The 140574-nt window shown below is 44.8% G+C and overlaps 9 protein-coding genes and 1 pseudogene across 17 annotated transcripts; 5 read left to right on the top strand and 5 right to left on the bottom strand.

Annotated features, from left to right (window-relative positions):
- Positions 1-2189: 2189 nt before the first annotated feature.
- Positions 2190-3592, top strand: LOC306649473 (heterogeneous nuclear ribonucleoprotein A1-like; annotated as a pseudogene). Its single transcript has one exon. The product of its transcript is annotated as a heterogeneous nuclear ribonucleoprotein A1-like (transcript).
- A 1890-nt stretch (positions 3593-5482) lies between these two features.
- CD2BP2 (CD2 cytoplasmic tail binding protein 2) lies at positions 5483-35396 on the bottom strand. 4 transcript variants are annotated; one of them, XM_079120819.1, is made up of 7 exons: positions 35328-35396; positions 34689-34792; positions 34330-34465; positions 34051-34208; positions 33520-33955; positions 33332-33438; positions 5483-5854 (listed from the first exon to the last, which is right to left on the bottom strand). In XM_079120819.1, exons 2-7 carry the CDS (start codon positions 34764-34766, stop codon positions 5522-5524), a joined length of 1248 nt encoding a protein of 415 aa, XP_078976945.1. In that variant the 5' UTR covers positions 34767-34792; positions 35328-35396; the 3' UTR covers positions 5483-5521. The 4 variants fall into 4 exon arrangements, with proteins under 4 accessions (XP_078976945.1, XP_078976948.1, XP_078976947.1 ...); XM_079120822.1 differs by lacking the exon at positions 5483-5854 and adding an exon at positions 27578-28758; XM_079120821.1 differs by lacking the exon at positions 5483-5854 and adding an exon at positions 30668-33242.
- A 139-nt stretch (positions 35397-35535) lies between these two features.
- LOC306649674 (sesquipedalian-1-like) lies at positions 35536-37523 on the top strand. Of its 3 annotated transcripts, XM_079120826.1 has the most exons (3): positions 35536-35627; positions 36001-36139; positions 36592-37523. In XM_079120826.1, exon 3 carries the CDS (start codon positions 36615-36617, stop codon positions 37218-37220), a length of 606 nt encoding a protein of 201 aa, XP_078976952.1. In that variant the 5' UTR covers positions 35536-35627; positions 36001-36139; positions 36592-36614; the 3' UTR covers positions 37221-37523. The 3 variants fall into 3 exon arrangements, with proteins under 3 accessions (XP_078976952.1, XP_078976950.1, XP_078976951.1); XM_079120824.1 differs by lacking the exon at positions 36001-36139 and having other exon boundaries at positions 35540-35627; XM_079120825.1 differs by having other exon boundaries at positions 35562-36139.
- TBC1D10B (TBC1 domain family member 10B) lies at positions 37341-48056 on the bottom strand (the record flags this gene model as incomplete). The annotated part of the gene is made up of 9 exons (XM_079120814.1): positions 37341-38848; positions 38937-39091; positions 39424-39613; positions 39818-39883; positions 40004-40118; positions 43533-43639; positions 43732-43839; positions 44146-44245; positions 47143-48056. 9 exons carry the CDS (start codon positions 48054-48056, stop codon positions 38159-38161), a joined length of 2445 nt encoding a protein of 814 aa, XP_078976940.1. The 3' UTR covers positions 37341-38158.
- Positions 48057-48072: 16 nt separating this feature from the next.
- SEPTIN1 (septin 1) lies at positions 48073-58433 on the bottom strand (the record flags this gene model as incomplete). Of its 3 annotated transcripts, none has more annotated exons than XM_079120817.1 (11): positions 57658-58433; positions 57400-57490; positions 57218-57304; positions 56888-57011; positions 56470-56604; positions 56259-56376; positions 55500-55601; positions 55295-55394; positions 54910-55075; positions 54544-54634; positions 48073-48531 (listed from the first exon to the last, which is right to left on the bottom strand). In XM_079120817.1, exons 1-11 carry the CDS (start codon positions 57658-57660, stop codon positions 48073-48075), a joined length of 1476 nt encoding a protein of 491 aa, XP_078976943.1. In that variant the 5' UTR covers positions 57661-58433. The 3 variants fall into 3 exon arrangements, with proteins under 3 accessions (XP_078976943.1, XP_078976942.1, XP_078976944.1); XM_079120816.1 differs by having other exon boundaries at positions 57400-57493; XM_079120818.1 differs by lacking the exon at positions 48073-48531 and adding an exon at positions 53735-54439 and having other exon boundaries at positions 57400-57493; positions 57658-58407.
- MYL11 (myosin light chain 11) lies at positions 51712-53912 on the top strand. The gene is made up of 7 exons (XM_079120827.1): positions 51712-51831; positions 52485-52580; positions 52815-52890; positions 53096-53200; positions 53276-53354; positions 53580-53628; positions 53716-53912. Exons 1-7 carry the CDS (start codon positions 51829-51831, stop codon positions 53818-53820), a joined length of 513 nt encoding a protein of 170 aa, XP_078976953.1. The 5' UTR covers positions 51712-51828; the 3' UTR covers positions 53821-53912.
- A 7145-nt stretch (positions 58434-65578) lies between the features above and the next one.
- On the top strand, positions 65579-71248 carry ZNF48 (zinc finger protein 48). The gene is made up of 3 exons (XM_079120815.1): positions 65579-67117; positions 67322-67415; positions 68643-71248. The coding sequence occupies exons 2-3, from the start codon at positions 67337-67339 to the stop codon at positions 70427-70429; spliced, it is 1866 nt and encodes a 621-aa protein (XP_078976941.1). The 5' UTR covers positions 65579-67117; positions 67322-67336; the 3' UTR covers positions 70430-71248.
- Positions 71249-76261: 5013 nt separating this feature from the next.
- Positions 76262-86121, top strand: ZNF771 (zinc finger protein 771). The gene is made up of 3 exons (XM_079120823.1): positions 76262-76346; positions 76707-76856; positions 85061-86121. The coding sequence occupies exons 2-3, from the start codon at positions 76716-76718 to the stop codon at positions 85877-85879; spliced, it is 960 nt and encodes a 319-aa protein (XP_078976949.1). The 5' UTR covers positions 76262-76346; positions 76707-76715; the 3' UTR covers positions 85880-86121.
- A 2837-nt stretch (positions 86122-88958) lies between these two features.
- DCTPP1 (dCTP pyrophosphatase 1) lies at positions 88959-92387 on the bottom strand. Its single transcript, XM_079120828.1, has 3 exons — positions 92210-92387; positions 91448-91558; positions 88959-89500 (listed from the first exon to the last, which is right to left on the bottom strand). Exons 1-3 carry the CDS (start codon positions 92308-92310, stop codon positions 89200-89202), a joined length of 513 nt encoding a protein of 170 aa, XP_078976954.1. The 5' UTR covers positions 92311-92387; the 3' UTR covers positions 88959-89199.
- An 11014-nt stretch (positions 92388-103401) lies between these two features.
- Positions 103402-105678, bottom strand: LOC306649258 (selenide, water dikinase 2-like). Its single transcript, XM_079120060.1, is given in 2 exon segments — positions 103402-104767; positions 104769-105678. Coding segments are annotated over 2 exon segments (1353 nt in total). The 5' UTR covers positions 105507-105678; the 3' UTR covers positions 103402-104152.
- Positions 105679-140574: the final 34896 nt, after the last annotated feature.

Raw genomic sequence — 140574 nt, forward strand, 5'->3', positions numbered from 1 at the left:
AGGGGAAATTTCTGAGTTCTCATAGTTAAAAAGAAGAAGAAACAGTAGTTCCTCAGAGGAGGCAAATGTGTTTCTGGCACTTCATTTACATGTGAGGACATACCTCATGCCCGCTGATGTCATGGTTATGATGGCTGAGGCGCCTCTGTCGTGAGTAAGGGCGTGCGCAGTGCGGTCGCTGGACAGACTCGCTGGGAGGCCGCCCTCACCCATTAACTGTGTGCCCTCCCGTGCTTTCCTGGGTTTCGGTTTTCCTAGTTTTTAAAGACGGAATAGGGCATCTACCTCATAACATTAATGAGTTCATTTAGGTCACAAATATTTACTGAATGCCAACCATGTGTCAGTCATAGGAATATGATAATGCATCAAAAAAAGACCTGTCACTTGTCCTCCTGAAGATGACCTTCTCCTGAGTGAGACAGACTCTGAACAAAATAAGTATTACAGAGGAACAGAAAACAGGGAAGGGAGATAAGAAACGCTTTTTTGGGTGGGAGGGGTGAGGGGGAAGGGAAAAAATTACAGAATGAATCAAACAAGATTGCCCTATGTAAATTTATGATTTTTAATTAAAATTTTAAAAAATAATTAGAAAAAAAAAAACACTTTTTTCTGCAAGACAGGCTTTTCTAAGGAGGTAACCTTAGGAAAGGGACAGAGTCAACCATGAGATACCAGGAAAAAGAGGATTCCAGAGGAGACAAAACCAATTCAAAGCTCCTAAAACTGGGCGGCACTTGACATGTTTGGGGAAACCCCAAGGGGGCCAGTATGGCTGGAGCAAAGTGCAGGAAAGGGAGAAAGCAGGAGGGAGTCAGAGAGGAAACAGGGCCAGATCCCGAGTGGTTTCAGGTCATCATAAGGACTTTTACTCTGAGTTAATGGATAGCAAAGAACTTCTTCTTCTTCTTCTTCTTCTTCTTTTTTTTTTTTGGTATAAGGGATTGAACCCAGGGGCTTTTAACCACTGAGCCCCCCTTTTTAAAAATTTATTATTTTGAAACGAGTTCTCACTAAGTTGCTTAGGATCTGGCCAAGTTGCTGAGGCTGGCTTTGAACTTTCAATCCTCCTGCCTCAGCCTCCCGAGTTGCTGGGATTACATGCATGCACCATCACACCCAGAGACAATTTGACTTTGTAAAGGATCCTTCTCATGAAGACAGAATATGGGGTCAAGGGCAAAAGTAGGAAGATCAGGAAGGAGGCTACTGCCACCATCCAGGTGAATGGTGATCGGGTCTGGACCAGGCTGATGGTGAAAGAATGGACATTTTTTTAAGCTGTCTGTTTTATCTCAACTCCCTAAGGTTTCCCTCTCAGTAATGGGAACAAAGCCCTTAAAGCTGTTCCAGGAAACAGCCCCAAACAGAGAATAAAAGAGTAAATTGAGCCAGATAGCTAGATAGTGCTCAAACAGTAGGATTACCAGAAACTATTGACCAGAATCTACACCTGTTGTAAAACATTGTGAAACATGTTGTATGTTATCAGCAAACCCAGACCCCCTTTGAAATTTCCCGGCAGCTTTGTTCCTCATTTTTCCTTCCCCGCCCCCCCTTTTTCCCCCTTTCATGTGCGACCCCTCCCGATGTGTGGTTTCTGCCTTTATAAACCTACAAGATTTTCTGCTAGGGACTCGACTCCTGGAGTTGGGTCCCAGCGCGCTGGAATAAACACCTCTTGCGGTTTGCATCAAGTGACGCCTCCTGCGGTTGATTGGGGTTGCCGTCCATCCATGGGACAGAGTTGGGGTTTCCTTTTTGGGGGCCTTACAATGGGAGATGTGGACAGAAAATGTCGGATGATGAATATCTTTTGAAAGTAGAACACACAGCGTGTCTTAACAGGTTAGATGTGGGGGTGCAAAAGGGAGGACAGAGAATACCACCAACCAAGGTTTTTGGCCAGACCAACAACTGTAGGAACAGAATTGCTCTTTTCTGATGAGAAATCTTCCTGAAGAGAGGTTTGCAGGAGAAGATAAAGAGTTCATCTGGAGACACATTAAGTTTGATAAGCCTGTTAGACACCCAAGGGGAGGTTCCCAGTAATTTAGAATAATTTGATAAAAGAAGTCTACAGTGAAGATCAAAATTTGGGAGACATAAACATTTGGGAGGTATTTATAAAGTCATGATTCTGGGACTGGGTGAGCTCACTTTGAAAATGAATGAGTCGCCTTTCTGCCCGTGGACGCCGCCGAGAAAGCATCGTTGAAGTCTCTGTTCCTGCTGCCGTCATGTCTAAATCAGAGTCCCCTAAAGAGCCCGAACAGCTGTGGAAGCTATTCATCGGAGGGCTGAGCTTTGAAACAACTGATGAGAGTCTGAGAAGCCATTTTGAGCAATAGGGAACACTCACGGACTGTGTGGTAATGAGAGACCCAAACACCAAGCGCTCCAGGGGCTTTGGGTTTGTCACTTATGCCACTGTGGAGGAAGTGGATGCAGCCATGAATGCAAGACCTCACAAGGTGGATGGAAGAGTTGTGGAACCAAAGAGAGCTGTCTCAAGAGGAGATTCTCAGAGACCAGGGGCCCACTTAACTGTGAAAAAGATCTTTGTTGGTGGCATTAAAGAAGACACTGAAGAACATCATCTACGAGATTATTTTGAACAGTATGGGAAAATTGAAGTTATTGAAATCATGACTGACAGAGGCAGCGGAAAGAAGAGGGGCTTTGCTTTCGTAACTTTTGACGACCATGACTCTGTGGATAAGATTGTCATTCAGAAATACCATACTGTGAATGGCCACAGCTGTGAAGTGAGGAAAGCCCTGTCAAAGCAAGAGATGGCTAGTGCTTCATCTAGTCAAAGAGGTCGAAGTGGTTCTGGAAACTTTGGTGGTGGTCGTGGTGGCTTTGGTGGCAGCCATGGTGGTGGTGGATATGGTGGCAGCGGGGATAGCTACAATGGATTTGGTAATGATGGTGGTTATGGAGGAGGCGGCCCTGGTTACTCTGGAGGAAGCAGAGGCTATGGAAGTGGTGGACAGGGTTATGGAAACCAGGGCAGTGGCTATGGTGGGAGTGGCAGCTATAACAGCCATAACAACGGAGGAGGCGGAGGCGGCTTTGGCGGTGGTAGTGGAAGCAAATTTGGAGGTGGTGGAAGCTACAATGATTTTGGCAATTACAACAATCAGTCATCAAATTTTGGACCCATGAAGGGTGGAAACTTTGGAGGCAGAAGCTCTGGACCTTACGGTGGTGGAGGCCAATACTTTGCCAAACCACGAAACCAAGGTGGCTATGGTGGTTCCAGCAGCAGTAGTAGCTATGGCAGTGGCAGAAGGTTTTAATATTGCCAGGAAACAAAGCTTAGCAGGAGAGGAGAGCCAGAGAAGTGACAGGGAAGCTACAGGTTACAACAGATTTGTGAACTGAGCCAAGCACAGTGGTGGCAGGGCCTAGCTGCTACAAAGAAGACATGGTTTAGACAATACTCATGTGTATGGGCAAAAAAAACTCGAGGACTGTATTTGTGACTAGTTGTATAACAGGTTATTTTAGTTTCTGTTCTGTGGAAAGTGTAAAGCATTCCAACAAAGGGTTTTAATGTAGACTTTTTTTTTTTTTTTCTTTTTTCTTTTTTTTTTTTTTGCACCCATGCTGTTGATTGCTAAATAGTCTGATCATGACGCTGAATAAATGTGTCTTTTAAAAAAAAAAAAAATGAATGAGTCAAGAGAAGAGGATCAATGTGAGTAAAGGGTACTCTTCTGTTTATAGAGAGGGCAATGGCAGCTCAGAGAAATTGTCTTTCCCAAGGCCGCAAGTCTGGTAAGGAGTAGAATCAGGATTCAAAACCAAGTCCTAGTTCAGATCTTTTTTGTATTCCATTTAAGTAATCTCCATAGGCTTCTTTGGTTTAATGTGACCCATAGGCTATAATTCAGAATATCTGGAAGACTTAATAGTGTTCATGCAGTCCAGAAACTCAAGTTGGTTTCTTGGCTGGGTTTTTTTTTATTTATTTATTTTTATTGTAAACAAATGGGATACATGTTGTTTCAGTTTGTACATGGAGTAACAGCATACCATTTGCATAGTCATATATTTACATAGAGTAATGATGTTTGATTCATTCCGTTATTTTTTCCTTCCCCCGCACCCCTCCCACCTCTCTTTTCCCTCTATACAGTCCCTCCTTCCTTCATTCTTGTCCCCCTGCCACCCCCCATTATGTGTCATCATCTGCTTATCAGTGAGATCATTCCTCTTTTGGATTTTTGAGATTGGCTTATCTCACTTAGCATGATATTCTCCAATTTCATCCATTTGCCTACAAATGCCATAATTTTATTATTCTTTATAGCTGAGTAATATTCCATTGTATATATATACCACAGTTTCTTTATACATTCATCAATTGAAGGGCATGTAGGTTGGTTCCATAGTCTGGCTATTGTGAATTGAGCCGCTATGAACATTGATGTGGCTGTATCTCTGTAGTGTGCTGATTTTAAGTCCTTTGGGTATAGGACGAGGAGTGGGATAGCTGGGTCAAATGGTAGGTCCATTCCAAGTTTTCTTTTTTTTTTTTTTCTTTTTTTTTTTTGGGGGTGCTGGGGGTTGAACCCAAGGCCTTGTGCTTACAAGACAAGCACTCTACCAACTGAGCTATCTCCCCAGCCCCCATTCCACTTTTTCTAAGGAATCTCCACACTGCTTTCCAGAGTGGCTGCACTAATTTGCAGTCCCACCAGCAACATATGAGTGTACCCTTTTCCCCACATTCTCTCCAAAACCTATTGTTGCTTGTATTCTTGATAATCTCCATTCTAATTGGGGTGAGATGGAATCTTAGTGTAGTCTTGATTTGCATTTCTCTTATTACTAAAGATGTTGAACATTTTTTCATATATCTGTTGATTGCTTGTACATCTTCTTCTGTGAAGTGTCTGTTCATTTCCTTAGCCCATTTGTTGATTGGGTTATTTGTATTCTTGGTGTAGAGTTTTTTGAGTTCCTTATATATTCTGGAAATTAGTGCTCTATCTGAAGTATGAGAGGCAAAGATATTCTCCCACTCTGTAGGCTCTCTCTTCGCATTGCTGATAGTTTCCTTTGCTGAGAGAAAGCTATTTAGTTTGAATCTATCCCAGTTATTGATTCTTGCTTTTATTTCTTGTGCTATGGGAGTCCTGTTGAGGAAGTCTGATCCTAAGCCAACAAGGTGAAGATTTGGACCTACTTTTTCTTCTATAAGATGCAGGGTCTCTGGTCTGATTTCAAGGTCCTTGATCCATTGTGAGTTGAGTTTTGTGCAGGGTGAGAGATATGGGTTTAGTTTCATTCTGTTGCATATGGATTTCCAGTTTTCCCAGCATCATTTGTTGAAGAGGCTATCTTTTCTCCACTGCATATTTTTGGCACCTTTGTCTAGTATGAGAAAATTGTATTTATTTGGGTTTGTGTCCCTGTCCTCTATTCTGTATCATTGATCTACCTGTCTATTTTGGTAACTTGGCTGGGTTTTTAAGAAGAGCTGGAGAATAAGTAGCCCAAGATTCTATTTATTTATTATTTTTGTAGTGCTGGGGATGGAACCCAGGGCCTCACACATGCTAGGCAAGTGCTCTATCACCGAGTTGCACACCCAGACCAAGATTCTCCATGCAGGAGAAGTACTAGTCATTGTCACCGCATATCCATGAAAGTGGGAGGTTGATCTCAGGCAATAGAGACATGATTTTGGACCTGCCACAGCTCCTGTGCAGTTGATGGCGTGTGTGGCATTACACCTTGCAGACCTTCCTCCAGTCTGGAAAAATGTCAAGATCGGTATCACTGCTTTCCTTGTCCCAGCTCTAAGTTGAAGGTAATGGTGCTGCCCTCTCCGGAACTATTATAAAGTTAAACAGAAAATGTCAGTGAAATTATCCTGCTCCTGACAAGGCCTGGCACAAAGTTTAATTTTTCTCTTTTCCTATTTCAGCCTTTTTTTGTTTGTTTTTTTTTTTTTTTTTGGAAACCGGGGATTGAACCCAGGAGCACTTAACCCCTAAGCCACATCCCCAGCCTTTTTAATTTTTTATTTAGAGACAGGGTCTCACTGAGTTGCTAAGCGCCTTGCTAAGTTGCTGAGTCTGGTTTTGAACTCACGATCCTCCTGTCTCAGCCTCCAGAGCTGCTGGGGTTACAGACATGCACCACCGCACCCAGCAAGACCCTGGATTTGATCCCTAGTACCACACACACAAGAAGACATCATGTCCAAAACTGATGAATTTTTTAAAAAGGTATATTATTAGAAACATGGAATCAAAAATCAAATGCCAGTTAAAACAGCTAAAAAAAAGTTTAGAGAAGTTGTCTACAGAAGTGAGATATGGAGGGCTAAGGGTGTGACTTGGTGGCCTAGCACTTGTCTAGCAAATGTGAGGCCCTGGGTTCAATTCCCAGCACTACATAACAAAACAAAAACAAAAACAAACAAACAAAAAAAACACAGAAGTGAACCTCGGGGAGGGAACTGGAAATGTTCCTTTTTAAATATTACACCATGTTATTTGAATAAAAATATTAAAAATAAAAATGACTTTAAAAAGGTGTTTGCTGCTAAAACCAAGTTCAAAAACAACCGTTCTAGCTGGGTACGATGCCACATGCCTATAATCCCAGCCACTCAAAAGCTGAGGCAGGAGGATCTCAAGTTTAAGGTCAGCCTCAGCAATTTAGCAAGCTCTTGTCTCAAAAGAAAATACAAAGAACTGAGGGTATTGCCCAGTGACATAGCACTGTTCTAGCGTGTATGAAGCTCTGGGTTCTATTCCAGCAGGAAAAGAAAAAGAAAGGAAGGAAGAATGGAAGGAAGAAGAGCCAGTAGTGTTGGGGCTGGAGCCTGGGATAAGGAAGGAAAAACGGAAAACAGGCTGGATTCAGCAGTCATAGTATTTGAATCAGATTGGAACAGGGAAAAGTCTGATGTGATCTCTTACATTTCAGTTCTCAATTTGTCATGGTTCTTTGGGCCGTCATCTATCAGTTGAGACTGCACAGTTCCAAGCAGGCCTGGCCTCTGTTCCAGGGCACCCTCTCAAAGCCATATACCACCCCAGGATCCCTTTCTAAGCCCTTTGTAACAAATACTTGTATCTATTATGTACCGGGCCTGGTACTCAGTGCTGGGGCTGTGTATCCTCCACGGAGCTCCTCGCCCCCATAGAGCTCACTGGGCCACAGAGAAGCATAAGGACCGATGAGGCCAGGTAATGGGAGCCCCTGTGCAAATCTGGGGTCCTGGAGGAAAGATACCTATACCGGCTTTTGAAGGATGAAGAGTTGAGGTTGGCCAGGCAGTAAGAAGAGGGAAGAACTGTAGCAAAGACCTGGAGAAAACAAAGAGCCTGTGAGGAGGAAGTTTCTGGAAGGAATTCAGTGTGACTGGAGCACAGGGTTGCTGGGTCATCGTGAGAGAAGGAAATGCAGGCCTGCGGGCCCTTGTTAGGGAAGGATGGCAAACTGCCAAGTTCTCCACCCTGTCAGACCCATGCTAGAACTCGCAAAGTCCAGTGTCTCGGTGACATCCCCACAGGAGTCGGGTTCACTTGGCGCACACGAGTACAGTGGTTCCAGCCGTTAAAGTGCTGAAATAGTTCTGTACCTCTTAGTAAATAGTTGCTGGCCCAAGCAACACTTCCGGTACCGCCCCCCCACCTTAGTGACTCCTTCAGGAAATCCCCAGAAGGCCCCACATTCCAGCTGGAAGTGGTGGACACTGAATAATAGTACTGTCCCCCTTATCATGAGGACAAAAACATATAAAACTTAGCTTAGTGTCTAAGTGCACATTACTAGTGCTTAATAAACATTATTATAGTCACCAAGACAGTTTCAGGTACAATCAGATCAAAACCCATTCCCCAGAATACTAAGCTCCTGTGGGCTCCAGGTTGATGCCAACTGCCCCTCCTCCATTGGGGATCCCTTATGAATTGGTGGCAGGAGGATCCCAGGTAGAATGCCAGGCTCCCTCTACTTTCTTGGTCCCCCAAACCTGCCTTCAGCCCACGCTGCGCAAGTACTAATGAACACAGAGAATGGCGCCCCCTGCTGACCTCCATGGAGAACTTCAGGGACATCTGTAAAACCAAAAGTCCCTCCAAACCCCATTTAAGTCAGGCTAGGTTGGGGCACAGCATAGTGTAATCAAAAAACCTAACTGAGCATGGTGGCACACACCTTTAATCTTGCAATTCAGCTAGACTGTCTTAAAACAAAAGAAAAAAGTCTGGGGATGTGGCTCAGTGGTAAAGTGCCTCTCGGTTCAATCCTTAGTACCAAACAAACAAACAACCTAACTATAAAATTCCAATACTATGTTCCCATATTAGTTTAATATTAATTCCAATATCATATTATTCCAATATAATATAAGTTATGTTCTTATAACTTCAGAATGTAGATATAGGGGCCAGATATAGCTACTTAGTTAAACAAGAAAAAGCCATACCAAGTCTAGGCCTTTCCGACACTGGACACCCAGCATCTCAGGACAGTGAGTCCTGAGAGAAGAGGGACAAATAGAGTGAGCCTCGACTGCCAGCATAGTGCTGGAGAGCACGCCCAGGCTGTAGCACTGGAAGAGGGACCAAACAGAGTTCATTATTCTCCCTGAATGGAGGAAACAGGAGTCAGAGGCAGGCTGAATTCACAGGGCAGAGTAATAATTATTAGGGAGAAAGAGAGAGAGAAAGAACAGCAGACTCCTTCAAGACATCAGCTAAGCTAAGTACTTATGATTTTATTACCAAACAAAACCTAAATAAACCCTCTAGCTTCACTTGCTCTTAATTGACTTAAAAATCACTAATTTTGGAGGTCACCCAGCTGGGCAATACATTCTTATTCTCCCTCTGAGGTGTAGATCTACACCTCCCTCAGAGGTGTAGGTTACACCTCTGACCTGTGGGTTATGACGATAATGGTTGCCTGGGTTACTCTCCAGGACCCAAGGCCACTTGTGCTGAAAACATTGCCTCTTTGCTCCAGCCTACAGGTGTCCCATGGATGACTTCAAAAGGATGACAACGTTTGGCACCTCTGTCTTCAAGTTGTGTCTGTCCCCTGTCGCCTTAACCTTTGTGTCAGATTTGACTCAGCTGTGCATATACACATGTTGATCATTTGAGAAAGTTCAGTCCAAAGTTATTAATAGAGGGTCAACATGACCTAGACTTGCCCAGTCCCCTTAAGGTTGAAGACACCTGCCTGCCACCATGACCAGAAACACCAAACCATGAGAGGAGTGAAAAGAGGTGGCTCCTGAGTTCCTGGAAGATCTCTGTCTATTCCCAAAAGACATGAATATTCGTCTCCTTTGTTAGCCTGTCCCTCTGTCACCCAGGTAACCTCCTGGAGTTGAGAAGGTGATTTGTGAGCAAAGCTCCCTCTTTTCCATTCTTTGGCCTCTGAGTAAAGCTTTCTTCTCTCAACACTCCTCTTGCTCAGACACTGGTTTTTCCATGGGATGAGCCTCCGAACTTGGGTTCACCTCATTGTGAATCTGGACTGTCCCCAAAGGCTCATGTGTTGGAGTCTTGGTCCCTAAGTGACCAAGGTGAGGCTTTTGGGAAGTGATTGGACCTGGGGGTTCACATCTCATCAGTGGATTAGTTCGTTAATGAATTCATAATTTTTTTGTTGGTGGCGATACTAGGCATTCAACCTAGGGATGCCTTACCACTGAGCTACATCCCCAACACTTTTTATTTTTTTATTTCAAGACAAGTTCTCACTAAGTCGCTGATGCTGACCTGGAACTTGCAATCCTTCTGCCTCAGACTCTCAAATCACTAGAATTATAGATGTGCACTGCCTGGATTCATAATTTGATAGCATCATTGAGAGGTGATGAAAATTTTAGGATGTGGGGCTTAGTTGGGGGAAGTAGGTCACTAGGGGTGTGTCCCTGAAGGATATATCATGTCCCTTGCCCCTTCAACACATGTCCCCCGACCTCTGCTTTCCAGCTGCATTGAGGTGGGCTGCTTTACTCCACCATACTCTTCTACCATGGTAGCTTCACCACAGGCCTAGAAACAATGGAGTTCAGACCATGGACTGAAACTTCTGAAATGGTGAGCCAAAATAAACCTTTCTTCCTTTAAGTTGATTATTTCAGTTATTTCATCCCAGTAACTGAAAGTTGACTAACACCAGGGCCAAATAAACCCTAGACTAAAGGCAAATCGCATCCTGCCCAACAAAGTTTAAAAGCAAGCCCTAGAAGGATCAAACTGATTCCAAGACATTAAGACTCCCCAGACACCTCAGCCAAGTAACCTAACTGCTTCCCAGAACAAAACTCAAAAATATTTAAAAGTGGAAACTTCCACTTATGGTTGAGTGAGGAAATCTGCAAACCCTGTCCGCAAAAGCAACTAGTCATGTGCAGCATAATGATGTTTTTGGACAACAATAAACTGAACATACAAAAGTGGTCTCATAAGAGTATAATGAAGCTGAAAAATTCATATCACCTGCCAGGTATGGTGGCGCACACCTGTAATTCCAGTGACTTAGGAGGTTGAGGCAGGAGGATCACAAGTTCAAGGCCAGCCTCAGCAACTTAATGAGGCCCTAAACAACTGGGTGAGACCCTGTCTTGAAATAAAAAAAATTAAAAGGGCTGGGGATATAATTTAGTAGTAAAATGCTCCTGGGTTCAATCCCTAGTACCAAAAAAATAAAAAACACAAAAATAAAGCTGGACAAAATAGATAAAACCATTTTATTACTCTGAAAATGGACCAAAGGCATAAAACCATCTGAGAAGTGTACATGCTTGATCACCACTCAACTCTAAATAAAAGCAAAGAAAGCCTGGGGTGTCTCCCCTGGGCTCACTCCATCTTTCCCTTTTCCCACCTTACTAGGTGCAGAGCAGACCTGGAGGACCAGCAGCTTCACTGCTGAAGGGGACTCATTTGATCTGGAGAGGTGGGCAACACCCATGCCCAGTGCTATTGTCAGTAGAAATGATGAACTCAGGGACGAGAGTGAGGTGAGCCAGTGGGTTTGCTCAGTCAACTTGATGTATTTGCTGTTGAAGCAAACACCTTCTCCGGCAAGGCTGAGTATATTTGCAACAGAGAGCAGAGAAAGCCCAGCTACCACACACTGCTGAGTGACCCTGAGGCTGTGTACACAGAAGAGACCCCTAAGGGCCCAGTAGAAATTAAGTCATGCAGACATGATAATAGCCTAAACTAACCAGGTGTGTTGTACAAACCTGTAATCCCAGTGACTTGGGAGGTTGAGGCAGGAGGATTACAGGTTCAAGGCCAGCCTCAGCAATTTAACAAGGCCCCAAGTGGAGCTGAAGAAATAGCTCCTTTTGGAAAGCACTCGCCTAGCATGCACAAGGACCGCGGTTCGAATCCCCGGCCTCTCAAATGAGAAGGAAAAAAAAAAAAAAAAAAAAAAAACCACAAGGCCCCAAGGCCCCAAGCATCTTAGAGAGGTCCTGTCTCAAAAAAATAAATAAATAAAAATGACTGGGATATAGCTCAATGGTAAAGTGCCCTTGGGTTCAATCTCCAGTACCAAACAACACACACACACACACACACACACACAGGAAGAAAAAACAAAAAACAAAAAACCCAGCCTGAACTTTTGTGCTCTCCTGCCCACATGCAGCTTTGTTGGCAGAGAACAGAATTCTCACTGGCTCTAGGGTGACAACCTCTGTCAATAACTGGATGACGATAATGCTACACCAACACAGGGGTATTCCTAGGAATGGAAATGTGAAGGAAAACAAAAAGTCCTTTTTTGCATTTTTATTTTGAGACAGTCTCACTAAGCTACTGGGAGTCTCCCTAAGTTGTCGAGGCTGGCCTTGAATTTGTGATCCTCCTACCTCAGCCTCCCATGTCAATGGGATTACTACAGGTAGCACCACCCACAACTGGCTACCCCATCTCAAAATAAATAGGTGATTTAAAAAAATAAGGCCAGGCACAGCGGCAAATGCCTGTAATCCAGTGACCTGGGAAGCTGAGGAAGGAGAATTGCAAGTTTGAGGCCGGCTTTGGCAGTTTAGTGAAATTAAAAACAAACAAAAAAACAGTCTGGGGATGTAGAGCACCCATGAGCTCAATCCCTGGTACTGGAAAAAAAAAAAAAAAAGAGGGGCAGAGACACTAGATGCCACCAATGGGAAAGCAGATTTAATAAGCAAAAAGCAAAACAACAACCACATTTGGGGTCTTCAGACTCCAGTCCAAACTTGGAGGGGCAGGGAGGGGGATAATCAGAAATATCACATTGACCAAAGACTTTCAAGTAGTTATTTAAAACGTGTTTACAGAATTAAAATAAACTGTGTTTAAAGACTCAAAGGAAGGCTGGGAATATAGCTCAGTGGGAGAATACTTGCCTAGCATGAGGGAGATAATGAGTTGGATCCCCAGTATTGGAAGAAAAAGCTCAAAGGAGAGACTGGGAGTATATCTAAGAGGTAGATGAGATATACTTATCATGTGTGAAGTCCTGGGTTCAATCCCTAGACCTCCCTCAAAGAGGAGGAGGAGGAGGAGGAGGAGAAAAAGAAGGAGAAGGAGAAGAGGAAGAAGAAATGAAGAAATGAAATTCAGATTCATGTTATAATGGGTGGACCTTGAAAATATATTATGTTAAGCCAGGCATGGTGGCACACATATGTAATCTCAGGGACTCAGTAGGCGGAGGCAGGAGGATCACAAGACCAGCCTCAACAACAAAGCAAGACCCTGTCTCAAAATTTAAAATGATAAGAACTGGGGATATGGGGATGTGGCTCAGTAGTTAAGCAACCCTGAGTTCAATCTCCAACACCAAAAAAAAAAAAAAAAAGGAAGAAAGAAAATATTATGTTAAGTGAAATAAGCCAGAAACAAAAGGACAATTATTGTCTGAATCCAGTTATATAAGTTACCTAGAATAGGAAAATTCATAGACACAGAAAAAATAGGGATTACCAGGAGCTGAAGGGAGGAAAAATTGGGAGTTTTGTTTAATAGGTAGAGTTTTTGGTTATGATGAAAAAATTCTGAAAATGATAGTGTTGCTGGGTGCACAACATCATGAATGTACTCAATGCCACATAAATGAACAATGAAAGATGGTTTAGATGGTAAACAAAAAGGGGGGGATGGGAAGAGGGTGGGCAGAGAGGGATTCTAAAGCTAAAAAGTACAATAAATAACTGAAGTGAAAAATTCGCTAGAGGGGCTTAACAACAGATTTGAAGTGAAAGAAGATAAAAATCAATGAACTTAAAGATGGATTGGTAGAAAACTATCTAGTCTAAAGAACAAAGAGGGAAAAGGAAAAGAAAAATGAAGAGTTGCCAGGCATGGTGATGCCTGGCTGTAATCCCAGTGACTCAGGAGGCTGAGGCAAGAGGATTGCGAGGTTGCAAACTTGAGACTTGACAATTTACCAAGTATGAAAGTAGGAAGAGGAGGAGGAGGAGGAGGAGGAGAAATAATTAGTGGGATACAAGCATAATAGGAGTCCCAATAGGGAAGGAAAGACAGAAAAGACAAAAAAAAAAAAAAAAAAAAATATTTGACAATATAATAACAAAAAACTTCCCAAATTTGTTCACATAAAGCCACTTTCTTTGGCTTTGGAATATTTGGAAGTAGAAAGAAAGGATTCATTCTCAGGGTTTCTCATCTTTATTTTGCTAAGGACCTTGATAAAGTCAATTGAATTTCTTTCAGTTCTACTAAACTTGGACAAAATAAATGGAAATAGGGTGAAGAATTCGTATGAAGTTGGGCACAGATTCACATGCCTGTAATCCCAGCAACTCAGGAGGCTGAGACAGGAGGATCACAAGTTCAAGGCCAGCCTCAGCAACTTAGTAAGACCCTTTCTCAAAATAAAAAATAAAAAGGGCTTGGGATACAGCTCAGTTGTAGTGTGCCTCTGTGTTCAATCCCTGATACAGGGAGGAAAAAAAAAAAAAAAAACAGATCAAGAACAAAAAAGCATTTATATTTAAAAAACTCCATGTACAAATATCTCTACTGGTATATTCTACCAAACATTTAGGAAGGAGATATTATCATTTTTACTTAAATTTAACATTATCCAATCAAATCTCAATAGAGATTTTTAAGATATTGACAAGCTGATTCTAAAAACATGAAAATGCCAAGATCATACAATAACCAAAACAAATTTTTTTCAATGCTGTAGATTGAACCAAGAGCTTTGCATATGCTAGGGAAGTGCTCTATCACTAAGTTACAACTCCAGCCCAAGACAATTTTTTTTTTTTTGTTCCAGGGATTGAATCCAGGGGTGTGTAACCACTGAGCCATGTCACTAGCCCTTTTTATTTTTATTTTTTTTTATTTTGAGACAGGGTCTTGCTAAATTGCTTTGGCCTCACTGAGTTGCTGAGGCTGTTCTTGAACCTGTGATCCTCCCGCCTCAGCCTCCTGAGTCACTGGGATTACAAGAGTGTACCACCACATCCTGCCCAAGACAACTTTTAAAATGAAGAAAAAAGTTGGAGAATGCCCATTACCTGATGTCAAGATTCATTATAAAACCATAGTTACCATGATTGTATGGTATTAGTGAAAGATATAAATGTACAAATCATTGGAACAGAATAATTAATAACTCAGAAATAATTGAGGACATACACAATTTATGTTCAACAATTCAATTGGGAAAAATAATCTTAACAAATGGTGCTGGAACAATTGAATAGCCATATAAAAAAGTAATTCATATATAAAAGTTCACTGGAATGTATTGCTACAGACCAAGGGCCCACAGTGGGGCCGTGGCAGCCATGGTGGTTCTCTCTTACTGATTCTTGCTATCACACCAGAAAGATTTCAGACATGACACTCAAAAGTCACAGGCGTGAGTTTATTAGAAGGAATAGGAAAAGTGAATAAGGCAACAGTCTCAAGGGTGGAGCATGCGGGTCCTCTCAGAGAGAAGAGGTACTGGGTGCTCCTCATGCCTTCCAGTTTTATTGGGGGTTCCTTGGAAATTTCCAAAGAATCATCCCCAGCTCTGCCTCTTGAATTTTGACTGACAGCAGAATTGCATCAGACTTCCAAGTTCCCATTGGGCATAATAAAAATCCAAGGCAACTCTGGGGACTTTGGCCCATGCTGGCTTGTTCTAGTTGAAACTTGTTCTTACAGATTTCACAGTTAGGGGGATTTGCTACTAATTACCATATCTTCCTAAATTTTGGAATGTGGTCTGAGTAAAGATCACAAAAGCACCCTCCCACCCCACTTCAGGGCAATTTTCGTTCTTATCAGCAGGAAAGGGCCATTGGGGCCTGCATTTCTCCTGGAGATAATAGACTGTTTGCTGAGGAATGTAAAGTATCCTATTTATTAAGCCATGCAGGGTTGTAAGCTTAATCAACAAAAGCACGTGGGGGTCGGCACAGTGGGCCATTTTATAGAATCATTCCCTTAACCTCATGTTCCCACTGCTCATGTCTGTTTCTTACATATTCCCCACTCAAGAACTTGGGTACCTAAATTGTTTTAAGGTATTGGACATCAGTTCAGTCTGGCTGCTTCCTGCTGAGAGAGGGTGAAGTTAGGGGGAGTGAACTGAAGTTCTTGTTTTCTGTCAGGTGGAACGTGAAAAGTTAAGGGGATTTAGCATTGGGTGATCCAGAGATTTCATAGTGACAGTTGGTGGGCACTAGACGAGGTGTACATAGGGCAGAAAACATGCTAAGACAACAATAAACAAGATAGCAAAACATTATTTTGCAAGCTATTAGCACAAAAGCCTTCAATAATTCTTCCTGTTAGCCAGTCCCTGAAAATGATGAAGATAGTAATTAATTAATTTGTTGCTTATTTATTCAAACTGGGACTGAACCCAGGAGTGCTTTACACTGAGACACTGAGATACATTCCAGTTTTTGTTGTCGTTGTTGTTGTTTTAAGTTAGGGTCTTGCTAAGTTGCTCAGCATCTCTCAAATTACTGAGGCTGGACATGAACTTGAGAGACTCCTTCCTCAGGCTCTTGAGTCACTGGGATTACAGGCATGTGCCACCATGCCTAGCAAAGACGCTAACTTAATAAAGCTTAAGTTGGGGTTCAACCTGGAATTGATTTGTGAGTGATCACTTAAGGCTTTAGAAACATTAATACAGTTGTCAGAAATGAATTTATTATTTTTGAGAAAAAGGAGAAAGAAAGTTTATTGTTTTGCTAGCAAAGGAGAAACACAGGGGATTTCTATCCCTAAGGCTGTAATTCTTTCCCTCAGCAAGAACAGGGGCTTTTAAAGAGGTGATCCAAAAGCTACATTCTTCATGTTCTATGTTAGAGTTGTAATTCTCTTGGTAATTTGGGAGATAGTCATTTCTGAAATCCTCTGGTACCATTCCCAAAGTCTGGATTACTTTGTTCCTATGGTGGGTGTGTACTCAAGGAGAGAGAAATCTGCCTAGGATTGGGAAGAAACGTAATACTGTTTCCCCTGAGTTTAGTGAGGGGGAGAGGTTAGAGAGGAACAGGGAAGGAGGCAGAGAAAGAAACACGTCCATTTTTTAGAATAAGTGACAGTGGCAGAGCAGCAAGGGCTACATTCAAAGCATAAAGTGGACCACTGTTACATTTCCCCACTGTCAATTTCTACATTCCATTTCTATGGAAAACTGGGCAATGACATCTCCAAACACCCTCCTGCTGAAAGGGGACAAAGTTGGGGGAAGTAACCCAAAGTCCTTGTTCTCTATCAGCTGGGGCATGAACAGTTAAGGGCATTCAACATTAGAGCAGTCCAGAGGTCCACAGTGGCAGATGGTAGGTGACTGGACAAGGCATACATGCATAGGACAGGGATCAAGCAAATGGCCAAGGTGTTGAGAACTTTCAGTTTCCTTTTTATGAACAAAGGAAAAATGGAGAAGAAATGGAGATGGAGATGGAGAAGATGGAGAAATACATATAGTTCAGGGAAGGAAGGCGAGAGTTCCCCAAAGCAAAAGGGGCTTCAGCAGCTGCTAGGACAGTCCCTCAGTCCCTCAGTCCCTCCCTTTACTCACAGGAATAACTCCTTTGGTTTGACCTGAGGCCACACTTCAGCTGTAATTAAGATATCTAGTACTATCTGGTTTTTGTAAAATAACTTTCATTAGCATTACCTCTGTGTTTAGTAGAGGGATCCCTTTATTTGTGACATTTAGGGCTCTCTTGGTATTTAATTGGGTCTTCTGAATGCACAAAACAAGAACAAAAAATTATTTCTATTAAAAAAAAAAAAACACCAGGTACAAATATCTCCACTGGTAAATTCTACCAAAAATTTAACATTATCCAATCAAATTTCAATAGAGATTTTTAAGATATTGACAAGCTGATTCTAAAATTTACATGAAAATGCCAAGATCATACAATAACCCAAAACAAAAAAAAAATTTTTTCAGTGCTGTAGATTGACAGGAGAGCTTTGCATATGATGGGCAAGTTCTGTACCACTAAGTTACAACCTTAGCCAAAGACAATTTTTTTGGTACCAGAAATTGAACCCAGGGCACTTAACCACTGAGCCACATCCCCAGCCCTTTTTAATATTGTATTTAGAGAAAGGGTCTTTCCGAGTTGCTTAAGTCCTAAGTGGCTGAGGCAGGCATTCAAAGCCAGCCTCCCAAGCCACTGGGATTACAGGCATGCACTACCACACACCACACCTGGCTTGCCCACTATGTCTTTTAGACCAATATAAATGTTGGGGTTAGATAATCATAACAGGAAAAAATTACAGATCAAGTCCACCTATGTAAGAGGTTAAGAAGATTTGTAGGTCTGTGAGATCAGGCTCAAACTGACTTGGTAGAGCTGAGACAATTGTACATCTCCAGTTACATTAAAAGGAACATTGTAGCCAGGCATGGTGGCCCACGCCTGTAATCCCAGCAGCTTGGGAGGCTGAGGCAGAAGGATTGAGAGTTCAAAGCCAGTCTCAGCAACAGCAAGGTGCTAAGCAACTCAGTGAGACTCTGCCTCTAAATAAAATACAAAATAGGATTGGGGTGTGTGACTCAGTGGTTGAGTGCCCCTGAGTTCAATCCCTGGTACCAAAAAGTGTTCACGTGTGACTATGCTTTGGTTATACTTTCCTGCTAGGCGTTCAAGATCAAGTGGGTGACTCCAAGGTTGGTCAAAAGTCAACCTTTTTCCTTTCTACTGTTAAAGTCAGTTGGGACTTCTCAGGGATTACTTTTGTGATTTTGCATGAAGTCTCTTGGCTCCTTTAACTTTTCCTCTACCAGTTATGCCATCTACTAGGACAGGACAGGTTCTTGCTGACCACACATGGATTCCTTTGGAAGCATCGGGGTCACTTCCCTCTCCAATGATCCTCCTCTGCAGAATGTACACTGGTTGGCTTCCTGTTCTTTAGGGTCCTCATGCTTCCCCCAATTAGGAGGTTAGGTGATTCACTAAAGTTGTAGGCCCCCAGAGGGATTCCATCATTCCCTGAGTCCTGGCTGACCTTAGAGGGCAAGATATTGACTGCTTTGCTTTAGCCCTTTTACTATCATGGCTTTGATCACCACAGCTTGGTTTTAAACATCCACCTGGCCCATTTCACCAGTCTTGAAGTGGGAGTAATGGGTTTTAATTTTAATGTCTATAATTTCACAGTTATCCCTTCCATTTAACTGAGAGTCAGAAATAATATTGGGAGTCAGCATCATCACCTATTTGTCCTGCAGGCGATGACTTATCGTAAATTAAAGCTGATCATTCTGTTAGAAGTAGTATTTCTGCAAAACACTTAACAGGTAAGAGTTATAAAATTTTGTAAGGAAAATACAAAATGAAATTAACAAGGGCAAAAATACATTCAGTTTGTGTAATAGCTTTGAACCAAGAAACACAGTATTTATAACAACATTAATGTATCTTCGATACCCATTTACTCTCTACAAAAAAAACATAAATTTGTCAACTCAATCACATAAAATCTACAAGTGTTTGTTGTTTTAAAAAATTTTTACAACCTCTAAATACCTTTTAAAATTTACTCAAGCTTTTATTTAGTTTTGTATTATATTTCTTTCTATTGTGAGATCACAGTAATCTTCACAACAAAAAATTGTCTTTTGAACATAATCTTAAATAAGCTTAATTCTAGTCTAGTTGGGAGCCATTCTAACAAGCAGTAGGGTGAGAGACAGAGCCTTATCTCAGATAAGGCTGGCTGGCCTTTTGCCAAAGCTTAGTTAAGTGTTTTATTTTTGAAGCTGACCTTTGCCCTTTTTAAGCTATAATGCTAATTAGGAGCATAAGAAAACCAAATTTTTATATATTGTTTTGTGAATCTATTTGAATATCAGCTAACACAATATCTCATTACATTTGAAACATGAATCAAACAGAAAAGCTAAGAGAGCTCCTAACTCTTTTTTGTGGAAAATGCAGTAAAATGTTTCTATATTTCACATTGTCAATCTTTAAACAAATCAGGCTCTTTATTATCTTTCCAAAAATATATTTAAATTCCCATCCCAGTATAAAGAGTAACAAAAAATTTTATTTGTAATTATTGACAACAGTTAACCTTTATTTAATTACAAAACATTAAAATTACATAGATTCCTAACGAAATTTGTTATTTTTATATAAATCTGAAAGAGGCTATTACTGTAAACAATTTTAGTTTGGAGAACACCTGCTTGGTAAAGTGTTCTCCTAAGCTTTATATTTTAAAAGGCTTGTTGTATACTTGCAGAACATGAATACATCTAATATACGAAGAAGCCAGTAATGCCAGGTGTGGTGGTGCACATCTATAATTCCAGGGACTCTGGAGACTGAGGCCAGAGGATTACACATTTGAGGCCAATCTCAGCAATTTAGCAAGGTCCTAAGCAACTTACAGAGACCCTGACTCAAAATAAAAAACGAAAAGGGCTGGGCGCTGTGGCACATGCCTATAATCTCAATGGCTTAGGAGGTTGAGGCAGGAGGATAGTGAGTTTAAAGCCAGCCTCAGTAACTTAGCAAGGCACAGTCTCTAAATAAAATATAAAAAAAGGGCTGGGAATGTGGCTCAGTAGTTAAGCACCCTTGTGTTCAATCCCCATTACCTGAAACACACACACACACACACACACACACACAGAGTAATAATTAGCATTAAAATAAGATATCCTTATAATAATTCAGTTTTAACTTTTAAAGTACATTTCAGAATCCATGGTGTAAGATAACTATAACCATAACCATAGGTCTATGTAGATAAACAGCACTGACAAAAATCAAAGGGTAGCTTTAAATCTCTTATAAATTTTAGGCAACAATGTTAATGATCAGAAATAGATTTATTATCTGATATACAAGTATATGTCATGTACATAGGAATAAATAATTTATTTAGTCAAAGCAAACAGATGTAAGCCAGGTTTTAAATGATAATGTAGCCATTTTATGTGTTTCAAGTCCAGATACAATGAATATTGTACAGATGAGAACACACATTGATTACCTTGCCTGTATTAAACCTACATAGCTTCAATTTTACAAACTTTTTTTTTTTTTTTTTTTTTTTGCGGTGCTGGGGATTGAACCCAGGGCTTCATGCTTGCAAGGCAAGCACTCTACAGACTGAGCTATCTCCCCAGCCCTAATTTTATAAACTTTTACAAACTTAGATAAAGCTCTGAAAAATTTAGCCTTTAGATGTATATGTACCTTTAGTCATATATATTTAGGGTGTCAAATATAGTATAATAGCCTAAATTTTTCTTTTTATTTAACCATTTATGAAGCAATCATTTAAAAGACTTAAACAGGTACTTAACTTTTTAAGATATAGTTTGCTGGGCTGGGGTTATGGCTCAGTGGTAAAGCACTCACCTGGCATGCGTGGGGGGGGGGGGTTCAATCCTTAGCACCACATAAAAACAAAATAAAGGTATTGTGTCCACCTACAACTAAAAAAATCCTAAATATTTTTTAAAAAAGATTTAGTTTCCCTAAGTAATAAAAACCTAATAGACACAAGGAATTATCTTAATAAATAAGAGAAGATCAATGTTTTAAGAAACCCTGTTGTTTTAAACAAAGAGAATTACATTCTGGCCTCATACATTAAATTTTACCCTCAGAAAAACTCTTCAGTAACTTCAACTGATTATGTTAATTGTTTCCAATTTACTCACACATAAAAACTTTCTAAAATTTATCTTTCACAAACCTTTTGTAACTTATTTAGATATTCTACAACTTGTTTTTATCCTTAGTTTGGTCTTATCTCTCTTTTTTCATCTTGGACTTTAGGACAAAAATCTTTTTTCCCCTCAAAAACATTTCCTTTTCTTTTTAATTTTCCTTACCAAAATGTACTTCCATGCCTATAAATTTTTATATCTCTTTTTTCTTAGTTATTGACTTTCTTTTATTGTATCACCTTTTTCTTATTGACTTTCTTTAATTTATAATTTGAAATAATCTTTAAGAAAAAATTTTTTGGGGGTGCTGGGGATTGAATCCAGGGCCTTGTGCATGTGAGGCAAGTACTCTGCCAACTGAACTATATCCCTGACCCTGAAATTTTTAATTTAGACAACTCACTTCTTTTCCAATAAGATGAAATACTTCACTTTTTTTTAACAGAGTTTTCCTAATCCAAGCACAGATTAAATACTGTTTTGTTTGTTTGGGCATATAAAATTACCTGTTAGTTAGAATTTTAACTTTTAGTAACCTTGCTTTTAGTTTAGGACCAGAAGCAAAGCAGTCTTTGTCTTTCCACTTACCAATAATTTGTAAAAAACACATTCATTAATAGATCCCAATATAAATATAAATATATTATCTTACAGAACTCAAGAAGTCAAGAGTATTTGAATTTATATTTAGCAGTTGATGTTTTAATATTTTAACTTTAATCAGATGTCTCCTCTAATACAAACACTAATAATGTATCCCATTTATATTAAACCTAACTTACCCATGAAAACCAAGGTATCAGGCAAGGATAGTTAACATTTTAGGTCATTTTCTGTCAAAGAAAAACCCTAAAGGCAATGGGCATTATACTTTTGACATTTATAGAAATTAACACTCTTGACTTACTGGCCACCTGAAAACATGGGCTAGTAATTTTAAAGAAATCTTTATTTTTATCTTTTTAACCAATTTAACTTGACCTTTTTGTTAAAGATTCATTTAAGTCATGTGAGCTAAAAGGCATTGGATCCTTTTTTTTTAAAATTTATGAGCACTCATTTATCCTTAAGGCAATTTTTGTACCATGCAAGCAATATATAAACACAAGCACATATGTAGATACAACATACAATACATAAGTGTGCACAAATATAAACAGGAAACACTAATTTTATAGCTTTTTACAGGTATTAGGTCCCCAAAGGTAGGAGACAAATGAGCTACAGCTGTTTATTAGACAGAATGTCTGTCAGATTTAACCCTTTGGGTTAAATCCCCAAAACTCGCCAGGCACAGTGGCCCATGCCTGTAATCTCAGCAACTTGAAAGACAGGAGGATCACAAGTTCAAGACCAACCTCACAAATTCAGCAAGGCCCTAAGCAACTTAGGAAGACCCTGTCTCAAAATAAAAAATTTAAATGGCTAGGGATGTGGCTTGGTGGTTAAGCACCCAATCCCTGGGCATCAAAAAAAAAAAAAAAAAAAAAAAAAACCACAAAAGTGCAAGAAGAAAAAGAAAGAAATCAAAACAGAACCTGTTACAGATTTTGTAGTATGACTTGAACATGAAGAGGGCCCATACAGTTGGGGAGATTAGAAATAGAGTCTGTTGGTCATAGTGAACACTAAAATCAAAGGTTCAGGTAGCCACTTGTCCTCCATGGAGACAGATTTATGCCAACCATCACTACTGTTCATCTCCCTCCTTAGGACTTTCCAAAGGAGATTCCTTTATTTTAGATTCCAGTAAATTTTGAGAATTAAATCTTGAAAAACTGGTCCCTAAATAAAGTGGCCAGAAAAAATAAATAAATAAATAAAATAAAGGGCTTAAAAAAGACAAAACAAAATAATCATAACAAAAACATATTAATTTATTTATGCAGGACCAAATGTAAATTCACAAGAAAAACCATGAGTTTAAAAAAAAAGAGACAGGGGCACACTTCTGTAATCCCACCAACTCAGAAGGCTGAGGAGGGAGGAGCTCAAGTTTGAGGTCAGCCCCTGTCTCAAAATAAAACAATAAAAAGAACTGGGGTATACTTCACCCCTGGGTTCAATCTCCCCCCTCCCCCCCCCCAAAAAAAAAAAAAAAAAAACTGAGAGCCCATGAAGTTGAGGAAGGGGTGGATCTCAGGAAAAGGCTCTCAACAAAAGGAAGCTTGTACGTTTGGGATTTTTTTCATTCTTCCCTTTTGTCACTGTCATGTCTGAGGAAGAGAGAATCTCAGTAGGAGTTGGGTGTCCCCTAACATTCCCAGACTTCTTACATCAGTTCCTTTCTTATGAAGTTGAGTTCCTATAGTGTAGGTTAATGTCTGTGTTGTCCTCAAAAGAGAAGATCTCTTGGAGCATCCTCAAAGAGGTCTGAGATCTGGCCTGTCCAGATCAACCTTTTCCTTTCTCCCCCTTTCTCTGTCTGGTATTTAGGGAAGAATACCAGTGTACAAAAAAAGAAAACAACCATTTATGTCCCACAGCAGCTTGGACTCAAAAGTGACATTTTTTTCTCTTCTAGTCTCAAAACAGGTTTGGGTGGTTGCTCATGCAGCTTATCTTCCAGATGCTAGGGAGCAAGGAAACCTGCTATTTTGAGTATGCAATGCAAAGCTTAAGGCAGGCATACTGATCCAAAGAGATGGAAGGCATCTCCAAATCTCAGACATGAGTTAGAGTTCTCACTCATTTGAGCCTTGAGTGAGGTCCCATGGTGTTCTGTTGGTTCAGAGATAAAAATGAGAGAGTAAGAGATCCATTTACATAAATAGGAATCCGTGTTCAGGAACTTGTCATTTGCTACCCTTCAGGCTATGCTAGGAAGTATCTTGGCTAGACTTCTCAAATGTTAGCAAATCCTACTCTTGGAAAAGATAAAAAATGGGCATCTGCCATTTTTGGTAGGGATGCCCAGAAGGAGATACCAGATTGGTTTCCTCACAATACCAGGTACCCAGGTTCCTTCCTCTGGAAGGTGTGCAGCTGTGTCATGGCTTTCAAAAGGTTGTGCTCTTACATATAAAAAGAAACAAATTGGGTTGGGCACGGTGACCCACACCTGTAATCCCAGTGACTTGAGAGGTGGAGGCAGAAGGCCAGCCTCAGCAATTTACAACTTAGTGAGGCCCTAAGCAACTTTGTGAAACCCTGCCTCAAAACAAAAAATAAAAAGGCAGGGGAAGTGGCTCAGTGATAAAGCACCTCTGGGTTCAATCCCCAGTACAAAAAAACAAACAAAAACAAAAGACCAAAAATGGGAGCCCCAGTTCCTCACCCCAAAGGGCCCAGGGTAACTGGATTCCAACTGAGAATACTTTTCAGTTCCACCAAGATGTGCCCTGGTCAGAAACTGTCTGTCGTACCCACTGTGTCCTCCAATCACCCAGAAACTAAGGCATGAATTAAAAGTCGTTCAGAACAAGAAAATAAATCAGGCTGTGAACATCAAATGTCACAAAGCGATGGCCTGCTGTGGAACAAAGGGAGCAGCAGTGGTCCTTGGTCACCAGTTCTTCCCATCACACTAGAAATATATCAGACATGTCACTCAGAGTAGCAGGTATGAGTTTATTGGAAAAGTCAGGAAAAGGGAAAAGGGATGTGGGTCCACTCAGAAAGGAAAGGGATGGTCAACTTCTCCTGACCTCCAGTTATATTGGGGGTCCTTCTCCTGACCTCCAGTTATATTGGGGGTCCTAGGAAGTCCTACCCAGGTCCACCTTTTTTTTTTTTTTTTTTTTTTCCTTATACCAGGAATTGAACCCAGAGGCACTTACCCACTGAGCCACATCCCCAGCCCCTTTTAATATTTTAGTTAGAGACAGGGTCTTGGTGAGTTGCTTAGGGCCTTGATAAATTGCTACGGCTGTCCTTGAACTCAGGATCCTCCTGCCTTAGCCTCCCAAACTGCTGGGATTACAGGAGTGGGCCACCATGCCCTGGTCACCTCCTGAATTTTGACTGACAGCAGGGTTGCATCAGACTTCCAAGTCCCCACTGTGCAAAATAAAGATTCAAGGCAACTCTGGGGACTTTGGCCCATGTTGGCTTTTTTTAATTGGAACTTGTTCTTACAGATTTTATGGTTAGGGGGCTTTGCTCCTAATTATCATACCTCCCTGAATTCTGGAATCTGGTCTGTATAAAGGTCACAAAAGTCCCCTCCTTCAGGGTAATTTTTGTTTTTATCAGCAGGGAAGAGCTGTTCAGGCCTGCATTTCTCTTGCAGATAACAGACTGTTTGCAGAGGAACTTAATGTATCCTATTGACTTAAGGCATGCAGGATTGCAGGTAAATTGCTTTTTAAAAGAAAGCATGTTAGGGTAAGCACCATGGGTATAGTTTACAGAATTATTCCCTAAGCCTGTATCCCCACCACTAACAATTATTACCTATCGGTATTACACACCTAATGTTAGAGCTAAATAGAAGACTTACAGAAGAAAATGTAGAAAATGTAGAAAATGTTAGTGACCCTGGGTTTAAGAAAGACTCCTTGAATAAAATTTAAAAAGCACAAACTGTAAAAGAAAAAAAAGCAAATTTAACTTTATCAAAAAATAAAACATGGGACTGGGTTGTGGTTCAGTAGTAGAGCATTGCCTAGCATGTGTGAGGCACTGGGTTTGATTCTCATCACCACATATAAATAAATGAATAAAATAAAGACCTATCAACATCTAAAAAAATATTTTTTAAAAACATTTGCTTTTCAAGACATTAGTTTATTATCTTTTGAGTTACCATTATTATTATTCATGGTACTGGGAACTGGACTCAGGAGTATTCTCCCACTGAGCTACATTACCAGTCCTTTTTATTTTTATTCTGAAGCAGGATCTCACTAAGTTGCTGAGGTTGGCCTCAAACTTAGCACATGCCTTTAATCACAGTGACCAAATAGGCTGAGGCAAGAGAATCAGGAATTCAAAGCCAGCCTCAGCAACTTAGCAAGGCACTTAGTAACTCAGGGAGACCCTGTCTCTAAATAAAATATAAAAAAAGGGCTAAGGATGTGGCTCAGTAGTTAAGGGCCCCTGTGTTCAATCCCTGGTACTAAAAAACAAACAAATTTGTGATCTTCCTGCCTCAGTCATCATAGTTGCTGCGATTACTGGGATTACAAGTGTGCACTCTGCCCCAGGCTTGAAAGACTGATTTTAAAATAAATGGGAAGTTATGACTGAGATAAAATATTTGCAAAACAAATAGCTCTAGCTGTGAGTATTTAGTTCAGTGGCAGAGTGCTTGCCCAAGGCTCCTCTGCCCTGGGGGGTGCGGGGGGGGGGGAACACATACATGGAATAAATATAGTGTCTCTCACAATTCAGTAAGAAGATAAACACCCCCTCTTCTTTTTTCCATTGCTGGGGATCAAACCCAGGTCTTCACATACGCTAGACAAGCACTCTACCACTGAGTTACATCCCAACCCTAAAGCAACTGGCACTCCACTGGGAAGGGGAGGTGGATGTGTTGAAGGCATTAAGATGCTGGCAACAAAACAAATAGTCTAGTCCCAGAGACCTCCTCTTTGGTCTGGCTCAAGAGGGAATGCCCCAACAGACTGGAACAGGGGAGAATTGGCTCATTTCCTCATTTTGGTCATCAGCACTAAATTCATCTCAGGCTACTGATGGAGACAGCCTGGGAGAAGATACTTTAGGTGTTGAGTCATACATCTGTACTACAGGGATGGTGGAAGATGCATGAACAAGCTGGGAAGTGGGGAGTGGGAATCCAGGAAGCCTTGAGGAAAAGGGGACCTAGAACTAATCACAGCACGTAGTTAATTGGTCTTTCCGTAATAATAGGAAAAGACAAAAAGGGATTCCTGACCAGACATGGAGAAGGAAAATCTTCCAACCTGTTCAGGAGTAAGATGGAGCTGGCACGTGATGGAAGAGGGAGAAGGAAAATAATGGCAGATGGGCCTGGAGGTGGGCTTGGGCCAGGTCCTGGAAGACCTTCCCAGTGAGTTTCCAGCGTTGTTTTTCTTTTTTCCTTTTCAGTACTGGAAATTGAACCCAGGGTTTCACATATGCCAGGCAAGAGCTCTATCAGCTCAGCTTGAGAGCAGCAGGGAGTCACTAAAAGTTTTAAGTGAAAAGGGAAACCACCTGTGACCTTCTTCCCCCAAACCCAGATTAATCAAGATAAAAATATGACAAGCCCAACTTATAGCAATGTTCTACAAAACTGCCCTCCTCAAAACTGCCAAGGTCAGCAAAAACAAATCGGGCTGGGGAAGATAGCTCAGCTGGTAGAGTGCTTGCCTCGGAAACACAAGGCCCTGAGTTCGATCCCCAGTACCGCTTTAAAACAAAACAAAACAAAACAAAAAAAACCATAAAGCAAAAACAAATCAAGTCTGAGAAAATGTTTTTAGAGGAGACTGAGCAAATATGAAAATTAAATGTAATGTGGTAATCTAGAAGGAATCCTGTAACAGAAAACATTGGGGAATGAAAGCAAAAATAACCAAAATGGTTTCAGCACCATAAGGAAAATACAAATAATTGGGACGAGAGCAGACTTCATGGATCAGCTATGCCTTTTATTCAGCAGCAGAGTTAGGCATTGGAGGGCTCACTTTCTGGGTAGAAAATGGCACTGATTACGGGAGAGGTCTGGGTTTATATAGGTTGCACACTGGGAGATGACTTAACCACTGAAGACTTTAACAGAACACAACCAGTTTCAGAAACAGGTTGTGAGAGTTTGAAATTTGTTTTTACTGGGTAAGGATGTTAGCATTCTGTGCTTATCTCTTTCCCTCCAGGGTCTATTGTACTGCTACTGGGAAAGGATTTATTTGGGCAAGGATCAATGTTTTGGCTTCTTCCTAGGGATGGTCATTTTAGGTTTGAGGGATATCTCCTTCCCAGGGATTGTCTTATAACTGGGAAAGGATATGTTGGGAAAGGATCAATGTTATCAAAGTTTTGCCTCCCTCTTCCCAGGTCAGTTTTGGGAGTTGTCATTTCCATATTCTTCAGAGAAAATCTAGTACAACTGAAATAAAGTGTGTGGTTAACAGTAATTTGCCATATAATGGGCAATTATTTAACAATAAAAAATGATGGAGTACTGTTACATGCAACACCATAGATAAGCCTTTAAAACACTGCTAACTGGACACAAAAGACTACACACTGTAGAGTCCCTTTATCTGAAATGCCCAGAATAAGCCAATCTACAAACAGGAAGTAGATAGTGGTTGCCAGTGCTGGAGGGTAAAGAGAGGAATAATGGAGAGGGACTACTGATGGGGCAGGTTTCTTTTATGGTACAAAATAAAGTTCTAAATTTAGATTGTGGTGATGGTTGCAAAACTCTGTGAATATACAAAAAGCCACCGAAATGTGCACTTTAAATGGGTAGACTAAGCCTGGTGTGACAGCACATCTATAATTCTGTCTACTAGGGAGGCCAAGGCAGAAGGATTGCAAGTTCCAGGGCACTTAGTGAGACCCTGTCTCAAAATAAAGAGGGCTGTGGATGTAGGTCAGTGGCAGAGTACTTGCCTAACAAGCACAAAGTCCTGGATTCAGTTCCCAGCACTGGAGGGGGGGGGGGGGGGAAAAGTGGATTACATCTGAAAAAAATTATTTAAAAACAGTAACATTGGGCTGGGGATACAGCCTTTGCCTAGCACGTGGGAGGCCCTGAGCTGGAGCTCCAGTAATAATGTTGGGTTTGTTAGTTGTGGCAAATTAAGACAGGCACTTGCTAAGTTGCTTAGGGCCTCGCTAAATTGCTGAAGCTGCCTTTGAACTTGAAATCCTCGTGCCTCAGCCTCTCTACTACTAGGATTACAGGTATGTGTCAATGCACCCAGCTCACAATAAGATGTCAATAAGGAAAACTGAGTGAACTCTGGACTACTGTTGTAAATTTTCTGTAAATCAAGGTAACTATTCTAGAATATAAATAGCTTACTCAATAAATAGGAGGGCATCAAATTAAAAAGATGCACAGCAAAGAAAACAGGAATGTGAAGAGAGAACCCACGGAATGAGAGATAATCTTTGCTAACTACTCTGCTGACAGAGAATTAACATCCAGAACATATAAAGAACTCAAAAAACTTTACACAAAAAAATCAAATAATCCAATTAATCAATGGGCAAATGAATTAAACATTTTCCCTACTCTTGTTTTCTGTCCCAGGATTCCTTCTAGATTACCATATTACATTTCTTATGAAAAGAAAAAATACAAATGGCTAACAAATATATGAAAAAATGTTCAACATCATGAGCAATTACAGAAATGCAAATCAAAACTACACTGAGATTTCATCTCACACCAGTCAGAATGGCAGACATCAAGAACACAAATAGTAAATGCTGGAGAGGATGTGGTGGGTTGTAAATTAGTACAACCACTATGGAAAACAGTATGGAGGTTCCTCAAAAGAGTAGGCATGGAACCATCATATGACCTGGCTATACCATACCCTGGTATTTATTCTGAAGAATTAAAGTTGTCATATTACAGTAGTACATGCATACCCATGTTTATAGCAGCACTTACAATAGCCAAACGATGGAACCCGCCTAGGTGACCATCAACATATGAATGGATAAAGAAAATGTGGCATATATACACAATGGGGTTTTTTTCAGCCATAAAGAAAAATGAAATTATGGCATTTGCAGAAAAATGGATGGAACTATATACCATTATATTGAACAAAATGTCAAAATCAGGCCAAGAGTCATATGTCTCCCCTCATATGCATCAGCTAGAGAGGAAAAAGGAAAGGTGGAGGCACACCTTATGAAAATCAAAGGGAGATCAGTAGAAGAAAGGAAACCAAGAGGTGAGAGGGAGTGGGTAATTGATACTGATCAAATTATACAGTTTGGGGGCTAGAACTGTAGCTCAGTGGTAGAGTGCTTGCCTACCACATGTGAGGCACTGGGTTCAATCCTTGGCACCACATAAAAATAAATAAATAAAGGTATTGTATCCACCTACAACTAAAAAAATTTTTAATTATATAGTGTGCATGTACGAATTGTAACAACAAATCCCATCATTATGTACAACTAAATGTACCAATTTTAAAAATGGGGGGGAGGGAAAAAAAAAAGCTTACTCAAGCTAGGCATGATGGCACGTGCATATTGTCCCAGTTACTCAGGAGGCTGAGGCAGGAAGATACCTTGAGACAGAGTTCAAGATTAGCCTGGGCAACACAGGCCCCATCTCAAAATATGTGTGTATGTGTATATATATATATACTTTTTTTTTTTTTTAAACAAAAGGGCACTCAATGTGCAGATGGGTTACAAGGCCCACATGGCAAGCAGCTATCCTAATCCTAAGGGCTAACAGAGTTGAATGGGGCCACAGGGAAAACTCAGGGACTATTAGGTGGTTCCCCAGGACAGGAATGCAGCTGGGTAGGTGCACACTCATTTCCTACTGGGGCTGTATTGACTGACTATGAACTCAAGAGGCTTAAAACGACACCAATTTATTCTTACAGTTCTAGAGGTCAGAAGTCCAGAGTGGTTTTCATTGGCCTAATGTCATGTGAGGGGGCTGCATTTCTTTGTGGAATTCCTAGGGAAGAATGTTTCCTGCCTTTCCAGCTTTTCCATGCCACCTGCATCCCTTGGCAAATGGCCCTTTCTTCCATCTTCACAGCCAGCAGCATGAAGTCCTCTCCTCTCTCTTGCTGACCCTCATGACTTCCTTCCCTCTTTTACTCATAAATTCCACTGTGACTAGACTGGGCTCACCTCAATAATTCAGGGTAATCTCTTCTTGAAATTAACTTTATCACTTCTCCAAGTCCCTTTGCCATGTAAGGTAACATTCACAGGTTCTGGAATTCAGGACATAGTTATCCTGGCCATTATTCTGTCCAACTCGCATCAATGAGATGCACTCAGGAGGCTATGAGGGGAAGATGAAGTCAAATTTGGATAGGTGGAGTGTGAGGTGCCTATAGGACATCCAGAACTGTCCTTGGCTTCCACACATTCATCAAATACTGACTAGGCACCTTTTAAGAGTCACGGCCTAGAAAGGCAAACACTATTTCACTAGTTTAAGAGACCTGCTTTTCACTTCTGAAAAATTTTGAAATCAAGTATCTTTTAATCAATGGCATTTCCAACTGTAACTGGCAGGAAATAGGTATCTTTTCTTTCTTTCTTTCTTTCTTTTTTTTTTTTTTTTTTTGGTGGTACTGGGGATTTGAACCCAGGGCCTTGTGCTTGTGAGGCAAGCACTCAACCAACTGAGCTATATCCCTAGCCCTCTTTTCTTTCTTATTGACACTCAAAGTATCCTACCACCAATAGTTTCTTGGAGTTAAGGAAATTCTGACCTGGGCTGATACTAGAGTGGGCCTTACAAGTTGGTTGGCTTGAGAGAACATCAAGTGGGCTGGGGGTGTGGCTCAGGGGCAGAGCACTTGTCTAGTAATGAGGCCCTGAGTTCAATGCTCCAGGTCCGTGGAGGGCAGGGGCAATCAAGTATCCCCATCTAGCCTGGCCCCTATCTTTCCTATTTCCTAGCCTGGTTCCTGCTATCCGGGGGCTTTTTATCTTGTGGCTTTGGTGCTCAGATCTCCTGCAATTAACAGCCACATACACGCTCATCTCTGAAGCCCCATCACAGTGGAGGAACTGGCCTCTCTACAAGTGTGCCTCAGTCACAGGAGTCATGCCTGGTGGTTGTCAGTGATCTGCCTGGAAACACCTGGGAAGCTTCTAAAAAACCAATCACTTAGGCCACAGGCCATCTTGATCAGTATCTTGGAGGAGAAGTGTTTTACAACTCCCCAGTAAATTCCAATGGACAGCCAAGGTGGAAAAATAGAAAACCAAACTAACTTGGTGTAACTGAGGCAAGGCATAAGGCAGCACTGGTGGGTGGTGAGGGTGTTACATCCAGGTTGTAGAATTATACCTGTCTCCTCCCACCAGACCTGGAATTCCTGGAAGGGGACCAGCCCATTTATCTGTTTTCTCTAAGTACTAGCTCTTGAGCCAGACACAAATATAAGCTGTAGAGTCTCAAAGGCCAAGCAAAAAAAGGTTTTGCATCAACAAAGGTCTGGGAAAGGATCCCACTGGGTCTAGGCCAGCTTTCTGATTCACTATGAGACCTCCAGTAAGTTGCTGCCCCTCTCTATATCTTCATAATGCACGATTGGCCCTGATGGCCCTGAAAGGCCCTGTAAGTGCCAAAACGATTCACACTTCACCTAAGTGCTGTGGGAACTGCTACAAAAGATAGAGGAACCAGATTAGGAAAGATATTGGTGCTTACCTCTGTGGGACTCTAGATGATCCTGACGTACCCATCCCACTTCTGTCTGACCTCTAAGCAGCTTGAGTGGGAAGACAATGTACTAGAGGCTTCCCTTCCTCAACAGGGTTCCAAAGTCTTCCAGATTTTCCCACCCTTCCAGGCCTAAAATCTCCAGTTCTAGGGCTCTATTCCTTATGGGGGACATAAGGACAGAGAATCTGAGGTCCTGAAAGTCAAAAGACCTAAGAACAGCAGAACAAGAACTCCCCAGAGAAGACCGGAGAATAGAGTATGAGTGAAGGGATTTTTACATGGTGAGCAGAGTCTGGGTAGGAGAGGACCTACAGGACACCTGACAGGTTCCAGTTCTACCAATAAAGGGGGTAAACAAAGGCGAGGTGGTCTAAGACATCAGAAACTTCCAATGAGGAACTTCATGGAAGGAAACACTCAAGGACTGAAGCAAGGCCAAAAGGGCTATGGAGAAGGCCCCTGGCCTTTGGCCATTAGCACAGCCAAGGCCCTAATGCACACTCAACACTTTTATTGGGAGGGGAAACTGAAAAGCAGCCTCCAATATCCTCACTGCCTGAGGCAGCTGGGCTACCTCCACCAAGTCCAGGAAAGAAGGGACCACCAAATTGGGCCCTCAGCAGGCTCAGGTGTAGAGGTCAAAGTCAATGCGTTTGGAGTTATAGAACTGACCACCAGGGGGGTCCAGCTTCCGGCAATAAACACCATCCGGGAAGTAGCCTTCGTTCACCCAGGTCTGCAGGAAGAGAAGGCAGAACTGGAGAAGGATGATAGGAGTCAGGGAAGGGAGGGAAGACAAGACAGAAGGAAGTAGGATGGGCTTACCTGCATCTGGGCACTGGTGAAGGGCCCATACAGCTCAGCATCTCCTGTGTTCTCCCACTTATATTCCCACATCACATCCACCAGACCATCTCCTGGTGACTCTGCTTCTAAAATAACAGGCAAAGCCATTTGGGCCTCAAGTGCCCTGCCTCCTGCCCATAACACCCCTCCTCTCCCTTCAAGCTCACCTCCTCTCTGCGTAGGGGTTGGAGTCTCCAGCTCCCCCTCTGTCACTTCCTCAGCAAACATGTCCAGGGAGGGTGTAGGTGTGGGGTCATGGGGTCCCTGGGTCCGGCACCCCAACCCCTTTAGCCGCATGGCCAATCGTTCCCTTGTTTCCTGGTACACACCAAGGTTGCCTCGGGCCACCATCTGGTCAGCCAACCCAGAGAGCCGATCTAGGCGCTGGGGGGAACTGGGCCTCCCAGGCCCCTTGCTGCCCCCTTTGCCTCCTCCTCGGGCCCCCAGACGCCTGAGTGCCCCAGCCACTGTCTCTCTTGGCAAGAGTAGTTCCAAAAGTCCCTCCAGGAGGGCTTGGGCACTCATTGGTGTTTGTCCCAGGCCATCCTCCTCCTCTGAGTCTGAGGTCTGGCGCTGATCAGGTGGCCGCTCCCTGATTTTCACCTGTAACAGAAATTATTACCTACAAACTGCCACTGGGGCCCAGGCCCAGCACTTGCCCCCCTCAGGCCTCAGCCATGCCAGCCCCTAGGCCACACCCAGTCAATGTTGTCCAGCCAGCTGTCACGGATCTGAGCATCCCGGTTCAAGAAGTAATTGCCATCAGCATCAAAGTGGCCTTCCTCCATCTCTTCCTGCAGGTTGAAGGGTGTGATCCGCACACCTCCTTCACTGGGAAGTGTGGCTGCTTCCTGACCTGCACCAAAGATACAATCGCCCTATGCCGGGTGTGTAAAAAAAACAGGAGCCCTCCTTGCTCCACACTCCAAAAGCCTATACTGTCCCTCCAACAGAGTCAATTCTTGGATATAGCTCACCTTCTACATCCTCTGAGGCTAGGATGTCATATTTGCTGGATCCCTCTTCATCATCATCCTCCTCGTCACTGTCCAGGGAGTGTTTGCCTTTGAAGCGGCTCCCTGGACCCCCTGCCCCAGCCACAGGGTCCACCAGCTGTGAGCGAGAACCAGCAAGTTAGAAATGCAGACTACTGGCTACTTCCCAAAACACCCCAGGATATGCTTCCAAGCTGAAAATTTTCCAAAGCCATTTCTCAAGAACATAGAAAACTAACCCTTTTTCTGACATCTCCCACTCCCCAGCTCTTTCTCTTCAAGCTTCTGATTCCTCTTTTCCCTTCATACCTCCCCAGAACCCAGGAGTCTGGCCACCTCACCTTCTTCTTGGGAACTCTGATTTCATCCTCCTCATTCTCATCGCCCACGCCTTGGAAGGTCACTTTTCTCTTTGGCATGATTGGGCAGAAGGTCCTTCCTCAAGCTAAGCCAAAAGAAAGGAAGTGAAGTAAAGGAACTGGAGGAGGGAATTCACCGCGAGAGGGCCCCCAGCGCAACAAACATTTTCAATGGCATGTGCCAGGTCCGGTTTGGGAAAGGAGAGAGTACAGAATCAGGAGTTGAAAGGGGAACTGGCATCCAAGACGTTCCCTTGAGACTTGGTATGGCTTCGGAGAGAGCTAGTAAAGCAAAATGAGAGGGGTGGACGCGCCAAGGATTCCCCCGCCGTAGACTCTATGGGGTCCCACATGCTGGATGAAAGGAGCCGGGCTCCCCACGTCATCACCCCCGTATCAGCCTAGCGCGACTGGGCTCGACTGGCTGACACCCGTTCTCCCACCTGCAGCGTTCAGAGAGCCCGGGCGGACCCAAGACCTAGCGCCCTAGCCACTCCGCTTCTCCCCTCGCTGAACTCCCAATTCCACGCGGTGACCCCCCAATCGTCCTATGATGCAAGCACAAGTTAGAGGGTCAGCAGAGTCACAGGGATACCGGCAGTCCCACCCGCTCGTGCTCACCTGGAGAGCCAGAGAAAAAGGGAAAAAAAGGAAAGATGCTTTCGACTGGACTACATCCGGGGTATCGGCCTCTATAACCCGGAAGAGAACTGCGGAAGGCGCCAGAGGAAACCGGAAGTGGCTTCACTCCAGTCAGTGGATTAACTGCAAAAGCGGGCGGAAATACGCGGCGAGCGAGGGGAGACGCCCTCACTGTCTTCCTCGCCAGAAGTGATGTAATCCGCGTGGGGCCGTAAAGACCAGAGAAGTGGATGTGTGAACTCCTAAACCGTGACCCGGCGCGAGGGACGGCCGGAAGAGGTGTTGGTTCCCTCACACAACGGGAGAGGCTCTGGAGAGAACGTAGAGCGCATTCTACTCACAGGAGCGCCTAGGGTCAGGATGGAGGGGCAGAGTCCGAGCAGGGACAGTGGGTTCCTGCTACAGTTTAACTTTGCAAGGCACAGTTCGAGTCGCGTCCCCCAGGACTGGCCAAGGGTTCTGCGCCCTTCACCATTTCACTAGAAACTCTGGCCTCCTACTCCTAATGTCCAGTTATCAGTCCTCTCCTAGTCTGAAACCGGCGATTTTGCTACCCCCCACCCCCCGCCAAGAGGAAGCTGTGCTTTCCAGATGGCCCACCTGCGGGGCCCTAATGACACTCAGGGTGCTTTATTAACCTAGCTCTCTTTAGGACCCAGGGGAAGTCATTTGCTCCACCCTATTCCCTGGGCCAGTTCCTGGTTTCTGAGGTGAGAGGACCATCATAGGAGAGGTGGCGTTGGCACTGGTGCCCCGTCTGTGGCCAGAAACCCCTCGTGCTCTGCTGTCAGGTAGGCCTAGAAAAGGGCAACAGTTGCCAGCTGCAAGCCTGTAATTCTAGTGAGTCTGGAGGTTGAGGCAGGAGGATTGCAAGTTGGAGGCCAACTTGGACAAGTTAGCAGACCCTGTCGCAAAAAAAAGAAAAAAAGAAATGGGATTGTAACTCCATGATGGAGTGCGTTGGGTTCAGTTCCCAGTAATTACAACTGCAGGATGAGGCCCACCCCACCCCTTAGCGAAAAAGGCCCGGCCACCTCTGCCCAGGTGATGGAATCTGGACCCAAGCAGAGGTGGGGCTGGGAGGTGGGAGGGATCTGTTCCTTTGTTGTCCGGACTAGACCTGTAGCCTTTGAGGACAGGGCCTCAATCCCCCTAAGCCAAAAACGTCCAGGCAGAGCCTTCTGGAACTAGAAGGCAGCATGGGGATCCCAGACAACCAAGTGGACCACTCTTCTCTCCCCAGGGTTTCCTCCATATTGGATCACCATGAAACTACACGGAAAATCAGTGCTCAGTTTCTTCCATGGGTACAGAACACAGGCACCAGACCAGGAGGGCATCTTACTAAAGAAAGGAGCCCGAAACACCAGCTACCAGCGCCGCTGGTTCATCCTCCGGGGAAACCTCCTTTTCTACCAGGAACACCAGGCAGACCACACACCACTAGGCCTCATCCTATTGGAGAACTGCCAAGTGGAACCACGCCTTAAGGCCACAGAACCCTATGCCTTTACCATCCTGACCCCACGGATGGAGGGTGTAGGTGGGCGGGCCTACAAGCTAGCAGCAGAAAGCCAGGAAGAGCTGGGGACTTGGCTATGTGCCTTGGCTGGGGTGAGCTGGAGGCGGCTGGCTGTGCTGCTATCCCAGCTGGAAGCCCAGTATCGGGAGCTGTGCCAGGCAGCTGGCCAAGAACCCAGCTCACCCCCAGAGAACTGTGACTTTCTAGCTACTCTCAGTGTCCCTTCTAGCTTCCAGGAGTTGCATGAGCGCTTTGGGAAGGAGATCCGGATGCTCCAGGCCAGTGACAAAGGAGGCAGGAGCCCAGGCAAATCTGGAGCAGGCGCTCAACCAGTGTTTGTCGATGAGTGACTGAATGATGGACCAAAGGTCAGCAAACTGCTCAGTAGAGACCCAGCTTCTGGCTCTTTCCTTCCTCCCTAGTTCTTATCCCCAAAACCCCCTCATCAAATAACAAGGCATGAGACAGGCCCAGGTACAACAGCAGGTTCTTTTTCCGGTTCCTCAAAGCATCGCACGGGATGGGAGATGAGAAAGAGAATGTAAACATTGGATTCCACCCCCTGGAGCTCAAGGGAAGACCCCTTACTCAAGGGCTTGAGGGTTGGAAGGGAATAAGATAAAGGATGGGGGTCCTAGTGAAACGAAGCAGAGGCCTGAGAATACAAAGCAAGGTGGGTGAGGAAGTGGGGGACATTTCCTATTTCAGTGCATGTCCCCTTAAATAAATTGGAGTGCAGGAGAACTAAAGGACAAAAGACAAAGCGAGCACCCCCATCCCGGGCCATCCCAGTCCTCTGTACATAATTACAACACAGAGATGTTCAGGAGTAGAATGAGGAAAGCCTTGGCCCCCAGAAAGGAAGTTGGGGAGACCAGGCAGGGCCAAAGAAGGGAAAAGGAACCCAGCTCCACTTGGGAATAAGGGGAGCCACTGGAGTGTAAGAATCTGCAAATGGCCAACTGCCATTGCCAAGAGTCACCCTGTGGTGACAAGAGGCCAATCAGGACAGCACCTGGGAGGGGACCTCAGAGGGAACTGGCAGGAGTGACAGAGACCCCAGCTGGGTCTAACTGGAGACGAGAGTCTCCAGACTTTGTCACAGCTGCCCCATGCACTGACTGTCCTGGCTGTGTAGGGATCAGCAGCTGGCAAGGAGATGGGGAGTCAAGCCACTTTCCTCATAAAGAGGGACACCTGCTGAGGGGCTAGGGGAGCACCCCAGGCCAGGCCTTCTCTTGGCTGAGGGGAAAAGAGAGGGGCCATGCAGTCCAGCCCCAGGCAGAGGTCAGAAGTAAGCGTCCTGCCGGGCTTCCGCTGCTGAGGATCTGTCCCCACCATCCTGGGGTGCTGGGGGTCCATCTGCCTTTCGACGCAGGGAAAGCTTCCGGCCTTGGCCCTTCTTCTCCTGCTTCTGCCTTTCCTTCTCCTGCTTCTGTTGCTCCTTCTCCTGTTTCTGCCGCTCCTTCTCCTGCTTCTGCTGTTCTTTCTCTTGCTCTTTTTCCCACTTCTGCCGCTCCTTCTCTTGCCTCTCCCGCTCTTTCTCCTGTCTCTGCCGCTCCTTCTCCCGCTCTTTCTCCTGTTTCTGCCGCTCCTTCTCCTGCCGCCGGGTTTCCTTGCCGCCAGGACCCAGAGGGGTGCTGTTGCCAGTAGGTGAGGGAAGGGATGGGTGCAGTCCCTCGGCAGTGACAACAGGCCCTGGGGCAGGCCCAGCACTAGCCCTGCGGGCCGGAGGGGGTGGGGAGGGGGCCCCTCCACTTGCCCGAGAGCCTCGGCTCTTGAGGCCTGGGAGACTGAGTAGGCTGGAGGAGGGGCCCAAGGGTGGCTGTTGCCGCCTTCGCTCTTCATGGATGGCCCGGGAGCCATGTAGTCTCCGTGAAGGCCGATACTGCAGCTCTCCCCGGGTCTCCCTCCACTTCTTCAGCTGGGCTGCATTCTCCCGCTCAATTAGTGCTTCTGTCACTGGGAGGTTAGTTACCTAAACAGAGAGGAAGTGGGTACCAGAATGAAAATGATCATGGAAATGGGGTGAAGCAGGAAGGGGTGTGCTGAGGCTCAAGGCCTACCTCATGTACCAGGAAGTCCTCTTGCATGCACTGTTGGGGCAGGTTGCGCAGTTGCTCCATGGTTTCATACATGCCTTGGCAGGAGCGTAGCTTCTCCACTGAGCCTAGTGTATGTCGCAGCAAGACCAGGGCCACCCGGAAGATGATCTTAACACCTGCAGGATCAGAGAGGAGAGCATGGGGGTCCAGGCCTGGGATCTCAGCCTGTCCCAATCAGGAGGGACACATAGCCCCTATCCCTGTCTACTGTCAACCTTACAGATGAGGAAACTGAGGTCCAAAGAAGGGAAATTAGTTGCAGTGGGTATTATGTTCCTGGGAGGGAGAGCAGGCTCTAGGTTGGTGACTGAACCAAGACCAGGTCTGTTTTTCCAGGCTGGGGGCAACAACTACCTTTTGCCCATGGGCTGCCAGAAATGTAACAGGACCTTCTGGTAACCACCATGGAAACCCCAGTTCCCTCATAGCCTGGATGGCCATGGAGTACCTTCACAGAAAAACATGTCCCAGACGCGAAGCACTGAAGCCCAAGGCAGGGTGCGGGCAAAGATGCACATGAACCATTCTGTCATGTAGAGTACGGGGTCAATGCGCTGCCGCCGTAGGTGTCGATGTGCCAGTGGGGAAGCCCGGCGCAAGAGTGCAAAAAAGATTTCTCCATCCAGCTGAATGGCCTCCTAAAGGTGGGAAGAGCCATGAGAAGGAGTCCAGCCTGCTGTGGCTTTCTTGGAGTAGAATCAGCCCCGACAGGAGATCCTTACCTCAGTGGTAAGAGGCCCAGAGGAGAGGGATATAAGGACCAGGGTGGGGAATGGCAAGGACCTCCCTGCAGCCTTGAGGAAAAGTCGCAGCCCTTATGCACCCAGCCTCCAGACACTCACCAGCCCTGCACTGTAGTAACCGGGAAGATACTTGTCACAGATCTGCACCAGGCACCAAAACGCTTGCTGAGAAGGGCAAAAATAAGGAAGGAGGGGTGGGGCCTGAGAAGCATGGAGTAGGCAGCTCCCCCATCGCCACTGTAGACCAAGATCCTCCCACCCCCCAACCAGGACCACTATGCTGACCTCAGCAGGCATGTGCATGAGCAGCACTGCAGCCACTGGGGCCTGGGCCTGGCAGTAGCCCTCATCAGGCCGGTAGATGGTGTAGGCCTTCAGAATTCTGTACAGGTCCTGTTGCCTGTGGGGATTGCAGAGGATGGCAGCTGCAGGAAGCTCTCTGCCCAAAACCAAACCTGCTCCCAACAATTCCAGCCCAAACCTCTCCTACATCCAGTTCCAGATTAACCTCAGAGCTTTACCACCACATTCCTCTATCCACCTTCTAGGCCCTGCCTAACAAGCTTAAACCAAAAGTTCAGCCCACAATCAACATTCCAGCACCAGCCTTCCACCTTCAGCCGCACACCCTACATGTTCCCTACTGATTCCCCAGCACAGGCTGTGTTCTCTCCATCTGCCACTGATGTTCAAGGTCATTTTCTTCAGGAAGCTTTCAATATCCACAGCATCAGCCTTCCTCTAGTACTATCTGAATGTTTTTATCACCCCAGAACAGCAGCTCTCTTGAGGCAGGGCCTGCCTTATCCATCACACTGAATTTCATCAATTCTACCCTGCACGCCCAGTGGGTCCAGGTTCTTGGTGCAGGCTTGAAAGCTAACTTTCTCTCGTCTCTGCATCAAAAAAATAAAATCTCGTGGGCTGGGGAGATAGCTCAGTTGGTAGAGTGCTCGCCTCGCAAGCACAAGGCCCTGGGTTCAATCCCCAGCACCAAAAAAAAAAAAAAAAAAAAAAAAAAAAAATCTGTCCTAGACCTGCTCCACTTCCTTGCAGATGCCCCCTTGTACCTGGGACTTCCATCCCCTCATTCCTCATTCCCTGTAGCTAAGTCACCAAGTTCAAGCAATGCTACACCCTGAATTCCATTCATATCTGTTCTTTCTCTTTCTCTCTCCACCTCCACAACCACTTCCAGCCTAGGCCTCCATCTCTTGCCCAGAAAAACGTAACAACCTCTCAGATCTTCTCACTGCCTCCAGTCTCACAGATAGACCTAACACTGCCTATAATATCTTTGCCCCAAATCCAGTCATTCATGTATAACATTTGTCTTATCTGCATACCACTCCTACTACTTAATATTTCTTCTCTACTTTGCAAGAGCACCCATAAAATGACAAGTTTGACATAGATATTTTACCTAATACATATTAAAAGAAACACATAATTTCCACAAGCTCCCACACGACATCTACCCACCTGCCTGCTTCTGTGTCCCTGCTTTCTCCCCTGTTGCTATGGGTAAACTGTGACTCTGTGATCCTGGCCAAGCACAGTCTTTCCAGTTGGGTTCTGGATCCCATCCCCACTCGCCTACACAAGCCATCAATCCAGCAACCCTGCCATCTCTCCTGCATCAATTTTTCTCTTGCTACTAGACCATTTCCATTGATATACCAACATGTTCTTATTTCTTCTTGTTTAAAAATTGTTCCTTGACCACACTGTCCCCTCCAAATGGCAGTTTCTTTCCTTACCTAGTCAGTGAAACTCCAGAGGACAGACTGTCTTCAATTCCCACCTCCCACACCCAATTCTCTCTGCAGGCTTTTCCCCACTGCTGCATGAAAAACTGCTTCTATCAAGTTATGAATGACCTGCACAGTGTTAAATCCAGGTCAGTGTTTCAGGCTTGACTTATTTGATCCCTCAGCAGCATTCCCACAGCTGATCCTTGAAACCCTTCTTCACTTGCTTTCAGGAATCATACTTTCCCAGTTTTCCTCCTGCCTTTCTAGTTTCATGTTCCAGTCTCCTTTATTGCTTCTTTCTCATCTTCCCATTTTCAAAAACAGTAGAGCTTCTGAGCTCAATTCTTAGACCATTTCCTTTTGTATCTACACTTTCAGCCTTGGTGACCTCATCCAGTCCCATGGGTGAGAGTCAGTCCCTCTTCATAAGGTAATCTCAATTTCCAATTGATCTCCAGTTTAAACTTTTCCGCTAATGCCAGGCATGGTGGCACACACCTGTAACCCCAGGGGCTTGGGAGGCTGAGGTAGGAGGATCACAAGTTCAAAGCCAGCATCAGCAACTTAGCAAGGCCCTATGCAACTTAGTGAGACCTGTTTCTAAATTAAATATAAAAGAGGGCTGGGAATGTGGCTCAGTGGATAGGCACCCGAGTTCAATCTCCAGTACTAAAAAATAAACTTCTTCCCTGAAATTCAGACTTGTGTAGATTATACACCCAACTTATAACTCCATCTAGATGTCCAATGAGCATTTTAAAATTAATATTCCAAAACTGAGCTCCTGATAAGCCCTCCCAAGCCTATTTTCCCCTAGTTTTTCCCATCCATATCAGTAAATAGCAGCTCCATTCTTGGGAGTCTCTCAGACCAAAAACCCAGTGAGTCACCCTTAACTCCTCTCTCACACTTCATATCTAACCATTAACAAATCCTTTTGACTCTACCATCAAAATAGATCCAGAATCCAACTTGTCCTCTTACTTTCATTGCTACCATCCTATCATTTTCCCTCCTGGATAACAGAAATAGCCTCCTAAATGGTCTGGTTCTGCCCTTGTCTCTGTATGGTCTGTTCTCAAAAGAGCAACCAGAATGATCTTAAAACATTTAAGTCAGATCTGGTCACTTTTGTAATCCCATCTCCACTCACATTTCTATTCTCCTTTCTTGCATTAACCTCCTCCTTAATGCCACCATTTCACATAGAATATACTTTCCTTCTTTTTCTGATTTAGTGCCTGTTCCCACTAGAACAAACCATACCCCATGAGGACAGGAGTTGTCTTTTTGTTCACCTCTATCATTTATGATTAGAATAGTGTCTAACAGATAGCAGATACTCAAGTATTGTTAAAAGGTGACTTATAGCCAAGTGTGGTGGCACATGCCTGTAACCCCAGCAACTTGGGAAGTTGTAGTAGGAGGATCACAAGTTTGAGGCCTGCCTCAGCAATTTAATGAGACCCTGTCTCAAAAAAGACTGGGGATATAGCTCAATGGTAAAGCACTCCTGGATTCTAACCTCAATACCAAAATAAAGAAGGAAAAAAAAAAAAAGATGAACTTATTGATAAAAAAAGGATCATCTGAGAACCTCATAAGATCATCTTGCATACTACTATGGAGCAACATATATCATCTTGAAGAAGCTTAGCCCACAGAACAAAAATCCAACTATATAGTATTAAGAACTTGGCTGTTGATGATTTGGCCCTAAACTGCTTTTTCAGCCTCAGTTCTACCCACTGCCCAGACACAGCTTACACAACCCCCCAAGCAGGAAACCCCCACCCTGCAGTTCCCATCTATCCTTCAAAACCAAGCTCAGTACAGCCTCTTCAATGAGCCCTTGATGTGCGCACACACATATACACACAGCATTAGATTTGAGACGCCCTCCTAGAACATTTCCTTTAACATGACCTGACACCCAATCCATTAAGGATGACTTTTCTACAGGTCTTGGAGGGTAAGAATTGCTTTCAACCTAGTCTTATATCTACCTAGAACTTTCAACGAATGTTTGCTAGCTGATCCACATGGTCAGGCTACCTTACCCATGCCCCCCTCGAGCAGCAAACATCTCATGGAAAGGAAACTGGCGGTGCAGGTCTTTCTCAATCACATCCAGCCACTTGGGGTCCCCAGGGGCCCGTTCCAGCTCCTGTAGTGGGACAGCAGAGATTACCTCAGGATTTGGGGGGGCTGAAACACCTTGCACAGCCACATGTCCCCACACCCTGGAGCTGCACGCACCTCAAATTTGCCCGGGTTCTGCTCCAGGAGTTCCTTGCTATTAGACAGGTATTGCCAGGCCTTGGCTCTGAGGGAGGAGGGGATCCCTTTCCGGCAGCGCAGTTTGACCTAAGGTACAATGGCAGCCAGGGGGATAGCTTCAGAGGCTGGCAAGCCTCCAAGCTTTCCCCAGAAGTCCTCAGGCTCCCTGAGACACTCCTCCCAAATGTCACATTTTACTCCACTGGACCTGGCCTGACCTTCTACTTAAGGCCCGACCATCTACTTAAAGTTCCTCTTATCCCAGGGCCCAAGGACTACCCATCCCCAATGTGGTCCAAAGGGCAGATATTATCAGTTTTCTGAGCTTCCAAGGAACACATGCCCTCCCCAACCCTTGTGCATTACCCAGCCCACCATACAACCCTCTCAAACCTTCTGGAAACGCCGTGACAGCCATTTATCCCAGTTATTGAACATCTCCAGCCATTTGAGCTCCCTCTGCCGAGCCACATCCACAGGAATGGAGCTCTCTCTGCAGGATGGGGTGGGGGAGCACGGAAGGGGTCAGTAACAATAGTATAAAACCTGAGTTACTGGGAGAATTGGACCAGTTACCTTACCAGGCTCAAATGACAAAATGAACTTTTTGTGAGCTATTAAAATCAGAATGTTTGACTACCTGGCCATCCAAGGCCCTAGTCACACTAAAAGGGCTTCCTTCCCTGTAGGAACCCTATACAGAGGCCATGTTCAAAGCCCTCCCACCCCCTATTTTTTTTTTTTTTTTTTTTTTTTTGCAGTGCTGGGGATTGAACCCAGGGACTTGTGCATGCAGTGCAAGCACTCTACCGACTGAGCTATCTCCCCCAGCCCCCCAAAGCCCATTTTTGACAGATCAAAATTTGAGGAGCGAATACAGAATATTTAAGTCACATTTTGCATAGCTTTACCACTTAATCATTGTGTGACCTTGGGCAAGTCACTTAATTTTTATAAGCCTCAATTTCCTCATTTGTAAGGTAGAGAGTGTAACAGTATCTACCTGAAGGAGTTTGTTGAAAGGTTATATGAAATAACACACAGCAAAGATATGAGTAATAGCAATTATTATCTACCAAATAAAATACACAAGATACGTACTTCTTTGTCTTCGTAGGAACAACTGCTTGATTTTCATCCTATCAGATTTGAGATCCCTTGCACCATCTGGGATTTCTTCTACCAACACCTCCCTGAAATCTCCCCAGGTTCCCAAATAAAGACCTCCTTGCCCTGTTGCCCATCATTGTCAGAGTCACTCAAGGTGCCCCATCTGTCTTGAAAAAGAGTGAGCTAGAGTTTTAGAAAACAAACAGACCTAAACTCAAAATTTAGAAGCTGGGGAGTCTTGGCAAATAACCTGAGTCTCTTCCTCAGCTATAAAAAGGGATGCTACCAGCTACAAAGTTACAAGGAAACTACTGAGAAAACTTATATAAAATACTGTTAAATAGAGGGGCTCATTATGTATTAGTTTCTTTTGTCCTACACCATCCTAAACAGACACACCATTGCTCATTAATCTCTATCATAAATCTATTCCAAACTCTACTAAGAGCTGGGAAGTTGAGGATACCTTTCTGCCCTCAAAAACACCATAGCCTATGGAGAGATAACTGCAATATAGTAATGGGAAATGGAAATGCAATGAGAAAGACACACAGAAGAGGCATGTAATTAGAGTGGGAGCAGTGGATATCAGGGAAGGCGTCCTGCAGTAGGGGACATCTGACGTAAACCATGATTGAATGGAAATGAGCAGGCAAAGAAGAGAGAGAAGAGAATTTCGAGCAGGTAGGATAGGCGTGAATACAGATGGGGAGTAACAAGTTTAGCAGGACCTCAGCACAAAGTGCCTGTTGAGGAGTGGTGGGAAATCACAACAGAAAGGCTAGCATGGCTGGACAATACCAGCCTGTGTACAGGCTGAAGATCTCGGACTTTATCCTGTAGACAATGGCGAGCCATGAAAAGCTTGAAGAGCTTTCCAGGTAATGTGTGCCACAGTTAGCCTTGCCTCAGAGGTAGACATGGAAGACATATTTTAGAGGGACAAAATTGCAAAACAGACAAATAGCAACTAGCACTGTGCCTAGCACACAAGAACTCTCTAAAACTTAATTCAACCCAAATTCCTTAGGACAGCCTGAAAAAAGAGCCATTGGTCACACAGATCTAGATTATTTGAGGGAGGAAATTTACTCCACTGCTTTGTTTCTTCATCTATAAGCTGAATACAACCCTGTACCCTTATGTGTTGGAAAGCACCAGAGTCAAACTTCAGTTATCTTCCCCTCATTGGACAAAGAATGTTGGTGCTTAATCAAAAGTTTTCTGATTTTTGTTAGCTTATAAACCCTGTTTGTAATACCCTCCAACAAGCCTTCTCCCAACCCTAATCCCAACCCACAGCCATGACTAAATCCCATTCATTCTTCATGATTCTGACCATTTTCAGCTGAATTCCCAGAGTGGGCGAAAGGCACCTTCCCCAGGTGGTCACAAAACCATCTGATGAGCTCTAGGCTAAACCTGATGTATTATATTGAAACCAACTGTTAAGTTTTCATCTCTCCCTCCAGATGAACTCCTTGAAAGGATTACTTTATCCTTAATAGGCAGCACAGGGCCTAGCACCTGTGTGCTTAGGCAATGCTGTAGAATGGACTGACCAGCAGGTTAAGGGGACACAGGAATAATGGGGCAGGATACAGAGAGAAGGAAAAAGACAGAAGCCATCACACCCCCATTTCAGAAGTGACTCAGGCCCCTGGAAGGAACTAGGAAAGAGTAAGGCGGACTGGGGAGATGAGGAAATGGGGAAGAGGCCTTCTTCACCCCCCTTGCCTTCAGTGAATACAAGACAGAGACTACCCTGTTTCCCAGAGGGGCCTGGCCTTCAAGGTCTCCCCTCCATCAATCAGACTTCCCCACCTCACTATGTAGAAGGTGAAAATGCCTGCATCCCTCCATCTCTGCCACTAAGTGACCAAAGGTTAATACCAAAACCCCTGGCCAATAAACTTTCCATAATATCTGGCCTGTAGCTGGAGTTTCATATCAAGGAGCTCGGAGGAGCTTATGTATCATTTCATTCAACCCTTCTCAGAGGAGGAAACTGAGGCACAGAAAAAGGGACACCACTAGCTCAAGGACACACAATGCACCAAGGTCTAGGCTTAAACTCAGCTGTCCTGACCCCTGGGTCCAAAACTCTAATATGCCAGTGTCACAGAAGTCCCAGAATGCTCCAGGTACCACAGCTCCCCTTAACCACCGCCTGGATCCTCAGAGGAGGCCGGGCGGCCAGAGCCAGGCCAAAGTGTATCATTTCCCCTCCCCCAACCTGTTCCCCCAGGTAGTCCCGCAGGGTGCCCACGGGGTACTCACAGGCTGCCCGAGTACTGGCTGCCCCCAAGGAAGCCATACTTGTCCGTCTTGCGCAGGGCCAGCCCATTTATCTCTGAGTCTGAGCCCATGGAGCTCACATCATCTGCCAAGGACTCCAAGGTTCCAGACATGAGGCTCACAGAGTCCAAGTAGCTCAGGGTGTCCGGGGCCTGCCCTCGAGGCCCAGAGATGCCAGGTCCCAGGCTGGACGTGGAGCCCAGGTCTTGAGAGTTTTCAGCAGGCTCCGGGGCTGGGGTCACCGTCACGACCGCTACCGGAGCCTCACACGTCCCCGGAGGGCCTGTGCCAGGCTCTGAGGGGTCGTCAGGAGCCTGTCCTGCTGATGCTGATGTTGCTGTTGCACCTCCATGTCCACTTGTCACCTGTCCTGCTGCACCCCGTGCAGTCACTCCTGAGGCCACTGTGGTTCCTGGCTTGGGGGCAAGCGGGGGTTTGGCGGTCAGGGCCCCAGGTGCCGTTCTAGAAGGGGTCCTGGTGGGGGTCCCAGTGGGAGTTCCTGGTCCTGGAGCTGGTGAGGTTCGAGCCTCCTCCGTCTTCCGAGAGTCTGCGCCTGAGCCCAAAGCCACCGACGTCTCGGCTACTGCCACTGCCGCCGGTTCGGGGAGCTCTGGGTCGGGGGGTACCTGCGTCTTCGGGGCTTCGGGTGAGGCCTCCAAAGTAAGCACCACCACCGTGCTGCCCGTGACCTCCGGGGCCGGCCCGGGGACCCAGGCGGGCCGCGCCTCCCCGGGGGCCACCAAGGTGACAGGAGCCGAAGTGGCCGTAGTCACTGGTGGTCCCGGAGCCACCACCACGACGGGCCCGGCCCGGGAACCCCGGGGCGGTGGCGATGGGGCCGCGGGGGCGCCATGACGGCGCGGCGGGGCCACCAGGGGCGCCGGGCCCGTCTCCATAGCCGCGGGCCGCCCCTCACATCCCCCCGCCGGGGAGGCCGCAGAAGGCGCCGCCCCTCAGGCCGCCGGAGCCGCCCGTAGGGAAAGGGGAGAGGGCGAAGGGCGCGGCTCGGCGCGCGCCGGAGGCGTGGCGGCGCGCGGGAGGCACCAGGGAGAGCAGAGGCGGGGCAGGGGTCTGGGGGCGCCCAGCGCCGGGGTCTTGCTCGTGCCCTCTCACCCCCCTCGCGCGCTCTCGCCGCCGCCCCCTCCCTCTCGCTTGGGGCAGCTGCTGACGTCGCGCTTGCGCACAAGATGCAGAGCCGGCGGAGCAGCTAGCGTCTCGGCGTTCCACGCCTGCGCGCGGATCGTCCCATCGCGCCCCTTTTTTCTCCCGCCTCGTCAGAAGACTTGGACGAATAATAGGAGAGAAGGATCTGGGCTCTTGCCAATCGATGGAGGGATGGGTGGAGTTGGAGGCGGGAAGGGGGTGGGTAATCTGGAACGAGGAAACGAAGAAGACGGAGGGCTATAAGACCAATCAGAGGGTGAGTAAGGGAAGGCGGAGGGGGGACCAAGAAAGTAACCAATAGAAAAGCGGGGACCTGACCTTCCTGGCCAATAAACATGGCTGAAGAGTGAACGACCACGGAAGGGCGGGGAAGGAGGTAGGTGCTGTGGGGCAAGAGGCGGGGCCTGACAGCGTTCTAGCTAATAAGAATGGTAAGAAGGGATCCAATGAGAAGGGAAGTAAGCGATCAAATTGACAAGACAGTGACATCTATTTGAGCGGTGACAGACAGCATCCACCGTCAATAGGAAACGCTGAGAAATTCTTTAGGTCTCCCAAAATGGCCAGGAAGGAATGACAGCTGGGAAAAGGCGGGCCAAGTTTGTGATTTATTCGCCTCGTCAGCCAATAATTGTTTTCTTCCACTTTGGCAACATTGTAGAAAGATAGATAACTACTTCAGCCAATGGTAGCATTGAAGGGGCAGGGAGGTTTGCCAGCAGGCGGTACCAGCCCAGTGACAGTCGGTGACAACCGGAGACAAGCGCCAGAGGCGAGTAACAGTTGGTGACAGCGCGGAGAAGGGGCCGGGGGCATGAGTGTGGCTCTTAACAAATAAGAGTGCCACGCTGCCCTTCTTGTGTCCTTTCTGGGCCCCCAGTCTTCATTGAGCTTTTGAGTTCTCACTGGTGGTCTGTGGGACTCTGAGCCCCACCACGGATCCAATGCCCTGATCCAGTACTCTTGACTTCGCTATCTCTAATTCGACTCTATTCAGAGCCCCGAAATTTTCAAGCGACCCATCTCTCTGGACCTTCCATTTCCTGCAGAAATCCCAGCCCCTAACTCCCTCTCTTCAGCTCCAGTCTATCTGAGCTCCTCTCCCAAACCCAGGCCCAAGTTCCTCAGACTTCATCCCTCTGGGTGCTTCCCCAGATCTATGAATTCCCAGTATCATGATTTCTCCCTTATGTGTTCTCATTCTTTGAGGAATCCAGGACTCCAGTCCTATCCAATTCCTCTCCCCTCATCGTTTCATCTGTGTTCTTCATGTTCTGCTAAGAACCTAGACCCTAACCTCATAAGCTTCTCCAGGTTGCCCTTAGACCACAAACATGAAGACCCGATCTTATGTTCTACAATTTTCCAGCTTCTAAATACCCACCTCTCTCTGACCACCATTCTCCTGAACCCCAGAGTAAAAGGGCCTCAATATCTATGGCATCTAATATGCTGAATTGCAGTCAGACCTACCTAGCTCCCAACTTCCCAGTCCTCGGTTTCTGAGGCTCCTTATTCCCAATTCAGACCCAGATCCTGTGAACACCCTTTCAGTGTCTGATCTCCTTCTTAACCTCCCAAGCTTGACTCAAGCTTCCTGAGGACCCCTCCATTCCCTTTTTTTAATTCCTCCTCCCCTCTTAGAATCCACTAATAAATGGGCTCCTCCCTGGCCGGGACCCCCATGGTAACCATATAAGGTGTGTCAGCTGCCATCTGAGGCAGAAGAGGGAACAGTGCAGGAAGCCAAGAGCAGCTGCTAAGTTTAGGGTGGCTCCTTCTCCCTTCTTAGAGACAACAGGTGGCTGGGCCCCAATGCCCAGAAAAGAAAATGTCTTAGAGGCATTGGCATGGGGCTAGAGGAGGGGGAAGGGCAGAGGCACCTTCCTCAGGACATCAGGTCCTAGAGGAAGGAGGAAGAGAAAGATGGTTATACTTGCGAACCTGGGACTTCTACGACTATTTTTCCAGACATCCACTGCATGGAGGAAATTGGGCACTGGGCCCTAGAAGTCTTGGAAGTGTCAGTCAGCCAAGGTGGTTCTTGCCCAGAATGAAGAAAGAAGCCACCAGCCATCTCAGTTGCCTAGGAGGAGGTGTCAGGCAGCTTCACTCTTGGTTTCTTTGACTCCCCTCTGAGGCTCAGGCTCTACACGGGTACCCAGAAAAATAATCTAGAGTTATACTGATCATTTCCTTCTGCTTCAAACCTTCCCAAGCTCTCCAGGTCTCCACCCTCACCTGGCATTGAAGGTCCTTCCGGTTCCTGACCACCAATTCCTTGCATCCTCTGCTGTAGCCTCATAACAGTTGTGGCAACCTTAACACCTTATCTTTCACTGTCCAGACCTTTGCCTATGCCACATCTTCTGCCTAGCCTGCTTAGCCTGCCTACCCTTCCACTTTCACCTGACTTGCTTCCACTGGCCTTCAGTAAGCCATTTCAATACTCTCAGACAGGGTGCCATGCCCTCTACTTCTGGGCTCGCTACCAGATGATATGTCATTCTTTGCATTTATTCCTGTGTCTACAGCTAGACTACAAATTCCACCAAGGCAGGGCCTAGTTGTTAATTTCAATACAATTCTGTGGGATGGGAATTATGTTTCCTTCCATTTTATAGAGAAGAAGCCAAGGCCAGGTGATCAACACACAAAGCCTGAGACCATAGAGAATCTTGCACAAAATCTTATTTATTTATTTATTTATTGTGCTCTAAGGATGAGGCCCAGGGGTTCTCTGTCACTGAGTTATAATCCCTAGCCCTCTTTATTCTTTCTTTTAAGACAGGGTCTTGCTAAGTTGTCCAGGCTAGCCTCAAACTATTGATCTTCCTACCTCAGCCTCCTGAGAGCTGGGATGATCACAGGTGGGTGCAGCATGCCCAGCCTCCCCTCTTCTTAAAAGTCTATAAGAGACCTTCAGGATACTCCAGTTTCCATAGATGGTTCTCTCCCATTTTTAAGCTCTGCCATCACGCAAACATACACACTTGACTCTGAACCCCACAATGTGGAGGTGAAGCAATAGTGTTCACCAAAGCATCCCCCAAAGCCCAGTGCACTGCTTGGCACATTACAGATACTCAATACATGTTTACTGGTTTTAGATTTGAGTCTATTCCACTCAGGGGTACAGGGGTCGGTTTCATTTCTCTCCCAGAACTGAGCCTTGGCTTGGGCCCCTTCTGAACTCTGGCACATTCTGGCCCCCTTTTGGGAGAAAGAACATCCCTTCCTGTCTAGGTCCTAATGAGACCTGCATCCCAAGACCCACTCCCTCCTCCCTCTTTGTGCTCCAGCTGCTGCTGGCCCTCCAAGAAAGGAAAGGCCCTGAGCTGGGCTATTTTGGTATCTGGGGTGGGCACCCGCAGGGCTAAGGTTACCCTGGTATGTTAAGGGCTCCCTGGGGCAGGACTATATAACCCCAGCGGGACTGCGCCAGGCTGACTCTCTGCTTCTTTCCAGCTGGAGCCACTGCCTTGCCCCCAGGAGACCTAAGACATGGTAAGTGAGGATCCCCAGCCCCTGGTCAGATCCATTAGACTTAGGGCATTCTGACCCTTTGGGAAAAAGTAGCAACTTTCCAATCCAACTAAAGATAAAAAGATGACTCCTCACTTCCTTGGTATCACTACTGAGGAACAGTCGAAGTGATGGCCTAAAGGACCCAACCAGTGCTAATTGGCCCAGACATTCCACTCTCAGGGTTCCTGGCCTTTTCAAAGCCTGCTCCATCATTTCCTGTACTCCATCTTCCTAAAGTCCTCTGGGACCAGATGGACTCCCATTTTATAAATGAGAAAGTAGAGGTTCAGACAAAGAAAATGAGTGGATTGGGGTCACACAGCATACCATGGACTGAAGGAGGCAGGCTGAGGGTACTCAGAAGGGGGAAAGCTTTTACCTGTTGAGAAGGATGGAAGTATGGGGACCCAGGAGCTGCAAATGGGAATTCAGGAGATACAACTAAAAGGAGCCCCTCAGCCAAGAGGTCCCAAGGGAAAGAAGAGTTACTTTAGAAAAAGGGACTCAAGGAGCTCTGAATCTAGCTGGCCATGATGACATAAACCACAGTGAGCACTGGGTCTAATACATTGCCCCCCAGAGAGGTCTAGGGACTGACCAATGGATCCCTTTGCCCAACCTTCACTCCCCAGGCACCTAAGAAGGCCAAGAGAAGGGCAGTAGCAGAGGGCGGAAGCTCCAATGTCTTCTCCATGTTTGATCAGACTCAGATCCAGGAGTTCAAGGAGGTGAGTAGGGGGAGCTGAAAGCTGACTAAAGGCACCCCTGCCATTACCCACAACCCCCTCCCTGGAATGTGCACCTGTTAGGGGGAGGGAAAAGGTTTAGAATTCCTTCCTCCCCTCCCTGCTTGGGGTGGGAGAGAACAGTTGGCTGGGGGGCCAGAATCTGATATGCCTGGGATGGGGATGCTGAAGCCAAGCCATGGGGACCTCATCTCTCCCCACCCCTGCCCTCCACAGGCCTTCACTGTAATTGACCAGAACCGAGATGGCATTATTGACAAAGAGGATCTTAGGGACACTTTTGCAGCCATGGGTGAGTCCCAGTCCCAACCACAAATACTCAAGGTGGTGGGCAGGGGGAGCGGTAATTTTCAGTGACCTTGATTCCAACCCTGTCAGCTCCATCTAGGGCCTCAGTCTGCATTGTGAAAAACGGGCGGGATGGTCTAAATTTATAGGAATGCATGATCCTTGCCTCAGGACCCAAATTCCCCCTTGCTTCCGCCAACCTCCTCCAGGCCGCCTTAATGTGAAGAATGAGGAGTTAGATGCCATGATGAAGGAAGCCAGTGGGCCCATCAACTTCACTGTCTTCCTGACCATGTTCGGGGAGAAGCTCAAAGGTCAGTGAAGTGTTCTGGGTACAAGTCCAGACCTCCAGGGACCCTCCAGACTCATGTTCCCCCTGACCCCCTCAGGTGCTGATCCCGAGGATGTGATCACTGGAGCCTTCAAGGTCCTGGACCCTGAGGGGAAGGGCACCATCAAGAAGCAGTTGTAAGTAGCCCCCCTCCAGCTGCTCCCATACAGAAGGCTAGGAGCTGGCAGAGTAAGGGAGAAATAGGACTGGGCAATAGGATTACATTTCACAGCAAATAGTGCGGAAGGACAAAGCAATCCGGAAGGCCAGAGTGTTCTGGAAACCAGTGTAAATGGGGATAAAGTGAGAGGGAGTGAACAAGAATCAGAAACCCAATCTTAACTCCTCCTGTCACCTTTCAGCCTGGAGGAGCTGCTTACCACCCAGTGTGACCGCTTCACTCCGGAGGAGGTGAGTGGGGGAGGGGTTGGAGAGGGCTCGGGAAGAGGGAGGAGGAACGCAAGGACAGGTTCGAGATGCCCCTGCATCTTCCCGCAGATCAAGAATATGTGGGCAGCCTTCCCCCCAGACGTGGGCGGCAATGTAGACTACAAGAACATCTGCTACGTCATCACGCACGGTGACGCTAAGGACCAGGAGTAGAGGTCGTTCTTAGACCTCTGGCGGCCTACGCTTCCAGCCAGTCCGACCCACACCCCGATCCCCAATAAAATTCAACTGGTCTTTGTTTCTTATGGGCGGCGCCTTCAATAAGTTTGTGTGAGAGGGACTCAGGTAGGAGGCTGGGCAAGAGGGTGTCCAAAAAATGAATGAATAGCGGGCTGGAGACCAGCAGGGGATGACTCCACCCCCTAGGCCGGTTCCCGCCAGCAAGAAGACTCGCGTGAGGCCAGGGAAGCTATGTCTTTTATTGAAGACAGTCTGAAGAGGGGAGACGGGCAGGGGCTGGGCTGGGGGCGCCTCCTGGGAAGTGGGCGGAGAGCGGACTGGGGGCGGGGCTACGAACTCCGGGACAGGCTGAACGTTTAGCCCGGAGAACCAACACAAAGCAAGAGCAAAGGCGCGCCCACCCGCTGAGTCGCCGAAATTAGACGCGGGGCAGTCTAGGGTCGCGGGATTGGACAAGAAACGGACTGAAGGCGGAGCCGAAGTAAGACAGGGCCGGGCGGGGGCTTCAGAGAGCATCCGACTGCTCGCCCTGCGCCTGGCTCTGCTGCATCTGGGCCTGCATCTTTTCCAGCATCTCTTGCATGCGGCGCAGCTGTGTGGAGCAAGATTATTGGCAGCGAAACCCGGCGACGCCAGAGAGGGACCATGGAGAGGATCTGGGGCTTTGGGTGGAAGGGAAGCGAGGTGCTTGCTCACCTCTTCGTCCTTCTCGCGGATCAACTTCTCCGTTTCGGCCAGAGGCAGCATGGGCAGCGGGATCTCTGTGGCGCTCTGGCGGGAAAGCTTACTAGCGGGTAGAGGCAAGGGGCAGAGGAATCAGGGACGGGATCTGAAATTGTAGGTTATGGCCGGAGGAAGAACCCTCCGGGGCGAATTTGGGTCTAAGAGGAGGGGCCTTGTCTGGGAGGTTAGGTTCGGAGGCAAAGCGTGTGGAGAGATCTGGGTGGTGGAGGCGGGACCATGGATAGGGAGGCGGGGTCAAGGGTGGGAACTGTGCAATCTTGAACGCTGCCCCAAGGGTGGAGCTTTGGAAGCAACAAAATCTTTGGTCCCGGCTCTCACCTGCGGCTGGCTCGATCACGAGCCCCAGGCCGGGCTAGGCTCTGTAGGCAGCGGGCCCGGTAGCCTTCGTAGAGCAGATCGTGTGTCACCTCTTTCAAGTCCTGCAGGTGTGTCTGCACCAACATCCGTCTTAGGTTCAGGAAATCGCAGTGATGTGGGTTCTCCACTTGGGGGCGGATCAGTGAGCGTCAGGCAGTTTCCGGTCCAAACCCACCCTCAGTCGGCGGGAAGTCCTACTGCTGATCTAGCCAAGGATTCTCGTTTGCAGCCCAAGGTCCCCTGTTTTGACTTTTAGGAATTCCCAGGACTTAGAACCCACCCCAACTTTACATATTGGGTGCAGCCTCGGCTTACTGCTGACCTCAGAATTTGTGCTTGACCTTACCCTCCACAGTACCCCAGGAGTAGCGGCGTCCCCTCACTGGTCGGGTCCCACCATCCCTAACCACCTCGCATGAACCAACGACTGCGAAAGGGATGCTTCCCTAGAGGACAGGGGTCGGGGGTCACCGTTTGCTGCTTGTAGGTAAAAACCTCAGCCTCCACATCTACCTCTGCTTCTCTGTCCCTTCCTTCCCTTCCTCTCATACCTTCATCTCTGCATCCTGCCTCTTGAAGTCTTCATCCTCATCAGAGTCACATTCTGGGAACTGATAGATATTGATCTCCTCCTCCTTCAATTGCTCCCGTATCTCAGAGGAGAAAGATACAGAGTGAGAACCACAGGCCATGAATGACAGACATTGCAAGGCCAGAGACAGTGAGATACCTGGTAGTCAGAGAGAGAGAAAGATGGGAATGACAGAGGTGGTGAAGATGGACATACAGGATGACGAAAAAACAAAATCAAGACACAGATGGTGATAAACTGAGAGGATTCTAATATGGGGCAGAACATCAAGAGACCAGGAAAGACCTGAAAGAAACAGTAGGATAAGACTCTGAAGATCTTGGGGTAGGAGAACGTCAGCATCATGGGGTCAGAAGGATGTCAGGGGTCATCATGTCCATGCCCTTGCCCTTAGGTCTTAGCTGAGTATCTAGCCCTGGGGCTGCATATATATTATTTAGAGACAGTTTCTTAGGGCCTCACTAAGTTGCTGAGGCTGGCTTTGAACTTGAGATCCTCTTGCCTTAGCTTCTAGTGTGACACCACGCCTGGTTTCAACCTGTTTTAAACCTCTAAAGATATGGCTACTTCTGGTGGTTTGCTGCCCACCTTTCCCAAAAGCTCTCCCCCAGTGTTCCAAAAAGAACACCCCAAGAACAAAGAAGTCAAAACTGAGATCAGCTTTGGTCATGAATTTTGGCTTCACTTGGGGACAAAGATCAGAGGTCATCACCCACACCTTCTGCTTGAGGGCCTGGGTTTCCTTAGGCATCAGGGCATCTGCTTTGCCAATGACTGGAATAATGTTGACTTTCTCGTGTACCGCCCGGAGGAAGGCAACATCGAGGGGCCGGAGCCTGCACCCAGAAATTGGTCAGAACCTAGTCCCAGGGGGCAAGTTCCCCTCATCTCCTCCCCAATGCCCCAACCCTTAGGATCCCCTTTCAGACCCCCGGCCAAAGGGTGAGATGAAGTAGAGACAGCAGTGGACTCGAGAATCCTGGATGTTCTTCCGGTTCAAGCCACTCTCATCCCTGAGGTACTGCTCAAATTGCTCCTCAATGAAGTGAACCACAGGTAGCCAGCTGGGATGTGGGGAGAGGACATATGGTCAGAGATCAGAAGCAAGGAGACAAGGCTCACCAGGGCTATGGGGATGAGAAATAGTTCCTTTGACTCCAACCATATATGTCAAGGAAACTGGTTGGGAGTGTTGGTGTGAAGTCAAGAAGCATACTTTGGGCTTCCAGAAACTGGTGTCTCCTTTTGAGTCTGGAAACCAGGACAGATCAGCCCTGTAACTGTCCCGTGGGCCTCCACAAAGTAGTTGCCTTGAGAGGCTCAGCCCCTGTCCCTTTCCCTCCTCACCAGTCTGAGCAGTCCACAGAATCCCCGAAGCCAGGCGTGTCCACCAAGGTCAGCTTCACCTTGATGCCCCCCTCTTCAATCTCGACACCCCGACGCTCGATGGTCAGTGTTTGTGTCAGGCGAGCTGTGGGGACAAGGAGAGGTTAGAGGACAGCATAGGGCTCGAGGCAAGACTAATTTCCTTTTCCACTGTCACAGTTGTCCCATCCCTTTTTCAAGGGAGGAAACAGTCTCAGAAAAGCAAGTGGGCACTCAAGTGAACTTGAATGGAGAATGCGACCTAGAGAAGGGGACCGAGGGCACTGCCTGCAGATGGCAGTAGGATCTTACCACTGGCCTCTGGCACTTGCCGATCCTCATAGAGGTTGGTGAGGAACAGGCTGTTGATGAGGGTGGATTTCCCCAGACCTGACTCCCCTGTGGATAGAACAGGCCAACTGGTGGGATGAGGGGACAGCCAGGGTCTTCTGAAGACACCTCCACCCACAAGTCTCTCTCTAGAACCTCCAGACCTGCCACCATGAGTGTGAAGTCAAACCCCTTCTTGACGGACTTGCGGTGCAGCTGGTTGGGGAGCGCAGCAAAACCCACATACTCTTTGTCCTGCTGGGGGTGGGGGGTGATATGAGACTTCTGAGAGTGACAGGCAGGACCTCAGCCTGAACCTGAAGACTTGGAGAAGTCAGCCTACTATGGGTCAACCGGGCTCTGGAGACCCTGGGGGCAGGGGTTAGGCTGGGATGCGTGGCTTCCTGGGCACAAGGACTCACCATGGCTCCGCTGGATGTCTCTGCACCTGCTATCGCTCCCCACTTCCTCTGGTGGGGCAGGAAGTTGAATGCAGCAAACAAGGGGGCGGGCAGTGTAGGAAGCTGAGATGCTCAAACCAGCCCAGACCAGAGAGGTGGGGAAAGCCAAGTCCAAGAATACCTGGACCCTTCTGCATGTCACCTTCATAGGCAGCTTCAATCCCTTCATTCTCCACATGCCTTTATTCCAAGCCCTTTTGTCACCAGGAAGAGAGGTGAGGTATGGGCAGAGAGGAAGGAAGCAGGCTGTTCTCTCTAGCAGGTGTGACAAAGTCTTGAATAAGACGGCAAAAATATTCCAAGGGTCTGAGTGGACCAAAATCCATAATGGGTTTAGAAATAGAAGGGGCCATCAGGCCAGGTGCAATGGCGCACACCTGTAATCCCAGCGACTCAAGGGCTGAAGCAGAAGGGTAGCAAGTTCAAGGCCAGCCTCTGCAATTTAGCAAGACCCTCAGCAACTTAGTGAGACCTTGTCTCAAAAATAAAAAATAAGGGCTGGGTTTGTGGCACAGGGGTAGAGCACTTACCTAGCATGCTTGAAGCCCTGGGTTTGGTACCCAAGACCACCAAAATAAATAAATATACATATGTATATATATATAAATATTTTTAATAAAAATTTCTGGGGATATAGCTCAGCGGTAAAGCACCCCTGTGTTTAATACCCAATACCAAAAGGGGAAAAAAAAAAAAAAAATACAAAGGGGCCCCAGAACCATAAAACAAAACAAAAGTGAAAGTAAGGGGTCATCAATTTTTTGGCTCGTGTAATGAACTTCTTTTCCCCCCTGCAATGCTGGAAATTGAACCAGTGTTCACATACTAAGCAAGTATGCCACCACTGAGCTAGACCCCCAGCCTGCCATGGACTTTTTGTTGTTTTTGGTGCTGTGGATCAAACTCAGTGCTAAATCCTGAGCTACACCCCATTCCCCTAATAGATTCTTTTAGTTGTTGATGGACCTTTAATTTATTTATTTATGTGTGGTGCTGAGAATCAAACCCAGTGCTTCACACATGCTAGGCAAGTGCTCTACCACTGAGCTAAGATGCCAGCTTCCCTAATAGATTCTTAAAAAGACTCCAGGTCTTTGGCCACCACTGTCAGAAAGAACACATTTTAGAATTCTGGCCAAAGAACCCCCCTGCTCAAACCCTTCAGGAACTCCCCAGTGACCTCAGAATCAAATCAGAGTTCTGGCCTGGCAGCAGTTTCCCCCGCTTCTTGATCGCCCCATTTCACTGGCCAGAACATTCCTGGCCCTGCCGCCATTTTCTGTACCAGGAAAACACCTGTTTGTCTTTCAAGCATTTGATTCGAGGGGCTCTGCCTCCTCTAGGAAATCTCCCCCAGCTACTCCAGGCAGAGTCCTTCCCCTCCCTTAGCCTCCCAGTACCTTTCACAGGCCCCTTAATACCCACATGTGTTTACTGTCTGCTCCCAGCTGAGCTCTCTAAGGCCAGGGACCATGTTTTCCCAATTTCTATATCCCCAGTGTTTTTTAAAAAAATACCAGATGCATGGATGATTGAAAGAATGAGTAAATGAAAGTAGTCAGAGTCAAAGGCTGGGAGATTGCAGAACATGTAAAAGGCACCTCATTTGGAAGTCAGAACTCCCCAAACCCCAGCACCTAACACTTGCTGTACAACCTTGGACAAATTACTTGATCTCTCTGAACTCGTTTCCTCCTGTAAAATGAAATACACATATTTAAGCTTTGCTATCAGAATTCCTGTGGGTTTGAATGACATGGGCTCTGGAGTCACAGCTATACATGCAAATTCTGGCTTTATTACTTATGGGCTGGTTGACCTTGAGCATGTAAATGAACTTCTCTGAGCTTTAAAAACACTCTTTACCATAGTCTATGAAAGCTTGCTTAATCTGGATACTGCCTGCTTCTCCAACTCCATTTTCTTTCTCCACCCCTTTGGGTTTTATTTATTTTCCTCTTAGCCCCTACTATGAACTGAATCCTGTCCCTTACCCCAAATTCATATGTTGAAGCCCTAACCCCAAATGTATTTGGAGACAGGGTATTTATAGAGGTAATTAAGATAAAATAAGTTTGGGACCCTAATCTAATAGGACCAGTGTCCTTATGAGAAGAAGAGACACCATCTCTCTTTCTCCCTGAGTATAAGCATAGAGAAAAGACCAAGTGAGAACACATCAAGAAGGAAGCCACCTGCAACTGAAGGAGAGGGGCCTGGCTAGAGACCAACCATGTGGGCATCTTGATCTTAAACTTCCAGTCTCCAGAACTGCGAGAAAATAAATGTCTGTTGCTTAAGCCACCCAGTCTGTGATATTCTGTTATGCCAGCCCCCGACAGACTAATATAGTCCCATTGCTCACTCCTTTCTCTGCCCCATCCAAAGGCAACTATGCTAATGTCATTAATGTATGTTTTTGGTTTATATGCATTTTGAAAAATGTGTAGTGTGCCGGAAGTACATTCTATTCAGTATATGTTTATATAAATGGATATATATATATATATATGTATATATACACATACATGTATATCACTTAGTCAAATGCTTTTATTCAGCATTATTTATTAAGATTCATCCAGACTGTCATGTATATACCCCCTTTTTAAAATGGTCCTGGAGCTCAAACTCAGAGCCTTCCACATGCTAGGCAAGCACTGCTATGAGTATTTCTTATCCTTACTTTAAAGTTAATTTCTAACACTATTTCCATTATGTAACCTTAGAAAAGTTGCCTCTCAGTCTTAGAGTATACTCAGTGGTAGAACGCTTGCCTAGAATTACTAGGACCTAGTTTCAATCCCTTGCACCACCAAAAAGAAAAACAAGAAAAAGAAAAAGTTGCCTCTCTGGGTCTTTCTCTTTCTCTCACAGCAACTTCCTCATAGGTTTTGCAAGGTACATTTGACTATAGAGACCTGCAGTTATTTAGAACTGTGTGACCTTACTAGCTATGTGACCTTGGGTATATCACTTTAATTTCTTGGTGACTCAGTTTCTTCATCTGTAAAACAGATTAATAATTCTCCCTCAAGTCAGGCTCAGTGTCACATGTCTATAATCCCAGTGGCTTGGGAGGCTAATGCAGGAGGATCACAAGTTCATAACCAGTCTCAGCAACTTAGTGAGGCCCTAAGAAACTCAGTGAGATCCTGTCTCTAAATAAAATACAAAAAAGGACTGGGGATGTGCTTCAGTGGTTAAGTGCCTAAGTGCCCCTGAGTTTAATCCTCTGTACCCCTTCACCACCCCCCCAAAAAAAGTCTGGGGATGTATCTCAGTGATAAAGTACTGGGTTCAATTCCCAGTACCTAAATAAATAAATAAATAATTTCCCCTCCTAGGACATGACCAAGATCACAGCAATCTGGGTGTGGGTGGTGCAGTTCTATAATGCCAATGACTTGGGAGACTGAGGCAGGAGGATCCCAAGTTCAAGAACTAAGTCTTGGAAACTTAGCAAGACTCTATCTCAAAATAAAAAAAAAAACAAAGGGACTGGGAATGTAGCTTAGGGATAGAGTGCCCTAAATTCAATCCCAAGTGCTGTAAAAAAAAGGAGAAGAAAGACTGCAGCATATGAGTTAACACACAAAACTCTTAGAATAGTGCTTTAGCGAATGAGATGAGCTCATGCAAAATGCTAGTTATTATTATTACATGAGCTGAGCAATATGGTGGTGCTGCCAGTTAATATCCAGTGACTGCTCTTCTGGATTAGTTGCCGAGGATCCAGACAGGGCGAATTAAGTCAGCATTTCGGATCTCTGGGGAGAGAGACAGCCACAAGTAAACATGACTCACAGCATTCATGCTAAAAGTGCCAGGGGAGAAACAGCACTTAGATATAAAGGGAAGAGATGATTATATCTTTCCCACTCCACCACAGCCCCTCCTCCTCCATTTCTCATCAGGCTGAGCAGCCCCACTGTCTCAATTAAAACTCTGAAAGGCTGGGAATATACTCAGTGGTAGAGCATTTGCCCAGCATCTGGGAGGCCCTGAGTTCCATCCCCAGCACCACAAAACAAAGCAAAACAAAAAACCCCACATCATTCTGAATTTCTCTCACCCTCACCCTCCACAAGTATAACCAGTTGGTTTCTAGATCCTGCTTATCCATCAGAAAAAAATTGATCTCCTTTTCTCCATACCCTCCACCTCTGCCCTGGGTTCAGATTCTGATCTTCCCAGAGTTCTTTATATAGCATGCAAGCCAGACATGGTGGTGCATACCTGTTATACTCGGGAGGCTAAGGCGGGAGGATTGCAAGTTTGAGGCCAGCTTCAGCAATTTGGCAAGACCCTGTGTCAAAATAAAAAGAACTGTGTCAAAATAAAAAGTGTCCCTGGGTTCAATCTTCACTACCCAGAAAAAAAAAAAAAGACCTGTTTTTGCCACTTTGTATGTTTATTCTATACTTTTTTGTAGGGGGCTGGGGATACCAGGGATTGAACCCAGGGTTGTTTAACCACTGAGCCACTTCTCCAGCTCTTTTTATTTTTTATTTTGAGATGGGATCTGGCTAAGTTGTTTAGGGACTTGCTAAGTTCCTGATGCTGGTTTTGGACTTGTTATTCTCCTGCCTCAGCGTTCCAAGTCACCCCCATGCCTAGCAACTTCACACTCATTTTCTATGTAGTGTGGCACTGTTCTTTTTGAAATTATTCTATTGTGCTTTCTCTGCTAATTTTTCCCATGTTCTGTGTGATGCTTCTGTGTTTTGGGGGTATGTAGAAATCCATTCTGAATGCATTCATAGAAGACCCCAAATTTGGCAGAAACAATTCTGGTGAGTGAACAACAACACCCAACACTTAAGTGTCTTTTTATCCTACTTTATTTTTATTTTTATTTTTTTATTTTTATTTTTTTTTATTGTAAACAAATGGGATACATGTTGTTTCTCTGTTTGAACAAGGCGTAAAGGCATACCATTTGTGTAATCATAAATTTATATAGAGTAATGTTGTTTGATTCATTCTGTTATTTTTTCCCTTCCCCCCACCCCTCCCACCCCTCTTTACCCTCTATACAGTACTTCCTTCCTCCATTCTTGCCCCCCTCCCTAACCCTAACTCTAACCCTAACACTAACCCTTCCCTCCCCCCCATTATGTGTCATCCTCCACTTATTAGCGATATCATTCGTCCTTTGGCTTTTTGAGATTGGCTTATCTCACTTAGCATGATATTCTCCAATTTCATCCATTTGCCTGCAAATGCCATAATTTTATCATTCTTTATGGCTGAGTAATATTCCATTGTATAAATATACCACAGTTTCTTTATCCACTCATCAATTGAAGGGCATTTAGGTTGGTTCCACAGTCTGGCTATTGTGAATTGAGCAGCTATGAACATTGATGTGGCTGTATCTTTGTAGTATGCTGATTTTAAGTCCTTTGGGTATAGGCCAAGGAGTGGGATAGCTGGGTCAAATGGAGGGTCCATTCCAAGTTTTCTAAGGAATCTCCACACTGCTTTCCAGAGTGGCTGCACTAATTTGCAGCCCCACCAGCAATGTATGAGTGTACCTTTCTCCCCACATCCTCGCCAACACCTGTTGTTGCTCGTATTCTTGATAATCGCCATTCTAATTGGGGTGAGATGGAATCTTAGGGTGGTTTTGATTTGCATTTCTCTTATTACTAGAGATGTTGAACATTTTTCCATATGTTTGTTGATTGCTTGTAGATCTTCTTCTGTGAAATGTCTATTCATTTCCTTAGCCCATTTTATCCTACTTTAAACATAATTTTTTGTTTATCTTTTGTGGTGTTAGGGATCAAACCTAAGCTTCATGCATGGAGGGCAAGTACTCTACCATTGAGCTGTACTCCCAGTTCTTATAATTATTTTCAAACCAGTCAGCTTGAAACTTGTCTGGCGTCTTCAAGCAAATACAACTTTAATTCATTAAGAATTCCTGGAGCTGGTCCTGGTCGTGCATGCCTGTAATCCCAATGGCTCCGGAGGCTAAGGCAGGAAGATGGTGAGTTCAAAGCCAGCCTCAGCAAAAGGGAGGTGCTAAACAACTCAGTAAGACCCTGAGTTCAATCCCCAGTGGCCCCCCACTACCAAAAAGAAAGGCTGGGTTTAAGTGCCCCTGGTTCAATCCCTGGTACCAAAAAAAAAAAAAAAAAAGAGTTCCTGTAATTTCATCAGCTGGAAGGAAAGCCAATACAGACAAATGATAACATTATTTTGGGGGAGTACCAGGGATTGAACTCAGGAGGACTCAACTACTGAGCCACAATCCCCAGTCCTATTTTTTTTTTGTTTGTTTGTTTTTTTTTGCGGTGCTGGGGATCGAACTCAGGGCCTTGTGCTTGAGAGACAAGCATTCTACCGACTGAGCTATCTCCCCAGCCCCCCAGTCCTATTTTGTATTTTATTTAGAGACAGGGTCTCACTGAGTTGCTTAGTGCCTTGCCATTGCTGAGGCTGACTTTGAATTTGCTATTCTCCTACCTCAACCTCCTGAGCCACTGGGATTGCAGGCGTGTGCCACCATACCCAGCTCAAATGATAACATTTTTAAACCAAATTTTCCTTCCTTGTCATATTATGCAGCCAATCAATCTACTCATCTGATTTTTCTGCATTGGTCTGAATGGAAAAAAATAAACTTTATTGGTAACATCTTGAAATTAACTTTTAGAAAGCTTGATCCTACCTAATTCCAAGTTTGTTATTATGGTTTGGGATTTCAATTGAATCAGTTCACATGATTGTGGTGGCTGAGAATCCCACCACAGGCTGTCTGGAGACCCTAGGATGCCACTGGCATAGCTTAGTCTAAGTCCAGAGGCTTCACCTTGGAACCAGGGACACTGATGGTATAATTCCCATTGTGAGGTTGAACACCTGAACTCATCTGAGGCTGAATACCTGAAGGGCTGGTGTAAGTTCTAGAGTACAAATGTCAGCCAGTCTGGACTTCTAATGTCCAAATAGCTGAAAAAAACTCTGTCCCAGCTCTGACAGAGACCACTTGCCTTCTGTATTTGTTTCTCTAGGCTCCCAGCCTATGTAAGGGATGAGGCCTGCCCATATTTGAGGGCAGATCTTTCTCACTTAGTTTACTTGGGTTCACATGTCAATCTCTGGAAACACCCTCACAGACAACTCCAGAATAATGCTTTACTAGGTTTCTAGGTGTTCCTTCTAACATTATGCAGCTATCCTGCTTATAACCTAAAACTGGGTGCAGTGGTACATACCTATAGTTCTACCTACCCAGTAGAATGAGGCAGAAGCCAAGTTTGGGGCCAATCTGAATAACACACTGAAAGTTGATCTCTTAGGGAAAAAACAACACACTAATCCCTTCCCAGAATTCAGCTTTTTATGCCTTTTCTTCTTCTTCTTCGTCTTTTCTTTAACGTGGTCCTAGGGATTGAACCCATAGGCACTTTATCCTGCTTTTTGTGTTTGTGTGTGTGTTGAAACAGCGTCTCATAATGTTGCCAGGCTCTTGAACTTTTGTGATCCTGCTGCTTCAGTCCGCTGGGATTACAACTGTTCACCAAAAGCTCTGGCTTTTCTTTTGAACTGGAATCCCAGTTTTCAGGATTTTCACTTTCATGATTTCAATATCTTGCATCCTAAAGATTGTGATTTTCAGATTTTTATTTTTGTTTATTTATTTATTTTTGCCATTTTGTGGATGGAACCCCGGGCCTCATGCATGCCAGGCAAGCAGTCTACCACTAAGCTACATCCCCAGCCCTGATTTTCAGAATTTTAGAATTTAGAAATTTTGATCTTTTGGGATTTCAACAATCAAGATGATTATGCGGGTAGTAGATGTCTTTTGGGATTATGATCAATATGGAACCTCCACGCTTACCAAAGACCCATGCACTCCTTCCCATGCATGAGAACTTTTCCAGCTCTCCTACACTATTTTGAACAGGTCCATATAACTTTCTCACCCTTACAATTCTATTTCTGCCTGCCCTCCCCAACACCACTCCCCCACTCCCGTCTCCAGTCCTTGGGATCCAATCCAGAGCCTTGAGCATGTTAAGCAAACACTTTTGATTTTGAAAGAGTTGTGTGCTTGCTGGTTTAATCTGGTAGTACTCCAAGACAGATCTGGAATTTCTCAACTCTTTATGCCAATCACCTGGTTTGGCACTAAGGCGCTAACAGATGTGAATTAACATAAAAAATGGTGATTACCTCTCCTCACCACTGGCAAAGGGGCTGAAGACACATCCCAGTCACCCCTCCTATAAAAGTAGGTCCTGGAATCATGTTTCCAGGGTCCTGGGTCCCCTAGCTAGAATCAGCCCCAGCCAGGGCCCCACCAGAATGGAAAAAGTGTTTATTTCTTCAGCCTCTTCCTGGGCTTGTCTTTGTAGGGTTGTCAACCTGTTCCCAGCCTTTCTAGCAGCTTCTTTCTTTGTGTCTCTGTCTCTTTGTCTCTGCCTGTTTCACTGCCGTCTTTTGTTTCTCTGGCTCAGGGCCTGATTCCCTCCAGGTTCTTTGCTTCCTTTTCTCATTGCTCCTAAGGCCACTTCGATGACTTTATAACTATTTCTTAACTGTTTCTACACCTCTGTTTCTGGTGACAAATCTTTTGCCCCTGTATTTTGGGTCAGCCGCTGTCCATCGTCTCTTTCTGCCTGGGCGTCCTTTCTGACTCAGGGCTTTTACATGAGGGCTGTGTGAGTCTGGTTCAGGGTCTATTTGGGGGCCGCAGGTCTGACGGCATCTGCCTGCCTCTCCCTAGTACCATTTACCTGACGTTCCCTTCTACTCTCTGCTCCTGCCTCGGTCTCCCCCAGCCCAGCCCCCACCTCGGTCCTCGGCCTCTCGGACCAGCCGGGCTTTGTTTCCCGTGTCTCGGCGCCCCGCCCCACCCCGTCTGGGGTCTCCGCCGCCCTTTGTCTGCCTGGTCTCTCCCCCACCCCTTTCCCTGGGTCCGTCTCTGGATCCCTCTTTCTTTGTCTCTCCCCGGCTAGGGTGGCTGGCGCTCCCGGCCAGCCCCAGAGGTCTGCGCGGGTGGCCCGAGACACAGCGACATTTAGGAAGAGTCTTCAGCCCTCATCACCCAGCTGCAGCCCAGGAGGCACACGGTTAATACCACCGAGTTCGGGCCACTGTCCTCGGCTTAGAGTAGCCCTCCCGGCTGCACGCAGCCACCCGCGGGCCACCGAGCTCCCGCCAACACGGGCGTCCCCCACAGGCGTGCAGCTCCTCCCAGGTCCTAGAGCGGCTCCGTGCGCCCCAGCGCTTCCGCTTCCCGTCCCCGCCCCCGGCGGCCGCCCCCGGGACGCCTGGGACCGAGCCCCCACCCGGGTTGGCGCGGAGCCCGCATCCCGGAGCCGCCGGTGGCTTGAGTACCCGCACCTCGCAGAGGAGCTCGGGAGGGCGCCGGGTGGCTGAGCCGGAGGCGGCGGACGAGGTGAGAGGGACGGCTGCGTGCCGGGAGGAGGAGCAGCAGGTGCAGGGGTGGACGGTGGCGCCGGCGGGGGTTACCGGGAGCCGCGCCCGGCGCCTGGGACCCGAAGGGGCCGGGTGCCCGCGCCGGCCGACAGAGGGCAGCGGCAGGGTCCGCGGGCCGCACATGGCTGTGTGACCACAGGATTATGTCTGTCCCCTTGCCCAGGGCGGCGTGCTGGGGATGGAGCGCGCGGTAGAACCTTGGGGCTCGGATCTCCATGGCCCGGAGGAGAGGGAACGGTTGAGAAGCGCCCGCACAGGTGAGAGCCGTGGCCATGCGCCTCACAGACAGGTAATACCTGGGTGGGGACTCTAGTGCCGGGCTCTGCCCCACCGAGACCCAAAAAGAATCGAACGTAAGCTGTGCCTCCAGGGAGAGAGGGGGAGGAGAGAAAAACCAAGGGAAGGAGCCAACGTTTCTGAGTACCTACTGTGTGCCAGGCTGTTAGGGGCATCTTCTCAAGGACTCTCCCCCTCCCCCACAATCTTCACCATCCTCACTGCCTCTGCCCTACTTCAGGCCTCATTTAGTCTCATCCCAGCAATTGCAATGAACTCCCCTCTGCCCTTTTCTCTCCAGTGATGCACTTCTGCAGCCAAATTGATCCAATTCCAGATCTAATCCTGTCTTTCTTCTCAAAAACCTCCTAGCTCCCCTCTGGCTAGTAATTAAAGCCTTACTTAGCCTAGTGTTCAATCCAAACCTTGCATGCTCAGACTAGTCCCAACAACCGTTTCCAGCTTTATCTTCCATTCCTCTTCATGATTTTCTCTTTGCTCTGCTGTGAATGCCATTCCCTGTCTCCTTATCTCCTCTCCTGTGACAACACACAAGTATGATTGTTCCAAACCCACAATTATTATTAGTGATACTTTATCTCTCCTACCACCCCTAAGCATCTTGAGAGATGGATGTGAGTACACACAGGATGATCGAAATAATAAATTACCGAATAGGCTAAAATAACAAAATACAACAGAGAGAGCAAATACCAAGTTTTCCAAATAAAGGCCATAAAATGTGGTTGGGTTCAGACAGACCTGAGTTAGAAAGCTGGCTTGGCCACTTTCTAACTTAGAACCTTGAGCAGATAACTTAAATTCTCTGCATTTCCATGATTGTAAAATGGGGATAGTGATATAATAGTATTACCTCCTAGGATTGTTCAGAAGGATACAATATTGCTTAGTTTAGGGATTGGCATATATTAAGGACATAGTGAAAGAAGTTATTACCACTGTTATTGAAAGGCACAGACAATAAGTGCTCCAGAAGTTCAGAGGAGAAAGAGAGATCCTTGAGACCGCACAGTGTCAAGGAAGTCTTCCTGGAGAGGTTACTGTCATAGATAGGGGGTGGGGTGTGTGGTTCAGGGCTGTAAAAGGCTTGCTGGAGGCCTGGGGTTCCATTCCCATCACTGCTTCCCACACACACCAAAGAGGCTGAATCAAAGGTTGAGGGCTACGATTTCTTTTTCTTTTCCTAGGTCTAGGGAGTGAGAATGTCGTGATTTCTCAGCCGGATGTGTTTGAACACACCCCACCAGAAGAGGATGACTTGGGGTTCAAGGAAGAAGAAGATCTGGCTCCAGCTCACGAAGTAGGAAATGACTCTCTCAAACCCGAAGGTATCCAGACCTGGGATGACTTATGGGTTCAGAGAGAGGGACTAGGAAAGCCTCAGTCTCGAAACCGAGGCCCCCGGGTCCTAGGAGAACCACGCTGGGGCCAGGCTAGTAGCGATCGGACTGCAGTGTGTGGTGAGTGTGGCAAGAGCTTTCGGCAGATGTCAGATCTGGTAAAACACCAGCGGACTCACACAGGGGAGAAACCCTACAAGTGCGGGGTCTGTGGCAAGGGCTTTGGGGATAGCTCAGCCCGCATCAAACACCAGCGAACTCACAGTGGTGAGAAACCCTATAGGGCCCGGCCACCAGCCCAGGGTCCTCCAAAGATTCCTCGGCCTCGGATACCTGCTGGTGAGCGCCCCACTATCTGCGGTGAATGTGGCAAGAGCTTCCGGCAGAGTTCTGACCTGGTGAAACACCAGCGAACACACACTGGTGAGAAGCCCTATAAGTGTGGCATCTGTGGCAAAGGCTTCGGTGACAGTTCTGCCCGCATAAAGCACCAGCGGACACACCGGGGGGAGCAAGCCCCCCGACCAGTGGTGCCCCGCCGGCAGCCATCTCGGGCAGCCACAACAGCTGCACAGGGACCCAAGGCCCAGGACAAGCCGTATATTTGCACTGATTGTGGCAAACGGTTTGTGTTAAGCTGTAGCCTCCTGAGCCACCAGCGGAGCCACCTGGGGCCCAAGCCTTTTGGCTGTGATGTATGCGGAAAGGAGTTTGCCCGAGGCTCCGACCTAGTGAAGCACCTGCGGGTGCACACAGGAGAGAAGCCCTACCTGTGCCCTGAGTGTGGCAAGGGCTTTGCTGACAGTTCTGCCCGGGTTAAGCACCTCCGCACCCACAGTGGTGAGAGGCCTCATGCCTGCCCAGAATGTGACCGCACCTTCAGCCTCAGTTCTACACTTCTTCGCCACCGCCTCACTCACATGGAACCCCAGGACTTCAGCTTTCCAGGTTACCCTGTAGCCCCTTTGATCCCCAGCCCACCTCCACCTCCTCTTGGCACCAGCCCCCCACTAACGCCTCGAAGCCCTTCACACCCTGGTGATGGGCCTTTTGGCCTGCCTGGCTTGGAGCCTGAGCCTGGAGGCCCACAGGCTGGGGAACCACCCCCACCACTGGCTGGTGACAAACCCCACAAGTGTCCCGAGTGTGGCAAGGGCTTCCGCCGAAGCTCTGACCTGGTGAAACACCATCGAGTACACACGGGGGAGAAACCCTACCTCTGTCCTGAATGCGGCAAGGGTTTTGCTGACAGTTCGGCCAGAGTCAAGCACCTCCGAACCCACCGTGGTGAACGTGCCCGGCCACCACCATCTACTCTTCTACGGCCACATAACCCACCTGGCCCAGCACCCACCGCTCCTCGACCTCGAGTCCGGGCCCAGCCCTCTGGACCCAGCCAGCCCCATGTGTGTGGCTTCTGTGGGAAGGAATTCCCCCGGAGCTCAGATCTGGTCAAACATAGGCGCACACATACCGGGGAGAAGCCATACAAGTGTGCAGAGTGTGGCAAGGGTTTTGGTGACAGTTCTGCCCGTATCAAGCACCAGCGTGGGCACCTGGTTCTGAGGCCCTTTGGAATAGGGGATGGTCGAGCAAGGCCCCTCAAAGAGGAGCCACCAGTGGGACTGGAATGATAGGGTCCAGGGAAAGTGGAGGCCCAGTAAACCAAAGGGAGGGTTATTTGCTGCTGAAGCAGAGCAGACAGGGCCTGGGAGGTGGTGGGAGGGAAAAGAAGGGGAAAAAAAATGGGAGAAAGGAGTGAATAGATAGAACTAGAAATTGGAGACCATAACATTGATGCTCAGGAAACTGTCCTGGCTTGGTGTTGGACCTTGTCAGTATGGGCTGTACCCCCAAACTCTAGAACACTGCCTAGCACACAGTAGGCACTCAATAAATACTTATTTGAAATTTAGAAACTGGTCTTAGCCTGAGAACTCAAAGAATCCTAAATTCCTGCTGCCTCTTGTCTGATAAGAACTACTCCCAAACTTGCCATGGGATACCAACACCCTGAGCGCATTTGTTTGACCCTATGAGGTGCAGCAATGGGACATCTGGAATTTAAGGTGTCAAATGAGGCAGGGCATCTTAATCATCCTGATGGGAAAGGTATTGCAGTGTGGTAGGCAGACCCCACTCCTAACTGTGGGCCACTGGACATGGTCTTAGCCAGGAAGGGCACTCTTGGATAGAGCCCAAATTGTGCCCTTGAGGACCTGGACCCATTCTGACATCTGGTCACTAGTGAAATAGGCCAGAACCAACAGGAGGAGCACTCATATGGCATCCAGCCTGAATGCCACACCCACGTTCTGGTGGACATCAGCACAGACCAGCTGGCTGGGCAAGGGCAGAACTAGAGAGGAGAAGTCACAGAGACCAGGGAAGCTTCAAGGCTGACAGCCACATTTCCATGTGTTTCCTTACTAATAAACTGTTTCTTGTCTGAGGCTTGGACTCTGTAGGTGTGTGTGGTTGTGTATACACGTGTATGTCGTGCAGGACAAGGAATGAACGAGTAGAGGTGACACCACAGGCAAAACCCTCAGTTTGTAAACTTGTGCAGGTTCCTTGTGCTCTTTGCGTCCATTAAATAAAGAGGTTATGCTGGCACGGTCAGCCACTTTCTACCTCTGACAGTTGGTTTTAAAAGGGCCACCAGATTTATCACCTGATGCCGGAGGCCTAAGGTCTGACTGCCCACAGGCACCAGCCTGGAACATGATCCTTAAAAGGAAAAATGAGCGACGTTGCGGAGGGAGGGGCAAGCTACAGGGAATAGGTGGGAAGTGGCTGTTGGCCCTGGCGAAATGTTGCAGACCCGCCCAGAGCCGAAGGTCCCAACACAGATGCACGGCCTACGAGGACACTGGAAAACTCCGCTTCCCAGGGGTCCTTTTATGTATCAAGACCCATCATCTGGTTGCACAGTCCAAAGGGAGGGTAAACAGATTGCCTCCTCATCCCTGGCAAACAGTAACCGTATTTGCCAGCACCCCAAGCATCCTCGGGAGCAGGGATCCCATTCGTGGCTTGTTCCGAGGAGAGCGCCAATAGGGAAGAAGGAAAAAGAGAAACTCCCCTGATTGGCTGGGAACTTAAAACATTACGCCTCTTCACCCTTTTAAGTAATAAAGTACTTGATTGCTTTGCAAATTCTCCAGTCCCGGGTCTCAACTAATGGTCGTGCGGGAATAGTCCTGGATAGAAGTTCACGCGAGATCTTAGCTTTCCGACAGGCTTCCCTAGAAACCAATGAAAGTTTACTGTAAGGAGCTTCCTCCCGATCCTCCCACCCCTGCCAAGTAGTGCACACCCTGAGAACCCAGAACTTTGCGATCAGGGCAGGGGTCCTAGGCAGCTTCTGGCTTACTATGCACAGGCATCCGTTGACCTAATGGAGCCCTTCGAGGCTTTTGGACGATCCTACTTGCTGTTTTCCCTTTTTTTACCCTATCAGTTCGGCTTCCAAGCTGATACCAGCGAACTTAGTAAAATTGCATCTGACCAAGTCAAACCCCCAACCCCACGCCATCGAAAGCCCTGTCATATCTCCCCATTACCTCTCTGTAAAGCGTAACTCATTATTGGCATTCATGGCCTTCCACTTGTGTGGGCTCAGCTCTGTGCTTTTTAAATTTTGTTTCCTTTTTTGGGGATGTGGTTCGGTGGTAGACTAGGTGGGGTGGTGGGGCCTATAGACAGGATGTTCTCTTGAACCTAGGCGTTTGAGGCCAGCCTATGCATCATAGCAAAACCCATCTTTTAAAGAAAAAGAAAAAATATGGGAGATGTTTTGTTTTAGGCATAATAAAAATTATGCACCAAATCCTCAGGATTCAAGAATGGAAGTCAAGTTCCAAATTCAGTTTTCTACTCCCAGGCCTAAGAAGGATCGGGCATCTGTAGGCCTCACTAAATGCTTTTGTGAAGGGTATTCCTGAAACATGATCAGCTCTTCATGAGTTTACAATCCCATAAACTCCTTGCCATCTGGCAAACTCCCTTTTTGAAGGCTCTTCACATTTATCCCCTTGGCATGTAATCTCAGGGAGGCCTGCACCCAATGTCCATTCCACTTAGAGTTGTTCACTTATTCCACTACTCTTCTGTCAGAAGACCTATTGTCCTTTTTGTATGTTCATAAATGATTTATTATATTTATATATTATATATTTACAAAGCTGGGGATAAAACTCAGGACCTTGTTAAGCATTTTTATCACTCTGTGTGTGTGTGTGTGTGTGTGTGTGTGTGTGTGTGAGAGAGAGAGAGAGAGAGAGAGAGAGAGAGAGAGTGAGAGAGAGAGAGAGAGAGAGAGAACTACTGGGGATTGAACCCAGGGCCTCACCTGGCAAGAACTCTGACACTGAGCTACATCCCCAAACCCATCACAATCTTCTTAATAGACCATGAGACTCTCAAGAACAAGAACTACATGTGAGTGCAAACAGATACTTGTACAGGTTTGTAGAACAATTGGAAGGAGCCCTTTTCCTTCTGTTAGTAACAGTAGGTGCCTCCTTTTCAGAAGAAACTTTCACTACCCTCAGAGGCAGGTCACTAGCTGAGTCTCATTGATTCTCTCTAAGTAGGACAAGCAATCTTTGCCTTTGTTGGAGATAAGCTGCAGCCATAATTTGACCTCTACTCACTGCATCTTCTCTATTACATTTCCCCTTGCTAGTGCACTCAGATCCAGTCACACAAGCCTTCTTTCTGTTTCTGAGGCATGTAGAGTTCATTTGTTTCTTTTTTTCTTTTTTCTTTTTTGTACCAGGGGTACTTAACCACTGGGCCACATCCCCAGCCCTTTTTAAAATATTTTATTTAGAGACAGGGTCATACTGAATTTCTCAGGGCCTAAGCTGCTGAGGTTGGTTTTGAAATTGTGAGCTTCCTGCCTCAGTCTCCCAAGCCACTGGGATTGCAGGCATGTGCCACCACATCAGACTTTTCTGAGACAGGTCTTGCTATGTTGCCCAGGTTGGCCTTGAACTCCTGGGTTCAAGTGATCCTCCTGCCTCAGCCTCCTGACTGGGACTATCGGTGCATAACTCAGTACTTGACTCAAACATGCCAAGTTTATGCTTTAAAGCCTCTGCAGTTCTGTCTCAAACAATCTTCTTCCAGATTTTCAAATGGTTAATCCTTTCTAATCGTTCCAGGTTTATCTCAAAAGTATTTCTTCAGAGATGCCACATTAAAGAAACCCTTCAACCACAGCCACTCCCTATTGGATCATCTTGCCCTTATTTTTTCATAAATTATCATATTTGCTTACTTGTTGACTTCTTTTTTTTTTTTTTTTTTTTTTTTTTTTTTTTTTTTTTTTTGGTGGTGCTAGGGTTGGACTCCAGGGCCTTACACATACTAAGTGAGTGATCTACCCACCAAGCTACACCCCCACCCCCCACTGTCACATGTTTACCATTTTTACACCTTTTTAAGTGCCATAGGCACCAGTATGTTTGTTTTATTCACTACTCCTAGACTGGTACCAGGCACATAATAGAACTCATTAAATACTTGAATAGAAAATGAGCACACCACTGCACATTGTGATGCAGGCCTGTAAATGCAGCGACTTGGGAGGCTGAGGCAGGATGGTAAGTTCAAGACCAGCTTCAGAAATTTAGCAAGGCCCTAAGCAACTTATTGAGACACTGTCTGAAAATAAATAAATAAATAAATGGGCTGGGGATGTGGCTCAGTGGTAAAGTGCATCTGGGTTCAATCCCCAGTACCAAAGAGAAAAAAGGAAAATGAACACAAAGTAGTTTAGGGGGAATCTTGCATGTGATATTTGGACATTTGCCCCCTTCTCTCAGCTCCCAGGAAGAACTGAAATTTGAGTAGATGTAATTCCAACATCCAAATTATGCCCTGGGTTCTGCAGATGGATGATCAGGTTTGAGTCCTGGCTCTGCCATGAATTTCCTTGGTGTAACTTCGTTCCCATGCAACAGAATAACAAGGTTGGACTTTGCTGCTTACCAGATGTAAGACTTTGAGCAAACTACTTAAGGCTGAGTCTTATCATTTGTCAAATGGAGCTATTGATCCCTACAGGACTATTGTAAAGAGACAACATTGTAAATGCTTACTGCATGCTATTTCTTCTTTTCTTCCATTCTGAATCTTAGTTGCCCCATTCATAAATCAGGAGAGTTAGGTACTAGGTTGTTCAAGAGAAGTGGGAAATTTCTATATGTAAAATTCCAACATTTTCTTTTCTTTTTTTACTGCTGCGGATTGAACCTAGGGCTTCAGTCATGCTAGGCAAATGCTCTAACACTGAGCTATGTCCCCATATCCCAACTTCTTAATATTGTAAATTAAAATTTGTAAAAGATCTCTCTTCTGATTTGAAACTAATTGTATTGGGATTGGACCCAGGGATCTTCTACCACTGAGCTACATCCTCACCCCTTTTAATCTTTTAAGACAGTGTCACACTAAGTTACCGAAGCTGGCCTTGAACTTGAGATCCTCCTGCCTCAGATTCCGAGTTGCTGGGATTATAGGCTGTGCCACCATGCTCACAAAACTAATTCTTAGAAGTCATTGGGCGCTATGGTATAGGCCTATAATCCTACTGGTTTGGAAGGTTGAAACAGGAGGATCCCAAGTTCAAGACCAGCCTCAGCAAATCAGAGAGGCCCTAGACAACTTACTGAGACCCTATCTCAAAAAATAAAAAGGGTTGGGATGTAGCTCAGTGGTAACTTGACCTCCTGGGTTCAATCCCCAGCCCCCCCCAAAAATGTAAAAATATCCTGAGAGCTTCTAATTTTCCACCTGAGCTACCAATTGTCAGGAATGCTATTACACCCCCACTGTATAACATAGGCAAATCAATTTACCTCCCAAAACTTCATTTAGCTCAGCTGTAAAGTGGGCCATGATCCTTGTGCTGATCAAAGGAAACCAAAAACGCTCAGCATAACGGAGCATAGTAGGCCCATCACTCAATAAACGGCAATGGTAACTTGCATGGTTGTTGATGCATGGTTGGGTAGTATGTATTCAAGGAGTAAGATCTCCATAGGCCAGGAGACAGGGAAGGAGATGCGGAGAAAGGAAAAACGGGCAAAGGAAAAAAAGAGGGAAGAGGTGAGGAGGCAACAGGGTCCGCCCTCCAGGCGGGGCGCCAGCGAGAGGCCCAGGCCGGGGCGGGAGCGCACGTGGCCTATTTCGGGCAGTGCAGATGCATTTGGCGTAGCGGAGACTAACGAGCCACGGGAGACCAGCCGTGAGGGTAGGTTGCGAAGACCCTGAACGCTGGGCTTGGGTGACTCCAGGTCCTTAACAGCTAGGAGGCGACGGACGGATCCGGGTCGGGGCTCGCTTCCCTCCCCTGGCGGTTTGGGCCGGATGCCTTGGTTCTCTGGGCTCCGCCCCTGGGGGCGGGTCCCTGAGTTCGGACCAATAAACCGCTGTTTCTGGGGCCCCGCCCCCGCCCCGCCCCCGGAGCCGCGGCCTCGCAGAGTGCCCAACCGCCCCGCGCCTAGGCCTGGGGCAGCGCGAGCGCCGAACCTCCCGCTGGTGAGTGCGCACCTCTCCCCAGGGTCTCCGCCCCATCCCGCCTCCAGCCCTTGCCCTAGCGCTCCAGGTCGCCGACCCAGGATCTGGGGAGTGACTCAGCGCGGGGAGGGTGGCGACTCGCGGGGGCTGGAGATTCGAACTGCTCTGGGCCTTGAATGCCGGGATGAGAGGGGTGAACGGGTGTCTCCGGGGCTGGTCCCTGGACAGTGCTGGATCGTGGGCCGGGCAGGGGTGAATGGGAGAGGGCCAGACTCGGAGACCAGGGCAGGGCGGGAGAAGCCACGGCTGCACCGCCTTGCCTGGGCCAGGGCCATGTTGGGGGGGCGGGTCCTGAGCCTCTGATCCAGCTCCCTGCCTCAGGACACCAAGATGCCTGGCGAACAGCAGGCAGAGGAGGAGGAGGAGGAAGAGATGCAGGAGGAGATGGTGCTGCTGGTGAAGGGTGAGGAGGAGGAGGGTGAGGAGAAGTATGAGGTGGTGAAACTCAAGATCCCCATGGACAACAAGGAGGTACGTGTCATACACACCCTGGGGCCCACTGCCCCCAAACCTAGTCCAGGCTCAACCTCCCCAGGCAGAAATCAGGGATCTTGCCCTACTCTCTCTTGAATCTTAGACCCAGAATCTCAGGGTTGTCCATCTGTCTGGTATCATACAGATATCCATCTAGCCCCTTGTGTGTGCCAGGCTCTATGCTGGGTGCTGGAGAGTAAACTCTACTGTAGGCTTCCCCTGGAGCTTGGTGTCTAGCAAGGTTAGACTGACAAGTAACCATGCAGTCACAATTCTGTGATGGGTGCAGGCATGAGGGGATGGTGAAGCCCAAAGGTGGGAACTTAATTCAGACTTGGGGTTGGGGAGGAAGTCAGGTTAGGCATAGTAACAGTAGCTAACTCTTGAATGTACTGTGTGCCAGACACAATTCCAAGCACCTCCGTTTGATGATATAGGTAGCATTTATTCCATTTTACAGGTGAGGCCTAGGACAGTTTGGCAACTTGCCAAAGTCTCAAAGTTAGAAAAAGGATGGTTTATCTGAGACCAGTATGAGGCTGAGCCCCCTACTAGGGGCTCAGAGGAGTGAGTGGGATTCTGAGCAACGAGGGCAGTTAATTCAGTCAAAAGGCATGAGTAGGTTGGTTGTTAGGCCACAAAGGGAGTCTTAGTTTTATCCTGAGGATATATGAAGATTTTAAGAACAACAGAGTGAACAGAGTTTCCCATTTAAGACCCTAACTGCCATCAGATGTTTCCACTTCCCAGAGGTGCACAGTACTCTGGCTACCCCTACTCCGAGTATCCTGAATCTGGCTGGAGGGCTTATGTACTGCTACTTTCAAGGCCCAGTTCTCAGGGAAAGGAAATTCTGCTGCCCCCTAGTGGTCATGGTGTATCCTAAAGGGAGGGGTACTGGCTCCTTAGGCCTTCTCCAGTTTAAATTACTATCTAGTTCTGTATTCTTCGGCCTTTCAGGCCCATCATCCTAGCTCAGCTTGCCTCCTCTTGCCCTATGGATCCCTGATCTCCTCCTTTGGCCTGTAAGTTAAGTACAGACTCCTGAACCTAGGGTGGATTTCCAACTCCATCACTTACCAGGTCATGTGACCTTGGACAAGTTTCTTAACTTTTTTAAACCTGTTTCCTTACTTGTAAAAGAAAAGTCATAGTAGCAACTACTTCTTGGCGTTATGAGGATTGAATGAATGAATATGTGTATAGAATTAAAACTGGCACATAATAAACATTATGTATATACTATTATTAATTAGTCCCCTCCCTGAAGTTCAGCATGTTGGGCTCAGTTGTCCTTTAGGAGATTTTCCAATTCATTTTTATCAAAGGACTTTCTGGGTGAACCCTGAGGACTGGGAATGAACAGAGAAACTAACATGGAGGCCTAGATGAACAGACAACCCTAGGCAGTAGGGAAAACTTTGCAGAGATAATGTTTGATGGGGGCCTTAAAGGCTTAGTGGGGAGTTTAACAAACGGAGAAGGAGGAAGGGCATTCCAGGAAGAGTAAACTTCAAAAGCAAAGCCTCAGAGGAGATGAGACTGAAAAGGTAGGTGGGACTAGAGCATAAAGGCCTTGAAATAAACCAGGCTAGTTACCTGGAGGTAATGTGTTAGGTTAAGCGATGCCATTGGAAGCCTTAAATCAGGGAAGGTACATGATTGGATTTTTCTATTCAGAAGAATCAGCTGCTATGGGAACACCAGGCCAGGTAAGGCTGGTGACTTGCTCTAAAGAAGGAATGGTGGTGAAGGGAGAAGGGGATATTTGGGAACCCCAACTAGTTTGACTGGAGCTGAGGGGTATAGGGAGGTTTTGGTGTGAAAGTCATGAAAGGTATGTTGGGCCAGATTGTAAGTGGTATCATATAGCAGTCCAATCCTAGTTCTACCTTTTACCAACTTTGCCTCAGCTTCTCATCTGTAAAATGGCATAATTACATAAGATCTTTGAATGTCAGTCTGAGAAGTCTCATGTGGGTAACTGGATTTGGAGGAGGAGGGTGGAATCAAGGATTACACATATCCCATGAACATTTAGCACTCTGCTCATAAGATAGCTCAGTTGTTTGCTGTGTGACCTCCCTGAATCTCATTTCTCTATAAACCAGTGATTTCAAAATTGCCTTCCAGGCTGAGCTTGGTGGTGGCACACATACCTGTAATCCCAGTGATTTAGGAGGCTGAAGCAGGAGGATTCCAAGTTCAAGGCCAACAGTCTGTTTCAAAATAAATAAAAAAGGACTAGGAGTGTAACTCAGTGGTTAAGTGCTTCTGGGTTCAATCCCTGGTACCAAAAAAAAAAAAAAAAAAAAAAAAAAAAGGCTTTCCAGTGTTCCAGTGCTGACGTCTATGACTCTATGACTCTTAGCTATCATTCACTCAGACCCATGACCAATCTCTGACCAGAACAGACCTTAATTATGCTGCACTCAGGGATTAGGACCTTAATTATGCTGCAGCCTTAGAAAGGACTAGAGTATTCTTTCTGCCTATCTAAATGCAATCTGTCTTTAAGGAGTAGAAAAGATTTTCTCAGGGCTCTTCACACATCCACACCTGTCTTGCCCTGGCCTGAACTCTGGAGTGGTTTTGTTTCCCTAGGATGAAGTCTCCCTTTTTAAGGCTGGCATTCAAAGCTCTTCACCATGTGATCTCATGTCATTCTGGCTTCTTCACTAACTTCAACACTCATCCCATGCGCAGCTTTAAACAGATATAACCCTTTCTCTCCTATGAGATTTTACCTATATCTCAGCCTGTAAAACCCTCTTCATCTTTTACCTGCTTTCTCTACAAGTAGTTCTTTTCTCTTCCAGATCAAATTGCTTAATTTATTTTTCCTTTTTTTTTTTTTGAGATGGGGTCACACATTATGTTGCCCAGGCTGGCCATCTGGCCTTGCTCACACTTATGATCCTCCTGTCTCAGCCTTCCAATAGCTGGGATTACAGGTGTGTACCTGACAGATTTTTTTTTTGTTTTTTTTTTTTGTTTGTTTGTTTTTTGTTTTTGCAGTACTGGAGATTGAACCCAGGGCCTTGTGCTTGCAAGACAAGCACTCTACCAACTGAGCTATCTCCCCAGCCCAGGTTGCTTAATTTTTAACATGCATACAAATTCACCTGGGGGATCTTGTCAAAATGATTTTTTTTTTTTTTTTTTTTTTTTGTAGTGCTGGGGACGTTTTGCATACTAGGCAGGTGCCCTAGCACGGAGCTACAATCCCAGCCTAAAATAAAGATTTTGATTCAGTAAATCTGGGTTGGGGCTTGAGCATTTCTAACAAGTTCCCAGTGATGCTGATGTAGCTGGTCTGTGGGCCATATTTCCTAAAACAAGGGACTAGAAGATAGGGATCGTTTTATACTTTGTTCCAAAAGAAGGAAGATTCTGACTACTAAAAGGGTCCAGGAGAGGGAGACAAGCTGTGTAGATGACCTCAAACGTTAGTAAGATTAGAATTACATCATGGTTTAGAGAATAGTGTTTTGGACCATGACAGACTTCTAGCTCAGATCCTGGTTCTTCTGTTTAATAACTCTGTGGCCTTGAGTGGTCCGTTACCTTCTGAGTCTTATTTCCTTAATTATGCAAGAGGGCTAAGATACCTAACCCAAAGAGTAGGGGTGTAGCTTGGTGGTAGATGGTTTGCCTAGAAGGCATAAGGCCTTGTGTTCCATCCCTACCACTGTTTAAAAAAAAAAAAGCTGGGTTTGGTGGTGCCTGTAAACCCAGCAGCTTGGGAGACTGAGACAGGATTGTGAGTTCAAAGCCAGCCTCGGAAAAAGTGAGGCAATGCTAAGCAACTCAGTGAGACCCTGTCTCTAAACAAAATACAAAATAGGGCTGGGTATGTGACTCAGTGCCTCTGAGTTCAATCCCTGGTCCACCCTGCCCCCCCCACCCCAAAAAAAGCATATCATACATAAAGTGCTTTAAAAAAAAAATGAGAACATGGGTAAGAAGCACTTATATAATTCCTGGCACATAGTGAGTGTTCAATAAATGGTAAGTTGTTAATATTAATTATTAATATGATTAATAATCAGAAAAGTAGTGACTAAGGAGGAAACTGGGATGTTTGCCCTGGTTAAAAAATATTTTAGGGGCAAGAATGTGGCTCAGTGGTAGAGTACTGACAGGTGTGAGGGAGGCTCTGGGTTCTATCCCAAGCACTGAAAAAAAAAATTTTTTTTTTTTTAAGCACTGAAGACAATCATTAATTTCAAATGTCTGGATTATTACATTATATTATATTGTATTTCCATGGTTCTGCTTATTACAGGGCAAATATTATTTATTTTAATTTTAAATACAATAGTTGTAGAATTTGAGACATGTAAAGACCTTTAATGATTGCCTAGTCTGGTATTTGCCAAGTTCCAGTCACATCCATGTCACATATATGTTGTACTCACATTATTTAGTAATGCTTTTTAAAAACAGATTCACAATATTTTGTGAAATAAATTTACCTTCATCTATTTTTTTTTTTTTTTTTTTTTGGTGCTGGGGATTGAACCCAGGGCCTTGTGCATGCGAGGCAAGCACTCTACCAACTGAGCTATATCCCCAGCCCCTACCTTCATCTAAACAATAATATTTATGAACTTGAATTTCATGTGCTCTATTATTTTCTAATGTTTATACAGAAAACACATAATGATTATAGTAAGATAAAAATTTGCCCATATACCACTTAGAATGCTCTTGCATCTTGTGTAGTGTGTGCCTTAAGTTGGGAAGTTTTTTTTGTTGTTGTTTTTTTTTTGTTTGTTTGTTTTGTTTTGTTTTTTGTGGTGCTGGGGATTTGATCCCAGGGTCTTGTGTTTGCGAGGTAAGCACTCTACCAACTGAGCTATATCCTCAGCCCAAGTTGGGAAGTTTTGATCTTGAGACACTGAGGCAGGGGAAGAGAGTGACTTACCCAGGTTCTTAATGAGCTAGATTCAGTCCCTTACCAAGATTCTTCTTCAAGCCAGGCATGGTGGCACAAGCTTATAATCCCAGTGGCTCAGGAGGCTGAGGCAGGAGAATCACAAGTTCAAAGTCAACCTCAACAACTTAGTGAGTCCCTAAGTAACTCAGTGAGACCCTGTCTCTAAATAAAATACAAAAAAGGGCTTGGGATGTGGCTCAGTGGTTAAGCACCCCTGGATTCATTCCCCAGTACCCCCCCACCAAAAAAAAAAAAAAAAAAAGATTCTTCTTCAGATGCCCAAAGCCTCTCCTCCTGAACTAAGACAACCAGGATGCTTGAATCAAGAATACAGTGAAGCCAGTATAAGAAAGTTCTCAGGCTGGCCAGAGTCACCTTAAAGAAGGGTGCCAAGGGCTGGGAATGTAGCTTGGTGACAGAGCACTTGTCTGTCATGCTCATGGTCCTGGGTTTGATCTCCAGTACAAAAATTTAAAAAAAAAAGGGGGGGGGGGAGGGGGGAAGGTGCCAAGGAAAAGAGGGCCAGAAAAAATGTAGATATCTACAATGAGAAAAGCTGCTTCCACCATGGCTGATGTGTTGAAATAAACCCAACAGACATAAAAACCAGAGCAAAATTGGAATGTGTGACCTTGTATTCAGACTGTGCCAGACCTGCTGTAGGGAGTTTCCTGATCTAAAGTATCAAGTTGTATTTTAACCTTGAATTTCTCTTGGGGAAAGCCATGGACTTGGAGTCCAGCCTCTGTCAGGTCTTGGCTGTGTGAATTCAGGGCAGAGTGTAGCCTCCTGGTGGAGAGTAAGCACTTCAGACTACCATTGGCCTGTGAATTTAGTTTCCCTGAGCCTCAGTGTTCTCTATAAGTCACACTTGACTTAAGGGGGTGACAGGAAAATTTAATACAATCATGTATATAAAGGACTGTTGTCAAACTTAACATTATGATGTTGATGACAGTAGTCCTCTCTTACTTTGGGGAATATATTACAAGCCACCCCTCAACCCCACCAAGGATGACTGAAACAGGGGCGGTACTGAACATCCTGTTTTTTCTGATACATACATGAAGTTTAAGTACCATAAGAGATTAACAACAATAATAAAATAGAATTATAACACTATATTGCCCGGAGTACCCTTGGCTGACTTTTTTTCCAGTTGATTTCAAAGCTGCTCTTTTTTGGGGGGAGTCGGGGCATTGGGGATTGAACTTGGGGGTACTTTACCACTGAGCTACATCCCCAGACCTGTTTTTGTTTTGATTTTTTAAAAATCTGAGACAGGGTCTTACTAAGTCTTGCAATCCTGCCTCAGCCTCCCAAGTTACTGGAATTACAGGCAAGTGCCACTGCCTGGCAAGGCTGTTCTCTTTTGACAAAGGATTTTGAAGGCCTTGAAGATGCCCTTTTGCAGCTTTAGAGAGAGAAGTCCCCACTATTCTCTTGCTATCACTTAGCCTCTCCTAATCTGTATCTTTATCTTTAAAATGGGAATAGTGATTGATCGATTACAGGAGAAGCTAACTAGGTATTTTCATTGATCAAGTGGTGATGAGGATTGAACCCAGCAGTGTTCTACTTGGTTACATCCCCAACCCTTTATATTTTTTATTTTGTGATGGGGTCTTGCTATGTTGCCAGACTGGCCTTGATTTTGCAGCCCTCCTGCCTCAGCCTCCAGAATAGCTGGGATGACAGGTGTGTACCACCACACTTGGTCAATTCCTTTTTTTTTTTTTTTTGGTGCTGGGAATCGAACTCAGGGCCTCGTGCTTGCAAGGCAAGCACTCTACCAACTGAGCTATCACCCCAGCCCCAAGCCTTTTCTTTTCTAAAAAGGGAGCAATATGCCCTCAATCTTATTCTCTACTCTGTTAGTACAAAATGTTTTCCCTTCACCTGCCTTTTACAAAGTATTCTTTCTGCTTTGATTTTATCTTTAGAGGCTCAGACTTCATGAAACTGGCTCATTTTCTATTTTTTTTTCCACTTAGGACTCAAAATAGCATTATTATTATTATTTTTTTTTTTTTAACTTTTTCATCACAGCTTAAAAAAAAAAGATAGGTGTTTGCTCTTAAAAGTTTGTTACAGAGCGAGGACCTGGTCCTGGCCCAGCTGCCAAGATGTCACTCTCCTGGCTTGCCTCCTTCTCAGCTTCTGGTTGCTCCTCCATCTTTTTGTCTCTGCCCATTCTCTGGGTGATCTCCCTTCAGTCTTAATGCTTTAAAAACCATCTGTAGGTGGACAGCTTTTCAATTAACATCTTCAGCCCAGGCCTTGCTCCTGAGCTCCAGATGTGTCAAGAATTCTCCATACAGCCCAAAACAGATTTCACCACCCAATTTGCTCTTTCCAGCATGTTCACCTCTGTAAATGGCCACTCCATCTTTGCAGTCTGTAGGCCCCAAAACCTTTAAGTCGTTTTGATTCCTCTTCCTTTACATTAATACGTACAAGGTGAACGCTCTACCGCTGAGCTACAACCCCAGCCCATGAGAGAACCTTTTAAAATGTGTGATCAGGCCACTTCCCTTGGCGCGTCTGCTCTAGTGGTTTCCCACTCATTTATATTAAATATTAAAAACCAAAGTCCTAACTAGGCCTAGGGCCCTAAGCTAAGAGGTCCCCTTACCAGCCCCCCCCCCCCCAATTGATTTCGGGGCACTCTGCCATTGAACTACATCCCTGCCCATTTTTGTGGCTGAATTGCCATGGACAGGTTCCCAGCGAGGTGCCAGTGCCAGCGCCAGAATTAAATAAAAATAAGGCATTAAAAAAAAAATCCCCTCTCAAGAAGAATAAGGATTGGAAGGATGTTGCAAATTTAAATAGATGTCGACACCTTATGGAGTGACTTGGGAGGTAGAGGTTGGATGTTTGCAAGTTCAAGGCCTGTCCATGGCAATTCAGCCACAAAAATGGGCAGGGATGTAGTTCAATGGCAGAGTGCCCCGAAATCAATTTTATTTAATTCTGAATGCCCAGTGCTTAGAACAGAGTCTAGTACATTGCATGTACCCAATGAATATTTGCTAAGTTAATAAAAAATAACTAGAATACCACTGGGCATTGTAAAATGTGAGTTATATGTACTATCTCGTTTAAGGCACACAACCATAGTCTGAGGCAAGCACTGTTGCATTTTCTATGACACAGATGGGGAACTGAGGCTGAGAGAGGTTATAATGTGTGGAGACCAGATCTCTGGCTCAGAGGTCTACTCGTCAGGGCTGATACGTATTCCCTCTCCCTGCAGGTTCCCAGCGAGGTGCCAGTGCCAGCGCCATCGGCCGATCCGGCGCGCCCCCACGCGTGCCCGGATTGCGGCCGCGCCTTTGCGCGCCGCTCCACGCTGGCCAAGCACGCACGCACGCACACGGGCGAGCGGCCCTTTGCGTGCACCGAGTGCGGCCGGCGCTTCTCGCAGAAGTCAGCGCTGACCAAACATGGCCGCACTCACACAGGCGAGCGGCCTTACGAGTGCCCGGAGTGCGACAAGCGTTTCTCTGCTGCCTCGAACCTGCGGCAGCACCGACGGCGTCATACTGGCGAGAAGCCGTACGCATGCGCACACTGCGGCCGTCGTTTCGCGCAGAGTTCCAACTACGCACAGCATCTGCGCGTGCACACGGGCGAGAAGCCGTACGCGTGCCCGGACTGCGGACGAGCCTTTGGCGGAAGTTCGTGCCTGGCACGCCACCGACGCACGCACACAGGCGAGCGGCCTTACGCATGCGCCGACTGCGGCACGCGCTTTGCGCAGAGTTCGGCACTGGCCAAGCACCGGCGCGTGCACACTGGCGAGAAGCCGCACCGCTGTGCAGTGTGCGGACGGCGCTTCGGCCATCGCTCCAACCTGGCAGAGCATGCGCGCACGCACACAGGCGAGCGGCCCTATCCGTGCACAGAGTGCGGTCGCCGCTTCCGCCTCAGCTCGCATTTTATCCGCCACCGTCGGGCGCACATGCGGCGCCGCCTGTATATCTGCGCCGGCTGTGGCCGGGACTTCAAGCTACCCGCAGGCGCCACCGCCGCCAATGCCACCGAGCGCTGCCCAGAGTGCGAGGGCAGCTGAGCCAGCGTGGAGTTGAAAGCTTCAGACTGGGGAGGAGCACTTTGGGATTTAAACCTGGCTTCATTAACCAGAATGGCTCCTCCCCAGCACCTGGGTCTGGGAAAGGGTGGGTTGGCAGCCCTAGCCATTCTGGGTCTGGGAGACAGGGGAAAGTGCCCTACCAGGGTCCCTGAAAATGGTGCCCACCTCCCCCTCACTACATTCCCTTGGCCCGTGTTAGTGAATAAAGTATTATATCTTCACTCCACCCGTGCCTGTGAGTGGGGTTGGAGTGTTCTTCAGTCTTGGTTGTCATGGGGCTAACGGGACTGTAAGGCTTAAGATGCTTACCGGAATTGGGCTGGGGTGGCCATCATCCTACACTTGGTCTTTGGTTGTCATGTTCTCATAAACTCAGATCTTAAAGGACACATGGAGCAAGTTCCAGACAGATAGTATTGGATTCTGCAGAGCTTTGGTAAACAAGGAAAGACCTTGTCATATGGGGTGGGAGAAAAAGTACAGCATTTACAATTTTTAGTGTTTCATGATGTGTGTTAGTTCACTTCCACCATTAAAAACATCCTTGTTTCCATTTTTGCAGATGTAGACAGCAAATGGCAGAGCAGGGACAAGTCAACAGGCAGTTGTGGTTCAGTGTCAACTGGAAGTATGATGAAGTTAGGAGAGGTTCTTAGAAGTAATGTTTAAGCTGGGTCTTGAAGATCAGGAAAAAATTAGGATTGGGGAACATGGAGAGAGCCCCTAAAACTGCATGCCAGGTTCATTATAGCTTGCAAACATCCCCTGGGTTGGAATGTGGGGACAAAAGTAAGAGGGTTGGCAGGAGAGGGAGGGATCACGAGGGACCTTGGAAATCAGATTAAAGGATCTAAGGCAGCAAAGAGGCCTGGAGGGGTCAGAAAAGAATGAAATTAACATTCCTGAAGAGTCGTAAATTCAGGGCTAGGTGCATGGCTCAGTGGTGGAACACTGGCCTAGCATGCATGAAGCCCTGGGTTTGATCCCCAGCACAAAACAAACCCCCAAACAAAGAGCTAGAACTCATAGGACAGAGTGATCCTAGGATTGAGGGAAAGGAGAGATGAGACTTATTAGCTTGGGTGACTACATGGCAGTGTCCCTGAGAGGGGACCTTGGGATGAAAGGCAGGGTAGAAGCTGGAGTGGGGACAGTCCTTACACCCTAATCTGGACATGTTGAGTATGAAGTTAATGTGGTAGGGTCCGGAAGTTCATTGAAAATAGACATCAGGTTAGGCGACCTTGACACCATGTCCTCCACCAGAAAAGAATCTGGAAGAAAACTGGAAGCTTTCTCTGGGAAATCAAGAGGTGAAAAGTTGCTGGGTGCAGTGGTGTATACCTGTAAACCCAGCAACTGGGGAGGCTGAGGCAGGAGGACCACAAGATCAAAGCTAGCCTCAGTAAACACGAGGCAACTCTGAGACCCTGTCTCTAAAGAAAATACAAAATAGTGATGTGGCTCAGTGGTCACCTGTGCCTGAGTTCGATCCCTAGTACCAAAAAAAATAAAAACTAATAAATGAAAAGTTTTATGAAGGAGGGAGTAGTCAGCTGCCAGATGAAACTGTGATACTAAGTGCATTCGTCTTTTGTGCACATAGCCTACAACGGGTTAGGTATAAATGGGAGAATTAAGTAGTATAGATAACTCTGTAAGATCTGTTGTTCAAAGCTACAGGAAAAGTAGCTGGAGGTTTGATGGTTTAGTTTTGTCAAAAGGGAAGATTCAAATATGCTTTATGTACTGTTGGGAAGGGCTAATGAAGAAATTAGCTGGGTGAAATGGGGGGCACAAATTGTTTCAGCTACTCAAAAGGCTGAGGCAGGAGGACTTGAGCCCAGGAGTTTAAGGTCAACTTGGGCAATATAATGAGGCCCCCATTTCTTTAAAAAAAAAAAAAAAAAAAAAAAAAGACAACAGCTGGGCACTGTGGCACATGCTTGTAATCCCAGCAATTTGGGAGGCTGGGCAAGATCACAAGTTCAAGCCCATCATGGACAACTTGGTGAGACTGTCTCAAAATAACAAAGGGGCTGGAGATGTAGCTCAGTGGAAAAGAGCTCCTGAGTTCAACCCCCAGCACCTCCACCAAAAAAAAATGTTGATTACATATATAGAGGGGAAGGTGATAACTAATAAAGAAGAGAATAAAACTGGAGACTATTAATAAGATTCCTGTTCACTGGAATGGAACAGGAAAGGTGAACTCGGGGACATAAAGCTGAAGCAGGTCCAATCTGATGGATTGTTTTGCCTGGGAAGGAGTCACTAGATAAGAGGATGGGAGAGTGAGGCCTTAGAGTGGAATGCCTCAGTTTACTGATGTGGCAACAGGATGAGAGGGATAGCAAGTCGGTAACCACTGTTAATCCTCAGTTTTGTTTTGTTGTGGCAGTATTGGGGGTTGAACCCAGGGCCCTGCACATGCCAGGCAAGCACTATAACACACAAGTATAACACCAGTCACAAAAGGTAGTTAAAGGTCCTTTTCTTTGTATTACCCTGCTCTGTGAGGGAGGTAGGCCATAGGAAGCACAAAGGAAAGTGATGTGCCCAAGGTTACACAATGGATAAATCATACATACTTAACAATGTCATTTACTTGGAAAAGAACAAGAAATTGACCTAATTGATACCTGGTCTTCAATTTTAAGAAGGAGCCTGAGAGAAGAGGAAGTTCCCTCCTCTTCTACATCAGAGACCTGGTCCTCTTTGTGTCCCTGATTTCATGCTCAGAATCCCTGAAAGCTTTGAGTTGAAAAGGCAAAAGAGAACTACACATTAACAGTTATTTAAACTATGTGCCAGGCTATAATTTTTTCATTTTACAGAAGATAAAAGTAAAAGATGAAGTAAAATTATGAATATCATCTAGCCTATAAGTCTCTGAACATGAACTATAACCAACACTGTACAGCCTCCAGTCTCCTCTACAGGTCCAGAAGGGGGAAGAGATTTGCATGAAATTCACTGGGAATTTGCTGGGAGCTGGACCTCTGCCCTGTAGATAGGAGGTAGAGAACTGCGGGGATTGGGCTCACAGGCACTCCTGATGCCCCTCTGCAGTGCTGCTGATAGCCTCACTGGCCACTTCAGAAAAATCTAGAAGTTGTTGCTCAAACCGTTTAATTGGGAGAGAAAACACCAGAAGGCTATCTTCTGGAGGCTCTTGGGCCTCAAAAACTGGGCAATGGGTCCCTCAGGCCCATGACTATTAGGAAAGAACCAGAATAAGTTCTGTACCCAGGTCACCCTCTGCTTTTCAGTGAGTTGCAGGTTCTGATCCCACATTTCTATGTTGAGGTCTGGCTTGTGGACTCATGGGTGAGGTCTGTAGGCCCCATAGTCTGGTCTTCAGAGATGGCCCCATGGGGCAAGTCTGTATACTTGCGGGCTGAGCCACGTGACAGATGAACTGGGTAACGTCGTCGGTTGGTATCCATTTTCAAGAGCACTGCTTGGGGCAGATCCACATGGCAGCGGGCTGCTAATGCCACCAGATAGATAAGGACATCACTAAGCTCCTCTTGAAGGGCTGCCCGTTCCCTCAGGGGCCAGGCTTTGGGGCCAGGCTCTGCGTCAGACTTCCATTGACTGGAAGCAAAACACAAAACAATTATACATAGCTGCTAGCTAAGACAACGGGTTCTACCTCCCTTAGAAGTACCTTCAGTCCCTGCCACAATGAACACCCATCTCCCAGAAAGTTCCTCCAAGATGGGGAGAGATCCCAATAGATAACAGGCAGACCTGTCTCTGTCTGAGCCAAGAAGTGATCAAGAGATCACTTTGTGATCCAAAGTTCTGGGCCCAATTCTACTTTTCTCCAGGCCTAGCCACTGTCACTCCAGGCCAAACCTTAGTCATGGATCACCAAAGAAATTTTATTCACCTCTCTGCAAACTCATCTATTTTTCATCCACTGCACCCTTTCATTCCCCACCCAAAGCCACTGTGACGTTTTCTGTCTTGCAAACAGACCAACTGTCATAGCGTCTTTCCACTTATTGCTCCCTCTGCCTTGACTGCTTTGCCACCTGTTCTCTCTAGGTTTTTCCCACTGCTGGCTCCTTCCTGTTATTCAGGACTCAGTTCAAATGTCAACACTTCAAAGAGCATTCCCTGTTACTTTCTCTCTCATCACCTTGTTATTCCTCATAAAACTTATCACAATTCCATCTGGGTGCAGTGGCACACTCCTGTAATCCCAGCAACTTGAGAGGCTAAGGCAGGGGGATCCCAAGTTCAATATCAGCCTCAGCAACTAGCGAGGCTCTAAGCAACTTAGTGAGACCCTGTCTCAAAATAAAAAATAAAAAGGACTGGGGATGTAGCTCAGGTAAAGTGCCTCTGGGTTCAATTCCCAAAATGAAAACAAAAATCACAATTCCAGATCTTTTAAAATTAGTTTACTTACTTATTGTCAGTCTTTCTTCTTCCATTGTGAAGTGCGTCTGCCTTGTTCAAAGCCATATGTCTTGATTCTTTTTTTTAGGAGTGCTTAATCATTGAGCCAAATTCCCAGTCTTTATTCATTCTTTGAGACAGGGGTTTGCTAAATTGCTGAAGATAGCTTTGAACTTGTGATTCTCCTGCCTCAGCCTCCCAAGGTGCTGGGATGACACGTGTGTATCACGGTGCCTGGCTCATGTCTGTCTTGATTCTAAATTGGCTGATACTAATTAATCTGTAATGAATGAATGGCCTGCCCTCACTCCTTGCCCTCATTTCTTCTAGGCATCACCACCTGTTGCTTGGTTTTCAGCCTCCCCACTAGTCTTCCTGTCCCATTCTCTCAGTGATTCAATCCATCCTGCAGGTACAGTGATCTTTCTACCACTCAAATGTGGTCAGGGGACTGGGGTTGTGGCTCAGTAGTAGAGCAGGTGCCTAGCATGTGTGAGGCACTGGGTTTGAGTCTCAGCACCGCATATAAATATATAAATAAGTGAATAAAATAAAGGTCCATCAACAACTTAAAAAAAAAAAAAAGGTGGTCAGGTCTTCTGTCCAAACTCCATCACTCTCAAGCCCCAATCCTATCTTTCTGGATTCATCTCCCATCCTTCTTTCCCACAGCTCTATCACTCACCCTCTGGATAACTACCAAATGGCTGTGTGCCAGGCAAATGGGACACACCAGAGAACAAAATAGATACAAAATCCCTGATCTTTCCTGGGAAAATGATACTGAAGGCGGATGAGATTCTCTTTGAATTTAACTTGCCCTTTCTTTGCAAACTCCTGTCTTGGAGATACTATAATCATGTATTCTACAAAAACCTTGTTTTCAGCCCCAGAGACAAATGTAAAGGGTTGTTGCCACCACACCTTCTTAGATTTGGGTCTGTCTTGCTGTTTTCACACTTTATTTCCCAGGAGATTGGGTGCTCCCAGAGGGTTGTTACTCGGGAGTCACCCCAGCACCAGACACAGAGACCAGCAGTGAGGAGGGAAACGGAATCCATGAATGTTTGAGGATCAAATAACTGCTCCCCTCCCCCACAGCACAGATTCTTCCAAAGCTTCCCATCTACTCACAAGAGTTCTGCCAGCTCTCCAACTTCCCCGACCAAGGCCAGGAGGAGGTTCCGAGGCTGGTGGAACTGGTCCCAGTCCCGCTCTGCAGCAAACTCTGCATGGAGACGCCGGCTGGAATAAGATAAAGGAGTAGAAGCCCAAGTCCCAGGGTTAGTGTTTGGGGGAGGAGATGCAGGGCCCAGGCAGGTACCTCAGTGATACGTAAAGGGGGATTGGAACCAGGGATTCTACAACTAAATCCGTGGATGGTCTTGAATAAGTAATTTCCTCTTTATGAGACTTGGTTTCCTCATCTGGAATTCGGCGCGCCCCTGCATGGACTTTAACCTCTAGCCGAACATAACAATACTTTATTATTCCATCTCCTGCTAATTCTGAAATTTCCTCCCCTTGGAAATGTCCCTATATCTACACATCTAAGTCCTGCTTATTTTACAGAATACTGTTCTACACCACTTTCCCTAAGAAACCTTTCTTGATTTCCTCCAGCAATAATTAATGTTGCCTACCTCTCAGCACTTCATCTCCCCCTGTTGTATCACCCACTCCGGAAGGACGGAGGCAGTATCAGACTTCCCGGGCTGGGCTGAAGGAGGATACTCACATTATTCACCGGGCACCACCCATTTTGCTTGAGAGGTTTAGAGGCTCACCAGGGTCAGCCAGCACTGCTGCTAGTCTTTTTTTCCCCACCACGTGGGGGAACCCACCCCAGAGGAAGGGGTCGCTCTCTCCACCCCAGGCTGGTCAAGGATTGCTTACATGTCCTCCAGCGTGGGTTCCGGGCTGAAGCTGAACGTGCCGGCGGCGGCAGCACCCTTTCCCCTAGCGTCCCCCTGCATATCACCTCCGGGACTAGACATGCTGCGTAACCCGCTACAGCCGGCACCGCACGGATCTCCGCGCCACGCTTGGAGCCCGCCTGGGCCCCTGACCAATCACGAGCGAGCTCGATTGCTTCACGGAGGCGTGCCGGAGGAAAAACCAATCACCTATGTGGAGTTTGCTGCAGCCCGCCCCTTACCAGGGCTGGACCAATCTGAGGGAGCTTCAAGTCTGCACTCCTTTGCTTCGGCCCGCGGATTCTTCCGCTTAGGAAGGCCGCTGTACCAATTTGATCTGGCGGACACGGCGGAGCAGGCGGACCTGGAGGACCTGGAAGGGCAGGCGGAGTAGGTGGACGCGGCGCACGCGCCATCACTCCTTTGTGGGCGTCAGGTGGCGCCAACGCGAAATGGCAGGTTGGGAGGCGGAGGGTACCTTCGGCGGGAAATTCCGTAAATGAACGTTCCCTACGCCTACATTAAATTCTTCAGAGTTTAGGAACTCTGAAGACCATTTAGACCAGCCTCCACACTATTTGGATGAGATCGAAGGGAAAGAACAGAACAGAGTCGGACAGGACCACGACCCAGGTCTGTGTCCCACTTGGGCTCCCAGCCCAGGTTGATTGCTGTGGTTAAAAGGAATTAACCCCTGAAAGGAACAAGTCTGCAGTCATTTCTTCCCTGATCCTACCCACCCCCCACACCATTTTACAATCTAGATTGTTAACTTCCTCGTCTGTCATTGGTCCGATTAGCCCGCGAACTTCCACTGCTTAAGAATAGTTCCCCTGCCATTTGCTCTCTTCTCCCTCTCCCTTTTCCCCCTCCCCCTCCCTTTCTGCCTCTCCCCCTCTCCCTTAAGTGCAGACACTCTAACCCTAATCCCCCCTCCCTAGTGATTTTCTGGGTGCATTTCAACCCAGCTCTGTCTCATCTCTACCCACAATGTAGATTACATGACATTGAAATATGTGACCCATTAAGGTCTGGCCTCTGCCACCTTTCCAGATCCATGTGTCTCTATCACAGCCATACCACACCCGAAACCACCAGGCTTGCCTACACCAGAGAATTTATGAGGTGATGAATCCTGAAATTGTTACTTTCAAATCTGAGAACCATTGAGTTGTTATACATGACCATGGGAAGTATCCCGTCCCCCCTACCCCCGTCTTGGCACTGGGGATTGAACCTAATAGTTATGGAAAATGAAAAAAATCCCAAAGATAATGTGGCCTGGGAAAAGGAAGTGAAAGAGAAGGCCATGCACTGACAACCTTCATCTTCTAAGACAAATGTTTTCCAGGTGCCGGCTGCAGACAGGGAGGAGGTGTTTTTATCACCTCTAAGGTAACAGACTCTCTCTCTCTCTTTTTTTTTTTTTGGCGGTACTGGGGATCGAAATCAGGGCCTTTGTGCTTGCGAGGCAAGCACTCTACCAGCTGAGCTATCTCCCCAGCCCTTAAGATAACAATCTCTAGGAGGCTTATCTTCTTCAAAGTAAATTCACTGCCCACAGACTCCTGGCCCCCTAAAGCTCAAATTCCTGAGTGCCCAGGGAAACTGATATGTTCACTAGATCACTCCTCAAAATAACCTATTACAAACCCAGTCCCATTCTTTGTTCTATAGCTCACTTTCCACCAGGAAAGTGGGTCCACTGGTGCCATTGAAGCCAGAATTGAGGACAGGCAGTTAGTGTAGAATAAGAAATCTGGTCAAATCGCCCCTGGGAGATTGAAATGTCAGTGTCTCCAGAGCCCTTTTGATCACCAAGGTTACCTGCTCCTCCCAAAATGTTGCAGGCAGGGAACTGGTAAGTAATGTCCCCGGGACCCCCTACCTGAATCTCCATTTGGCCCTTCCCCCTGCCATCTGCTGCTCACCTGTTTTGCTGTGTCACTGGCAACTCCTGGTCCTAAACATGTAGGCAGGAAGGAGAGATAAAGAGGGAAAACAGGAGAACAAAAGAGACCCTAACCTATAAAAGATGTAGGGCGTGCTCACTTCTTGGGACTCTAGAACATCAGCCATGGCCCCTTCTCCTGGGAGAAGTCTGTATTATTACCTTTAAATAAAACCTGCTTAATATGCTTGCCTTGGCGTGCTTCTTTGATGTTATATTTCGACACCTGAGGAAGCAAAACTCACCGGTAAACGGTGGTATCACCATTTCATTCTTGCATCCCCTGTTCCAGTGTGAAACTTTGTTCTTGAATAAACAACTGAGATGACTCCTGAGGTCTGAGTCCTGTCTGGTCTTTTTGTGCTAACAGAATCCACTGGCACTCTACTTCTGAGCTACATTCTTAGCCCTTTTCATTTATTCCAAGACTGGCTTTCACTAAACTAGCAAATTCGAGGTAGGCCTCAAATTTGCAAACTTCTTGCCTCAATCTACCGGGTAGCTGGAATTTCAGGCATGTACCACTGCACCCAGTGAAAAGAGAGCTTTGTGAAACCCAGGAATTTGAGTTTTGTGGAACCCAAGTTTTATAGAAAATTATTTATTATTGTACCCCTATTAGGGTCACTATGTCTGTTTTCCAGAAGTTTAAAGAGGCTTACCATTTTATTGGAAGTGAGAGTAAGAAAGTGGAAGAAATAACAGATTTTAGAAATTAAGATCCCAAAGGGGCAGAGAAACTGAGGATGTAGTTCAGCAGTAGAGTGCATGGTTAGCATCTCCAAAAAATAAATAAACAAAAATAAAAATAAGTTCCAAAGGTATGACAATTCCACCAGTAGACACAGGCTTTATTAGCACCTATGGTATACTTGAAATTGTGATGAATACTAAGGGAAAAGTTAAATGTTACTGTAGTTAAAACATTGTGAAGCTGGGGACTGTTGGCGGCGCCGCGATGGCGCCTGATCACATCGCAGCGAGGAGGTTGATTGACATAAGCACACTCAGGTGATTTTCTCGTCCACGCATACAATGTATGTGCATGTGTTCTCGAGCACTAATTGCCTGCTCGGAGCGTCTCGCCTAATCTTTGCGTAAGAGTGGCCCTGCTCTCCCCTCCTGGAAGTGATATAAGCGTAGGCGGAGCGAGACACACGCTACAACAGCCATTAGCAGAAAAGCAGTAGAAGAAGACTCACGCACGGAAGCAGCTAGACACGCGCGGCAGCAAGAAGAAAGAACACAGCAGCTAGCAAAAGAAATGGCAAGAAGAAAGAAAAGCAGCGGAAGGCAGATCGCAGAACTGAGAACTGAGACGCATCACTAGGGCACCTTAGGTAGACCTACCCTTAGTTTACAGGATGCAGGACTTTAAGGCGTAGCAAGTCTCTCTTCTTCTAAGCTCTAAGCAAAGCCTGTCCTCTCAAAGTTTCTCTCCCTTAAGCAAAGTCTCTCTCTCCTCTCAAAGCAAGTAAACCTCATTTCCTCTATCCTCTATGAACAAACAAGAAAGCAGCGCACTAAAGAGAAAGATAGAAGTGCCTCGGTTTCCAGTCCACCACCCATAAGACCCATGCAAGTTGTTGCTGCAGGCAGTGACAAATATCCACGGATTTTGTACTGCAAACAGCCAGCGACAGGGACAGTAGTGCATATCTGTAATTCCTGTAATCTGAAGGCTGAGGCAGGAGGATCAAAAATTCAAGGTCAACCTGGGCAATTTAGTGAAGCCCTGTCTCAAAATAAAAGGGCTGGGGATTTAGAGCACTTGTTTAGCGTGAATGAAATCCTGGGTTTAATCCCCAGTACCACGAATAGGTTTTAAAAATATTTTTAGATAAAGATAAAGCAAGCTGGTAGCAGTGGTGCAAGCCTGTAACCCCAAGACTCAGGAGGTGGAGGCAACACAAGTGCAAGTTTGAGGCCAGCCTTGGCAATTTAGTGAGATCCTGTCCCAAAATAAAACAAAGCTAGGGATATAGCTCAGAAGTAGAGTACTCCTGGGTTAAATTCCTATTACCTTCCCCCTCAATATACAAAACATTGTGGAGGGGACGCGACAGCATGCATGAGACCTTGGGTTTGATCTTTAGCATAGTCCCCTCCCCCCCAAAAAAAATATCACTTATGAAGAGTGATTAGGGACATCTGCAAATCGTGTGGTCCGGGAAAGAGGCGAAAGTGCTGTTGGTTAACCTACTTAATTTCTTTCCCCTCCATGTGTGTTTGCTCGCTCTCTCACACACACACATGTAGAAAGTGTCCCAAAGTAAGTGGATATTTGATTTATGTGCTGCTAAACTGATAAGCAAAATGAGAGCGCCAAATTAACCACTGAATTAGGCAACACAAATAGTGGATATGACAGATGGATCTGGGAATTAGATATTTCAGGTGTCCCCAGAACCTTCACTAGCATTTATTCAGTTTCTCCAGACAAGAACCCCAATTCTTGTACTGGAATACGGAATATAAAACACCACTTGGAGATTATCCTTTTCAGGAATCTCAGATTTGGGAAATGCAAAGGACTAGAACATCTAGAGCTCAAGAAGCTTGAAGATGACTGGAAGGAACTACCCCTGCCCTCCTCCCAGGAGATCCTTGACTGAGTTGTAAGGATCTTGTGACATATCCTTCAGGGACATCCAAGTTCTTTTCTCCATGGCATCATTCTCTGCAGACCACCCGAACTCAGAACAGAGGGAAAGACATGAACACATAAATGGCCCCATTATCTGGACTCCTCATCCCAACCTCTTCCCTCACCCTCACCCCATATCCAACCAGCTTTCTCCATTCTCCTTAGACACCTCTTGGTAAACTAGACCTCCTTCCTTTACTCAGGGCCTCAATGTGTTTGGTCTTGTCTTTTGGTTCACATTTATTATTAGCCCTTTATAAGTCTATCTTCCCGAGAAATTTGGTCCTTTCAAATCAAAGATGTTTCTCCACTGCAAACCAATAAATGTTTAATGACAGGTTGGATGGACTGGGTCAGGCAAACTTGTCCATGCATGCATACACCCTGCTGCTGCTTGGAAGAATTTTGTTCCCTTCCCCACTAGTGCAAGCTAGTGGAAAGTGGTCCCAGTATGGTGCTTTAATCCTGGAGTGGAAAAGCCTGCCACTCCAGGATGGTTGGTGGCTGCTGGAGAACTAAGTAGCATAAGTTCATGGATGGGCAGGTGGTGTGAGGGTCAGGGAATCTGACTATCAGAGGTCCCAGAGACAGCAAGGTGTGATAGGAAGGTCAGAGTCAGGTGACTGGGTACCATTCACTAATTCTCTTGAGAAGATTGTTTTTCTGCTCCTAGCCTCAATTTCCCTGTATGTATAATGGGGATCTGACTAGGTGATCTCCAAGGATCCTTTATGTGTGTTCTTGGAAGAATGGGACAACATGTCTTTTATCCACAGTCCTCTCTCCAGCACCTACAGTACTGCTGTTATTGGAGGTAAATCCATAGGCCTTGCTGGTTTTGAACTGGGGGATGGGAGTACTGGGGATGTGGGTCAGTGGTACAGTGCTTGCTTAGCATATGTGAGGTCCTGGGTTCAATTCCCAGCACGGGGGAGGTGGGGAAGCAATGAATTAGGAAATAGAAGGAAGGGTGCTGCTATAATTTAGAACATTTGTTGTTTTTAAATTTTTAGTTGTAGATGTACACAGTACCTTTATTTTATTTTATGTGGTGCTGAGGATCAAACCCAGTGCCCCACATGTGTTAGGAAAGTGCTCTACCACCGAGCTACCGTCCCAGCCCAGAATATTTCTCCTTATTAAATTTTTCAGGAGGACCCAGGACAGAGGCTGTCAGGAACCTAACCCATTCGGGCCAGGGAGTTCCCAGCTCCAAGTTCTCCCAATCTACTTTTCCAGCTTTATCTCTCTACATACATGCTGAAGTTTAGTCATATGTTCCCACTTCTCCCCTTCCTGGCTTTGCTCAGCAGTTCCCCCCAGTTTGGAATGCCCATTTCTTCTGTACACATTCAAACCCAAATTCCACTTATCCTACAGAGCCCTGCTTTAAAGCCACCTCTTCTGGGAATCCTTCCTAAATTTCCTCCCAAAAGGAAATAATTTGGCTTTCTAACTCTTCATTCACTCTAGTTCTCATGACACCAATTTTAACCATGGTTTTGAGATGTTTGGTGTCTCTGTCCTAGATCTTCTCCTAGACCAAAGTCCCTTGGAGAACAGGAGTGTCAGGCTTACTCTCTTCAGGGTCTTGTATTTGATGGATCTAATAAATAGTAATTTGTAGGGGTTTATCTTATGGGACTCCTCCATGATTTCCCTGCCAAAGGTGGGTATGTCTGGACCTGTTTTACACAGGAAGAAACTGAGGCCCAGACCAGGAGACTCATCCCAATTCACCCAAAAAGTCAAAGGCTGAAGCTCAGCAGCACCCCCAGTGCTATTCAGCAAATGAAGGAAGCCTCGTTCTCCCAGCCAGGGAGGACAGGAGGCAGCCAATGTGTGCTGAGGTCACTTATCACTGCTTTCCTGTCCTGTCCCTTCTCTTAAGCTAAGCTCCACCACTCTCTCCCCTCCCCCCCCTTCTGCCTTTTCCTCCATTGCCTTCTCTACCACTACTTGTCCTTGATTCTAATTTCTACACAAAACTCTGTTACCTCCACTACCTGCTACCTCCATTTTGCTGCCCTGGAAGGTTTGGGTATGAACCCTGCTTTCAACTCTAATGTTTTCTAGATTAATTAAGAGAACCCAGGCCAGAGAAGCATCCCATCATTTGATCATTTCCCTCCCCTTTTCTACTTGCCCATCCCAGGCTAGAAAATGAACCAGAGAGCCATTTAAATAGACAACCAGCCCAAAGCTCGAATTTCTCCTCCAAAGACTTGTCTTTTTTCTTTTTTGTTCTTTCTTTTTTCTTTTTTTTTTTTTTTTTCTTGGTAGTAGAGCCCAGGGACGCTTTACCACTGAGTTACATCCCCAGCCCTTTTCATTTTTTTATTTTGAGACAGGGTCTCATTAAATTACTGAGGCTGTCCTCAAAGTTGCAATCTTCTGCCTCAGCCTCAGTCTCAGCCTCCTGAGTTGCTGGGATTAGTGTGCCACTGTGCCTAGCCAGGCTTGTCAATAGATTGATGATGGTAACATCTTCTACCACTAGGAGACACCCAGAGCTAAAAATATGTGAAAAGAGAGGGTGTTAAGGTCCCCAAGGTCTACTTCATTCGCTCATTCATTCATTCTTTTCATTCACTTAATATATTCTGAGCACTAATTATGGATCAGGCACTGTTCTAGGTGCTGGGGATATTGAACATCTCTGCCATCTTGGAGTTTACACAGCAAGGGATAATTTTAATAAAGCAAATTAATACATTCTCAAGATAATTATGGATTAGGATAAGAGTTATGAAGCAAATAGGGTGATAAGTTGGAGAGTAGCTGGGTGTTGGCTAGGAGGTCAGTGATGACCTTTTTGAGGAGGTTTTTCTTGGTTATTTTGATTTTTGGTGTCAGAGATGAAACTCAAGGCCTTTGCTCTGCCACTGAGCTACAACCCTAAACCCTGTAAAGAGGTTTTATTTGAACTGAGATGGAACTGAAAATGAACCCGCTGGGTAGAAAGTCTGAGATGAGATTCCAGAGGGGACTGCAAGTACAAAGGATCTTGATTTGTTTGAAACCCAGTGGAAAAACGAATGGTTTAGAGTTTAGTGAGGGGGATGAAGGTAGAGATCTGTAGCAGGGGTGGAACTATGCAAGGATTTTGTGGAAAGCTATTTGAGAGTTTTGAACAAGAGAAAAACTGAATTTACTTTTTTTGATATTGAGGTTAACTAGTATTTATATTAACTTTATATATTCACTCTTGAGTACCATAGTATGAGTACATTCCATTTGTTCTACAAGGTTGTTTTTTGTCTTCACTTGCTAGTTTTCTGTGTGATTGTCACTTTTTTTTTTTTTTTTTTTTTTTTTTTGGTACTGGGGATTGAACAATCCAGGGAAGCTCTACCGCTGAGCTACAACCCCCACCCTTTTGATTTTTTTTTTTTTTTTTCTGTGGTGCTGGGGATTGAACCCAGGGCCTTGCACATGCAAGGTGAGCACTCTACCAACTGAGCTATCCGCCCAGCCCTTGAGTTTTTATTTTGAGACAGGGTGTCCTTAAGTTGCCCAGTCTGGCCTGGAACTTAGGTCCTTCTGCCTCAGTTTCCCAAGTAGCTGGGATTACAGGTATGTACCACTATGCCCAGCACTACTTCTTTATATATTATCCATTATCCTTCCAAAATAATTTTTTTGGGGGGTACTGGGGATTGAACTCAGGGGGCCCGTGACCACTGAGCCACATTCCCAGTCATATTTTGTATTTTATTTAGAGACAGAGTCTCACTGAGTTGCTTAGGGCCTCTCAAAGTTGCTGAGCCTGGCTTTGAACTCCAGATCCTCCTGCCTCAGCCTCCTGAGATGCTGGGATTACAGGTATGCATCACCACACCTGGTCCAAATAAATTTCCACACAATTTAATGTACCAATGTTCTACTGGTTCCTTTTTTCTCTTTCTCCAGAGGTCTTTAGGTACAGAATGGCTGGTTGCTCTCTAATCCGACCAATACAACTTTGCTATCACTTCTCTGGCTCCCACATTTTTCTCTTTTTCAGTTTGCTCTTTTTTTTTTTTTTTTTCTGAAGCACATTTTCCAGTTATTTTTGTTTGGAGGTTCAGGAATAGAACCCAGAGCCTCATTATACTAGGCAGGTGCTCTACCACTGAGGTATAGCCACAGCCCTTCCAGTTGTTTCTTGAAAGTGTATAGGATGCAACCATTTTGATACCTTGCATGTACTAAAATATTTTTATTCTACTTGTTTGAAAAATGTAACTTGGAACAGGATTCTGCATTAGAAAATCATTTACCCTCAGAATTGTGAAGATACTTTGCTTCTAGCTTTTAATTGGATGTTGAAGAAGTGTGCTATTATTCGTGTCCCCAAACTTCTGTGTATTATTGTGCTGATTTAGAAGCATGGACTGTGAAGTCTGATTTCTTAATCTCCCTGTATCTCAGTTTCCCCGTTTTGTACAGTGGGGTTGTTGTACTAAGTTAAAATATATTGAAGACATAGTGCCTGGCACAAAGCATATACTACATAACCATTTGCTATTATTGTTAATAAGGCATTTTGAACTTTAATGAAATTTGTGTCTTTTAAAATTCACTGTGCTTGGGCTGGGGAGATAGCTCAGTCAGTAGAGTGCTTGCCTTGCAAGCACAAGGCCCTCGGTTCGATCCCCAGCACACCCCCCAAAAAAAAGTTCACTATGCTGGGAAGTCAAGAAATATGTGACTTAAAACTTAAATTTTAGAAAATGCATATTATTTTTGATAAATGTCTTTCTTCCATTTTATTACCTCTTTCTGAAAATCCTCTTTAATGTTAAACCTCCTAGCCCACCTCTTCATTTTCCCTTCTCTTGTGTATCTTTTTTCTTATCCTGCTTCCTGATACATTATCTTAATTTTTTTTTTTTTTTCCCCGTGCTGGGTAAATGAACCCATGGGCTTGTGCTTGCAAGGCAAGCACTCTACCAACTGAGCTATCTCCCCAGCACCATTTTCTTAACTTTTTCCAACTCTTGCTAAAGTTTTTTTTTTTTTAATTTAGTTTTCTATATTCTAAGTGTCTTATTCTCTTACTAATCATCATTTTGTAGGTACTTTGTCTCTTTTTCCCTTGCTACTCCCCATATATTCTCTTTAAGGGTTTTCTATTGTTTTTCATTTGGCGATTGAACTTAGAGACTCCGGAGTGCTAGATAAGCACTCTGCCATTGATCTATGTCCCCAGCCTTTTTAATTTTGAGACAGGTTCTTGTTAAGTTGTGCAGGCTGTCCTTGAACTTGCCTTCCTCCTGCCTCAGCTGCCACCTTGTCCGTTTCTTTCTGTTTACTTTGACTTTTTTCAAGTTGCTTCAAATGTTTGGTGATCTTAGACTCCTCATATTTAAGAATGAGGCATTAAAAAGTTTAAAGTACCAAGTGAAGGTTTTCAACCGGGAAATGTCGCGATATAGGGATTTTCACAGAGAGCACCCTAAAAGTTTATACATCTGTTTTTCTGGGCATGTTCGTTTTCTCCAGAGTACCATCCAGTATTTCACCTGGAGAAAGGGATGGTTTAAGCTTCTTGCTCAGGGTTGCTTGTTTATTGGTACTAGACACTGAACTCAGGGCCTTGCCCATGCTAAACACATGCTCTACCACAGAGCTATATTACCAGTTCCTTGGCCAGTTTTTACCAGCTAAGCTTGAAAAAGGGGCTGAGACGTGTCATTTTTAAGTTTTTAGTCTTCTGCTTTCAGTCACACTCCCTGTCCCTCTGCTGTACCTAATGTTCTTGACCAACCCTTTCCCTGCACAAGTGAGAGGTTAAGTCACCTGACTATGTGAAATGGATAGAAGAATTTAAGAGGTATAACGATATAATTATCCTGTGTGTAAAGTTTTTTTTTTAAAAAAATGGTACTGGGGGTTAAACTCAGGACCCTGTGCATGCTAGACAAGTGATCTATCACTGAGCTATATCCCCAGACCTTTTTTTTTTTTTTTTTTTTTTTTACTTTTGAGACAGGGTCTCACTAAGTTGCTTAAGGCCTTGCTAAATTACTGAGACTGGCCTTGAATTTGTGATCCTCCTGTTACCCTCCCCAGTGGCTGGGATTATAGGGATGGGCTGCCACACCCAGCTTTAAACCCTAAGTTGCCCAGGCTGACCTCAACTTGTGATTTTTCCATATTGGCCTCCCAAATAGTTGGGGTTGCACCACTGTGCACAGCTTTGTGTATAAACTTACGAACAATGTTTTTTGCCCGCCTCTTGTCCCCATTGTTCTATGTATCTCTGGAGCATGTCTCCTTGCTTCTTGTTGGTATTCCCCAACTCTAGCAGCTTCTTCTATTCTGCTAAGTCTCTCTACCAACTTTCCAAGAATTGCTGACCTTTCTTTTTGCTATTTTCTCACCTACCCTCTAATCTGTGGAGTTTATGCCCATTGAGTCCTCCTCTTTCATCTCAGGGAGAAGATGCAAAACTAAATTTGTGTGTTAAATTCCTTTGTCCAGGATCAGGGAAAGCTCTCTAACTTTGCCAGATACTAAATGTAGCAATGGGTTCATTTTATGACTGTAAAAGATTTAGAATCCCAAAGAACCAAACATTAGCCATAAATGTTTTCCAACAAGGTCACTCTTATTTATTTAACTATAAGAAATTACTCTTTATTAATTAAATCACCAGGAATTTTTAGCACAAAATTTAACATTTTAATGACCACCACATCCTGGGCTCTAGGACTTGCTCTGCCTTTCCCAATCCTTAGTGGGTTTTAGAGGGAAAGACATCATAAACAGAGACCAAGTCAGATGGTTGCAGGTCCTCCTTTCCCAGTCATTGGACAAGCTGCTCAATTCTTGTCCAGAGAAGGAAAGAGCCAGTTCCTCATAAAAATCTAATAAAGAATTTGACATTATATTATAAGATCTCTCTTAACAACTTAGATTATCAACAATTTTGGTCCAAACTCATTGCTTCTTCTTCTTCTTTTCTTTTTTTAATTTTGCAATTTACTTTTTGAGTATGTAATTTTAGTAGTCTCATTCCCTGTGCAGAAATGAATTAAACCAGTGCAAAGAAAAAACCCTCAAACTGGAACAGCCTCATCTTGCTTTGGAAAGGTTCTTCCTGCTCCTCCTACACCCAAGAGATAAACACATGTCCTCCCAAAGTCCAAAGTGTTACTTTTGGCCTTGGAATGTACATAAAGGCAGTTACTGATGGGCTGATTCAAATCACTGAGAAAGGGCAGCTGGAACCACTATGCAGGCAGCCTTCTTTGGAAGTTTCTTAAAATCGACCCTTGAGAATCGTCCATGATTTTATATAAAAGCTCTAAGTTCCCAACAACTTCTGCTATTCCATTTCAGGAGCTAGGCTCAGAGGAGGCGTTGGAATTATCAGGAGCAAGAGCAGCAGCAGTGGCCCCACGAGGTAGAACCTCTATAACTCGAGGCTTGTCAATGATACGGGCCGTTCGGTTTCCCTTTTCCACAATGCCCACGATCCATGCTTGGTGACCCTCTCCGTACTTGGAAGATTTGATTTCAGAGCAAAATCGAGCTGCCTGTTCTCTTGGCAGACAAATTAGTAATCCCCCAGAGGTTTCAGCTGAGGTTCCTTGAAGTAGTCCAAACCGCCCACTGGCCTTGCTGATGGCAGCCATCTTGGCAATGATCGGCAGATTATGAATGACAAAGGATACCTCATTTCTTTGCTGTTTTGCGAGGTTCTGAGAATGTCCTAAAATGCCAAAGCCTGTGATATCGGTGGCTGCATGGGCATTAAACGTATGCATTAATCCAGCAGCAGTTCTATTTAGGGTAGCCATATTGAACATAGCTTCCTGATAGGCCAGCTCTACCTCTTCTCTGGAGACCACCATTTTTATCTTATTCCACCTTTCAGGATTATCCAGCCATTGGTGGGCATTAGCGGCAACTTGAGTGCCTAATGGTTTGGTTAACACGAGCACATCCCCCTACAACTGCATTGTCAGGCATTATGAATTCATTTGGCTGACACACCACCGTGGCAACTCCACCGATGATAATCCAAGGGTTGACCACTGTTTGTCCACCTGTCACTGCAGTGCCTCCCTCCTCAGCAGCATCCCGAAAACCTTTGATCATGAGTGGTGTTACCTTTTCTCGTTCCTCCTCATTCATACTTTGGCTGACACTGAGTAACATTAACATGTTGTCACATTCAGTAATGCCCATGGCATAGAGGTCACTCAGCACATTAGCACAAGCTATACGCCCCATCATGTAGGGATCTTCCACCAAGGGGTAAAAGAAGTCCGTGGTCTGCACCAGTGATAGGCCTCCGTGCCTCAGGGGGATGACGCAGGAGTCCATTCCAATGCTCAGGAATGGAAAGGTTGGGCTGGGGCCTGCCCCGGAGGTCAGGCCAGCTTCCTGGGCCGCCTCTTCCTGGCCTCCGACCAGGCCCGAGCTGGGTTGGGGCCGCAGGTCAGGTCCCGTCAGTCCCGCCAGGAGTTTGAGCAGCGTCTCCTGGGGGACCTTGCAGCCTCAGCCCTTCATGCCAGAGAAGCCGGTCAGCCGCCAGCTCGGGCTGAGGCCCAACGTCTGGGGATCGAAGGGCCGGTAGCTCGAGAAGCCCCGGCCCAGAGACAAGCCCGCCGGGCCGGAGGAGCCTTCCGCGGCCACAGACGCCGCCATCGCCTCTCCGCAGGCGCCCGCAGCGGCCTCCGCCATCGCGCCGGCCGGGCAGAGAGAGGAGGGGGAGGAGCGGGAAAAAGAGGAGATGGTCCTTTTATTTTTACTCAAGTTAATTTGAAGTAACAGTCAGACATTACCGGAAGAGCTTCTCCCGGCAGGTCTCGCGCCGCAAAACTCACTGCCCACGCCGCCTTCCCGGCCTCCAAGTGAGGAGCCGCCGGCCTCTCTTATTTATATGCCTAGTGATTGACAGCCCCACTATCCAATGAAAACTCGGCCTCTGAGAGGCGGGCTTCCTTTACTCCAAAAGATGCATTACAAATCAACCACCCGCTTGCAAACTGTTCCAGCGAGGTTACGGAACGTCACGAGATGTTCCGTTCCTCGTAATTTAAAAAATCTTTTGAAAGTGACTGGCGTAACTCTGTTCCTCTGAAATCACTTTACCAAAGTCTAGAATTCTCGTGAAGGTCAGAATAGTCTTGGAGTCACTTGACAGCGCATAAGATCAGTCCAGGAGAGAAAAATAACTCAAGGGAAAAAGCGGGAAAAAACCTGAGAAATTAGAAATTAAGTTACTGCCAGTAAGTGAGCAAGTTGCAATATCAATATAATATAATATATCAATATAATAAAATTATATATATTGCAATATCAATATAATATAATATATCAATATAATAAAATGTTAATATGGACTTTAATGAAATTTCGGACTCACGGTCCAGACACCTCCATGGGTTCTGATGCTGTTAGGGTCACAGCGTTATCTCTTGGTGTCAGCTGTTTCATCTCTGCAATAGAACAGCTCACCTGTGCCTTCTAAGACGCCTCTATCTCTCTAAGTTAGTATCTGTGAGAATGTGTGATATATCCATGAAGGGCAACTTGCCAAAGTCTATTAAAATTACAACTGCCTCCAAATACTTTTGACCCAGCAGTTCTAAGTCTAGAATTTTATCTAACTGTACTCATCAGTGTGGAAAGGATACCTTATTTATTGCTGTGCCGTTTGTAATATCAACGTACTGGAAACAGTTTTATGTTTATTAACTAGGATTTAAATAAATTATGAAAAATTGTGGTAGTCTGCATAATGAATATTATTTATTTATGAAAGTTAATTACTTGTATGAACAACATCAATATGGATGGAGTTGTGGCTCAGTGGTAGTGCGCTTGCCTGGTGTGAGGCCCAGGGGTCGATACTCAGCACCACATATAAATAAATAAAAGATCCATTGACTCTAAAAAAAATTTTTTTTAAAAAGTAAGTTGCAGAAAAACATATAAAAATAAGATGTCATTTATATAAAGTTCAAAACCAGGTAAAACAGTAACAAAAGATACATATGTAAGTTAAAAAAACCCTTTTAAGAGGCAAGAGTGGGCTGGGGTTGTGACTCAGTGGTAGAGCACTTGCCTAGTATGTGTGAAGCACTGGGTTCAGTTTTCAGCACCGCATATAAATAAATGATTTAAAATAAAGGTCCTTCAACAACTAAAAAAGTATTGTAAAAAAGGGGGCAAGATAATGAATACAAATTTAGCATGGGGGTTATTTCTGGGGAAGGGTACATGGAAAGCTTCTGGGCTACACTGAATTCTGTTTTCTGGGCTGGTGGTGGGTACATGCGTGTTCTCTAAATCATACCGGGCTGCGGTGTGGCCTCAATGATAGAGTGCTTGCCTAGTATGTGTGAGGCCTTGGGTTCAATCCCCAGTGCCAAAAAATGAAAATCATTGAGGTGGGTGGGGATGGGAAGGACTGTAGATTGAGACAGACATTATTACCCTAAATACATGTATAAAAAATGTTTTTTAATAAAAAATTTTTAAAAATGAAAATCATGTTTTTCTTATGCTTTTTGTAATTTCTTCCTTTCTTTTTCAGGGTTTCTCTACCAGTGAGCTGTATCACCAGCCCATTTTATTTTTTAAATTTGGAGAACTAAATTTTTTGAATTTAGTGAACTAAATTATCCAGACACCTCAAACTTGTATTTCTCTTGCCTCATCCTCTTTGGGATTATAGGCATGGACCACTATGCCAGTTTGTAATTAACATTTCGAATAAAGAAAGTGTGCTGTTTCAGAATTTTTTTTTTTTTTAAATTATGTAGTGAAAAAAAAAATAGATGTGGAGGGCAAAAGACCTTTGGATTTTTCTTTCTTTCTTTCTTTTTTTCTTTTTTCAGTACTGGTGATTGAACCTAGGGCCTCCATGCATATTAAGGCAAGCTATATCCTCAGCTCAACTCTTGGATTTTAACCTCTGCATTGTTCAATCAACATAATCGGACTGTTAACCTTGAGGAAGTTAATTCTTTCTGCACCTTAGTTTTTCTTCTGTAAATGAGGATCATAATCTCTGCTTAGGACCTGGCATGAGAACCTTATGAAAACTTCAGCTGTGAAAAAGGCCTTTGCAAAAATGTTCATTGTAGTGTATTCATGAAATATTACATTACTAAGGGGAAAGGAAAACATTTTATTATGTCTGTAATTTCTGGAGTTAAAAAGTGACTGAGGTGTTGCTGGTTGTTTGCTCTCGGCTCTCTGGACTTTTCCCTCTCAATTGTGATGTGTAATTATTTACTGGGGTGACAATGCCACGACTATGTCTTCCCCACTAGTTCAGAAGCTCCACAGAACAGGAGCTGCTCTGTTCTCCCACTCTTGCTGCCCTAGCACTTTATATGGTAATAACAATTGTTGAATGAATAAATCATTTTATGTAATTATTTGTGCAATTTGCCGAGTGCATTCGATAAGCCATGGTGGGAAGCATTATGCATTGATTGATCTCTTCATTTCATCCTCATAGCAGCCCCAGGAAAGTGGCATTATTATTTTCATTTTTCAGATAAGAAAACTGAGAGCCCAGAAAGGGGAAGAATCTTGTGCAGGGTTAAAAACTGGCAAGCATGAGCTGGGGTTGTAGCTCAGCGATGGAATGCTTGCCTATCACAAGTGAGGCACTGGGTTCGATCTTCGGCACCACATAAAAATAAATAAATAAATAAAATAAAGGCATTGTGTCCATCTGCAGATTATATATATATATGTATTATATATATAAAGTATATATAAAATACACACACACACACGCACACACACACACACACACACACACACACACACGAAAGCGGGGAAGGAATATAGTGAGATTCAAACCCAGGTCTGATGGACCTGCTTGATAATACTAACAACCCCCACACCCTGTCCCTCAAGCAAGGTGTCTCTGCTGAAAAGGTGTTTATCCAGTAGTTCCCTTATGGATAGCACATTGCTACTTGGGAGCAGTGTTCACTTAGACCAGTGCAAAGAAAATATTGAATCTGCCATGGCCACTGACCAATCCACTTAACTCAAAAAACAAGTTCATGTTTTTCTGAACCCTTGTGCAAGTGATCCCTATGGATGTCCCAAGAGTGATATTTGTGACTGTGCGTCATGAGCACTGGAAAGCATCCACTTTATCCTGTTTTTGTTTTGCACTGAGAGATCCACTGAACTATGTTTCTCATTTGGGGTAAAGCATGTGAGTCAAAGATTGCAAAGTTTTAACTTTAACTGAGGGTGGGGGTGGGAGAGCAGGCACAGAAGAAAAAGGAGTTTTCAAGAATAAGAGGATCTGAGGGCTGGGGGTCAGCGGTGGAGCGCTTGCCTAGCATGTGAGAGGCACTGAGTGTGATCCTCAGCACCACATAGAAATAAATAAATAAAATAAAGGTCCATCTATAGCTATATGTTGTTATGGGGCGCAACTTAAGAACAGACCCATCACCACTGAGAAGTCCAAATTTGAGAGTCTTTATTAAGCTGGTCGGCTGACTGACTCACACAATGCCCCCAAAAAGTGGCTATTGGGAGAGCAGCCCCGACCATAGGGTTGTAGGGTTCTTACACCAAAAATCACATCAATCATAAGTGTCTGTTGTTATGATTTGAAATTACAAACTAACATCATGAGATCATCAACAGAGGGGGAAGTGGGTCAAAATGACCCTTACCTAGGTACAAACTAAAGAATGGCTACTAACATCCACACAATCACCATTCACATGGTACATTATTTAGGAGCAATAGGAATCAAAAGAGAGCAATTTTTTATTACATAAGAATTGTCATTTTGTATTGCTAACCATGCCATACCAAGTAACTGATGATGGGAACAGAGGCGGGGTGTTCCCATGGGAGAAGCTAAGCAATTATTGATAGGTACAGAGGTGAGGTGTTCCCATGGGAGAAGCTTATTTCCTACATAACATGGAGTCTCAGAGCAAAATGGAGTCTGTCTGGTCTATAACATTCTCATGGAGCCAGATCTGTCAGCCCATCACAATGTGTGTGTACACACACACACACACACACACATGCACACACTCACATGCACACAAAAGAATAAGTGGATCCGAGACCCAGCACCACATTTGTTTTTTCACCCACAAAAAAAAGCATTTGGACTGCTGGGTGCGATGGTGCACACCTGTAATGCCAGCGACTCAGGAAACTGAGGAAGGAGGATCACAAGTTTGCAACCAGCCTTGGCAATTTAGCGAGACCCTTTCTCAAATTAAAACAACAGCAACAACTGTGGAAGTAGCTCAGTGGTAAAGTGTCCCAGTACTGGGTGGGGGGAAAGCATAATTAGGCATAATTAATAAAGCATATAGTTATGATAATAATTTGGAGTTATAACACTTAGGTTTTAAGATTCAGTACACTAATTTTTTAACTGTGGCAAAATATACATAACTTCAGTGTATTTTTTTGTTTTCATTTTTGTTTGTGCTGGGGATTGAATCCAGAGCCACTGCAAATGCTAAACATATGCTGTACCACTGAGCTACGTGCTCAAACCAAATATGTGTGTGTGTGTGTGTGTGTGTGTGTGTTGCTGGGGATCAAAACCATTGCCTTACACATGCTAAGCAAGTGTTCTATCACTAAGTTACATTCCCAACCCTACCCCCATCCCCCTACTTTTTTATTTTTGGCAGTACTGGGAATTGAACTTAGAGGCACTTACCCACTGAGTCACATCCCCAGCCCCTTTTTATTTTTAAATTTCAAGACAGGGTCTTGCTAAGTTGCTTAGGGCCTCACTAGGTTGCTGAGGCTGACCTTGAATTTGCCTTTCTCCTGCCTAGTCTTCCCAGCTGCTGGATATAGGTGTGCACCACCAAATCCGGCTACCCAGTACACTTTTAATGACTTTTTTTTTTTTTTTTTTGCCTGTATAAAATAATTTTGGGCTGGAGTGTGGTAGAGCCTAGCATGTGTGAGGCACTGGGTTCAATCCTGAGCACCACAAAAAATAAATAAATAAAGGTATTGTGTCAATCTACAACTAAAATATTTTAAAAAATAAATGTTGTTCTTATAGAAACATACATCTTAGTAAAAAGGGGGAAAGTTAAAATAACCTGAAATTCCACTTGGCAGAGAGACATATTCTTAGTGCTAGTACTTAAGACATTTCCCTTGATATATGGTGATAGGCACCACCTCACATTGAACTCCAGGGGGTGCCCTGTCTCCCTCCACCCTGTATGCTCTGTTTGTATACACACTTCTTTTTCTTAGCAAAAAACAGAATGGTCCCCATTTCTTCCTTCCTTCTTTCCTTTCCTTCCCTCCCCTTCCCTTGCCTTCCTTTTTGTACCAGGGATTGAACCCAGGGGCACTTAGATCACTGAGCCACCTCCTTAGTCCTTATTTTTTGTTTCAAAACAAGGTCTCCTGAAGTTGCATAGGACCTCACTAATTGCTGAAATTGGCTTTGAACTAGCAATCCTCTAGTCTCCCAAACCACTAGTCTCTCCAATCTAGTCTCTCCAATCCTGTCTCCCAAACCACTGGGATTACAGGCATGTGCCACTGTGCCTAGCTGTTACAGATTATTTTTTTTGCCCTGGTCCTGGGATCAAACCCAGGACCTCATGCATGTTAGGCAAGGTCTCTACCACTGAGTTACATTGCTAGTCCCCTTTGTTAGAGATTTTAATCTGCAGTCAAACTCTGGAGGCACATACTTCTAAGGTACCTTTCCCACCAGTCTGAACCTCCATGATCTGATCCAGCATCCAGATGAGTGTCCCCATTGTTGTCCCTGACCTGGGCCTGGCTCAGCACAGTCTGTTTCCAACCCCATCCTTCCCCTGTTTGCCCCATGGGACTTCCAGCAACGGACTGTGCCTCAGGGGACTTGAGGCTTGACACCCAGGGCCACAGCCCTCACGCGCCCTCACCAACCTAAGTGACAGAAAACTTCAGCTTGGTTTCTGGGGCCAAGGTGAGAAGTACTTGTTTCATCTTCTGCCATGAGAACAGAAGAAAGAGAGAAAAGGGATTGAAGAAACTCAGAGCAATGGCAGATGGACAACTCAGGGAATAGAGGCTACATACATAGAGAATGAGAGGATGGCTTTGAGGGAGGTGAGGAGGGAGCTGGTGTGATGATCTGGGGGGTGGAGTGTTTGGGGTGAGAAATGGCCATGGTAAGTCGCTAGGTGGGGAGCAGAACTTGACGTATGGGAGGACCAACAAGTAGGCAGTTGTGGCAAGTGATGAGTAAGACAGGAAGAAAGAAAGGAGGGCATCGAAGAGGCCATGTAGGGCTAGGGGCAGGGCCTTGTGGGCCAGGGGATGCTTTTGGCCTTGACTCTGGATAAGATTAGGAGCCGGGGAGGGTTTAGACCAGAGGAGTGACAAGATCCCTCTGGCTGCGTTGGGGTCCACAGGGTGGAGTGGAAGCAGAAAGACAATAAGGAGGCCTCCTGAACATTGGGGGGTTGGGGGGGGAGTGGTGGGTTGCTTGCCTAAGGGTGGTACCCTGAAGATGGTGAGAGGGGATCAGACTGGATATATTTTGAAGGTAGAGCCTACAGAATTTCCAGATGGATGGGAAGTAAGATCCGCTGAGTCATGTGAAGGACTTTTGAACTTTTTATGCAGAGAAAGGTACAGGAGGGTTTTTTAGCAGGGGCATGACCTGGTGGATTTGTGGTTTTGAAAGATCACTCAGGCTGCTGGGTAAGAGTAGACTGGAGGGGCAGGGTGCAATGGACAGCTAGATATTTGTGCAGTGGGTAGAGGAAGTGGACAGAAGGTAGCACCAGGTGCTCCGTCACCTGGAAGTCCTTTGCCATGGCTATTTCTGTGCCCAGCAAATACTATGGTCTTCAAGGCTCCAGGAAGTCTTTCCTCTGGATTCCAAAGCTCCGAGCTTTCCTTTGTTTTAGCATTTACCGTGCTAGGCTTCCCCTGAGCCTGTGAGCTCCTCGTTGCTATAACCCCACTTCGCCAGAGCTCGGTGAGCTCAAGGCCAGCCGTGGGTCTGGTGCAAAGAAAATTTTAGTGTTCATTGAATAAATAAAAGACAAAAGGTAAATAAGGAGAAAGCAACAATTTGGACCCATCAAAGCACTGCAAATTCTTTATTATTCTTTTCTGATTATAAAATTAATATGTGCTCTTTATTCAAAAATTACATATCATTTAAAAATGATATGTAATTAAAAATTTAAATAAAATGTTAAAATTACATATAATTATATATATATATATATGCACACAAAATTTTCCCCAAACTTCATTTCTATACTCTAGAGATAAGACATCTCTAGAATCTAGAAATAACAACTATCAGAGTTCAGTAAACATCCTCCTTTATACACTAAGGGCCAGGCACGATGGTGCATACCTACAAACCCAGCAACTCAGGAGGCTGAGGCAGGCGGATTGCAAGTTCCAAGGCCAGCTTTAGCAACTTAGTGAAGCCCTAAGTAACTTAAGCAAGACCCTGTCTCAAAAACAAACAAACAAATGAATAAATAATAAATAAATAAATAAATAAATAAATAAATAAATGGCCTTGGGATGTAGCTCAGTGGTAAGGCACCCCTGTGTTTAGCCCCAGTGCCAAAATAAAAGAAGAAGAAGAAAGAAAGAAACAACAAAAGTTTTAAAGTTTAAGAGGCACAGATATGGGAGTGGGAGGCTGAGACAGACTCCTGCTAGCAATGTAACACCCGCTGTTTTGTAACTGCATTTTACTGCTTACATTATGTGATATCTTTCTATGCTAGTACATCTAAGTCTAATAAATTTTGTTAAAGAGTGAATAGTATTCTAGAAAGGGACATATTTCATTGATTTTACCTTTTTTTTTTTCAGTGCTGGGGATAGAACCCAGGCCTTGCACACGTATTAGGTAACCAATCTACCACTAAGCTATGACCCTCAGTCCCCACTGGCTATTATTGCTAGATATTGAATTTGTTTCTCTCTCTTCCTTGTTTATTTAGTAAAAGATTTCTCCTCAAGCCTCCTTGTTGCATTATTTTGAGGCTACAGATTTTAGGAGGGAAGATGAAACAGTTGTTCTTCCTGGTGGTGGCCAGAGGACTTGAGAATGGTCTTACAGGAAATTAACTGAGGATGATCAGCCAGGAAGAGAGAAGACTAAGGGGTGACATCATGCCTTGTCCAGAATTCTGCAGGGGGTGCCAGGCATGGATGGAACAGACTGCCCTGGGCATTTCCACTTCCAAATGGAAACCAGGAAGTCACAAGGAGGCAAATGCGCATTGGATCATTTTCCTATGGGCAGAGGTGCAGGAGATGCAAATCGTTCTGCTTGGAAGTGATGAGATCCTGTCTCTGAAGGTGGTATAAGCAGGGTGGTTGAACATGTATTGGAAGTAATACAGGACTTGGGTGAGGTAGAGGAGAGGTAGAACTGAGGGTGATATTTGGAAGTCCTTTCAACTTGATACTCTGTTTTTTGTTTGTGCTTGTTTCTTGGTACTGGAAGTTGGACCAAGGGGTGGTAATTTATCACTGAGCTACATACTCAATCCTTTTTATTTTTTATTTGATAAAGGGTTTATTACCAAGGGTTCTCATTAAATTGCTGAGGCTGGCCTTGAGCTTGTGCCTCCCCATAACACTCTACCTCACAACAGTGACAAGGCATCGTAGTAACAAATCTGCTAGGTTTTGCTTTTTTTTTTTTTTTTGTACCAGGAATTGAACTCACAGGTGCTTAACCATTGAGTTACATCTTCAGCCCCTTTTGTATTTTATTTAGAGGCAGAATCTCACTAAATTGCTTAGGACCTCTAAGTTGCTGAGGTTGGCTTTGAACTTACAATCCTCCTGCCTCAGCCTCCCAAATTGTTGGGATGAAGGGGTGCACCACTGCACCTGGTTTCCTTTATTTTCTAGATGGGCTCAAGTCACCTGGTTGGAAGATGGAGAATGCATTTCTTTTTTCCCATTCAGAGAGAGTGATGATGGGGAGTTCACTGTGCTTGATGTGACAAGATAAAATAGGCAGGGTTTTCCCATACCCCAATGTGCAGAGCAGGCCAAGTTTAAATTTTGGTTATTTAGAAACTTCTGGATGCCTGAGCAAGTTTAAAGAAAGAATGAGGTGACCCTACAGAAGATCTTTTTAAGAGGGAGTAGGGAAGCTTTCAGGGGTATAAGAGGGGACTCACATTATCATGAGCTTGACACAGGAGCAAAGTCTTCATCATCAAAGGGGAGTGGTGATCCTTCTTATGGTATGGTGGCTATTAACCAAGTATGTGTGTGGCTCAGCCTGTAAACATTAAACTGGGTTCAAGAGAGGGAGGAAGGGAGGGAGAGAGAGATAGAGAGAAAGAGAGAGAAATAAAAACCAAAGAGCTGTGTCACAGCAGAAACTCAAGCAGTAGCTTTGGGACAACTTTACAATGATGTAATTAATCAAAGCAGAGACAGCCATTATCCCCCGGCAATCTGGTGTTTCCAGGGTTCAGGGTCACCAACAAGAAGTATGGCTCTGTCTCAATCTTGGTTTAGAATTGCAGCCAAACCAGGTGAGGTGGCACACACCTGTAATTCCAGCAACTCTCAGGGCTGAGGCAGGAGGATGGCAAGTTCAAGGATAGATTCAGCACTTAGTGAGATTCAGTTGCAAAATAAAAAATGCAAAGGGCTGGGGATATAATGTAGCTCAGTGGTAAAGTGCCCTTGGGTTTAATCCCCAGTACAAAAAAAAAAAAGAAAAGAAAGGAAGGAAGGAAGGAAGGAAGGGGAGAGAGAGACAGAGAAAAGAGAGAGGAAGGAAGGAAGGAAGGAAGGAAGGAAGGAAGGAAGGAAGGAAGGAAGGAAGGAAGGAAGGAAGGGGGCAGAGAAAGAGACAGAAAGAGAGAGGGGAGGAAGGAAGGAAGGAAAAGAAAGAAAAAAAGAAAAAAAAAAAAAGAATGGCAGCCACCTGGGGTAGCTCACATACCAGGGCGTGGAGCACAAGTGAAATATCACTGGATACTTTCCACAAGAGCACAGGGGATTTGCATGAACTAGAGATCTTGCCAGGCATGGTCCTGGTGCTGTACACCTGTAATCCCAGCAGCTCAGGAGGCTGAGGCAAGAGGATCCCAAGTTCAAAGCCAGCCCCAGCAAAAGTGAGGCACTAAGCAACTCAGTGAGACCCTGTCTCTAAAGAAAATACAAAATAGGGTTGGGCATGTGACTCAGTGGTTGAGAGCCCCTGAGTTCAATCCCTGGTACCCCCCACCCCCAAAAAAGAAGTAAAGATCTTATACTGGCAGATGGGAGTAATAAAGCCATAACAAGGGGCACAAAGGTTAATGTGATCCTATTTGAGCACACAGATTGGCGAGCCCTGTAGAAGTCTGTGCTGTACGTGGCGGACAGCATCAACTATCAGAATGGGAAAGACATCACAGCAAGAGTATTGACCATTGCTGGTTCCTGAACTATCCACTCCTTAGACCAAACCCACACACAAGACTGGCCTCACATCAGAGTCTAGATACGAAGGCCTGGAGTGAGATCACCCAATGACAACAGGACCCGCACAATGCCCAAGGGATGCCAATCCTTAGAAAATCTCTACCTGGAGTGTGCTCAGCTCAGCCCTCCCTCAGAAAGCCCAGGGTGAGTTTCTAGAATTTAAGAATGCTCAGGCCCACCTACCATGAGATCACAAGCGTCTTGGAATAGGGTGGTGGCCTCCAAGCCCCAACCATGGTGTGGTCCTCTGACCTTTAGTGACTTCCTCTCCCCTGAGGCACAGACTCCTCCTAACCTCTTGGCAGGAGGGAAGAAAGGGAAGGAGCACTGTTGTGACCCACATATTTCTATGAGATCCATCCTGACCAAAGTGTCTGTGTCACCACGCCCAGGAGGAAGTGGTGGGTGAGGAACCTGGGCCAGGAGACAGCAGCTGATGTCAAGCTGTATCTGCCCCAGCAAGTCTGTGTGCCTCTGGGGAGAGAGAGATCGTTAGCCCTGATTTGTCCCTGGTCTTTGGCCATCAGACCTGGTGGTGTGGGGGATAAGAGAGGCTCCAGCGTGCTTTTCTGGACAGATCTTTGCTGCCATACACTAGGCAGAGACCTATTGGTCCCCAAGCAGAACCAGCAACTCCCTTTTGCCACGCCCTTGCTTGCTCAACGTCTAAGAACCATAAGACAGAAAAATTCAGTACCAGCAGACAGACTGGGACTGGAGAGGCCATTAGGAATGGGGGAGGCTCTACAAGTATTACTCGTCCCATTTATGGATCTCCTGATTAAGATCTCATGACATCTCGACATCTATTTCCATGTCTGCATTGTTTTCTTCTCACTTTTTTTTTTTTTTTTTAACCCGGGGGTGTTTTACCAAGGAGCCACATCCCCAGTGCTTTTTATTTTTTATTTTTTAATTTGAGACAGGGTCTCGCTAAGTGAGGCTTAGGGCCTCATTAAGTTGCTGAGGCTGGCCTTGGACTTGCAATCCTCTTGCCTTGGCCTCCCAAGTTGCTAGGATTACAGGTGTATGCTAGCTTAGAGGTGGGACTTTAAAGAGGTGATTAGGCCATGAGCACTCTGCCCTCATGAATGGATTAATGACCTTATTGAGGGAGTGATTCAGTTACCAAGAGCTCCTGGTTAAAGAGAAACTCAGCCCCCTTCCTCCCGACTCCTGTCACCTTCTCTCACTATATGATTCTTTCCACCGTGTTATAACCCAGCAAAAAGACCCTCACCAGGTGCAGTTCTTCCATCTTGGACTTTCCAGCGTGAGGAACCATGAGCTAAATAAACCTCTGTTGGTTGTGTAATTTATCCATTCTGTGGTATTCTGTTATAGCCACACAAAACAGACTAAGACAACTAGGCAGTGGGGAGCTATTTAAGGGTTTTTGAGTAGGAGAAATTATGTGATCTACTCTGTGTTTACATGGAGGAGAAAGGACATGGTTATGATGGTGTGCCAACTGTATGTATACCTAAGGGGTTAAGGCATTCGGATCCCCATTTTACAGAGAAGGAAGGAAAGAATAAAATGGTATGGAGAACTGCCCAGGGTCATCCATGAGATGCCTTTGCAATGGTGGAATTAGTCAGACTCCAGAGTCCAGGCCTTGCCATAATTCTTCCTTGCTTTGGGAAAAGTACTCTGGCAGTAGATAAAAAAGAGTTGGAGCAGAGAAGGTTCATCAATCAGTAGGGGAGTTGTAACAGTAGGAGAAAATCAATGAAGACCCGGACCAAGGTGGATGGTGAGGCTGGGGAGAGGGGATGGGTTTAGGGGGCACTTCCCAGGTGCCAACTGCTCCCCCATGACCACCCCCTCTTAATAAGCTCTCAAGCCCCGCTTAAGTATCCCTAAAAGACACTTGAATCTCATCATCAATGTTCCTCGTAGCTGGGCCTAAATTCCAGAAATCTCTGCTGAAGGAGACCTTTCTTCTGTTATTCTGTTTTGTTTTTCTTTTTCAATGATGGGGATATCAAACCCAGGGCCTTGTACATGTTAGGCAAGCAAAGTACTACTGAGCAACAACCTCAGCCCAAAGGAGATTTCTAAAACGAAAATTCCAGAAGGGCCCTTCTCTGAGTGCGTGATGTTCACCTAACGGTATCCATTCTAACCTTCTTATTAAACTTTTGAATTGTTTGAGACTCAAAGGCCATCTCAAACAACTGTACAGATGTGGTCAGTGAACAATATTTCTTCACAAATATCCCCTGAAAAACATTGTCCATCAGATACTTCTAGTTCATGATGACATTTAATACTTTGAACTGAAGTTTGAGATAGACATTGTTCCTATTTTGCAGATAAATAAAGTGAGACTCAGTTTCTTTATTGGACTCACCCATTGTCACACAGCTATCAAGTGGCAAGGTGAGGTTTTTGCTTTTTTGTTTTATGGACAAGAATACTTTTATTTTATTTGCTTTTTTTAAAATTTGTTTTATTGTAAACAAATGGGATACGTGTTGTTTCTGTTTGTAACATGGATTAACAGCATACCATTTGCATATTCATACATTTACATAGAGTAATGATGTTTGATTCATTCCGTAATTTTTTCCTTCCCCCCCACCCCTCCCACCTCTCTTTTCCCTCTATACAATCCCTCCTTCCTTCATTCTTGTCCCCCTCCCACCCCCCATTATGTGTCATCATCCGCTTATCAGTGAGATCATTCCTCTTTTGGATTTTTGAGATTGGCTTATCTCACTTAGCATGATATTCTCCAATTTCATCCATTTGCCTGCAAATGCCATAATTTTATCATTCTTTATGGCTGAGTAATATTCCATTGTATAAATATACCACAGTTTCTTTATCCACTCATCAATTGAAGGGCATTTAGGTTGGTTCCACAGTCTGGCTATTGTGAATTGAGCAGCTATGAACATTGATGTGGCTGTATCTCTGTAGTATGCTGATTTTAAGTCCTTTGGGTATAGGCCAAGGAGTGGGATAGCTGGGTCAAATGGAGGGTCCATTCCAAGTTTTCTAAGGAATCTCCACACTGCTTTCCAGAGTGGCTGCACTAATTTGCAGCCCCACCAGCAATGTATGAGTGTACCTTTCTCCCCACATCCTCACCAACACCTGTTGTTGCTTGTATTCTTGATAATCGCCATTCTAATTGGTTGATATGGAATCTTAGGGTGGTTTTTGATTTGAATTTCTCTTATTACTAGAGATGTTGAACATTTTTTCATATGTTTGTTGATTGCTTGTACATCTTCTTCTGTGAAGTGTCTGTTCATTTCCTTAGCCCATTTGTCGATTGGGTTATTTGCATTCTTGGTGTAGAGCTTTTTGAGTTCTTTATAGATTCTGGAGATTAGTGCTCTATCTGAAGTATGATTGGCAAAGATTTTCTCCCACTCTGTAGGCTCTTTCTTCACACTGCTGATAGTTTCCTTTGCTGAGAGAAAGCTTTTTAGTTTGAATCTATCCCAGTTATTGATTCTTGCTTTTATTTCTTGTGCTCTGGGAGTCCTGTTGAGGAAGTCTGGTCCTAAGCTGACATGTTGAAGATCTGGACCTACTTTTTCTTCTATAATCTGCAGGGTCTCTGGTCTGATTTCGAGGTCCTTAATACATTTTGAGTTTAGTTTCGTGCATGGTGAGAGATATGGGTTTAGTTTTATTCTGTTGCATATGGATTTCCAGTTCTCCCAGCACCATTTGTTGAAGAGGCTATCTTTTCTCCATTGCATATTTTTGGCACCTTTGTCTAGTATTAGAAAAATTGTATTTATTTGGGTTTGTGTCTGTGTCCTCTATTCTGTACCATTGATCTACCTGTCTATTTTGGTGCCAATACCATGCTGTTTTTGTTACTATTGCTTTGTAGTATAGTTGAAGTTCTGGTATTGTGATACCTCCTGTTTCATTCTTCCTGCTAAGGATTGCTTTAGCTATTCTGGGTTTCTTATTCTTCTTCCAGATGAATTTCATGATTGCTTGCTCTATTTCTGTAAGGTACATCATTGGGATTTTAATTGGAATTGCATTGAATCTGTATAGCACTTTTGGTAGTATGGCCATTTTGACAATATTAATTCTGCCTATCCAAGAACATGGGAGATCTTTCCATCTTCTAAGGTCTTCCTTAATTTCTTTCTTCAATGTTTTGTAGTTTTCATTGCAAGGAGCGCATTCCAGAAAAGAATGAAAAGTCAACAACTAAATGACCTAACATTACAGCTCAAAGCCCTAGAAAAGAAGAACAGAATAACAGCAAAAGTAGTAGAAGACAGGAAATAATTAAAATCAGAGCTGAAATCAATGAAATTGAAACAAAGAAACTATTCAAAAAATTGACAAAATAAAAAGTTGGTTCTTTGAAAAAGGAAACAAAATAGACAAACCCTTAGCCACACTAACAAAGAGAAGGAGAGAGAAGACTCAAATTACTAAAATACATGATGCAAAAGGAAATATCACGACAGACACCACTGAGATACAGGACATAATGAGAAGCTACCTTGAAATCTGTACTCCAACAAAATAGAAAGTACCAAAGACATTGACAAATTTCTAGAGACATATGCTCCTCCCAAACTGAACCAGGAGGACATACACAATTTAAACAGATCAATATCAAGCAATTAAAAATCTACCATCCAAGAAAAGTCCAGGACCAGACGGATTCTCAGCTGAGTTCTACAAGACCTTCAAAGAAGAACTCATTCCAATACTTCTCAAAGTATTCCAGGAAATAGAAAAGGAGGGAACCCTACCAAACTCATTGTATGAATCTAATATCACCCTCATACCCAAACCAGGAAAAGACACATCAAGGAAAGAAAATTTTAGACCAATATCCTTGATGAATATAGATGAAAATATCCTTAACAAAATATCAGCAAACCATATCCAAAAACATATTAAGAAAATTGTGCACCACGATCAAATGGGGTTCATCCCTGGAATATAAGGATGGTTCAACATTCGTAAATCAATAAATGTAATCCATCATGTCAATAGACTTAAGGATAAGAATCATATGGTTATTTCAATTGACGCAGAAAGGGGCTGGGGAAATAGCTCAGTCGGTAGAGTGCTTGCCTTGTTCGATCCCCAGCACCCAAAAAAAAAAAAAGAAAGTCAATTGATGCAGAAAAAGCGTTTGACAAAATACAACACCCCTTCATGCTCAAAACACTAGAAAAAATAGGGATAGTAGGAACATACCTGAATATTGTAAAGGCTATTTATGCTAAGCCCATGACCAACATTATTCTTAATGGAGAAAAACTGAAACCATTCCCTTTCAAAACGGGAACAAGACAGGGATGTCCTCTTTCACCACTTCTATTCAACATTGTTCTCGAAACTCTAGCCAGAGCAATTAGGCAGACTAAAGAAATTAAAGGGATACGAATAGGAAAAGAGGAACTTAAGCTGTCACTATTTGTGGATGACATGATTCTATATTTAGAGGATCCAAAAACCTCCTCCAGGAAACTTCTAGACCTCATCAATGAATTCAGCAAAATAGCAGGCTATAAAATCAACACGCATAAATCTAAAGCATTTTTATATGCAAGCGATGAAACAGCTGAAAGGGAAATGAGGAAAACAACCCCATTTGTAATAGTCTCAAAAAAAATAAAATACTTGGGAATCAATCTAACCAAAGAGGTAAAAGATCTCTACAAGGTGAGGTTTTGAGGGTTTTATTTGTTTTTGTTTTGAGACAGGGTCTATGTTGCTCAGGCTGGCTTCAAATTCCTGGGCTCAAGGGATCCTCCTGCTCCAGCCGCTGGGGGTAAACTGGGACTACAGGTGTGTGCCACCAGGCCCCAACTCAGGGTTAGGATTTAAACACAGGTCTAATTAACTTCATTGTCTAGATTGGGCTTTTTTTTTTTTTTTTCTTTTTTCTTTTTTTGGCCCCAGAGATTGAAGCCAAGGACGCACATCCCCAGCCCTTTTTTAAAATTTTTTATTTTGAGACAGTTTCACTAAGTTGCTTAGGCCTCACTCCATTGCTGGGGCTGGCTTTGAATTCACCATCCTCCTGCTTCAGCCTCCCAAGTTGCTGGGATTATAGGCATGTGACATTGCACCTGGCTAGGTCAGGCATTTTTAAAGTTTGGCCCAGCAGCAGTAGTACCTGGGAACTTGTTAGAAAGAATATCCTCGGACTTCATCCAAGACCTGCTGAACTGGAAATATGGAGAAAAGGTATAGCAACCTTTTAGCAACCCCCCCAAATTGAGAATTGCTGGTCTAAACAGATACACACACCAATGCAGTATAAGAACAAAGGGGTAAACTGGAAATTAGAGGTCAGAGCAACTGAGGGAGGCTGTTCCAGGGGACAGCATGGTGGGCTTGCTGTCTGTCTGTCCAGTGCTTTTTTGCTAGGGGAGGTTACTGAGGGTTGAACAGGGGTGTTTTACCAATGAGCCACAACCCCATGCTTTTTATTTCTTTTATTTTGAGACAGGGTCTCATTAAGTTGTCCAGGCTGGCCTCCAGTGTGATTCTCCTGCCTCAGCCTCCCAAGTAGGTGGGATTACAATCAGGTGGCACCATGCCTGGCTATCTCTCCAGTTCTTTATGATCAAAGTCTCACTGCAAATATGAACAGGTATAAAAACACTTGAGCATTTAAGGATTACTTTATTACTTTATTTATTACTTTATTTATTACTTTATTACTTTATTACTTTATTTATTTATTACTTTATTTATTACTTTATTACTTTATTTTTCTAAATCCAATCTGATTCTGAATCCTCCATGATCCTGTTGGGTGGAAATCCAATCTCAACCATGTTTTGGGCGTTCTCCTCCTTTGGTAGGGTACGTCAAGAGTCTTTCCTGGGACAGTCATTGTTGGTGAGAAAACAAAATGCAAATGTTTTTAGGGAAACAGATAGACAGCTTCTTATAAGCATACATTTCCATATGATCTAGCAATCCCACTCCTAGGTACTTACTTGAAAGAAGTAAAAACAGAGCTATGGAGTAGCTCAGTGGTGGGATATTGCCTAGCATGCTTGAGGCTCTGGGTTTAACCTCCAGTACCACAAAAAAACAGACTAATAAACATATATTCCAAACAAAAACATGTACCTAAATATATATAATAGTTTTATCTACTAAAAACTGGAAACAACCCAAATGCTGGTGGATAGGTAAAGCAATTGTGGTAGTCAGTTGACTACTCAGCAATGGAAGACTAAACATGCAGCACTGCAGATGAGTTTCAATAGCATTCTGCCACGTGAGTAAAGCCAGGCACAAAACCTATATACTATGTGATTTTATTTACTATTTTATTATTTTATTTACTATTTTATTTATTTTTTTATTTTATTTTTTTATTTTATTTACTATTTTATTTACTATTTTTTATTATTTTTTCACAGTGATAAATATATTTTTTAAAAATTCTTTTCATACATGTATATAGGATAATAATGTCTGTTTTAATCTACTGTCCTTCCCCCCACCCCACCCACCTACCCCTCCCCTCACTCCCCTCTGTACTATCAAAATTTCCTTCAATCTTCCCTACCCACCCACCACTATGGATCAGCATTTGCTTATCAGAGAAAGCATTTAGCCTTTGGGTTTTGGGGATTGGCTTATTTCACTTGGCGTGATATTCTCCAGTTCCATCCATTTACCTGAAATTGCCATAATTTCATTCTGAGTAATTTTTTGTTGTGTATATGTACCACATTTTCTTTATCCATTCATCTGTTAAAGGGCATCAAGGTTGGTTCCATAGTTTCGCTATTGTGAATTGAGCTGCTATAAACATTGATGTGGCTTCGTCACTGTAATGCGCTGATTTTAAGTCCTTTGTGTATAAACTGAGGAGTGGGATAGCTGGGTAAAATGGTGGTTCCATTCCAACTTAGGAATCACCATATTGCTTTCTAAAGTGGTTGCACCAATCTGCAGTCCCACCAACAATGTATGAATGTACCTTTTTCCCCACATCCTTGCCAACACTTATTGTTGCTTGTATTCTCGATAATTGCCATTCTGGCTGGAGTGAGATGAAATCTTAGAGCAAGTTTTTTTTTTTTTTTTTTTTTTTTTTTCAGTGCTGGTGATCGAACCCAGGGCCTTATGCTTGCAAGGCAAGCACTCTACCGACTGAGCTGTCTCCCCAGCCCATTAGAGGAGTTTTTTTGTTTTTGTTTTTGTTTTTTGCAGTACTGGGAATTGAACCCAGGGCCTTGTGCTTTCGAGGCAAACACTCTACCAACTAAGCTATATCCCCAGCCCCATTAGAGGAGTTTTGATTTGCATTTCTCTAATTGTAAGAGATGATTAACATTTTTTCACATGTTTGTTGATCAGTCGTATTTATTCTTCTGTGAAGTGTCTGTTCAGTTCCTTAGCCCATTTATTGGCTGGGTTATTATTATTATTATTATATTTTGGTGTTAAGTTTTTTGAGTTCTTTATATATCTTGGAGATTAGTGCTCTATTTGAGGTTACTGTGGTAAAGATTTTTTCCCATTCTGTAGGCTTTCTCTTCTAATTATTGATTGTTTCCTTTGCTGAGAAGAAGGTTTTTAGTTTGAACCCATCCCATTTATCCCATTCTTAATTTTATTCTTTGTACTTTAGGAGTCTTGTTAAGGAAGTCGGGGCCTAGGCCGACATGAGGAGGATTTGGACCTACTTTTCTTCTATTAGGCACAGGATCTGTCTTAGTGCCTAAGTCTTTGATCCACTTTGAGTTGACTTTTGTGCAGAATGAGAGATAGAGGTTTAATTTCATTTTGTTACATATGAATTTTCAGTTTTCCCAGGACCATTTGTTGAATAGGCTATCTTTTGTCCAATGTATAGTTTTGGCACCTTTGTCTAGTATGAGACAAAGTAGTATGAGTATGAGATAACTGTATTTCTGTGGGTTTGTCTCTGTGTCTTCTATTTTGTACCATTGGTCTATGTGTCTATTTTGGTGCCAATACCATGCTGACTTTGTTACTATTGCTCTGTAGTATAATTTAAGGTCTGGTATTATGATGCCTCCTCCTTCAGTCTTCTTGCTAAAGATTGTCTTGGCTGGCTATTCTGGGTCTGTTATTTTTCCAAATAAATTTCATGATTGCTTTTTCAATTTCTATGAAGAATGTCATTGTGATTTTAATAGGAATTGCCTTGAAATCTGTATAACACTTTTGGTAGTATGGCCATTTTGACAATATTAATTCTGCCTATCCAAGAACATGGGAGATCTTTCCATCTTCTAAGGTCTTCTTCAATTTCTTTCTTTAGTGCTCTGTAGTTTTCATTATGGAGGTTTTTCACCTCTTTTGTTAGATTGATTCCCAAGTATTTTATTTTTGTGGAGGCTATGGCAAATGGGATAGTTTTCCTAATTTCTCTTGCAGTGGATTCGTTGCTTATGCATTTGATTTATAGGCATTGATTTTATATCCTGCTACTTTGCTGAATTCATTTATGAGTTCTAGAAGTTTTCTGGTGGAATTTTTTTGGATCTTCTAAATATAGAATCATGTCCTTAGCAAATAGTGATAGTTTGAGTTCTTCTTTTTCTATTAGTTATTCCTTTAATTTCTTTGTCTAATTGCTCTCACTAGGGTTTCAAGGACAATGTTGAATAGAAGTGGTGAAAGAGGGCATCCCTGTCTTGTTCCAGTTTTTAGGGGGAATGTTTTCAGTTTTTCTCCATTTAGAATGATGTTGGCCATACTATTTCAGTAGTATCCATCGTGATATTTCCTTTTTCATCACGTATTTTAGTAATTTGAGTTTTCTCCCTCTTTTTTGTTAGGGTTTATCAATTTATTTATTTTTTCAAAAGCCAACTTTTATTGTCAATTTTTTCAATTGTTTCTTTTATTTCAATTTCACTGATTTCAGCTCTGGTTTTAATTATTTCCTGTGTTCTGCTGCTTTTGGTGCTGATTTGTTCTTCTTTCTCTCGGGCTTTGAGGTGTAATGTTAGGTCATTTATTTGTTGACTTTGTATTCTTTTCATGTATGACTCAATGCAATGAACTTTCCTCTTAGCACTGCCTTCATAGTGTCCCAGAGATTTGATGTTGATGTATCAGTGTTCTCATTACCTCTAAGTATTTTTTTATTTCCTGCTTGATTTCTTCTTTTATCCATCATCATTCAATAGCATGCTATTTAGTCCTCCAGGCGTTGAAGTAGCTTCGATTTTTTATTTTATCATTGATTTCTAGTTTCATTTCATTATGATGTGATAGAATGCAGGGTAGTATTTCTATGTTTTTGTATTTGCTGAGTTGCTTTGTGGCATGACATATGGTTTATTTTACATAAGGATCCATGTTCTGTTGAGAAGAAAGTATAATGGCTTGATGATGGATGAAATATTCTACGTATGTCTGTTAAGTCTAACTCATTGAATGTATCATTTAAGTCTACAGTTTCTTTGTTTAGTTTTTATTTGGAAGATCTGTCCAGTGGTGAGAGAGGTGTGTTAAAGTCAGCCAGTATTATTGTATTGTGGTCTATTTGATTCTTGAAATCGAGAAGGGTTTATTTGATATACATAGATGCTCCATTGTTTGGGTCATATATATTTACAATTATTATGTCTTGTTGGTGTATGATTCCCTTAAGCAGTATGAAATGTCTTTCTTTATCCCTCTGACTAACTTTGGTTTGAAGTCCACTTTGTCTGATATGAGGATGGAAACCCCTGCTTATTTACGCAGTCCTTGTGAGTGATATGTTTTTTCCCAACCTTTCACCTTCAGTCTGTGGATGTCTTTTCCTAGGAGGTGAGTCTCTTGAAGATAGCATATTGTTTGGGTCTTTTTAAAAAATCTAATCTACCAGTCTATGTCTCTTGATTGATGAGTTTAGGCCATTAACATTCAGGGTTATTATTGAGATACGATTTGTGTTCCTGGCCATTTTGCTGTTTTTTTTTTTTTTGTTTGTTTGTTTGTTTGTTTTTGTTTTTTAACTTGATCTTTCCTTTCTCCCTTTTTCCCTTTGCTGGTTTTCATTTTTTTTTTTCATTTCCTCCTCATGGAATATATTGCTGAGAATATTCTGTAGTGCAGGCTTTCTAATTGTGAATTCTTTTAACTTTTGTTTATCATGGAAGGTTTTTATTTCATCTTTAAATCTGAAGTTTAATTTTGCTGGATATAAAATTCTTGGTTGGCATGCATTTTCTTTCAGAGCTTGATATATGTTATTCCAGGACCTCCTGGCCTTGAGGGTCTGGGTTGAGAAATCAGCTGAGACCCAAATTGGTTTTCCTCTATATGTAATTTGACTTTTTTCTCTTACGGTCTTTAAAATTCTATCCTTATTCTGTATGTTAATCATTCTCACTATAATGTGCATAGGTGTGAGTCTGCTGTAATTTTGTACATTTAGGGTCCTGTAAGCCTCTTGTACTTGATTTTTCATTTCATTTTTAAGATTTTGGGAAGTTTTCTGATATTATGTCATTAAAAAGATTGTGCATTCCTTTGGTTTTTATCTCCATGCCTTCATCTATTCCAATAAATCTTAAATTTGGTCTTTTTATGTTGTCCCATATTTCTTGGAAGCTCTGTTCATGGTTTTTTACCATCTTCTCTGTGCAGTCTACTTTCAAGACTCATTGTCTGAGGATCTGTCTTTCAAGTGGTCTAGTCTGTTGGTGATACTTTCCTTTGAATTAATTTGATTTATTGTTTCCTTCATTTTGAGGATTTCTGCTTGATTCCTTTTTGTAATCTCTGCCTTTTTATTGAAGTGATCTTTCACTTCCTGTATTTTCTTTCCAATACCATCCTTTACTTCAAAGATCAATCTAACGATTGTATTTTCTAAACTCCTCTAACATTTCTTCTACTGTGTTGTCTGTGAATTCTATTTTTGGAACATCTTGGTTTATTTGAGGCACTTTGTTCCCTTGTTTTTTCATGTTATTTTTGTGTCTTCTCATCTAGTGGTATGGAGTTGAGGCAGTACAGATTCCTACCCTGTAGTCTTTTAGTGTCCCTGAAGGCTTCCGGTACCTCACCTTTAAGCGGAAGACCAATATTAACAGCACCCAATGCAAACAATATACCACCTTAAACCAAATATTTCCTATTAAGGCATTTACAGTTTTGTTACAATAGGCAGAAATGAAGTGATCAATTATTGTGTACAATATAAACTGTAAGTTTGCTGAAAGGGTTTACCGTTTCTAATGATGGACAATTGAGGGAACAGAATTAGTGTAAGATGTGATGTTTATGAGGGGGAGGGAGAGTAGGTAGAGGTAAAAATTTATAGTAAGAGCAAGGGAGGAATTAAATAGAGAATGGCTGTTAGTGTGAGAGAAGTGAGAAAGAGAATCTAGGGAGACAGGCGAGAGAAAAAAATATGTACAGATTTTAAAAAGTAAAAATATAGGACTATACAACAAAACTGTCACATACTATTCAGACAACCATTCCTTAATATATTGATGCATGAAAAATATTTGAACTCAAAGATGGTAGAGGTGTGAGACAGATGGTGAAAAATAAATAAATACATAAATAAATAAATAAAGGAGGAAAGTCTCAATGGAAAATTGAATTGTTGCTTCTGTTGGGTTTCAAAAATGTTCTCAGCTTCCCTTCTCCACTGGTAGGTGGGGTTGTCTGAAGTTTGATATTAGTTTCAGCCTAGTGGGTGCCAGACTGGTTGAGTGGGTGAGCTGATAGCAAGATGCCCTCACACCCTCTTACAGTCTTCCCACCCATTGTAGCCTGCCCTTTTCATCCCTGCACACCTCAGGACTCACTGAGCTGGAGAGAACCCAGTTTTCTCCAGTTTCTTCAACCTGTGCTCCTGCTAGGGAACTGCCCCTAGTCTCTGGCTTTCCACAGGCTTGCCAGACCCAGACTGTCCCACACAAACCCAGCTGCAATCTGACGGACCTGGGCTTCAGCTTCCCCAGACCCTGTCTTGTTGCAGTCCCAAGATCTCAATGCCCTTTCAACTTGCAGAGAGACAACCAGGCATGTGCTCACACAAAGGGGAGACCCTGCAAAAAGGCAGCCAGATGACAGCCACTACCACACCAAGCAGAAAGACCTCAGGTGCAACAAGACCTGCAGGTACCCCAATGTGTCTTCAGGCCCTGGTCTGAGTCCCCAGACTGAGATGGCCATGCCCCAAGATGGTGGCCATGGCAAACCTCCAGGTCCTGGCTGTTGTCCCAAAACGGTGGCAACCATGTGTAACCAAACCTGTGGGTACTAAGACCATGGACTTCCAGGCAGCAGTGGGCAGAAGGCAATCCACTGGTGATCTGCAGGTGGTCTGCAGGCTAACGTTGGATGATGGGGGGTGGATGTCAGGCAGTGGGCGATGGTTAGGTGGAAGGCCAGTGATGGGCAGGCAAGAGGCAGGCAAATGGGCAAATGATGAATGATGGGCAGTAGTCAGTGAGTGATCTGCACTCAAAAAGTAGGCAGTGTGCTGGTGATCACTGTAGAGAAATGGGATAAACAATAGGGGATCAGTGATCAGTGAAGACTGCCTCACAATTTCCTTTGCTTGAAACCCAAGTTAAGGAGCAACAAGGAATGTAGCCTCCCTCTAGTCCGCCATCTTGGATCCTCTACTATGTGATTTTTTTTTTTCAGTTGCAGTTTCTTTTTTTTTTTTTTATTGTAAACAAATGGGATACATGTTGTTTCTCTGTTTGTACATGGCGTAAAGGCATACCATTTGTGTAATCATAAATTTACATAGGGTAATGTTGTTTGATTCATTCTGTTTTTTTCCCCTTCCCCCCACCCCTCCCACCCCTCTTTTCCCTCTATACAGTCCTTCCTTCCTTCATTCTTGCCCCCCTCCCTACCCCTAACTCTAACCCTAACACTAACCCCTCCCTCCCCCCATTATGTGTCGTCATCATCCACTTATTAGCGATATCATTCGCCCTTTGGTTTTTTGAGATTGGCTTATCTCACTTAGCATGATATTCTCCAGTTTCATCCATTTGCCTGCAAATGCCATAATTTTATCATTCTTTATGGCTGAATAATATTCCATTGTATATATATACCACAGTTTCTTTATCCATTCATCAATTGAAGGACATCTAGGTTGGTTCCACAATCTGGCTATGGTGAATTAAGCAGCTATGAACATTGATGTGGCTGTATCTCTGTAGTATGCTGATTTTAAGTCCTTTGGGTATAGGCCAAGGAGTGGGATAGCTGGGTCAAATGGTGGTTCCATTCCAAGTTTTCTAAGGAATCTCCACACTGCTTTCCAGAGTGGCTGCACTAATTTGCAGCCCCACCAGCAATGTATGAGTGTACCTTTCTCCCCACATCCTCGCCAACACCTGTTGTACTATGTGATTCTTAAGGGAGGCTCTTAGTTACCCATAGTGGCAAGAGCAGCCCCAAACATTTGTTCATTCAGTAATATATTGACCACCTACTATGCTCCATGCCCTATTTTAGATCTTGGATATATAGCTGTGAACAACAGTAACAAATAATATCACTACCTCTGTGGAATTTATAGTCTAGTAGGACAATCTAGTAGATGAATAATAAACTAGATGAAGAAGTAAATCTGATAGTATAGTAGGAGGTTATAGTTCCTAAGGAGTGGATGCCATTTGAGCAAAGATCCAAAGGAGATGAGAGAATGATCCGTGAGGCCTCTTAGGAAAGAACATTCCAAGCAATGGAAGTTGTGTTGGGGTGACCAAAAAGCCAGGGCAGCAGTGTGGCTAGTGAGGAGTCAACCAGAGGGGGATTAGGTCAGAGAGGTCAGAGATAATGAGAAATATGCTAGGTTACGACTTTGAAGGCCACAGTGAGAACTCTGGCATACACAACACACACACACACGCACAAATATATATATGTGGACATATATATATTTATTTTATTTTGAGACAGGGTCTTACTAAGTAACTGAGGCTGGCCTCAAACTTGCAATCCTCCTCCCTCGACCTCCTGAGTTGCTGGGATTACTGGTGTGAGCCATGGCATCCAACTTTTGGTTTGTATTTTGAGTGAAATAGGGAGCCACTGTAGGATTCTGAACAAGAAGTGGCAGGATCGTTATATATATTTTATGTGATATTCTAGGTAATCAATGAGCTACATACTCAGATTGTTTTTTTTTTTTTAATTTTGAGATTTTAAGACAAGGTCTCATTAAGTTGCCCAGGGTAGCCTCAAACAGTAATCCTCCTGTCTCAGCCTCCTCAGTCACTGGGACTACAGGTGTGCACCACCATGCCAGCTAAAGCAATTGTTTTGAGCTTGTCACAACTCCAGCCCTTTTTATTTATTTTTATATTGAGACAGGGTCTCACTAAGTTGCTTAGGGCCTCAATAAATTACTGAGGTTGGCCTTTAACTTGTGATCCTCTTGCCTCAGCCTACTGAGTTCCTGGAATTACAGGCATGCGCCACCTTACCCAGCTCAGACCTGTATATTTTTAAAAATCTCTGACTGCTGGCTGGAGCAGAGCCAAAGTTGGGAAGCAGGGAGGCCACTTAAGAGACTGTCACAAATCTAGGCAAGAAATGATGTTGGCTTAGATCAGGGATCACAAGTGAAGTTGAGGAGCAGTTGGACATAAAATCTTATGTGCTCTCTTGAGTGGGACCAAAGAAAAATCCCCTCTCAGTATTTTCAGATGAACCATAAGAAAAGGAGATAAAATTAAGACCATTTTACCTCAGAGAGGACACAAGGACTTGAGGCAGCCAGGATGCTGGCTCCATCTTAGATGCACCGATTCTCTGGACCTTGAAACTTCAGTCAAGGCTGTCACTTGTCATTCATTCCCCCTGTGAAATAATATGCTTGGGGTCCATTTCATGATCCTGTATGTTAACAACTCATATCAAGCAAAGCAAGGAAGCTATCCTGAAGAGAGCTAACATCCGTCAGGTCCAGACTACGTGTGGCTCCTCTCGCCTCAGACATTGATCTGGGTCCTGAGAGCCCACAATCCACACAGCCATGCCAGCAGGTGAGCTTCAGAATGTTCATTTGCTGCAGGCAAGATGACATCATACAGAAAAACCCCCTGCTGGGCTAATTTACTGCAGGAGGTGCCAGTGTGGCCAGTGCTCCGAGTTCCATGGACTCTTTTTCCAGGACACGTGGCCTATTTGAACTCTACTGTGGTAGAGCTGGATGTGGAGTTGGGAGAAGAAGGCATGACTATGAAGCCCCGAAGGCACCCCGAGGAGCTTGGACTTGATCTTGTGTGGCATAAGAGAACTCATCAGAGGATTTCAAGCGTAAGAAAGACATGCTCGGGTTTCTCAGTACCTGTGAGGGAGAAGAGTGAGCAAGAGATAAGCTGCTGTGGCAATTGGATACTTCCGGTGAGAAGTGACAGAAGTTCACACAAAAGGAACGGAATTGAGAGCTAGGCACCCGAGAAATGACAATCTGAGTTAAGAAGCAGTGAAGCCAGTGACTAAGGAGGAACTGTGTGTGGGGGATGGTGTGAGAGTGAGACATCCTGCCTCAGGATTTCCCCATGTGATCCCAGCCTGAGATCTTTGCAGCCCAGTTCTTCAGGGGAATTACCTACTGCCATCCACTTAAGACCCCGACTTTTTAATCCTTGGGGCTTACTTGAATTTCGTAGCTTCCTCAGCCTTAAAGTTCTTAAACAGAAAGAAAAAAAGTATTCGTTGTAGTTTGAATGTTATGTGTTCCTCCAAAATGTATATGTTGGAAGTTAAACCCCAAGGTAGTGGTAGTAAAAGGTGAGGCCTAAACTGGGGATGTAATTAGGCAAAGCACATGTTTAGCATGCATAAGGCCTTGGGATTGATCCCTAGTGTGAGTGGACATGCATACACACACACACACACATACACACATACACAAGGACTTTGGAAAGTGATTAGGCCATGAGGTCTCTACCCTCATAAATGGGATTAGTGACTGGGTGTGGTGGCGCTCACCTGTAATCCCAGCAGCTCAGGAGGCTGAGGCAGGAGGATCTCAAGTTCAAAGCCAGCCTCAGCAACTTAGCAAGACCTCGTCTTGAAATAAAAATAAAACATAAAATACAAAAAAAAATATAAAAATAAAATATAAAAAGGAGATGGGTTCAGTGGTTAAGCGCCCCTGGATTCAATCCCTGGTACCAAAAGATTAAAAAATAAAATAAATGAAATGAGTACCTTCATAAAAGGGCTTGAGGGACAGAGTCTGTTTCTTTTGGCTTCTTGCTACACAAGACACAATGAAAAGGAGCCATCTAGGAAACAGAAAGCCCTTAACAGATACCAAATACAATGGAGCTTTGTTTGACCTTGAACTTCCCAGCTTTCAGAACTACAAGAAATAAATTTCTATTATATATAAATTACCCAGACTAATGTTCTCTGTTATAGCAGCCCAAACAAACTAAAGCAGAAATTGGTACTGAGAAGCAGGGTACTACCTTAAAAACTACCCAAGACAGTGGAAGCAGCTTTGAAACTGGGTGATGGGCAGAAGCTGGAAGAGTTTTGAGGTACATTGCCATAAAAGGAGACTTAGGGCAATTCTAGTGTAGGCTCAGAAGAAGGTGCTGTGGAGAGATACTCGGTCTTCTCAGAAACTGCTTAAGTGGTAATCACAGTATTACCCCTTAGAGTATTATCCCTTAGAAATTGCTTAAGTTGTAATCAGAGTATGGGTGGAAATACAGACAGAAGAGACCATTCTGATGAAGTCTCAGGTGAAAGTGAGGGAACATGTTATTGGAAAAGGGAGGGAAAAGTTAAATGTTACTGTAGTTAAAACATTGTGAAGCTGGGGACTGTTGGCGGCGCCGCGATGGCGCCTGATCACATCGCAGCGAGGAGGTTGATTGACATAAGCACACTCAGGTGATTTTCTCGTCCACGCATACAATGTATGTGCATGTGTTCTCGAGCACTAATTGCCTGCTCGGAGCGTCTCGCCTAATCTTTGCGTAAGAGTGGCCCTGCTCTCCCCTCCTGGAAGTGATATAAGCGTAGGCGGAGCGAGACACACGCTACAACAGCCATTAGCAGAAAAGCAGTAGAAGAAGACGCACGCACGGAAGCAGCTAGACACGCGCGGCAGCAAGAAGAAGAAAGAACACAGCAGCTAGCAAAAGAAATGGCAAGAAGAAAGAAAAGCAGCGGAAGGCAGATCGCAGAACTGAGAACTGAGACGCATCACTAGGGCACCTTAGGTAGACCTACCCTTAGTTTACAGGATGCAGGACTTTAAGGCGTAGCAAGTCTCTCTTCTTCTAAGCTCTAAGCAAAGCCTGTCCTCTCAAAGTTTCTCTCCCTTAAGCAAAGTCTCTCTCTCCTCTCAAAGCAAGTAAACCTCATTTCCTCTATCCTCTATGAACAAACAAGAAAGCAGCGCACTAAAGAGAAAGATAGAAGTGCCTCGGTTTCCAGTCCACCACCCATAAGACCCATGCAAGTTGTTGCTGCAGGCAGTGACAAATATCCACGGATTTTGTACTGCAAACAGCCAGCGACAGGGACAGTAGTGCATATCTGTAATTCCTGTAATCTGAAGGCTGAGGCAGGAGGATCAAAAATTCAAGGTCAACCTGGGCAATTTAGTGAAGCCCTGTCTCAAAATAAAAGGGCTGGGGATTTAGAGCACTTGTTTAGCGTGAATGAAATCCTGGGTTTAATCCCCAGTACCACGAATAGGTTTTAAAAATATTTTAGATAAAGATAAAGCAAGCTGGTAGCAGTGGTGCAAGCCTGTAACCCCAAGACTCAGGAGGTGGAGGCAACACAAGTGCAAGTTTGAGGCCAGCCTTGGCAATTTAGTGAGATCCTGTCCCAAAATAAAACAAAGCTAGGGATATAGCTCAGAAGTAGAGTACTCCTGGGTTAAATTCCTATTACCTTCCCCCTCAATATACAAAACATTGTGGAGGGGACGCGACAGCATGCATGAGACCTTGGGTTTGATCTTTAGCATAGTCCCCCCCCCCCAAAAAAAAATATCACTTATGAAGAGTGATTAGGGACATCTGCAAATCGTGTGGTCCGGGAAAGAGGCGAAAGTGCTGTTGGTTAACCTACTTAATTTCTTTCCCCTCCATGTGTGTTTGCTCGCTCTCTCACACACACACATGTAGAAAGTGTCCCAAAGTAAGTGGATATTTGATTTATGTGCTGCTAAACTGATAAGCAAAATGAGAGCGCCAAATTAACCACTGAATTAGGCAACACAAATAGTGGATATGACAGATGGATCTGGGAATTAGATATTTCAGGTGTCCCCAGAACCTTCACTAGCATTTATTCAGTTTCTCCAGACAAGAACCCCAATTCTTGTACTGGAATACGGAATATAAAACACCACTTGGAGATTATCCTTTTCAGGAATCTCAGATTTGGGAAATGCAAAGGACTAGAACATCTAGAGCTCAAGAAGCTTGAAGATGACTGGAAGGAACTACCCCTGCCCTCCTCCCAGGAGATCCTTGACTGAGTTGTAAGGATCTTGTGACATATCCTTCAGGGACATCCAAGTTCTTTTCTCCATGGCATCATTCTCTGCAGACCACCCGAACTCAGAACAGAGGGAAAGACATGAACACATAAATGGCCCCATTATCTGGACTCCTCATCCCAACCTCTTCCCTCACCCTCACCCCATATCCAACCAGCTTTCTCCATTCTCCTTAGACACCTCTTGGTAAACTAGACCTCCTTCCTTTACTCAGGGCCTCAATGTGTTTGGTCTTGTCTTTTGGTTCACATTTATTATTAGCCCTTTATAAGTCTATCTTCCCGAGAAATTTGGTCCTTTCAAATCAAAGATGTTTCTCCACTGCAAACCAATAAATGTTTAATGACAGGTTGGATGGACTGGGTCAGGCAAACTTGTCCATGCATGCATACACCCTGCTGCTGCTTGGAAGAATTTTGTTCCCTTCCCCACTAGTGCAAGCTAGTGGAAAGTGGTCCCAGTATGGTGCTTTAATCCTGGAGTGGAAAAGCCTGCCACTCCAGGATGGTTGGTGGCTGCTGGAGAACTAAGTAGCATAAGTTCATGGATGGGCAGGTGGTGTGAGGGTCAGGGAATCTGACTATCAGAGGTCCCAGAGACAGCAAGGTGTGATAGGAAGGTCAGAGTCAGGTGACTGGGTACCATTCACTAATGCCCTTGAGAAGATTGTTTTTCTGTTCCTAGCCTCAATTTCCCTGTATGTATAATGGGGATCTGACTAGGTGATCTCCAAGGATCCTTTATGTGTGTTCTTGGAAGAATGGGACAACATGTCTTTTATCCACAGTCCTCTCTCCAGCACCTACAGTACTGCTGTTATTGGAGGTAAATCCATAGGCCTTGCTGGTTTTGAACTGGGGGATGGGAGTACTGGGGATGTGGGTCAGTGGTACAGTGCTTGCTTAGCATATGTGAGGTCCTGGGTTCAATTCCCAGCACGGGGGAGGTGGGGAAGCAATGAATTAGGAAATAGAAGGAAGGGTGCTGCTATAATTTAGAACATTTGTTGTTTTTAAATTTTTAGTTGTAGATGTACACAGTACCTTTATTTTATTTTATGTGGTGCTGAGGATCAAACCCAGTGCCCCACATGTGTTAGGAAAGTGCTCTACCACCGAGCTACCGTCCCAGCCCAGAATATTTCTCCTTATTAAATTTTTCAGGAGGACCCAGGACAGAGGCTGTCAGGAACCTAACCCATTCGGGCCAGGGAGTTCCCAGCTCCAAGTTCTCCCAATCTACTTTTCCAGCTTTATCTCTCTACATACATGCTGAAGTTTAGTCATATGTTCCCACTTCTCCCCTTCCTGGCTTTGCTCAGCAGTTCCCCCCAGTTTGGAATGCCCATTTCTTCTGTACACATTCAAACCCAAATTCCACTTATCCTACAGAGCCCTGCTTTAAAGCCACCTCTTCTGGGAATCCTTCCTAAATTTCCTCCCAAAAGGAAATAATTTGGCTTTCTAACTCTTCATTCACTCTAGTTCTCATGACACCAATTTTAACCATGGTTTTGAGATGTTTGGTGTCTCTGTCCTAGATCTTCTCCTAGACCAAAGTCCCTTGGAGAACAGGAGTGTCAGGCTTACTCTCTTCAGGGTCTTGTATTTGATGGATCTAATAAATAGTAATTTGTAGGGGTTTATCTTATGGGACTCCTCCATGATTTCCCTGCCAAAGGTGGGTATGTCTGGACCTGTTTTACACAGGAAGAAACTGAGGCCCAGACCAGGAGACTCATCCCAATTCACCCAAAAAGTCAAAGGCTGAAGCTCAGCAGCACCCCCAGTGCTATTCAGCAAATGAAGGAAGCCTCGTTCTCCCAGCCAGGGAGGACAGGAGGCAGCCAATGTGTGCTGAGGTCACTTATCACTGCTTTCCTGTCCTGTCCCTTCTCTTAAGCTAAGCTCCACCACTCTCTCCCCTCCCCCCCCTTCTGCCTTTTCCTCCATTGCCTTCTCTACCACTACTTGTCCTTGATTCTAATTTCTACACAAAACTCTGTTACCTCCACTACCTGCTACCTCCATTTTGCTGCCCTGGAAGGTTTGGGTATGAACCCTGCTTTCAACTCTAATGTTTTCTAGATTAATTAAGAGAACCCAGGCCAGAGAAGCATCCCATCATTTGATCATTTCCCTCCCCTTTTCTACTTGCCCATCCCAGGCTAGAAAATGAACCAGAGAGCCATTTAAATAGACAACCAGCCCAAAGCTCGAATTTCTCCTCCAAAGACTTGTCTTTTTTCTTTTTTGTTCTTTCTTTTTTCTTTTTTTTTTTCTTGGTAGTAGAGCCCAGGGACGCTTTACCACTGAGTTACATCCCCAGCCCTTTTCATTTTTTATTGTGAGACAGGGTCTCATTAAATTACTGAGGCTGTCCTCAAAGTTGCAATCTTCTGCCTCAGCCTCAGTCTCAGCCTCCTGAGTTGCTGGGATTAGTGTGCCACTGTGCCTAGCCAGGCTTGTCAATAGATTGATGATGGTAACATCTTCTACCACTAGGAGACACCCAGAGCTAAAAATATGTGAAAAGAGAGGGTGTTAAGGTCCCCAAGGTCTACTTCATTCGCTCATTCATTCATTCTTTTCATTCACTTAATATATTCTGAGCACTAATTATGGATCAGGCACTGTTCTAGGTGCTGGGGATATTGAACATCTCTGCCATCTTGGAGTTTACACAGCAAGGGATAATTTTAATAAAGCAAATTAATACATTCTCAAGATAATTATGGATTAGGATAAGAGTTATGAAGCAAATAGGGTGATAAGTTGGAGAGTAGCTGGGTGTTGGCTAGGAGGTCAGTGATGACCTTTTTGAGGAGGTTTTTCTTGGTTATTTTGATTTTTGGTGTCAGAGATGAAACTCAAGGCCTTTGCTCTGCCACTGAGCTACAACCCTAAACCCTGTAAAGAGGTTTTATTTGAACTGAGATGGAACTGAAAATGAACCCGCTGGGTAGAAAGTCTGAGATGAGATTCCAGAGGGGACTGCAAGTACAAAGGATCTTGATTTGTTTGAAACCCAGTGGAAAAACGAATGGTTTAGAGTTTAGTGAGGGGGATGAAGGTAGAGATCTGTAGCAGGGGTGGAACTATGCAAGGATTTTGTGGAAAGCTATTTGAGAGTTTTGAACAAGAGAAAAACTGAATTTACTTTTTTTTGATATTGAGGTTAACTAGTATTTATATTAACTTTATATATTCACTCTTGAGTACCATAGTATGAGTACATTCCATTTGTTCTACAAGGTTGTTTTTTGTCTTCACTTGCTAGTTTTCTGTGTGATTGTCACTTTTTTTTTTTTTTTTTTTTTTTTTGGTACTGGGGATTGAACAATCCAGGGAAGCTCTACCGCTGAGCTACAACCCCCACCCTTTTGATTTTTTTTTTTTTTTTCTGTGGTGCTGGGGATTGAACCCAGGGCCTTGCACATGCAAGGTGAGCACTCTACCAACTGAGCTATCCGCCCAGCCCTTGAGTTTTTATTTTGAGACAGGGTGTCCTTAAGTTGCCCAGTCTGGCCTGGAACTTAGGTCCTTCTGCCTCAGTTTCCCAAGTAGCTGGGATTACAGGTATGTACCACTATGCCCAGCACTACTTCTTTATATATTATCCATTATCCTTCCAAAATAATTTTTTTGGGGGGTACTGGGGATTGAACTCAGGGGCCCGTGACCACTGAGCCACATTCCCAGTCATATTTTGTATTTTATTTAGAGACAGAGTCTCACTGAGTTGCTTAGGGCCTCTCAAAGTTGCTGAGCCTGGCTTTGAACTCCAGATCCTCCTGCCTCAGCCTCCTGAGATGCTGGGATTACAGGTATGCATCACCACACCTGGTCCAAATAAATTTCCACACAATTTAATGTACCAATGTTCTACTGGTTCCTTTTTTCTCTTTCTCCAGAGGTCTTTAGGTACAGAATGGCTGGTTGCTCTCTAATCCGACCAATACAACTTTGCTATCACTTCTCTGGCTCCCACATTTTTCTCTTTTTCAGTTTGCTCTTTTTTTTTTTTTTTTTCTGAAGCACATTTTCCAGTTATTTTTGTTTGGAGGTTCAGGAATAGAACCCAGAGCCTCATTATACTAGGCAGGTGCTCTACCACTGAGGTATAGCCACAGCCCTTCCAGTTGTTTCTTGAAAGTGTATAGGATGCAACCATTTTGATACCTTGCATGTACTAAAATATTTTTATTCTACTTGTTTGAAAAATGTAACTTGGAACAGGATTCTGCATTAGAAAATCATTTACCCTCAGAATTGTGAAGATACTTTGCTTCTAGCTTTTAATTGGATGTTGAAGAAGTGTGCTATTATTCGTGTCCCCAAACTTCTGTGTATTATTGTGCTGATTTAGAAGCATGGACTGTGAAGTCTGATTTCTTAATCTCCCTGTATCTCAGTTTCCCCGTTTTGTACAGTGGGGTTGTTGTACTAAGTTAAAATATATTGAAGACATAGTGCCTGGCACAAAGCATACTACATAACCATTTGCTATTATTGTTAATAAGGCATTTTGAACTTTAATGAAATTTGTGTCTTTTAAAATTCACTGTGCTTGGGCTGGGGAGATAGCTCAGTCAGTAGAGTGCTTGCCTTGCAAGCACAAGGCCCTCGGTTCGATCCCCAGCACACCCCCCAAAAAAAAGTTCACTATGCTGGGAAGTCAAGAAATATGTGACTTAAAACTTAAATTTTAGAAAATGCATATTATTTTTGATAAATGTCTTTCTTCCATTTTATTACCTCTTTCTGAAAATCCTCTTTAATGTTAAACCTCCTAGCCCACCTCTTCATTTTCCCT

This window comes from Sciurus vulgaris (genome assembly GCF_902686455.1).
Source record: "Sciurus vulgaris genome assembly, chromosome: 18".
Lineage (NCBI taxonomy): Eukaryota > Metazoa > Chordata > Mammalia > Rodentia > Sciuridae > Sciurus > Sciurus vulgaris.

What these genes read in the sequence shown, in the direction of transcription:
- ZNF771 (XM_079120823.1), top strand. Translation starts at nt 76,716, where the DNA reads ATGCCTGGCGAACAGCAGGCAGAGGAGGAGGAGGAGGAAGAGATGCAG. An exon ending in TCCCCATGGACAACAAGGAG is followed by an intron (nt 76,857 to 85,060) that starts GTACGTGTCATA and finishes CTCTCCCTGCAG; the next exon opens with GTTCCCAGCGAGGTGCCAGT.
- ZNF48 (XM_079120815.1), top strand. Translation starts at nt 67,337, where the DNA reads ATGGAGCGCGCGGTAGAACCTTGGGGCTCGGATCTCCATGGCCCGGAG. An exon ending in GTTGAGAAGCGCCCGCACAG is followed by an intron (nt 67,416 to 68,642) that starts GTGAGAGCCGTG and finishes TTCTTTTCCTAG; the next exon opens with GTCTAGGGAGTGAGAATGTC.
- DCTPP1 (XM_079120828.1), bottom strand. Translation starts at nt 92,310, where the DNA reads ATGTCTAGTCCCGGAGGTGATATGCAGGGGGACGCTAGGGGAAAGGGT. An exon ending in GAACCCACGCTGGAGGACAT is followed by an intron (nt 91,559 to 92,209) that starts GTAAGCAATCCT and finishes ATCTTATTCCAG; the next exon opens with CCGGCGTCTCCATGCAGAGT. An exon ending in GGAGAGCTGGCAGAACTCTT is followed by an intron (nt 89,501 to 91,447) that starts GTGAGTAGATGG and finishes TTTTGCTTCCAG; the next exon opens with TCAATGGAAGTCTGACGCAG.
- MYL11 (XM_079120827.1), top strand. An exon ending in AGATCCAGGAGTTCAAGGAG is followed by an intron (nt 52,581 to 52,814) that starts GTGAGTAGGGGG and finishes TGCCCTCCACAG; the next exon opens with GCCTTCACTGTAATTGACCA. An exon ending in GTTCGGGGAGAAGCTCAAAG is followed by an intron (nt 53,201 to 53,275) that starts GTCAGTGAAGTG and finishes TGACCCCCTCAG; the next exon opens with GTGCTGATCCCGAGGATGTG.
- LOC306649674 (XM_079120824.1), top strand. Translation starts at nt 35,579, where the DNA reads ATGTGTGAACTCCTAAACCGTGACCCGGCGCGAGGGACGGCCGGAAGA. An exon ending in GCGAGGGACGGCCGGAAGAG is followed by an intron (nt 35,628 to 36,591) that starts GTGTTGGTTCCC and finishes TTCTCTCCCCAG; the next exon opens with GGTTTCCTCCATATTGGATC.
- CD2BP2 (XM_079120819.1), bottom strand. Translation starts at nt 34,766, where the DNA reads ATGCCAAAGAGAAAAGTGACCTTCCAAGGCGTGGGCGATGAGAATGAG. An exon ending in TCAGAGTTCCCAAGAAGAAG is followed by an intron (nt 34,466 to 34,688) that starts GTGAGGTGGCCA and finishes TCTCGCTCACAG; the next exon opens with CTGGTGGACCCTGTGGCTGG. An exon ending in TCACCAGTGCCCAGATGCAG is followed by an intron (nt 5,855 to 33,331) that starts GTAAGCCCATCC and finishes ACTTTATAATAG; the next exon opens with TTCCGGAGAGGGCAGCACCA.